Source organism: Tachypleus tridentatus, chromosome 10 (assembly GCF_004210375.1).
Source record: "Tachypleus tridentatus isolate NWPU-2018 chromosome 10, ASM421037v1, whole genome shotgun sequence".
NCBI lineage: Eukaryota > Metazoa > Arthropoda > Merostomata > Xiphosura > Limulidae > Tachypleus > Tachypleus tridentatus.
The window spans coordinates 13,522,095-13,666,273 of NC_134834.1; the positions used below are offsets into that span (position 1 = coordinate 13,522,095).

Consider the following 144,179-nt stretch of genomic DNA (forward strand, 5'->3'; position numbering starts at 1 on the left):
ATAATCTCTATAAATCGAGTGTCAAATATCCAAATTGTTGGCAATTACCTTTTAGTAAATACGTTAATAAGTTTACTTACTTTAGATCAACTTTCTTAACTTCAGGGCCCGGCATGGCCAAGTGTGTTAAGGCGTGCGACTCGTAATTCGAGGGTCGCGGGTTCGAATCCCGGTCGCACCAAAACATGCTCGCCCTTTCAGCCGTGGGGGCGTTATATAGTGACGTTCAATCCCACTATTCGTTGGTAAAAGAATAGCCCAAGTGTTAGCGGTGGGTGGTGACGACTAACTGCCTTCCCTCTGGTTTCCCTCTAGTCCTAAATGAGGAACGGCTAGCGCAGATAGCCCTCGAGTAGCCTTGCGCGAAATTCAAGACAAACAAATCAATCTTAACCTCAAATATTTCCCTTTTAGTAGTCTTGCGAAATTAATAAGATATTATCTTACGAATATCAATCTATTAAAAATTTAAAACCACATTAAGTGTTACGTAGTTTAACACCTAGAGAGAGTTAACAATAACTAAAGCTTTATGATGGAAAACGTGGGAAGTTGTACATTGCTAAGTATTGCTGGAAAAAGTGTTATTGTAGAAACTTAAAAATATTCTATACGATACGCGACTTCTATTTATGAATTAATATATATGTGATTTTTATTTCTTTTAAATTAACAACAATATGGAGTTTCGTCTCTTAATATTTTAAAATATTTCTTATCGTTTTGTTTTTACTAATCACTTCCCTAAACAAAATGTATTCGATTCCTTGTATATGTGTATAAAATACCTGTGTACTAAATGTTAGAGAAGGTGTAATTATGTATAAATATAAACGTTTACGAATCAAACTTCACCGTTAATTTACATAAGTGCCCTCTCTCTGCTATCAACTTTTCTTTAAACAATTTCGCCCTAAATTCAGTGTATTTAGCAATGTTTTGAAAAATAATTCGGTGCATTAGAAAACTTACTAATATCTTTTGTAAAATTAAAGTGTATTTAATATTATTCTAGCTTTGTAAACTACGCTTTAACATACGGTTTTCTTAACATTGAAAAATAATGGCGAAATGTACGAAGGTTTGTTTTTCAATTTCGCTCAAAGCTACACGAGGGCTATCTGCGCTAGCCGTCCCTAATTTAGCAGTGTAAGACTAGAGGGAAGGCAGCTAGCCATCACCACCCACCGCCAACTGCTGGGCTACTCTTTTGCCAACGAATAGTGAGACTGACCGTCACATTATAACACCCCCACGGCTGAAAGGGCGAGCATGTTTGGTGCGGCAGGGATTCGAACCGACGGATTACGAGTCGAGCGCCTTAACCCACGTGGCCATGCGCACTTACTTGTACGATTGTTTGTTTCTTTTTTCACATTATTGCTTTCGTGTTTATTTAACTCACTTAACGTCAGCTGTTAAAAAAATATATTTTCCAGGTTAACTGACATTATGTAAACAAATACATAAATAGTTAGAGGCTAAAGACATTGAGTGAGACGTAAGAAAACTACACCATTACCGAAATTGATCCCGAAATCTTCCAAACAAAATACTGAGACGTGGATACATTATTTATATAATAGAGACTCACGTAAGGAAAACAGATTTTTTATTAAAAGCTGATATTTGGTCCTTTAAGCTAATTATACATTATTCATGGCTATAACCTCTGAAAATACACGTCAAAACTGTACAGGCAAGTCCTGAAACGAATAAAAATAATTTTACACTTCCTATCTAGTTGTTGTTCATTGTCAAGAAATAAGTCACAAAAAATATTAAATAATGACAAACAAATAGAAAGGAAATACCTTTGGTCGCCCAATGGTTAAATAAAAATTACTCAGTTGTTTATTCCACAGTAACACTGAAGCATTTCTGCGGACTTACAACGCTAGAAACCGGGTTTTGATACCCGTGGAGAGAAGAGAACAATTTGTTTGTTTGTAATTAAGTACAAAGTTACCCACTAGCTATCTATGATCTGCCCACTACGGGTATCAAAACCCGGATTCTGACGTTGTAAGTCCCTCAGGCTTACCGCTGTGCCACGAAAGAGGCTAGGAAGAGCACAAATAGCCATGGTGTAGCTCTGTGCCTGAACCCGGCATGGCCAAGTGTGTCAAGGCGTTCGACTCGTAATCCGAGGGTCACGGGTTCGAATTCCCGTCGCGCCAAGCATGCTCTTCCTTTCAGCCGTGGGGGCGTTATAAGGTGACACTCAATCCCACTATTCGTTGGTGAAAGAGTAGCCCAAGAGTTGGCGGTGGGTGGTGATGACTGTGCTAGTTGTCCCTAATTTAGTAGTGTAATACTAGAGGGAAGGCAGCTAGTCATCACCACACACCGCCATTACTTGGGCCACTCTTTTATCAACGAATAGTGGGATTGACCGTGATATTAGAAAGCCCCCACGGCTGAAAGGGCGAGCGTGTTTGGCGCGACGGGGATGCGAACCCGTGACCCTCAGACTACGAGTCGCACGCCTTAACACGCTTGGCCATGCCGGGTCCCCAAATAGAAAGGAACATTGTGTTCCACAGTTTGATATAACAGCATTTCGTTTCTTGTGTGTGGGTTTTATTATAGTAAATCCACATCGGGCTATCTGCTGAGTTCACCGACGAAAATCGAACCCCTGATTTTAGTGTTATAAATCCGTAGACTTACTGCTGTACCAACGGAGGACATTTTGTGTCTTACTATAGATATATATATATATCTGTCTGTTATATAGGTGTTTCTTATGGAAAGATGTAGGGTGGCAAGAAGATAAGAGTGTCTATTGTAACAGTAGTAGTGAATATGAAGCAGTTATAACGGAGATACGATGGGTGGAAGCCCCATCCGGAGAATGATGAATGTTGTGTCAGAAACAAGCAAACTCTGAGAAACGTTTCAATAAGAAACCGTTCAGAGGATAGAAGCTTACAGTCGGAGGACTTGAACGTCATTGTGTTGTGATCGAAGTGTCTATACACTCGTTTGTCCGTCTGTTTATTCGTCCAATCGTCTGTCTGCTTCTCAGCTCTGCTGTCGCGTTTCCCAATTATATCTACTTTCACTTTGTTTTAGTTTGCACTTGGCTACACAATGTGCTATCTGTGCTGCGCCCAACACAGGCATCTAAATCGAGTTTTTAGCACTGTAAGCTCGTGAACTCGCCACTATGACACTATAGAGGGCGCTGCTCTTACCTCCATTATCGGAGGAAATCATCACTGTGTTATCGACATACCTTCGTTTGTAACACAAATATTTTAAAAATATTCACGTTATGCTACAAACACCAAGTTTCCACAGCATCATTGGTAAATCTTATTGGTGAGATAACTGGATGAAGGAAGCTAAACTTAGACTATTATAAACATTATAAGCAGTTAAACGTCAACGGTTGCTTTATGTTTTAAAACTGCTGTACCTTTGGTTCATAGACTTATCTACGTCCTGCACTTGTAGTCTTACACTTTAGATGCATCCAATCAACATATTCTCTGAACTCAATAAAAGTCAGTGCAATAATCATATCATTCATTCATTCATTCATTTACCGCTCGATTCCGTCAAGGAACATAGGGCCGCAATCACTTGCGGTTTCATGAACAGGTATTTAAGTGAGTAGGTTGTTAGCCCACTGCACCGAGCCGTCCCTAATTTAGCAGTGTAAGACTAGAGGGAAGGCAGCTAGTCATCGCCAACTCTTGGGCTACTCTTTTACCAATGTATAGGGGGATTGATCGTCACATTATAACGCCCCCACGGCTGGCGGGCAAGCATGTTTGGCGCAACTCGGGCGCGAACCCGCGACCCTCAGATTACGAAGCGCACGCCTTAACGCGCTAGGCCATGCCGGGCAATGATATCATTAGAACTAGACAAAGGTCAGCGAAATCAACATATTTTCTGTATTGGATGGTAAATACAACATAGCCTCTGGACTGGATACAGGTCAGCGAAGCACCTCTGAAAATATAAGCCAGTCTAAATGAAGCGATGATCAATTTGTTTGTTCGTTTTTTAAAATTCCCGAAAAGCTACACGCGAACTATCTGCCAGCCGTCCCTACTTTAGTTGTTTAAAGCTGGAGGGAAGACATCTAGTTAACGCCATCTACTGGGCTACTCCTTTATCAGCGAATAGTGCGAATGATCGTAACGTTATAATGTTTGGTGTGACGGGAATTCGAACCTGCGACCCTCAGATTACCAGTTGAGCACTCTAACCACTTGGCCATGCGGAGCCTCAACAATTACTTACATTATCAGTAGAAAATAACAAATAAAACGTTATTTCTTTCAAAAATATCACGAGACTGGTGCGTCTAGAGACTTAGAAAAGAAACTAAACATGGCTCTTTGTTTGTGCCAATGAGAGAGCTAACAAAGCGGTGATTTAGTTTTAAAGAAGAGACAGCAAGCTGTGTTCTTCTGCTCTTCTCAAGTGAGGTGGTGAGAAACTAACTATTCAACCTCGCGCGTGAGATTAAAATAGTTTAGTAGTTGTAGTTGTGCTCATTACGTTAGTGACTTTTGAAGAGAAGCAAACCAAACAAAAACAAGTTGTTTTTAATTCTATAAATTCGTCTTGAAATTTCAGATGTAAAGTTAAAAGTCGTTGTTCTTGCTTACGTCGTCTTATCGAGTGCAGAAGTAAAATATTTAATCTGTATGGTAATAGGATGATGCTTTTATCTTTGTTTGTTTGTTTTGAATTTCGCGTAAAGCTACTCGAGGGCTATCTGCGCTAGCCGTCCCTAATTTAGCAGTGTAAGAATAGAGGGAAGGCATCTAGTCACCACCACCCACCGCCAACTCTTAGGCTACTCTTTTACGAAAGAATAGTGGGATTGACTGTAACATTATAACGCTCCCACGGTTTAAAGGACGAGCATGTGTAGGGCAACGGGAATTCGAACCTGCGACCTTCAGATTACGACTCGAACGCCTTAATCCACCTGGCCATGTCGGGTCTTTTATGTTAGAAACGTGTAGTTTTGAGATATTTGTTATGGTGGTTATTGTTCTAAGTTAAAATTTGTCATTACACGTGTTTCAAGCGCACTCTACTGGATAAAACCGGAATAATTTCAACAGGAACCGCTTCACAATCAGTTAGTGACATTCAACATGTAACCACGTACTAGACTTAGCTACTGTGGTGAATAAACATTGAAGACATTCTATAAGTGTGTATATGTGCAGAACTTGCACGTGCACGTTTCAAACATTCATATGTCATCACTTAAGGAAGATATAAATAATTCACACTTCGGTACGTTTTCATAAGGACTTACTATCACCACCACACCTCACGCAAGTGGCTCAGTGGTAAGTCTGCGGGCTTAAGATGCTAAAATTCGGGTTTCGACAACCGGGGTGGGCAGATTAACAACACGATCGTACAGAAGTATCTCTTCGAACTCAATGAAGTCATCTTATCCAAAACGTCGATGAAGTACTCTTATCCAAAGAAGTCAATGAAATTACCTTATCCAAAGAAGATGATGAAGTCGTCTTACCCAATGAAGTCATCTTATCCAGAGGAGTCAGTGAAGTAATTTTGTCCAAAGAAGTCAATGAAGTGATCTTATCAAAAGAAGCCGATGAAATTATCTTATCCAATAAAAAGCAATGAAGTCATCTTACCCAATGAAGTCATCTTATCCAGAGGAGTCAGTGAAGTAATCTTATCCAAAGAAGTCAATGAAATCATCTTATCCAAAGAAGTCAATGAAATTACCTTATCCAAAGAAGATGATGAAGTCGTCTTACCCAATGAAGTCATCTTATCCAGAGGAGTCAGTGAAGTAATTTTGTCCAAAGAAGTCAATGAAGTGATCTTATCAAAAGAAGCCGATGAAATTATCTTATCCAATAAAAAGCAATGAAGTCATCTTACCCAATGAAGTCATCTTATCCAATAAAAAGCAATGAAGTCATCTTATTCAGAGGAGTCAGTGAAGTAATCTTATCCAAAGAAGTCAATGAAATCATCTTATCCAAAGAAGCCGATGAAATTACCTTATCCAAAGATGACGATGAAGTCATCTATCCAAAAAAAGAAATGATGTCATCTTACCCAATGAGGTCATCTTATCCAGAGGAGTCACCGAAATCATCTTATCCAGAGAAATCGATGAAATCGTCTTATACAGAAAAGTCAATGAAGTCATTTTACCTAAATAAGTCAATGAAGTTATTTTATCAAAAGAAGTCGATGAAGTCATCTTATCCAAATAAATAATTGGAGTTATCTTATACAGAGAAGTCGGTGAAGTTTTCTTATCCATACAGCCATCTAGAGTCGACAGATTAAGAGGCTTCCAAAAAATAAAGAGAATCAGAATAACAGCGCCACTCATCAAACATGGTTATTTATAAACAATATACAGGGAATCCATGCCATATTTCAGTTACTGGAATAGAAATTTTCAACCTGCAGCACGTGCACTTTATGAGTGGAATGATATAAACTGTCGGGTTAGAGAACCCTACAAGTCAAGGATAGCTGTCCCTCATTTTCAACTACTGACCAGAAGGAAGGTAGTCAACAAAGAGTACTTACCGCTGTAAGGAATTTGTCTTCCTTCTTACGGAATAACATGATTGACTGATCGTGTTAACCAACATCGTAGCGCGAACTTAGGACCTACCAATACAAAGCCCGGAACTATAATCATTTGGCCACTTAATTGAAATTTAACTTATTAATGGTGTTCGTGTGAGGAGACTTCAGTAGGTGTCATGTTATTAAAATGGTACTAGTCTTAGCCTGTTTTCTCTCGTTAAAGATGTCGCTTTGATGAAAAAGTACCTGTACTAAACTGATAAAGTTGAAAGTAAAAGAATGAATACAAATGAGCCAGCATTCTAACAGAGTTTTAAACTAACGCTATTGAGAGGTCTCACACAGTATGTCTTCAAGTGACTCACCAATATGTCGAAGGACTTAAAACGCTAAAAATCAGGTTTACATATCCGTAGTGAACAGAGTACACATGGCCTTTTGGGTAACTTTGTATTTTGCAACAGAGAATGGCCCGGCATGGCCAGGTGGGTTAAGGCGTTCAACTCGTAATCTGAAAGTCGCGGGTTCGAATCCCAGTCGCACCAAACATGCTCGCTCTGTCAGTCGTGGGGGCGTTATAATGTTACGGTTAATCCCACTAATCGTTGGTAAAAGAGTAGCCCAAGAGTTAGTGGTGGGTGGTGATGACTAGCTGCCTTCCCTCTAGTCTTACACTACAAAATTAGGGACGGGTAGCGGAGATAGCCCTTGAGTAGCTTTGCGGGAAATAAAAACAAACAAACAAACAAGCAATAGAGAAACAAATATATATATGTTGTTGTTTTGAATTAGGCACAAAGCTGCACAATGAGCTATCTGCGCTCTGCCCACCACGGGTATTGAAACCCGGTTTTTAGCGTTGTAAGTCCGCAGACATGCCGCTGAGCCATTGGGGGATGGGACAAATATATATATATACAAATACATTTACACATGCCCCATTTTTTTTATTGTTTATCAGACTGACCTGTCATCTGGTGAGAGGAACTTGTGTAAAATGTGTGTGCTCTTTCACTGTTAGTTTACGTTTCATGGATCCTAACTTTACATGGATAATTCTGTGATAAACTAAAACTAAATTAAGTAAAGTATTAAGCTACATTATCCAAAATTACACATCCATTATCAGTGTATTCTTTGGTCACCCAGTGCCACCGTTGTATGTCTGTAGACTTAATAACGCTAGAAAATGGGTTAATACGGGGCACAACACAGGTAGCTAGTTCATCGTGTCGCTTTGTAGGTTAATACGGGGCACAACACAGATAGCTAGTTCATCGTGTCGCTTTGTAGATTAATACGGGGCACAACACAGGTAGCTAGTTCATCGTGTAGCTTTGTAGGTTAATACGGGGCACAACACAGGTAGCTAGTTCATCGTGTCGCTTTGTAGGTTAATACGGGGCATAACACAGGTAGCTAGTTCATCGTGTAGCTGTGTAGGTTAATACGGGGCACAACACAGGTAGCTAGTTCATCGTGTCGCTTTGTAGGTTAATACGGGGCACAACACAGGTAGCTAGTTCATCGTGTAGCTGTGTAGGTTAATACGGGGCACAACACAGGTAGCTAGTTCATCGTGTAGCTTTGTAGGTTAATACGGGGCACAACACAGGTAGCTAGTTCATCGTGTAGCTTTGTAGGTTAATACGGGGCACAACACAGGTAGCTAGTTCATCGTGTAGCTTTGTAGGTTAATACGGGGCACAACACAGGTAGCTAGTTCATCGTGTAGCTTTGTAGGTTAATACGGGGCACAACACAGGTAGCTAGTTCATCGTGTCGCTTTGTAGGTTAATACGGGGCACAACACAGGTAGCTAGTTCATCGTGTCGCTTTGTAGGTTAATACGGGGCACAACACAGGTAGCTAGTTCATCGTGTCGCTTTGTAGGTTAATACGGGGCACAACACAGGTAGCTAGTTCATCGTGTCGCTTTGTAGGTTAATACGGGGCACAACACAGGTAGCTAGTTCATCGTGTAGCTTTGTAGGTTAATACGGGGCACAACATAGGTAGCTAGCTCTTCGTGTAGCTTTGTACTTAACTACAAACGAAAACTGCAATTTTCTTTATAATTGTCAATTGTTTTTTCTATTTTGAACATCACAATATATATATTTTAACCTAATTACCAAAATATTTTATTTTCAAAATTACGTAGCAAACATGTCAGCAAATAATTACTGTTTTCCTCGTCTAGTATTTTAATTACCTGAATAATTTAATTAATAGTTGTAATAATTCTGTTTTTTTTGTAGAATTACCACGATTTGCGTAAATGTTACGTTTTTGTTGTTGTTTTATTTTACGTTTAGAAGACCGCTTAGAATTTTTCAAGCGTTGATAAAATATTAAGTCTTCTCCACTGATGGCACGAAATTACAATTTCGTGATACCTCTTACAATTTTAGGTCAGTTTCTCTGAACATTTCCGTATGGCCCATTATACTTCGAGCGGCACGCAACTCTATAACATACGTGCACAAAAAAAAAGATAGATTAATATACGAGGACTGTTTACGTAAATTAGAACAGCGTAAAAACTTGTACAGTGCGCTGGTTGGTAATAAAATACCACCCGCCTAATGAACACGAACATTTGTCATTGCGTCCTGTGAGTTCCAAGTTGTACGTGTACTTTATTCTATTCGCTGTTCCGTTTGGTGTATGAAAGATAGATATATATGGGGTCTAGCTGGAATGATTGCTTTATTTCTATGTCTCGTATAACGTTATTAAATTATTAATCAAGTTGTTGTAATGTTTAGATGTCCGTCTGCAGTTTTGTAACACTATCATCAACTGTGTTGGCCATTTAAGGTAATCTGTTTCCACTGGGAGTACATGGGACAACATCTGTTTATTTATATACACGCAGCTGTATACACTTATGTATCTGTTTATGTACATCAATATAGCGATATAATATATACGCCTAGCCATTAATCTATCTGTTTATCTTTATCCATATGGCAATATATATATATATATATATATATATATCCACACCTCTCTCTGTCTACATCCATCTAACAGCATACATATATATTTATCTATACCTATTCATCAATTTATCTATTTAACTACGTCCTTCTAGCAACATACACACACACACACACACACACATATATATATATATATACTTTATTAGTCTATCTATTTATGTATACCAATCTAGCAATATACATATGTATATTAATCCATCTATTATCCATATCCATCTTACAATATATATATAACACCTATCCATTTTTATCAGTCTGTATACTAAAAGGAGAACAATTCTAATCCAAAAACCAATGTTGAAGAATCACTATTGTTTATCTAATTATGAGTTTATTTACAATAAACAAGAACCATATCATTGTGATAAAAGTTTAAGTATATTTAGACATTAGTTACCACAAGGTGGCTTTTGTGTATAAGCAATAGAGTTTTAATAGTATAAATATTATCTTATTTAATTCTGTTATTTACAAGCAGTTTTCAGTTCTCTTTACAGTTTTTGTGTCTCTCGTAACATCGTTGGAGATTGGCACACTACTTCCTTACGCATCTATCCATCCACCTCTCTATTCGAACCAAAAGCCCTGATTTTACTGTTCTACGTGCTAAATGAACTTTCGAGAAAATTCCAAGAAGATATACACGTTGTAGATATAGTTTGTAGGTTTCGGTTTCTCTCTGCTTCTGCAGACTTATGATGTTATATGATACACTGCGGCTGCGTAATTAATCTATTCACTGCGACTGCGTCATTAATCAATTCACTGCGGCTGCGTCACAACTGACTTCCTCGTTTTGTCAGACTTAACTCCAACTAGTTAATTAGTGCTACTAGAAATAATGAGAAGTTAGCTTCCTTGTCTAACTAATACTGACAGTTGTTGCAGTTGTTGCAGTTGTTGCCTGCGGTTAATGATAACAACTTCTCTGTTGTTAGTCGTAAAATTCGTCGTTTCTCTTTACTTCTGATAGTAACCAGCTCCATCAGACCGTCTGATTCACTCCTTCCCTTTAGATAAAAACTACCTTATAAAAATGTTATTTTTCTCAGAAAAAAAAAAAATGTGTGTGCTTTCTTATAGCGAAGCTACAGTGGGCTATCTGCTGAGTCCACCGAGGAGAGTCAAACCCCTGATTTCAGCGTTGTAAGTCTAAAGATTTACCGCGGTACCCGTAGGGGACCGTAAAAAAATAGAACACTTAGAAAATAAATTGGCTTATAAAAACAACTTCGATTGTAAGTAACAGAAAAATGGCTTTTGTGTAGTGATATTACAATAAAATGTGTTTAGTTTGAAATTAAACGTAACTTTGAAACTATATTACTGGAAAGTTTCGTTGTTTGTATTTTGTGATTAAGCAGAAAGTTTTTGAATTTCGCGCAAAGCTACTCGAGGGCTATCTGGGCTAGTCGTCCCTAATTTAGCAGTGTAAGACTAGAGGGAAGGCAGCTAGTCATCACCACCCACCGGCAACTCTTGGGCTACTCTTTTACCAGCGAATAGTGGGATTGACCGTCACATTATAACGCCCCCACGGCTGGGAGAGCGAGCATGTTTGGTGCGGCCGAGATTCGAACTCGCGACCCTCGGAGTACGAGCAGAAAGTTACACAAAGGGCTATCAGTACTCAGCCCACCATAGGTATCGAATCTATGTTTATAGCGGTATGAGTCCGCAAACATGTCACTGTGCCCCTTGGAGGAGAGACGGTATAGAAGTAGAATGGTTTGTTAGACACTTATTTTTTTATATATTTATTTTTACTATAATGTTTTCTTCCGCATTTACGGAACACAATAGCAATGTCTTGTTCTTAGTGTATGGGCACGAATATCTTTAAAGTATATTTTTACGACTTTCTAAGACTGTGAAATAATATCCATCGTGTAATTTTATTATATAAATAAGTATTATTTAAATGAAAGAAAGCGACAGAAAATATACATTTTTACAACTACACAACTTCTCGTGTTTATCAGTTATGTCATAGTGACGATAATATATTCAAACACGCAGAGCAATCTAAATGATGGAATATTTCGTTTAATTTATTTCGTCCATTGTAGAAATATCTCAAAATAGACACTATTTTCTTTTATATTGCGGACTTGGAGGCGAGAGGGCGCCACTGGTAAACGGAATGTAATGATCGATTTGCAACTGCAGGTGTTCCGCCGAATAAAGAACAACCTTCCGTCGGACGTCCACAGTTGGTGAGGTTTGTCAGCAGACGTAGAGTCAACTCGTGTTCAACGCCTTCCGAGCGATATAATCCGTTACTTTCGGAGGTCGAACGAAAGCAAACGTTACCCAACAACCTCTTTGAAAATTTCTTAACAGAAGTCACGCCAAGTGTGCTTTTGTTGTTGTTAAACGCAAGGCCGCACAACTTGCTATCTGTGTTCTGCTCATCACGGGTATCAAAACCCAAATTTTAGCGCCGTAAGCCAGCAAAAATTGCCGCTAAGTCATTGAAGGACGCCTAGGTACGAGTTAGAACACTCTGACGTGGTTAAGGTCAGGAGAAATTCCTATAACTCGATTTATATGTTATTATGACTCTAATAGCACAAGAGAATTTGTCACGAGACACGATTTTAAAATCATTTGTAGTTCTGTGACTCAACTGTATGGTCTGTGAACAACAGTGTTCCCCAGTGGTAATTCTGAGAGAGTTATAGCGATAAAAGACACTTTCTCCTGAACCATACAGATTCAATTAAGATAATTTCTTTTGTATCTGTACTGAACAGCCATGCTCCTTCCAGTTTATTCTGTCGTTCAAGGAATTCTTTTCATTTCACGGCTTCAAGGTAAGAGATTTCTTCAATCTTTCTAATCTAGATCACTGAATTGTTTTTTAATGGAAACGTTTTATTTCCCGCGTGTTTGTTAAAGATGAGCCGCCAGGGGGAGGAGTTATTTTCGTTTATGGTAGTTTGGTTTGTTTTTGAATTTCGTACAAAGCTACACGAGGGCTATCTGTGCTAGCCGTCCCTAATTTAGCAGTGCAAGACTAGAGGGAAGGCAGCTAGTCATCACCACCCACCGCCAACTCTTGGGCTACTATTTTACCAACGAATAGTGGGATTGACCGAAAATTTATAACGCCCCCACGGCTGATAGAGCGCGTATGTTTGGTATGACTGGGATTGGAACTCGCGACCCTCAGATTACGTGTCGCACGCCTTAACACGCTTGGCCATGCCGGGCCTTCACGTTAGCATTGAGCTATTGTGGCGAGAAAATATATTTCGTGAATGATTGTAACAGCTTGAACGTTTGCCATAAGGAACAAATGCCAATTGGATTATGGACTGTACAAAGCAAGTCTTCTTACATTACCAGACAAACCAAGGATGGCTTTAAAGTTGCGTCCAGCTTTACGTATTCATCGCTCATTCATTCGCGTATTCAATATTTTTGACGACGGTCATATCAAAATGTCTAGAGTGACAGAACTGAATTTGTAGATTCATGGTTCGCGTTCTCTTAACTTATAATCGCTCTAAGCAGCGTTTTTTTTTATTAGGGTGCGTTATAAGAATAACTGTTAATCCCATTATTCAATTGGAGTAATCTAAGAGTTGACGGGGGTACTGTTGACTAGCTGAATTCTCTCTAGTCAAAGAATGGCTCGCGCAGACAGTCCTTGTGTAATTTTGGAGGGATATCCGAAACCAACAAATGTCATATTCTGCTGCAACACATGGCAAATGATTAGGCCTAAGATTCGGAATAATAAGTTTTCTTGTTTGAAGTTAAACACAGAGCAACACAATGACCTGTTTCTGCCGCGCCCACCATGGGTATCGAAACTCGGTTTCTGGCGTTATAAATCTTGAGACTTGTCACTGGGGATCCGGGAAGATAATAATGTTTGATGACGTGATTTATAAAATCGTTTAACTTGGATTATTATATAAGTCCGTACGATTATTTCACGGTCAATGTCAGGTACGATTATATAACTCCTCCTAATTGGAAGATGATTTCTATTCATTAGGTTTTAATTGGCATTGAAGTCGAAGTTAAAGCAGTCGTTACATAGTATCGACAGATATACACTCGACAGTAAAATGGTTATGAAATCACGCATATTAAAGCAGTTAGGGACGTTCGCCTATCACATTAATCTAAATGATGTACGCGTTGTGTAACTGGATGCAAATATTAAGCAGTCTTTAAAACGTCATAATGACTGGTTAGGTTTAAATGGGATCTCTGAAAAGTTTGGAAGCACATAAGTTTCAACAAACTTTAGAGAATGCGTTTTACCTGCTGATTTTGTAATTTGTTTTACCTGCCGATTTTGTAATTCGAGACAAATTTCTATTCGCAGTTGGTTTAACTCTGCCTTCTCTTGCTTCAACTGGCCCGGCATGGCCAAATGTGTTAAAGCGTTCGACTCGTAATCCGAGGGTCGCGGGTTCGAAGCTCGGTCGCACCAAACATGTTCGCCCTTTCAGCCGTGCAGGGGGGGTTACGATCAGTCCCACTATTCGTTCATAAAAGAGTAGCCCAAGAGTTGGCGGTGGGGTGGTGATGACTAGCTGCCCTCCCTCTGGTCTTAAACTGCTAAATTAGGGACGGCTAGCGTAACTACTAATCACGTAACTGAAATTTAAGAAAAAAAAAATCAAATTATATACGGTTTCAGAATTTTCGGACAGTAAAGAAAAGCTGAAATGCTATTGGCCAGCAACGAATAGTGTAGTTCAACTGATGAGGCTTAGAATATTACGAAATTACTGTTACAAACATTTAGGGGAAATGAAAACTGTTTGTTTATTTTTGTGGAGGAAATATTTTAATTAAGATTGTTTGTTTGTTTTGAATTTCGCACAAAGCTACTCGAGGGCTATCTGCGCTAGCCGTCCCTAATTTAGCAGTGTAAGACTGGAGGGAAGGCAGCTAGTCATCACCACCCACCGCCAACTCTTGGGCTACTCTTTTACCAACGAATAGTGGGATTGACCGCACATTACAACGCCCCCCACGGCTGAAATGGCAAGTTTAGTGCGACCGGAATTCGAACCCGCGACCCTCAGATTATGAGTCGAATGCCTTAACACGCTTGGCCATGCCAGGCCGCTTTAATTAAGACTGATTAAAGCAGTGCTATTTCAAAGCACACGGTAGTGTGTCGTGCGGCGTAAACAACCTCTAGGACACAATCTCTATTATCAACAGTAGCAACAGTTCAGCGAAGTTTTACTTCCCGTGTTTCGGACTGTGGCAACCCAAACGATCGCATATTTTCGTTGGAAGTGCTCATGTGTATCCTAACTTCACATGCCAAATTGTCCCCTGCTGGGACAGCAGTAAATCTTTGATTTTGCAATGCTAAAATCAGGGGCTCGATTTCTTTCGGTGGACAGAGCAGATAGCCGTACGTGGCTTTCGTGTTAGAAACACAAATACCAAATTTCAAGGTATTTTTAAGAAACGCACGAGATATAAAACCTCAAATTTTGAATCAGTTTCTTCGGATTTTTTTCTTCTTCGCACCGAAACTTAATTTTAAAGGTGTTTTTTTTTTTTTTTCAAGTTTAGTGCACGGATAATTCTTTAAGACCCACATAGTTAGGTGTTTCGAACGAAACCTTTTCGCACGCCTGCGCAAAAGGTCACGTGACCTTTTCACGTTTTCATCCTCAAAGTTTCACTACAGCTTTCTCTAAAAGGACCACAGCTGGCATAGCAGTAAGCCTTCGGATTTACAGCGCTAAAATAATGGGTTCGATTCCCTTCCGTGAACTGAGCAGATAACAAAACACGCACAAACACTCGCCTAAAAAGTAAGAGTAAACGTCATGACACGATAGTGGGTAAAACAATGAACGCGGCCCAGGTAACTAATGAATCAATACTTGTTATAAAGTTCTTATCAATGTTATAAGTGTAGCTGTCAGTTCAGCCACCAGTTTAAATTTCATTACGTTAAGTCGCACACTCAATAATTTTACCCCGAAATTTTTATTTCACGCCTAAAATGTTTTTGGTTAGATTATTATGAACACTAGCCACACGATAAATTCACCAGGATATATCATCGCATCACACAACATCTCAAGAATCAACTCTGTGACGGACGATAAAATATCCTGGTGATGAAATACCGAAACACTGACTAAATGGATATATTGTTAGTTGGAATTAAAGTTTAGTCTAAAAAAAACACACTTTTTATATCGTTGTCATCACCTAAAACTAAAACTAATAAGAAACTGGTAAAAACCATTATTTATTAATCTAAATAGGCCCGGAATGGCCAGGTGGGTTAAGGCGTTCGACTCGTAATCTGAGAGTCGCGGGTTCGAATCCCGGTCGCACCAAACACATTCACCCTTTCAGCCGTGTGAGCGTTATAATGTTGCGGTCAATCCCGCTATTCGTTGGTAAAAGAATAGCCCAAGAGTTAGCTGTGGGTGGTGATGACTAGCTGCCTTCCCTCTAGTCTTACACTGCTAAATCAGGGACAACGAGCAGAGATAGCCCTAGAGTAGCTTTGTATGAAATTCAAAAACAAACAAACAATTAATCTAAACATATAAAATTTTGTTAATAAAAATAAATTTTGAGATATATTAAACAAAAACAACAAAAACAGGCGAATATTAGTTTCCAAATCGTTTATATAAAACACGTAGCCGATCTTAACATATGATGTGCAAATAATATATCATATTCATGTTGTAACCACTGTGATTACATTGTCTCTGTTCTCATACATCCATGTTGTAACCACTGTGATTACATTGTCTCTGTTCTCACACATCCATGTTGTAACCGCTGTGATTACTTATATCTCTGTTCTCACACATCCATGTTGTAACCGCTGTGATTACTTACATCTATGTTCTCATACATCCATATACTTAAGATTTATAATCCCAGTTCTCTTTTATATTAACCACCGAGTTAAGTTTTCTTTGCTATTTTTTGTTACAGACTATTAAACGTTAGCTTGGTTCGAAACATTAATATCTCGTGAATTAACAAACAGCTGGCGGAAAACAAATATTATAAACATATTTCTTAATGGTGTTAATTATGACTTCGCGCAAAGCGTACTACTTTCTAACCCTCCTGAGGATTTTACCCCTCCAGACGATGGAGTAATCAGGGTTAGTACATTCTCACTTCTTAAACCGTTTTGTCCACCATTCGAATGTCTTTTGTTCTAGTGTTTTCATCATTAAATAGCGTGGAATCTATACAATTGAAACGTTAAATACAGAATGTTTATGGAATCTATACAATTGAAACGTTGCATTCATAATGTCCTAGATTTAAGGTAAAACTACTGGTGGCTGAAAACTATTATAAAACTAGTGATGTTTAGAAACTGTAAAATAACTAGTGATGGTTACAAACTGTTATATAACTAGTGATGGTTACAAACTATTATATAACTAGTGATGGTTACAAACTGTTATATAACTAGTGATGGTTAGAAACTGTTATATAACTAGTGATGGTTAGAAACTGTTATATAACTAGTGATGGTTAGAAACTGTTATATAACTAGTGATGGTTAGAAACTCTTGTATAATTAGTGATGGTTAGAAAATGTTATATAACTAGTGATGGTTAGAAACTTATATAACTAGTGATGGTTAGAAACTGTTGTATAATTAGTGATGGTTAGAAACTGTTATATAACTAGTGATGGTTAGAAACTGTTATATAACTAGTGATGGTTAGAAACTGTTATATAACTAGTGATGGTTAGAAACTGTCATATAACTAGTGATGGCTGGAAACTGTTGTATAACTAGTGATGTTTAGAAACTGTTATGTAACTAGTGATGGCTGGAAACTGTTATATAACTAGTGATGTTTAGAAACTGCTATATAACTAGTGATGGCTGGAACCTGTTATATAACTAGTGATGTTTAGAAACTGTTATATAACTAGTGATGGTTAGAAACTGTTATATAACTAGTGATGGTTAGAAACTGTTATATAACTAGTGATGGTTAGAAACTGTTATATAACTAGTGATGTTTAGAAACTGTTATATAACTAGTGATGGTTAGAAACTGTTATATAACTAGTGATGTTTAGAAACTGTTATATAACTAGTGATGGTTAGAAACTGTTATATAACTAGTGATGGTTAGAAACTGTTATGTAACTAGCGATGGCTGGAAACTGTTATATAACTAGTGATGTTTAGAAACTGTTATATAACTAGTGATGGTTAGAAACTTTTATGTAACTATTGATGGTTAGAAACTGTTATATAACTAGTGATGGTTAGAAACTGTTATGTAACTATTGATGGTTAGAAACTGTTATATAACTAGTGATGGTTAGAAACTGTTATGTAACTATTGATGGTTAGAAACTGTTATATAACTAGTGATGGTTAGAAACTGTTATATAACTAGTGATGGTTAGAAACTGTTATATAACTAGTGATGGTTACAAACTGTTATATAACTAGTGATGGTTAGAAACTTATATAACTAGTGATGGTTAGAAACTGTTATATAACTAGTGATGTTTAGAAACTGTTATATAACTAGTGATGGTTAGAAACTGTTATATAACTAGTGATGGCTGGAAACTGTTATATAACTAGTGATGTTTAGAAACTGTTATATAACTAGTGATGGTTAGAAACTGTTATATAACTAGTGATGGTTAGAAACTGTTATGTAACTAGCGATGGCTGGAAACTGTTATATAACTAGTGATGTTTAGAAACTGTTATATAACTAGTGATGGTTAGAAACTTTTATGTAACTATTGATGGTTAGAAACTGTTATATAACTAGTGATGGTTAGAAACTGTTATGTAACTATTGATGGTTAGAAACTGTTATATAAATAGTGATGGTTAGAAACTGTTATGTAACTATTGATGGTTAGAAACTGTTATATAACTAGTGATGGTTAGAAACTGTTATATAACTAGTGATGGTTAGAAACTGTTGTATAACTAGTGATGGTTAGAAACTGTTATATAACTAGTGATGGTTAGAAACTGTTATATAACTAGTGATGGTTAGAAACTGTTATATAACTAGTGATGGTTAGAAACTGTTATATAACTAGTGATGGTTAGAAACTGTTATATAACTAGTGATGGTTAGAAACTGTTATATAACTAGTGATGGTTAGAAACTGTTATGTAACTAGTGATGTTTAGAAACTGTTATATAACTAGTGATGGTTAGAAACTGTTATATAACTAGTGATGGTTAGAAACTGTTATATAACTAGTGATGGTTAGAAACTGTTATATAACTAGTGATGGTTTAGAAACTGTTATATAACTAGTGATGGTTAGAAACTGTTATATAACTAGTGATGTTTAAAACTGTTATATAACTAGTGATGGTTAGAAACTGTTATATAACTAGTGATGGCTGGAAACTGTTGTATAACTAGTGATGTTTAGAAACTGTTATATAACTAGTGATGGTTAGAAACTGTTATATAACTAGTGATGTTAGAAACTGTTATATAACTAGTGATGTTTAAAAACTGTTATATAACTAGTGATGGTTAGAAACTGTTATATAACTAGTGATGGTTAGAAACTGTTATATAACTAGTGATGGTTAGAAACTGTTGTATAACTAGTGATGTTTAGAAACTGTTATATAACTAGTGATGGTTAGAAACTGTTATGTAACTAGTGATGGTTAGAAACTGTTATATAACTAGTGATGGTTAGAAACTGTTATATAACTAGTGATGGTTAGAAACTGTTATATAACTAGTGATGGTTAGAAACTGTTATATAACTAGTGATGGTTAGAAACTGTTATATAACTAGTGATGGTTAGAAACTTATATAACTAGTGATGGTTAGAAACTGTTATATAACTAGTGATGTTTAGAAACTGTTATATAACTAGTGATGGTTAGAAACTGTTATATAACTAGTGATGGCTGGAAACTAGTGATGTTTAGAAACTGTTATATAACTAGTGATGGTTGTTATATAACTAGTGATGGTTGAAACTGTTATATAACTAGTGATGGTTAGAAACTGTTATATAACTAGTGATGTTAGAAACTGTTATATAACTAGTGATGGTTAGAAACTGTTATGTAACTAGTGATGGTTGGAAACTGTTATATAACTAGTGATGTTTAGAAACTGTTATATAACTAGTGATGGTTAGAAACTGTTATATAACTATTGATGGTTAGAAACTGTTATGTAACTAGTGATGGTTAGAAACTGTTATATAACTAGTGATGGTTAGAAACTGTTATATAACTATTGATGGTTAGAAACTGTTATATAACTAGTGATGGTTAGAAACTGTTATATAACTAGTGATGGTTAGAAACTGTTGTATAATTAGTGATGGTTAGAAACTGTTATATAACTAGTGATGGTTACAAACTGTTATATAACTAGTGATGGTTAGAAACTTATATAACTAGTGATGGTTAGAAACTGTTGTATAATTAGTGATGGTTAGAAACTGTTATATAACTAGTGATGGTTAGAAACTGTTATGTAACTAGTGATGGCTAGAAACTGTTATATAACTAGTGATGTTTAGAAACTGTTATATAACTAGTGATGGTTAGAAACTGTTATATAACTAGTGATGGTTAGAAACTGTTATATAACTAGTGATGTTTAGAAACTGTTATATAACTAGTGATGGTTAGAAACTGTTATATAACTAGTGATGGTTAGAAACTGTTATATAACTAGTGATGGTTAGAAACTGTTATATAACTAGTGATGGCTGGAAACTGTGTATAACTAGTGATGTTTAGAAACTGTTATATAACTAGTGATGGTTAGAAACTGTTATATAACTAGTGATGTTTAGAAACTGTTATATAACTAGTGATGGTTAGAAACTGTTATATAACTAGTGATGGTTAGAAACTGTTATATAACTAGTGATGGTTAGAAACTGTTGTATAACTAGTGATGGTTAGAAACTGTTATATAACTAGTGATGTTTAGAAACTGTTATATAACTAGTGATGGTTAGAAACTGTTATATAACTAGTGATGGTTAGAAACTGTTATATAACTAGTGATGGTTAGAAACTGTTATGTAACTAGTGATGGCTAGAAACTGTTATATAACTAGTGATGTTTAGAAACTGTTATATAACTAGTGATGGTTAGAAACTGTTATATAACTAGTGATGTTTAAAAACTGTTATATAACTAGTGATGTTTAAAACTGTTATATAACTAGTGATGGTTAGAAACTGTTATATAACTAGTGATGTTTAGAAACTGTTATATAACTAGTGATGGCTGGAAACTGTTGTATAACTAGTGATGTTTAGAAACTGTTATATAACTAGTGATGGTTAGAAACTGTTGTGTAACTAGTGATGGTTAGAAACTGTTGTGTAACTAGTGATGGCTGGAAACTGTTATATAACTAGTGATGTTTAGAAACTGTTATATAACTAGTGATGTTTAGAAACTGTTATATAACTAGTGATGTTTAGAAACTGTTATATAACTAGTGATGGTTAGAAACTGTTATATAACTAGTGATGTTTAAAAACTGTTATATAACTAGTGATGTTTAAAAACTGTTATATAACTAGTGATGGTTAGAAACTGTTATATAACTAGTGATGGTTAGAAACTGTTATATAACTAGTGATGGCTGGAAACTGTTGTATAACTAGTGATGTTTAGAAACTGTTATATAACTAGTGATGGTTAGAAACTGTTGTGTAACTAGTGATGGCTGGAAACTGTTATATAACTAGTGATGGTTAGAAACTGTTATATAACTAGTGATGGTTAGAAACTGTTATATAACTAGTGATGTTTAGAAACTGTTATATAACTAGTGATGGTTAGAAACTGTTATATAACTAGTGATGGCTGGAAACTGTTATATAACTAGTGATGTTTAGAAACTGTTATATAACTAGTGATGGCTGGAAACTGTTATATAACTAGTGATGTTTAGAAACTGTTATATAACTAGTGATGGTTAGAAACTGTTATATAACTAGTGATGGCTGGAAACTGTTATATAACTAGTGATGTTTAGAAACTGTTATATAACTAGTGATGGTTAGAAACTGTTATATAACTAGTGATATTTAGAAACTGTTATATAACTAGTGATGGTTAGAAACTGTTATATAACTAGTGATGGCCGGAAACTATTATATAATTAGTGATGGCTGGAAACTGTTATATAACTAGTGATGTTTAGAAACTGTTATATAACTAGTGATGGCTGGAAACTGTTATATAACTAGTGATGGTTAGAAACTGTTATATAACTAGTGATGGTTAGAAACTGTTATATAACTAGTGATGTTTAGAAACTGTTATATAACTAGTGATGGTTAGAAACTGTTAAATAACTAGTGATGGTTAGAAACTGTTATATAACTAGTGATGGTTAGAAACTGTTACATAACTAGTGATGGCTGGAAACTGTTATATAACTAGTGATGTTTAGAAACTGTTATATAACTAGTGATGGCTGGAAACTGTTATATAACTAGTGATGGTTAGAAACTGTTATATAACTAGTGATGGTTAGAAACTGTTATATAACTAGTGATGGTTAGAAACTGTTATATAACTAGTGATGTTTAGAAACTGTTATATAACTAGTGATGGTTAGAAACTGTTATATAACTAGTGATGGTTAGAAACTGTTATATAACTAGTGATGGTTAGAAACCGTTACATAACTAGTGATGGCTGGAAACTGTTATATAACTAGTGATGTTTAGAAACTGTTATATAACTAGTGATGGCTGGAAACTATTATATAACTAGTGATGGTTAGGAACTGTTATAAACTAGTGATGGTTAGAAACTGTTATATTACTAGTGATGGTTAGAAACTGTTATATAACTAGTGATGGTTAGAAACTGTTATATAACTAGTGATGGTTAGAAACTGTTATATAACTAGTGATGGCTGGAAACTGTTATATAACTAGTGATGGTTAGAAACTGTTATATAACTAGTGATGGTTAAAACTGTTATATAACTAGTGATGGTTAGAAACTGTTATATAACTAGTGATGGTTAGAAACTGTTATATAACTAGTGATGGCTGGAAACTGTTATATAACTAGTGATGTTTAGAAACTGTTATATAACTAGTGATGGCTGGAAACTATTATATAACTAGTGATGGTTAGAAACTGTTGTATAACTAGTGATGGCTGGAAACTGTTATATAACTAGTGATGGTTAGAAACTGTTGTATAACTAGTGATGGCTGGAAACTATTATATAACTAGTGATGGTTAGAAACTGTTATATAACTAGTGATGGTTAGAAACTGTTATATAACTAGTGATGGCTGGAAACTGTTATATAACTAGTGATGGTTAGAAACTGTTATATAACTAGTGATGGCTAGAAACTGTTATATAACTAGTGATGGTTAGAAACTGTTATATAACTAGTGATGCTTAAAAACTGTTATATAACTAGTGATGGTTAGAAACTGTTATGTAACTAGTGATGGCTGGAAACTGTTATATAACTAGTGATGGTTAGAAACTGTTATATAACTAGTGATGATTAGAAACTGTTATATAACTAGTGATGGCTGGAAACTGTTATATTACTAGTGATGGTTAGAAACTGTTATGAAACTAGTGATGGTTAGAAACTGTTATATAACTAGTGATGGCTGGAAACTATTATATAACTAGTGATGGCTAGAAACTGTTATATAACTAGTGATGGCTGGAAACTGTTATATAACTAGTGATGGTTAGAAACTGTTATATAACTAGTGATGGTTAGAAACTGTTATATAACTAGTAATGGTTGAAACTGTTATGTAACTAGTGATGGCTGGAAACTATTATATAACTAATGATGGCTGGAAACAGTTATATAACTAGTGATGGTTAGAAACTGTTATATAACTAGTGATGGTTAGAAACTGTTATATTACTAGTGATGGTTCGAAACTGTTATATAAATAGTGATGGTTAGAAACTGTTATATAACTAGTGATGGTTAGAAACTGTTATGTAACTAGTGATGGTTAGAAACTGTTATATAACTAGTGATGGTTAGAAACTGTTATATAACTAGTGATGGTTAGAAACTGTAATATAACTAGTGATGGCTGAAAACTGTTATATAACTAGTGATGGTTAGAAACTGTTATATAACTATTGATGGTTAGAAACTGTTATATAAGTATTGATGGTTAGAAACTGTTATATAACTAGTGATGGTTAGAAACTGTTATATAACTAGTGATGGCTGAAAACTGTTATATAACTTGTTATGGTTAGAAACTGTTATATAACTAGTGATGGTTAGAAACTGTTATATAACTATTGATGGTTAGAAACTGTTATATAACTAGTGATGGTTAGAAACTGTTATATAACTAGTGATGGTTAGAAACTGTTATATAACTAGTGATGGTTAGAAACTGTTATATAATTAGTGATGGTTCGAAACTGTTATATAACTAGTGATGGTTAGAAACTGTTATGTAACTAGTGATGGTTAGAAACTGTTATATAACTAGTGGTGGTTAGAAACTGTTATATAACTAGTGATGGTTAGAAACTGTTATATTACTAGTGATGGTTAAAACTGTTATATAACTTGTGATGGTTAGAAACTGTTATATAACTAGTTATGCTTAGAAACTGTTATGTAACTAGTGATGGTTAGAAACTGTTATATAACTAGTGGTGGTTAGAAACTGTTATATAACTAGTGATGGTTCGAAACTGTTATATAAATAGTGATGATTAGAAATTGTTATATAACTAGTGATGGTTAGAAACTGTTATGTAACTAGTGATGGTTAGAAACTGTTATATAACTATTGATGGTTAGAAACTGTTATATAACTAGTGATGGTTAGAAACTGTTATATAACTAGTGATGGTTAGAAACTGTTATATAACTAGTGATGGTTAGAAACTGTTATATTACTAGTGATGGTTAGAAACTGTTATATAACTAGTGATGGTTAGAAACTGTTATGTAACTAGTGATGGTTAGAAACTGTTATATTACTAGTGATGGTTAGAAACTGTTATATTACTAGTGATGGTTAGAAACTGTTATATAAGTTGTGATGGTTAGAAACTGTTATATTACTAGTGATGGTTAGAAACTGTTATATTACTAGTGATAGTTAGAAACTGTTATATAACTAGTGATGGTTAGAAACTGTTATATAACTAGTGATGGTTAGAAACTGTTATATAACTAGTGATGGTTAGAAACTGTTATGTAACTAGTGATGGTTAGAAACTGTTATATAACTAGTGATGGTTAGAAACTGTTATATTACTAGTGATGGTTAGAAACTGTTATATAACTAGTGATGGTTAGAAACTGTTATATAACTAGTGATGGTTAGAAACTGTTATATAACTAGTGATGGTTAGAAACTGTTATATAACTAGTGATGGTTAGAAACTGTTATGTAACTAGTGATGGTTAGAAACTGTTATATAACTAGTGATGGTTAGAAACTGTTATATTACTAGTGATGGTTAGAAACTGTTATATAACTAGTGATGGTTAGAAACTGTTATATTACTAGTGATGGTTAGAAACTGTTATATTACTAGTGATGGTTAGAAACTGTTATATAACTTGTGATGGTTAGAAACTGTTATATAACTAGTGATGGTTAGAAACTGTTATATAACTAGTGATGGCTGCGAACTTCTCTATTATAATTGATGACTGAAAACTTCTCTATAACTATCGATGGCTGAAAATATATACCACTGCAAGAAATGGTACAGTATGTTATTGTATTTCAGTTAATCAACTTTATAATTTACCCGTTCGAAGTAATTTTTTCTCAACGTCATAATACATAAAACAAACCAGAAATACGTAACAGTTATTCCTCAGTTCAACATTCCTATAATTTGTTGTTAAATGTATTTTGAACTACAATGATGTTGAGAAACGAACAGAAAGCATGCCTTCAAATAATAATATGGTTATAAAAGAACTTTGCAGTACCTCAGCGAGATATTATGTATATCATTACAGTACCTCAGCGAGATATTATGTATATCATTACAGTTCCTCAGCGAGATATTATGTATATCATTACAGTACCTCAGCGAGATATTATATATATCATTACAGTACCTCAGCGAGATATTATGTATATCATTACAGTACCTCAGCGAGATATTATGTATATCATTACAGTACCTCAGCGAGATATTATATATATCATTACAGTACCTCAACGAGATATTATATATATCATTACAATACCTCAGCGAGATATTATGTATATCATTACAGTACCTCAGCGACATATTATGTATATCATTACAGTACCTCAGCGAGATATTATATATATCATTACAGTACCTCAGCGAGATATTATGTATATCATTATAGTACCTCAACGAGATATTATATATATCATTACAGTACCTCAGCAAGATATTATGTATATCATTACAGTACCTCAGCGAGATATTATGTATATCCCCCCTTCGCTAAAGACCCTGCAACAGTTTGTAGCACTACCTGTGTGTTTTATGTTTCTCTGTGTGTAAGAATGAGGTGTGTGTTTTATGTTTCTCTGTGTGTAAGGATGAGGTGTGTGTTTTATGTTTCCCTGTGTGTAAGGATGAGGTGTGTGTTTTATGTTTCCCTGTGTGTAAGGATGAGGTGTGTGTTTTATGTTTCCCTGTGTGTAAGGATGAGGTGTGTGTTTTATGTTTCTCTGTGTGTAAGGATGGTGTGTGTGTTTTATGTTTCCCTTTGTGTAAGGATGATGTGTGTGTTTTATGTTTCTCTGTGTGTAAGGATGAGGTGTGTGTTTTATGTTTCCCTGTGTGTAAGAATGAGGTGTGTGTTTTATGTTTCCCTGTGTGTAAGAATGAGGTGTGTGTTTTATGTTTCCCTGTGTGCATGAGGATGAGGTTTGTGTTTTTATGTTTCCCTGTGTGTGAGGATGAGGTGTGTGTTTTATGTTTCCCTGTGTGTAAGAATGAGGTGTGTGTTTTATGTTTCTCTGTGTGTAAGGATGAGGTGTGTGTTTTATGTTTCCCTGTGTGTAAGGATGATGTTTGTGTTTTATGTTTCTCTGTGTGTAAGGATGAGGTGTGTGTTTTATGTTTCCCTGTGTGTAGGATGAGGTGTGTGTTTTATGTTTCCCTGTGTGTAGGATGATGTTTGTGTTTTATGTTTCTCTGTGTGTAGAGGATGAGGTGTGTGTTTTATGTTCCCCTGTGTGTAGGATGAGGTTTGTGTTTTATGTTTTCCCTGTGTGTAAGGATGAGGTGTGTGTTTTATGTTTCCCTGTGTGTAAGAATGAGGTGTGTGTTTTATGTTTCCCTATGTGTAAGAATAGGGTGTGTGTTTTATGTTTCTCTGTGTGTAAGGATGAGGTGTGTGTTTTATGTTTCCCTGTGTGTGTAGGATGATGTTTGTGTTTTATGTTTCTCTGTGTGTAAGGATGAGGTGTGTGTTTTATGTTTCCCTGTGTGTAAGAATGAGGTGTGTGTTTTATGTTTCTCTGTGTGTAAGGATGAGGTGTGTGTTTTATGTTTCTCTGTGTGTAAGGATGAGGTGTGTGTTTTATGTTTCCCTGTGTGTAAGGATGAGGTTTGTGTTTTATGTTTCCCTGTGTGTGTAGGATGAGGTGTGTGTTTTATGTTTCCCTGTGTGTGTAAGAATGAGGTGTGTGTTTTATGTTTCCCTGTGTGTAAGAATGAGGTGTGTGTTTATGTTTCTCTGTGTGTAAGGATGAGGTGTGTGTTTTATGTTTCCCTGTGTGTAAGGATGAGGTGTGTGTTTTATGTTTCCCTGTGTGTAAGGATGAGGTGTGTGTTTTATGTTTCCCTGTGTGTAAGGATGGTGTGTGTGTTTTATGTTTCCCTTTGTGTAAGGATGGTGTGTGTGTTTTATGTTTCCCTGTGTGTAAGAATGAGGTGTGTGTTTTATGTTTCCCTGTGTGTAAGAATGAGGTGTGTGTTTTATGTTTCCCTGTGTGTAAGAATGAGGGTGTGTGTTTTATGTTTCTCTGTGTGTAAGAATAGAGGTGTGTGTTTATGTTTCCCTGTGTGTAAGGATGGTGTGTGTGTTTTATGTTTCCCTGTGTGTAGGATGAGGTGTGTGTTTTATGTTTCCCTGTGTGTAAGGATGGTGTGTGTGTTTTATGTTTCCCTTTGTGTAAGGATGGTGTGTGTGTTTTATGTTTCCCTGTGTGTAAGAATGAGGTGTGTGTTTTATGTTTCCCTGTGTGTAAGAATGAGGTGTGTGTTTTATGTTTCCCTGTGTGTAAGAATGAGGTGTGTGTTTTATGTTTCCCTGTGTGTAAGAATGAGGTGTGTGTTTTATGTTTCTCTGTGTGTAAGGATGAGGTGTGTGTTTTATGTTTCTCTGTGTGTAAGGATGAGGTGTGTGTTTTATGTTTCCCTGTGTATTATGTGGATGGGGTTTGTGTTTTATGTTTCCCTGTGTGTAAGGATGAGGTGTGTGTGTTTTTTATGTTTCCCTGTGTGTAAGAATGAGGTGTGTGTTTTATGTTTCCCTGTGTGTAAGAATGAGGTGTGTGTTTTATGTTTCTCTGTGTGTAAGGATGAGGTGTGTGTTTTATGTTTCCCTGTGTGTAAGGATGAGGTGTGTGTTTTATGTTTCCCTGTGTGTAAGGATGAGGTGTGTGTTTTATGTTTCCCTGTGTGTAAGGATGGTGTGTGTGTTTTATGTTTCCCTTTGTGTAAGGATGGTGTGTGTGTTTTATGTTTCCCTGTGTGTAAGGATGGTGTGTGTGTTTTATGTTTCCCTGTGTGTAAGAATAGGTGTGTGTTTTATGTTTCCCTGTGTGTAAGAATGAGGTGTGTGTTTTATGTTTCCCTTTGTGTAAGGATGATGTGTGTGTTTTATGTTTCTCTGTGTGTAAGGATGAGGTGTGTGTTTTATGTTTCCCTGTGTGTAAGAATGAGGTGTGTGTTTTATGTTTCCCTGTGTGTAAGAATGAGGTGTGTGTTTTATGTTTCCCTGTGTGTAAGGATGAGGTTTGTGTTTTATGTTTCCCTGTGTGTAAGGATGAGGTGTGTGTTTTATGTTTCCCTGTGTGTAAGGATGAGGTGTGTGTTTTATGTTTCCCTGTGTGTAAGAATGAGGTGTGTGTTTTATGTTTCTCTGTGTGTAAGGATGAGGTGTGTGTTTTATGTTTCCCTGTGTGTAAGGATGATGTTTGTGTTTTTATGTTTCTCTGTGTGTAAGGATGAGGTGTGTGTTTTTATGTTTCCCTGTGTGTAGGATGATGTGTGTGTTTTATGTTTCTCTGTGTGTAGGGATGAGGTGTGTGTTTTTATGTTTCCCTGTGTGTAAGGATGAGGTGTGTGTTTTATGTTTCCCTGTGTGTAAGGATGATGTGTGTGTTTTTTATGTTTCTCTGTGTGTAGGATGAGGTGTGTGTTTTATGTTTCCCTGTGTGTAAGGATGAGGTGTGTGTTTTATGTTTCCCTGTGTGTAAGGATGAGGTTTGTGTTTTATGTTTCCCTGTGTGTAAGGATGAGGTGTGTGTTTATGTTTCCCTGTGTGTAAGGATGAGGGTGTGTGTTTTATGTTTCCCTGTGTGTAAGGATGATGTTTGTGTTTTATGTTTCTCTGTGTGTAAGAATGAGGTGTGTGTTTTATGTTTCCCTGTGTGTAAGGATGAGGTGTGTGTTTTATGTTTCCCTGTGTGTAAGGATGAGGTTTGTGTTTTATGTTTCCCTGTGTGTAAGGATGAGGTGTGTGTTTTATGTTTCCCTGTGTGTAGGATGAGGTGTGTGTTTTATGTTTCCCTGTGTGTAAGGATGAGGTGTGTGTTTTATGTTTCCCTGTGTGTAAGGATGGTGTGTGTGTTTTATGTTTCCCTGTGTGTAAGGATGGTGTGTGTGTTTTATGTTTCCCTGTGTGTAAGGATGAGGTGTGTGTTTTATGTTTCTCTGTGTGTAAGAATGAGGTTTGTGTTTTATGTTTCCCTGTGTGTAAGGATGAGGTTTGTGTTTTATGTTTCCCTGTGTGTAAGGATGAGGTGTGTGTTTTATGTTTCCCTGTGTGTAAGGATGAGGTTTGTGTTTTATGTTTCCCTGTGTGTAAGGATGAGGTGTGTGTTTTATGTTTCCCTGTGTGTAAGGATGAGGTGTGTGTTTTATGTTTCCCTGTGTGTAAGGATGAGGTGTGTGTTTTATGTTTCCCTGTGTGTAAGGATGGTGTGTGTGTTTTATGTTTCCCTGTGTGTAGGATGAGGTGTGTGTTTTATGTTTCCCTGTGTGTAAGGATGAGGTGTGTGTTTTATGTTTCTCTGTGTGTAAGAATGAGGTGTGTGTTTTATGTTTCCCTGTGTGTAAGGATGAGGTGTGTGTTTTATGTTTCCCTGTGTGTAAGGATGAGGTGTGTGTTTTATGTTTCCCTGTGTGTAAGGATGAGGTGTGTGTTTTATGTTTCCCTGTGTGTAAGGATGAGGTGTGTGTTTTATGTTTCCCTGTGTGTAAGGATGAGGTGTGTGTTTTATGTTTCCCTGTGTGTAAGGATGAGGTGTGTGTTTTATGTTTCCCTGTGTGTAAGGATGAGGTGTGTGTTTTATGTTTCCCTGTGTGTAAGGATGGTGTGTGTGTTTTATGTTTCCCTGTGTGTAAGGATGAGGTGTGTGTTTTATGTTTCCCTGTGTGTAAGGATGAGGTGTGTGTTTTATGTTTCTCTGTGTGTAAGAATGAGGTGTGTGTTTTATGTTTCCCTGTGTGTAAGAATGAGGTGTGTGTTTTATGTTTCTCTGTGTGTAAGGATGAGGTTTGTGTTTTATGTTTCTCTGTGTTTAAGGATGAGGTGTGTGTTTTATGTTTCCCTGTGTGTAAGGATGAGGTGTGTGTTTTATGTTTCCCTGTGTGTAAGGATGAGGTGTGTGTTTTATGTTTCCCTGTGTGTAAGGATGAGGTGTGTGTTTTATGTTTCCCTGTGTGTAAGGATGAGGTTTGTGTTTTATGTTTCCCTGTGTGTAAGGATGAGGTGTGTGTTTTATGTTTCCCTGTGTGTAAGGATGAGGTGTGTGTTTTATGTTTCCCTGTGTGTAAGGATGAGGTGTGTGTTTTATGTTTCCCTGTGTGTAAGAATGAGGTGTGTGTTTTATGTTTCTCTGTGTGTAAGGATGAGGTGTGTGTTTTATATTTCTCTGTGTGTAAGGATGAGGTGTGTGTTTTATGTTTCTCTGTGTGTAAGGATGAGGTGTGTGTTTTATGTTTCTCTGTGTGTAAGGATGAGGTGTGTGTTTTATGTTTCCCTGTGTGTAAGGATGATGTTTGTGTTTTATGTTTCAGTGAAACATATTTTTTTACTCACAAAACGTTAATTTTGTGAATTCTGCTAACTGGAATATTCTATCGGCGAATCCACCCGTATATTTCTGTTGCATAAAATCAACTACTAGTACTTTATTTTGGAAAATTCCTATTACAAATTTATTCCAATGACAAAACAAAACCCTCTGCCAGTCGACGATTTGCTGACATATGTCCCCTAGAAAAGATATTGGGCAGAAAAGTCACATAATCACCTGCACGTGAGTCGCATTATACCAACTATCCTCTTTGTAATGAAAACCAAGAATATTTAAACAATGGAATGGGTTAGGAAACTAAACCTAACACTAATTTCGTTGTTTTAACCCTAACTTACCGAGTTAGAAAGGTTCGTGCGACGAGGGTCTTTGTAACGTTTATAATACCACATCTACCCAATTAAAAAGGGAAAGCGTGAAAATAACATGATTATTAGGCCTATACTAATACACTGTAAACAGTCATTATCGTAATGCTGGTAGCTTTAACGTTTCGGGTTTCATAACTATGGGTTCTGGGTTTGATACCCGATGTCGTTAATTTCGAGTTACAAAATAAAAGTTGGACAAATATCTTTAAGGACTGAGCTGCTGGTTGATTCTGTAATTTCTGTTCTTTAGCTCAAAGTTGGAGACCACTATATCTGAATCCGCTGTTGTTTAGGTTAAACGTTCCGGTGTTACTGTAGTGTTATAATGTATTACTGGTCTGATGGCATCACTACAGAGTGCTAGTGTATGCATAGTTCAGTGTCATACCTTATGTTTCTCTTATTTAGTTTCTAATGAATATTTTTTTTTACTGCCAAAAATGTTATTCCCCAGCCACTCTTTCATTTTCTGCCCACCGTTGAATCAGCGGTAAAAATTGGGTTTCGTTCCTCACGACGGACACAAGACAGCTGGCCCACTGTGTAGCCCTGCGCTTAATAACAAACAAACAAGTTTTTACTTCATTTTTAAGAAGCTTGTCCTTTCTTAAGGGTTAGTTTTAATAGCACACAATCCAGTTACATTTATGAAGCCCCCTGGTGGTTCAACGAAAAAGTTTGTAAAGATTTACGACGCTAAAATTAGGGATGTCTAGCGTAAACAGATCTCGTGTAGCTTGGCGCGAAATTCAAAACAAACAAATAGCTTAATTAAGGGAAACCGTGTAGGCGGCGGGTGCTGCTAACGTATTGTCCTTCTCCTCAAAAAACACAGGTCAATTTGAAAACTGAAGAAAATGAATAAAGCGTGAGTAACACACGAAGATACATACAGCCTATCCGATTGTTTAGGAAACAAAAATTAATCCATTGGAGTTTGCAAAAAGCGAGGAATATATCTAATAATACTTCCTGTTTCCACTGACATTATGTAACTCAATTCATTCATTATATTCGTTTAATTCATCTGCCAAAATTTCACGATTAATAAAATAAATAGAAAGACGGCGGATAATACTTATGTGTTATATACTTTTCGTAAATTTAAGCTTATATTGAAACCGTTCCAAATGAATGCTCGATATACGTAAGCAAATTTTTCTTAATTAAACTTTTGTTTTTCATTTTTGGATTCAATTATCGATATTTGTTCTCCTGAAACTAAGAAACTTTGGTGTCTGTTTTTCTTGTTTCAGAAAATCTGAAATTGTTTTCAATGTTTATGGAACAAGTTAATTAACAAAGCTAAAAGGATTTACAAAATTATGGTCGACGTTTTGAACGTTTCCAAAGTCGTAACGCACTACAAACAAATTGCCTAAATACACATGAAATGCATACAACGTTAATGAGGCAATGTATTCAGTATTATAACCATTAATGAATTCTGGTGCCTCAGATTAAGCTAAGGTTTGACTACCTGAAGTTTACTAGCTCGGTACGACTTACTTGTCTTAAACGAAGGAGAAATTCACTAATGAGTCGAAGTACTTATTGCTGAATTACTGGAATTATAAAATAAGAAAATTATTTTTTTTTCTTGTCTTTTGTAAAATTGATTCTTCATTGTCCTTGAACCTCGTAAAAGAAACAAGAGCTCTTTTTGAGATTTACCACAGAAGTGTATTGTATATATACATATATGTGTGTATTCAAGTTAAAATAAATCGTTATAATGTTTGGATTCCATGATATCTTAAAGCAAACTATCCTTGAAAAAGTAATCATATATCACCTTCTGTTATTTTGTATTTGTTTTCAAGAAACCAAATATGAAGCTCAGCTAGAACCTTCTGGTATCATGCTTGTGAATTTATAAACTCTGAAAACACCAGTTGTTGTATTACTAACAATCTTCATAAAACAATAAAAATGGATGTTTGATTCAGCTCAACACTAGTTGTTGTGACAATATTAATGAAACAATAAAAATGGATGTTTGATTCAGCTGAATAATGGTTGTTGTATTACCGACAGTCCTAGAGAATCAAGAAAACTGAAAATGTAGTCCACTTCGATAGCAATTACTGCACAAATTAACTTTGATGAACTGAACTATTAGGGTTAGCTAACTGTGATGAATGTACTTCATATTCCGTGGCCAGGTTGGTTAAGGCGTTCGACTTGTAATTTGAGAGTTGTGGGTGCGGATACCCGTCGCACCAAAAATGCTTGTCCTTTCAGCCGTAGGAGCGTTACAATGTGACGGTCAATCCCACTATTCGTTGGTAAAAGAGTAGCCCAAAAGTTGGCGGTGGGTGGTGATGACCAGCTGCCTTTCCTCTAGTCTTACACTGCTAAATTAGAGACGGCTAGCGCAGATAACCCTCGTGATAACCCTCAATAACCAATATATTGATGTCAGCAACCAATTTGTTCTGCATTTACTGATTTCACCATGTTAAGACTCTTAACCTGTTCAGTGCCGTAGACGAGATAACTCGTCCAAGCCGATCGGTAACACAGTGCTACGGACGAGTTAATTTGTTTTCAATAATACCTAACTTCAACGCTAGATGTCAGAACCATACATGCATTTGACCTACTTACAAATTGTTTCACTTTCGATCCAAAATGGTGTCATAAAAAAGTTACAAAATAAAGAAGCATTAGAGTTGTATTGTAGCAACTGAAATACTTGGCAGTCAACAGGTTAAACTCGGAGCAATGAAATAAACGTAAATATAAAGCAATTTGTTGTTACAATTTTTCTTGTAGTGTTCACCAACGAACCTCCTGATGAAATAAACAACGTTGATCTTTCATAAACCGTCTTCATTTCTTCTAACTCGAACAAAAAGCTCACTTTGTTTGTCAAAACGTATTAGCAAAATATATAAAAATTTCGTTTTTGTAAGTCTTTTCGTAACATATATTTGTTTGCCCAATGAGTTATAAATATTAATGTGGAATGATTATCTAAACCTGTGTTCAACAGAAGTTTCTGGGTGTGTTTACTTGAAACTGGCGAACGGCTGAACCGATTGTCACCAGTCCTCGCGTATACCCTGAAATTCCACTGAGGGCTAACATGAGGGCGTCAGATTCGAAAGTCAACGCCTACGTCACCTACGGGAGCCCCCGCGTCTTCCCTGTGCTTTGTATCTGCTTATAATTGGTAAACCGTTGAACCGATTGCCATTGCATCTTGCATATATACTTGAGTGGTACAGGTGAATCAGAACTCTGATCCACTTATGTCATCTCTTCTCAGGGATCTCTGTCTTTCCCATACGTAGTTAAAAATAGCTGATCAGATATACATTTATATTTAATATCCTAATTCACTGCACATTAAACCTAGATTAATTTTAACACAAATTTATTGGTAAAAGCTTTTTGTGTTACACTTTAATTTGTAAATAAATATACATAGGCGGGGATTGGACCCATGATGGAACTCTAGTTTTCGAAAACATTGGTCAAGGTTTGAATCTGTGCGATGCCACAAAACATGAGCCACACAGTAAGGGTTACAGTCAATTACTTATCATGGATTTGGAGAGATAGACTCTTCTATAGTGGTTCAAGATCGGTGACTGCGCAGATGGTCATAAGTATTTAATAAAATATAGAAAAATAAATATATATAAAAATAGTTTAAATTATGTGCTATAAAAACAAAAGAGTTATGGCTAACGCACAAAATATATATGTGAAACAGTTTTAGGCCTTTTTATTGAGGATATGAGAAAGTACAAAAAAAAGGATAATACAAATAAGTGGAATATGATGAGGGTGTATGTCTTCCTGGGAGTTTGCCCATCACTACCACGCCTTTACTGGCTAATGTAGTAAATGTCTAATAACCTATCAGTTATATCGAAGTCGACGCATGCGTAAACACCGAACATACAGAAACAGAGTACCATTATTACCGACCCCTCGTGTCGTGTGTTTTAAGCTTACAGTTGTTTTGTGAATATTTCAAGATCAGTGCTCGTGTAAACGAGGCTTAGCAAGTCGTGCCTTCCACTGGAGAACTGACCATTGTTATTTAACCGTAAATATTTGGATCAAATGTTTCAGTAATATCCTACGTGCATCAACCACTCGCTCGTAGTGAAGCTGGAGACGTGCATATTAAAACTGCAAGGTGAAAAAATAAAATAAGGTGTCTCGAGTCTAGCGCTCTAGAAACTGTAGTGTCAACAAACTTCTCAGCTATATCACGAACCGTGTTTGTATAAATTTAATATCGTTGCTTGATCAAGCTAGTTTAGCCTTAACGCCACCACGAACTGTGAAAGAAAACTATGGTTGTGATACTCTAAAATTGGCCCTGAAGATATGTGAACATATATCCATACATATGGCTATCGTAAGGTTTGGAAATTATAAGGAAGTTAGATACAGTGGTACTCTTTCTCACGTTCTAGTGTATTTACCCCCTCACTCACTCACACACACACTTTATTTATCACTTTTTAGCGTTTTCTTTCCTAGCATTCATGGATAGTGTTAAAATTCATGGTTCGATCCCTCCAGTGGACGCAGCACAAAGAGCTCACTGAGCAGCTTTGTGGTTAAAAATAACGATGTAAAAAGTAACAATTGTACAAATAATTCCAATATAATGTGAGAGATGCTTGTTTGTTTGTTTGTACCCTAACTCCTCCTATGACTTTACATTTGGACCAATCATATTTGGTTCACTCAAGTAAGAATGATTCGGGACGTATTAAGACAGTATTTTGATCTTAAAGTGCACAAATTACGTAGCTTTAGTTGTGACTAAGTATTGATCAGTGTGTGGGAGTGGCCACTCAGTACTGATGGGATAGTTACGTGGATTATACATCACTTACCTTCAACCATTACTGACATAGCTGGGACAAAAACAGAAACACTGTTTATATTAATGGGGTTTTCGAACCCCATCAAACATTTGAGGGACTACTTTTTTTCGCACTTTGTGTTAACGATATATTTTCTAGAGTGTTTGTGTTTTTTTTAAAGCAAACCCAAATCGGACTCTCTGTTGTGTCCACAGAGGAGAATCAAACCTCTGATTTTAGCGTTGTAAATCCGTAGACTTATCGCTGTCTCAGCGAGGAAGTTTCTCTAAAGAGACACACTTATAGTAAGTAATATTTTTAAGTCACGTCTCACTTATTGCTTGTCGATTAAAATAAACTAAAACAGGAAATAAAATTATTCAAATAACCAAACCCAATGAGCGTGAACAATTCTATCCTTACGTACGTTCAATCTCTATAGTGCCACGGGCAGATTCCTGGGGAAAGGCTTTCACGAACCTCTAACGGGAGCATCTGCTGGTAGATACAAATTTATAGGTCTGTACTAGTAGGATATCGAAGATGTTCCATTACTGTTTACAAATGTTTGCGATGACTTCCACATTCCAATCATATATCTTTTCGTGATTTATCTCGTAATCGCGTTTGACAGACAAATCACGATATGGTTATGATGACGTAACTTTTATAAGATTCTGGATATGTTTGTTTGTTTGTTTTTATTTCGCGCAAAACTACTCCAGGGCTATCTGCGCTAGCCGTCCCTAATTTAGCAGTGTAAGGCTAGAGGGAAGACAGCTAGTCATCACCACCCACCGCCAACTCTTGAGCTACTCTTTTACCAACGAATAGTGGGATTGACGGTCAAATTATTACGCCTCCACGGCTGAAAGGGCGAGCATGTTTGGTGCGACCGGGATTCGAACTCGCGACCCTCGGATTACGAGTCGAATGCCTTAACACTTGGCCATGCCGGGCCTAAGATTCTGGAACCTACACTGTTTGTTTCTTCAAGATTTACACGCCGAGCTACACAAAGGTTTTCTGCGCATATACGTTCCTAATTTTCAGATAATAGACAAGAGGAAAGGATGCCACTCAACAACACACACCGCCAACACTTGGACTACTGTTTTCTAATGGAAGAGTGGGATGTGCTTGCGCTATCGTAATGTCTGTACAACCCTCTAAGTACAAACAGAAGCTGACAACATATAAATACTATGTTCAATCTTTAATTCAATATCGATCTATTTATGAGGAAATTGTGAACTTCCAATAACCTCACTGATCCATGACGCTGCTATTTTATAAAAATGGATGATCAGAAGTAACGTAATCATATCATCCAAATTATGAATATGATATGTATTATTGTCAGAATCTAACCTACGTATATATTATATATATGAATTATCAATACCTGCTATATATATATATAAATATGTGGTCGTGTGTGTCACGTCACGCTATGATTAATATCTCGAAATAGGAGAATCGTGTTTGTGTTTTTTTTTTATAGCAAAGCCACATCGGGCTATCTGCTGAGCCCACTGAGGGGAATCGAACCCCTGATTTTAGCGTTGTAAATCCGGAGACACACCGCTGTACTAGCAGGGGGCGATAGAAGTGTCAAAACAGCCAAAGTGTATTTATCCAGATATAATAGCTCGATTACTGTCTGCTCATTACGATTTTAGTGAGGGAGTGCACGGAAGCCTTATAAGTGTAGTAAGTGTTGAGATCATTTAGCCTACAGTCAAATGAATGAAGTTTATCATAAAAATAAAGAAATTATCGATGCTATTATAAATTTAAAACTTAAATCGTTTCTGAATTGAACTATTTTCTGTTATATCACCAACATTTTAAATAAAAAAAACAAAGATATTAAATTAACCCAGACTCTAGGTTAAAGAAATCAACAAATATTTTTCTAGTTTTGTTGTCTCCGCATTTCATCTTATACTTTCAGTACACAGACTAACAACAATATTATAGTTTACACTTTTGTTACAAAGTAAGATGATATAAGAGCCATTGTTTGAGTGTAGTGTTACCCACAATGCACTGGGTTTTTATGTATTATAATTTGTTAATTTAACAGACTTTCACCATTAATTATTACATGAATACGTGACAAATACAATTTATGAAGGATCATAATTTTGATTGGCTCACAAAGGAGTTTACCGACCTTTGACCTTTTACCAATCTTTGACTGTCTAGTTGTTGACCAAGTTTGATTTCATAATATTTATTTGTTTCAGTTAAATATGAAATGTAAAGTTAGGGTATACCATATTGTGGGGGTGATAGTACTCGACCGGTAACTTTTGAAGGGCTCGTCAAATATAAGGTTTAACGATGTGTGAGTACTTACATTCAGTTTTTCTGTTTCTTCTGTTTTACAATGAAATACATGACTTCCCTGATTTACAATGGATAACACTGCTTCCCTGTTTTACAATGAAATACATGACTTCCCTGATTTACAATGGATAACACTGCTTCCCTGTTTTACAATGAAATACATGACTTCCCTGATTTACAATAGATAACACTGCTTCCCTGTTTTACAATGAAATACATGACTTCCCTGATTTACAATGGATAACACTGCTTCCCTGTTTTACAATGAAATACATGACTTCCCTGATTTACAATAGATAACACTGCTTCCCTGTTTTACAATGAAATACATGACTTCCCTGATTTACAATGGATAACACTGCTTCCCTGTTTTACAATGAAATACATGACTTCCCTGATTTACAATAGATAACACTGCTTCCCTGTTTTACAATGAATTACATGACTTCCCTGATTTACAATGGATAACACTGCTTCCCTGTTTTACAATGGATAACACTGCTTCCCTGTTTTACAATGGATAACACTGCTTTCCTGTTTTACAATGAATTACACTGCTTCCCTGTTTTACAATGGATAACACTGCTTTCCTGTTTTACAATGAATTACACTGCTTCCCTGTTTTACAATGAATTACACTGCTTCCCTGTTTTACAATGAATTACACTGCTTCTCTGTTTTACAATGAATTACACTGCTTCCCTGTTTTACAATGAATTACACTGCTTCTCTGTTTTACAATGGATAACACTGCTTTCCTGTTTTACAATGAATTACACTGCTTCTCTGTTTTACAATGAATTACACTGCTTCCCTGTTTTACAATGAATTACACTGCTTCCCTGTTTTACAATGGATAACACTGCTTTCCTGTTTTACAATGAATTACACTGCTTCCCTGTTTTACAATGGATAACACTGCTTTCCTGTTTTACAATGAATTACATGACTTCCCTGTTTTACAATGAATTACATGACTTCCCTGTTTTACAATGAATTACACTGCTTCCCTGTTTTACAATGAATTACACTGCTTCCCTGTTTTACAATGAATTACACTGCTTCCCTGTTTTACAATGGATTACACTGCTTCCCTGTTTTACAATGAATTACACTGCTTCCCTGTTTTACAATGAATTACACTGCTTCCCTGTTTTACAATGAATTACACTGCTTCCCTGTTTTACAATGAATTACACTGCTTCCCTGTTTTACAATGAATTACACTGCTTCCCTGTTTTACAATGAATTACACTGCTTCCCTGTTTTACAATGAATTACACTGCTTCTCTGTTTTACAATGAATTACACTGCTTCCCTGTTTTACAATGAATTACACTGCTTCCCTGTTTTACAATGAATTACACTGCTTCCCTGTTTTACAATGAATTACACTGCTTCCCTGTTTTACAATGCGTTCTGTAGTTTGTTCTGGTAATGTATACACCAGCTTAATCCGAAGTTTGTATCTAACTCATCTCTTTGTTTGGTATATTCTCCCTGTTCAGAATTACGTGCCACAAACATAGATAGATTCTACCTTTCAATACCAATACTTGCTGTAAACATTAATAGATTCTATCAGTTAGTCATCAAAATGAGCACATTTTAGTCGAGCATATTAAATTCACGGGCCCGGCATGGCCAAGTGTGTTAAGGCGTGCGACTCGTAATCTGAGGGTCGCGGGTTCGCATCCCCTTCGCGCCAAACATTCTCTCCCTCCCAGCCGAGGGGGCGTTATAATGTGACAGTGAATCCCACTATTCGTTGGTAAAAGAGTAGCCCAAGAGTTGGCGGTGGGTGGTGATGACTAGCTGCCTTCCCTCTAGTCTTACACTGCTAAATTAGGGACGGCTAGCACAGATAGCCCTCGAGTAGCTTTGTGCGAAATTCAAAAACAAACAAACAAACAAATTAAATCCAAATGTCAGTTGTTTTGTTAATTATGAACACTACATTCATTGGTTGGTTGTTTGGCGTTTTGTTCTCGCACAACAACTGGGCTGTGCTAAACAAGTGCAGATATGTAAAAATAAAGTTATTATAGTGCAAAGAAACCTGCAAACTGTGAATGTTAATAAGAGGTTCGTGAGACTCAGTGTACAACCTGTGGACTGGAGACAAAGAAACCTGCAAACTGTGAATGTTAATAAGAGGTTCGTGAGACTCAGTGTACAGCCTGTGGACTGGAGACAAAGAAACCTGCAAACTGTGAATGTCAATAAGAGGTTCGTGAGACTCAGTGTACAACCTATGGACTGGAGAAGTGTGGAAAGCACCCGTGTAGAGTAGGATGGCGAATATGGTCCAACATCTTTAAGGCCTAGGGCCTGACAGAACCAGAGATAAGAGACCAATAGTTTAGATTGAACCAAATGAGGGCACGATAGATCTTGGACATGGAACTTCAAACTACAACCCAAAAGGTCGAATCAGGTGATCCACGGTGAAACGCTGTCGACAGAAGTCATACTGGGTGGGCGAGAGGAGGTTCTTTGATTCAGGAAATAAAAGAAGACAAGTATTAACCTTCCTCTCTAAGACCTTACAGAGACTTCTAGTCAAAGCAGCTGAACGATAATTAGAAAGAATCTTGGGACCCCTTCCAGGCTTAGAAAAAGGTAAGACAAAAGCCTTGTACTAAGCATCAGGAAGAACGTTCTCCTGCCAGATGCGGTTAAAAACAACCAGAAAGAGAGCGAGAGAGGTGGAACAAAATCAGCCAAGTCTGATTGATCAACTGCCAACCAATATGATCGAGCTTTGATTATGTCAGTGGAAAGAGACGAATATAGTCATAGATATGATCAGCCCAAGAGGAAAGAGGTAATCGCTCTGCCAGAGAGTTTATGGCCAAGAAGGCGTTCATCAGCACGTTCCTGGTCATTGGGGAGCAGAATGAAAAGGGAATGGGAAACATAACTCTGAATGACTATAATGACCATTCTAATCTGGTTCCATCTAATTTAGTAACTAGTGATAGAAGACATGCTAGTTGTGAATTTAATCCGTTTGGCTTTGACATCTGATCTGCCGGGCCCATTGGAAGGCAATATGGTTTCAATCAGTGGGATACTTAAGAAGTGTATCTGAGAATTCCGAGGCTATTGGCAGGCTGAAGGCTACCCTGGACGAGGACACCGCGGGAAACATGTCGAGGTTTTAGGAATAGAATGAACAGCTGTTTGAATAATGCAGTCAGTTACTGCCTCCATGCAGTCAGTTACTGCCTCCATGCAGTCATTGAAAAATGATAAAATAACTATAGCAGGATCTATTTCCAAGAAAGTGGTGAAAGAAATCCAGTCGGTCTGGTTCAACTTCCGGGTCGGGTAGCATCGGTTAAGACCAGTCTTATTCAAAACTGTAACTAATTATCACTCTCCAGCAAATTACTGTCAACCCTCAAAGGAAAACGAGAGAAAAGTGAAGTGTAAGAGACAGATAGATCAACAATAGTAAAAGATTGGCTAGGTGTGTGAAAATACGTAAAGTAACCAGTATATAACCGAAATGAAACAGGGGACAATATCTCACGAGTCTCATTGGCTAAGTAGAGTATACATGTCCATTTCGACCCTAGAATTACCAAAGAGACTCCCATTGGGTTTGACAGAATGAACACGTGTATTAACCCTGGAAGTACTAGATTAGGTACAGTATAGATGTGTGTCTTAACCCTAGAATTACTAAAGAAATTCCCATTAGTTAATGTAGAGTATATACGTATGTTTTAACCTTATACTTACCAATGGAACTCTCCTTAGATCTTTAAGCACATCTTACGAAAGTATGTGTAGACCAAATTACGTGTGTATCATTGGCTTTTGTTGGTTATAAGATCCATAACAACATAAAAGTCATACAATATATATATATATATATATATATATCATCGATATTGCATTCAGTTGATCCACTAATTACTGGTGTCGTCACCTATTTGACGTATTTGACATAAAAACAAGTGAATTTAAACAATTTTGTTAAAGGTTTAAACCAGTTCTTCATAACAGACAGGAACATAAAATTTATCAAAATGGTGTAAAAAATGTTGTCTCATTCTATAATGATTGGTACAAAAACAATTGAATATCTCAAGGATCAAGGGAGAATGTCTTTCTAAAACTCTCTACAACGTGCGTCAAGTCATTCACAAAAAGAAATGCCTAATTAATATCCACTTTTGGTCAGAATGACTCATTGACTTAGAGTAAAAACTAAACGTTAATCTAGTAATCGCTATATCTAATGAAATATCCTTTTCTCACATTCTTACTTACAGTTTGTTACATTTCTTGTCAACGACATTTTCGGTCATAAACCCAATAATGTTTCACTAGGTTTGGCCAACTTATGAGATGTTCGTTATAGCTTAATTTACATCTGAATATTCCACCCAATAATGCTAATTAAATTAACACACAAACAGTAGTTGTGATATAGTAATGCGCAGTAATTTTTGTAGTTATGAATCGATAAAATAATTATTTTTTAAAATCAGTTATGACGCGTTTCTTTCTCACTGAGATATCGCAATAACTGCGCGTGTACCTAGAAAATGCAAGAGAGATTGCAAGTTTTTTAATCTACTGTGGAACGTGCTCTGTGCTAATTGTATGTCTAACAGAATCTGGCACAGAGCATCAATTATATTACGTCTCAAGCGTTTTTACTAAATAAGACATGTATACAGACTTCAAATTCCCAGCATGTTTCGTATGGCTTTCAGGAACTAATAAAATCAGTAAATTAAACACCGGGAAGACTTAGGTCGATATATTGAACCTTAGTTCGCGTGACTTCTCTATCCTCTTCCTATTTTTATCGTTTAATGTACATTTCTTTTGTAGCAATAATTATTCCTCCAATAAACACTCAGATTTTCAAGTATTGAGGGATTGTCGCGAAAGAGATATATTTTCCCTGCTTTTTAACTAAACAAATAACTCGCAAAAAGATTTAAAATTGATTCCCCTAAGTGAACCATCCGAGATTCTATTTTTCTCTCGACCTTTATATGCTCATATGTAAATATATATACAATAACAAATAATACAAATACATCTAGTTTTGTACAAGCAAACCTCAAAACGTACATTTGTTTAGTAAGACTGAAAAAAGTATTGAAAGTCAATCGTTGTATTATGTTTGTTTAGTATCTCAGCGACAGAGAGAGTTCAGCACCTCTCTGTATTTATCTACAGTCTCCTTTAGAAGTTTTTGGTTTGTTTTGAATTTCTCGCCGAGCTACTCGAGGGCTATCTGCGTAAGTCTTCCCTAATTTAGTAGTGTAAGACTAGAGGGAAGACAGCTAGTCATCACCACCCACCGCCAACTCTTGAGTTACTCTTTTACCAACGAATTGACTGTAACATCATAACAACCCCGCGGCTGAAATGGCGAACATGTGTGGTGAGACTGGGGTTTGAACCCGACCCTCGGATTACGAGTCGAGTGCTTTAACCACCTGGCCATGCCAGGGCCTTAGAAGTTTTTATTACCTTTACTTTTTCCCAACCTGCACTTCTTTATAAGAGTAAATTGTTTAAAAAAAGGAAACTTATTTTATATTAATTACAATCAGTCGAAATAACAATAAAACTTTCATAAGAATTTTACAATACCTACTCGAAATTGGCCCGAGTTAGTAAAACAAAAAGAAACGCTGTAATACACAGACATACACATGTACTTTGTTATTATTTGTGCTAATAAGTTCCCACTACCATTCTATGTCTATAGAACACTCAGGTTTGGTGAGGTTGTTGCTAAACACGAAGCTTTACATCGGACTCTCTGCGCTCTACCCACCGTAAGTTAATCTGAGGGTCGCGGGTTCGCATCCCCGTCGCGCCAAACATGCTCACCCTTTCAGCCGTGGGGGCGTTATAATGTTACGGCCAATCCCACTATTCGTTGGTAAAAGAGTAGCCCAAGAGTTGGCGGTGGGTAGTAATGACTAGCTACCTTCCCTCTAGTCTTACACTAATAAATTAGGGACGTCTAGCACAGATAGCCATCGAGTAGCTTTGTGCGAAATTTAAAAACAACCAAACCCACCGTAAGTATAGAAACCCTATTTTTAACATTGCCTAACAAGTCTTCAGACTTACCGTTTATCTACTGGAGGAGGGGTAGTGTGTTTTGTGTGTTTCTCTTATAGCAAAGCCACATCCGGCTATCTACTGAGTCCACCGAGGGGAATCGAACCCCTGATTTAAGCATTGTGAATCCGTAGACTTACCACTGTACTAGCGGGGGACGGAGGGTGGGGGCAGAAGTTTAAGACCTGTATGTGATTTGTTTGAATGGGAAATAGTATGTGAACATAAAAATAACATACTGTAACACATTTAAGGTTTTTTATTATTATTAGATGCCCCGTAATCACTTCTGATGAGCTGAATGAACATAAACTGTCAAGAGACATTTCAGATATTACCGTTGTTTTAAGAATTCAGAGGAAAATGGATTTTCCTTTTAATGGTAATCATTACTTTTACTCCTGTTTTGTTAATGGACTTTATTAGGTTCTTATTTTTATCAGCTTAATGCTCTATTAAGTTAGCGTTTTAGGAGAATTGGAAAATTCTCAACAAAAACTCTTAACTATGCCTTCTAATCTGCTTATTTTTACACACAAATTTATGTTCAAACAACAAACAATTTGAACGTTTTCTGAGTCATTAAAATCACGGTTTTCATCAAACAGAACAAAATGCACAATTGTACTTTAATTTATTTATTATTTTATTTCAAGTACCTCTCCAGGGCCACATATTTAACTTCTTCAACGTTTTTTAAACGTTTTTTTTTCCTAGTTTTAACGTTGGAGACGCAAAATGGGTAAGAAACGTCACGAACGAGAATGGATAACATGTTAAACCAGAAACGCAAACATCTAAATGTATGTGCGTTTATCGCAGTCAGTCAGTAGATGGGTTTGGTCTGGTGTGTTTCGTTTTGAATTTCGCGCAAAGCTACTCGAGGGCTATCTGCGTTAGCCGTCCCTAATTTAGCAGTGTAAGACTAAAAGGAAGGCAGCTAGTCATCACCACCCACCGCCAACTCTTGGGTTTCTCTTTTACCAACAAATAGTGGCACTAACCGTAACATTATAACGCCCTCACGGCTGAAAGGGCGAGCATGTTTGGTGTGACAGGGATTCGAACCCGCGACCCTCAGATTACGAGTCGCACTACTGCTGAGTCCAGTAGATGAGTCTAAATAACAAAGGATTTGGGATATAGCATATTACTTACGTCTCGTTTCTTTCCATTTTCATATCTCGGTAGCTTATTACATTCTTAAACTAAAACATGTAATATCTAACTCAATGATGTAAGACGACTCTCTATTAAAACGATCTCCTCTGTATATCGTCACTTGTCACTTACTGCCATCTAGAGTGAATTATTTTTCATGATTGTTCACATGACACCCGTAAATAAACACTGTAGGGGGGCGGGCGTGAACGAAAACGATCAATATACAATTCTTTCTCCTATTTTTCTTGAATATCATTCATCAACTGCGGGTTCTTCGAAGTCTTTATTATCATAAATTATATTTTTAGGCAATTTAATTTCCTTTTTATACATAAAACGATGATGAATCATTTATAGCCAATATACCGTACAAGAAATACAATTCAAATTCACCGATTTCTGGTAACACGAGATTACTTTATGATGAGTGGCTGAAGATAAGACGTTCTTCTGTTGTGAACAGGAGTCTTTACAATTTATTCCAAGTGCGTTTAATTAATGTTTGAAATGCAGTTGCTGAATGCATTATTTATTCTAGATTTTAAAATACTTGAATTAGATTGGGTCGTTTAATCCATCTTAGAACCAGGTGGGTTAAGGTGTTCGATTCGTAATCCGAGGGTCGCGAGTTCGCGCCCAAGTCGCGCCAAACATGCTCGCCGTTTTTCAGCCGTGGGGGCGTTATAATTGGACGGTCAATTCCACTATTCGTTGGTAAAAGAGTAGCCTAAGAGTTGGCGGTGGGTGGTGATGATTAGCTGCCTTCTCTCTAGTCTTACACTGCTAAATTAGGGACGGCTAGCACAGATAGCCCTCGTGTAGCTTTGCGCGAAATTCAAAAGCAAACAAACCATCTTAGAAGTTAGTTTTATCTAACTTTAAAGGAAAAACGGACCCCAACCGCAAGAGGTGCATTTTTTAATAATATTTCAAATAATACTGATTCTCAGATTTTGTTTCATCTGAAAATGACATTTATAGTAAACAATGGTAATTTTAAAACCTTTCTATTATATTCATAAAATTCAATTCTAAGGTAATGTAGTCCTGCTACCCACAATTCCCTAATGACCGTCAGTAAAAATGTAACATAGGGTAGTTCAAACATTAGTTGTCCCAAATTTAAATTCTTACTGTGTTTGTAACTTGTATAAAACTTGATTTGCGCTGCTAATACTCGCTATCTCTCCCAGAATGAGAATGTACTTTATTATCGTTTGTTTTATTTTGTTTTTTTTAATTTTGTGCAAAGCTACACGAGAACTATCTGAGCTCGCCCTCCCAAAGTGTAAGACTAGAGCAAAAGCAACTAATCATCAACACTCACCGCCAACTCTTGGGCTACTCTTCTTACCAACGAATACTAGGTTTAACAGTCACATTCTATGCCCCCCCCCCCACGGCTGAAAGGGAGGGCATGTTTGGTGTGACGAGAATTCGAGCCCGTTACCCTCAGACTGTGTGTGGAGCGTCCTAATCACCTGGCCATGCCGGAGCCTACTTTGTCATAACTATATAAAATATATATATATATATATAATAACGTTTTATCTGTATGAATAATGAACTAAGAATAGTGTGTAAAGAGTCTTCATCTTTAACAGTCGTACAGCACTAAATTTGGGGTTCGATTCCCGGAGCATATACAGTACAAAAATTCCATTGTAGCTCTGTAGTAAAACGAAAACAAAACATTTCTAGCTGAAAAACCTCAAACCATCTATTAATAAAACCCCATTGAACATCCAGTTTAAAAGAACTGATCACCTACAAAGAGACCTTTTGCTTGTTTTATTATTAAGCACAAAGCTAAACAATGGGCTATTTGTGTTGTGCCCACCAGGGGTGTTTTGAAACTCGCTTTTATGCGTCATAAATCCAAATACTTACTGGCGAGGCGAAGAAGCTTAATTATGAAATAATTAGCATACTGCTCAGAGATAACTAATTTTTGGACCGTCCTTTAGAATTGTCAAAAGCCCTTATATATTATACGTAACCAAAAGGGAATTTTAAATACATAACAGTGTCATAGTTTATTCCTTGAAGGCAACTTTTAACAAAATGTTCAAAAACTTCAGATCGGACATAGCCAAGTGATTAAGGCATTTGACTCGCAATCTGAGGGTTGCGGGTTCGAATCCCCGTCACATCAAAGCTGCTTGCGGTTTTATCCCTATGGAGCATAGAATATGACGGTCAATCCCACTAATCGTTGGGATAAAAGAGTAGCCTAAGAGTTGGCGGTGGGTGGTGATGAATAGCCGACTTTTTTTCTCGTCTGACCCCATAAATTAGGGACGGCTAACGCAGATAGCACTCATGCGGCTTCACACGAAATTCAAAGACTTAAAATCTCGATGTTCTACTGGTAGATATATATATATATATTTACTTAAGTATTCACTAAAGATAAAGAGATAAGAAAATTTAATTGTTATGTTAATCAATAATGGTTTTAATCATTAGTAAAATAATAGGAGGGAATCCTCAATAGCCGCGACTCTTAAAGTTCTTTCAGACAGGCTTAGAGTAAATTAATATATCAAACGTTTGTTTCCCCTTTTCTCTTCACTATAATTTTGTGCATCAGCTTGAGGTTCTCGTATAACTGATTAAACTTCATTACACATCAGAATCTCCATCTACCTTTGAATGTCAACCCTTTAAGCCAGATTAGAAGATATTTATATATGAGTCGAAAATATTTGACCTCCTCAGTGCAAATGTGTAATTAGATCTTAAAATGGTCAAGAGATGACGCTGATATGAGCTAAAAGTTTGTACTTGAGGTAAAAAACAGTGATAAAGAAACTGAGATTCGCTCTATGAGCCATTATGCCGCAGCTAAAAATAAACTTACTTGTACAACTTGGCGGTTTATCGATTAAGCAACTCACAAAAAAATACTGACAAAACTCTCTAACCGATTAAATCTATCTTTACTTCACTGTGAACTGTCTAACTCAACCGTATTTATAATCTAATTCTTCTAGATATTTCGTAAAATCTCTCATTTATTAAAAATTAACGTGATGAAACTTCCGTGTAACAACTAAACCACCAAATAAAAATGTAATATATATTTTTGTTTTATTATAGAACAAAGCTAGCATTCGGTTATCTGTTGTGTCCATGTTGGAAAATCGAATCTCGGGTTTTAGAGTTGTAAGTCCCTAGACTCATCGGGGAGCATAGCTTATAACAAATGTGAGTCATTAACAAGCTCACGTATGACAATTGTTAAAGTTTGAGAAACGAGTCTTCGCAGTAGAACAAGTGCAGAGAGCTTCTAGCAATATTGAAACACGTGAAACTATATATATATATATATATATGCATAAAAGATGGAATCTTCAATAGCCGCGACTCGTGAAATACTTTCAAGCAGGATTAGAATAAATTAATATATGAAACCTTGTTTTGTTTTGGTTTTGAATTTCGCGTAAAGCTACTCGAGGGCTATCTGCGTTAGCCGTCCCTAATTTAGCAGTGTAAGACTAGAGGGAAGGCAGCTAGTCATCACCACTCACTGTCAACTCTTGGGCTACTGTTTCACCAACGAATAGTGGGACTGACCGAAACATTATAACGCCCTCACGGCTGAAAGGGCGAGCATGTTTGGTGCGACCGAGATTCAAACCCACGACCCGCGGATTACGAGTCGAACGCCTTAACCCACCTGGCCATGCCGGGCCTGAAACCTTGTTCTCTGTTTTATTATAAACTGGTACTCCAGTATCTGTTAAATTAGAACCATTAGTCCTTCTGGGTAAACCAGTACTTCACTATTTATTAAATTAAAACCATTAGACCCTTGAGTATCTGCTAAACAAAGACCATTAGCCCATCTGGATAAACCAGTATTAAGACACTAAAAAAAGAAAATACCTTCCATTATACAATATCTTATTATCATGTTTTGACAACAATTTAATATAACCGCTCGCTAGTACAGCGATATGTCTCCGGATTTACAACGCTAAAATCAGCGGGTCAATTCCCCTCGGTGGGCTGACCAGATATCCCGATGTGGCTTTTCTATAAGAAAAACAGACAGTTTAATATAAATTTTAAGGGGATTGGCTGAAATAACAAAGGTAGGTTATTAATATGGACGCAACATGTTGAAGTGGTTGTAACTTATAATTTGTGTATCTTTTATTTCACCATACAGTCTTATAACCTTATTTATATAACTTTTAAAAAAATATAAATTTCATTATTTCATTTTCCAGTATCTAGTGGAAGCTGGGAAGAATGGTGGACGTACGAAGGAATATCTGGTAAGGTGTTTTTTATTCCGAGTTTTTTTTCCTCAGATTCAGTAAACAACATTTTAATACTTAAAGCACGTGATGTTATTATTTATGTTCTAATTTTAATTTAGTTATTACGAAGTTTCTGAGACATGCTATTTTTGAAGTGTACGTATGGTGTACTCTTACACGTTTATTTAAAGGGGCGCTCTTTAGCATGGATGTCTGGAACATAAAAAAAAATAGAGTCGTATGTATTCCAGAGGTCTCTAGTGAATTTCGTCTTTTCTAAATGAACTCTGCCCAGCGCATCCACTCATTCATTTGCTGCTAATTTCCTTTCATAACATGAACAATTCAAACATAGTTTGAGTCTCTCGTTTGTATTACATCAAATTAGTGTTAACTTTAGAATGTTCGTGGTGCTATCTCATGCTAAGAGTGATACAAAATGCCCTCATTTCACTTTAATAATTCAAAGGCATCTAGCAATAAAATGGCATATGTATTTAAATTGGAGATAATCACATTACAAAAAGCTAACTGAATCCGGCACGCAACTTGTCTGGTGTCCAAGGGGACACGACAACTAGCGTTAGTAGTAGTAATACGGAAACCCTCATCTTTTCTTACAGTACTGCGAAGTATTGCAGGGTAAACACTTTTACAGGGTACTTTCTCTGTGTCGGGGAAACGCCGATCGACAAAAGTACACATTCATCACGCAGGCTAAAATCAGCGCGCGTAAAAGTAATCATCATCAACTTTGGTGATTTTTCATCCAATCAGGATTCTTCAAGACTGCATAGGGCCGAAACGTATAAAAATAATTGATTAAGTGACAGCCACAGGCCATTTACTATTGAGTTATATTCAGGTCAAAATGGTTAAATACATTGTTGTTTTTAGCGCAAAGTTGCATGATTGACCATTTGCACTCTGTTCACCACAGGAATCAAAACCCAGACTTTAGCTTTCTAAGTCATTCTACTTACCTCTGATACATCGGTGAGTATTAATTAGAAGTGACCAGTGGGGAGAAAGTAATATTTTCTGTTAACAAAGTATGTTCAGATTTAATTTAACAAAACTCTGCTGGCCCGGCATGGCCAGGTGGGTTAAGGCACTCGACTCGTAATCTGAGGATCGCGAGTTCGGATCCCCGTCGCACCAAACATGTTCGCCATTTCAGCGGTGGGGGCGTTATAATGTGACGGTCAATTCCACTATTCGTCGGTAAAAAAGTAGCCCAAGAGTTGGCAGTGGGTGGTGATGACTAGCTGCCTTACCTCTAGTCTTACACTGCTAAATTAGGGACAGCTAGCGCAGATAGCCCTGGTGTAGCTTTGCGCGAAATTCAAAACAAACAACAGAACATTTGTCTGTTTGTCTTCATTTGTATCTGGAAAGTTGTCAAGAGAACTTACACGTAAACAACATTTTCAGTGTGTACACATTATGGGCGTTATAATGTGACGGTCATTCCCGCTATTCGTCGGTAAAAGCCCAAGAGTTGGCAGTGGGTGGTGATGACTAGCTACCTTCCCTGTAGTCTTACACTGCAAACTAAAGGACGGCTAGCGCAGATAACATATCCACGTAGTATAATATCTTCCATTTACTTATATTTAACCTTGATAACTCACTCTGACAGATTCTCATTTTAGATCACATTTTGTGACGCCCACTTGTCACACTGTGGGAGTAAGGAAAATAGTCAGCACATCAAACATTAATGAACTGTTTATAAGTTTCAAAAGATTGTCTCTTGCGTCCATCTCTCTGCAACAAAAATAAGCTTTTAATTAATATAACGTGAACGTAATTAACAAATTGTTTTAAAAGTTTCACCTACCGACTAAAATTTGTCAAAGAGCAAAGTTTTAGTTCAATGAAAACTTAAATTAGTAACATGTGGCCATTACTCTAATGATTGTTTAAAATGTTCATTTTCTTTAACGCAGGGCACAGTTAATTTGACAAATTAAATTGCTTCTCATGAACCGGAGGGGAGTATTTTTGTTGAGAAAACCCTTTACTGGATCCGGTTTTGATTTGGTTTTTTTTTTACTTTGAAACGAAATTTGTGGGCATGTTTATTGGTTACGTTTCCCACACTCTTTCATCGTTGGTGCTGCTAAATGTAGTTTTAGGTGATTAACTAAACCCGTCAGCACATCATGCGCTTAACGGCCAAGCTCATGAAACATGGGAGTCTTTTCAGCCGTGGGAACGTTGTAATGTGACGGTCAATCCCGCTATTCGTTTGTGAAAGAGTAGCCCAAGAGTTGGTGATGACTAGCTGCCTTACCTTTAGTTTTACACTGGTAAGTTAGGGACTTGTAATCTGAAGGTCGCAGGTTCGAATCCCCGTCACACCAAACTTCCTCGCCCATTCAGCCGCGGGGGCCTTACAATGTGACAGTCAATTCCACTACTCATTGCTACAAGGGTAGCCCAAGAATTGGCGGTGGGTGATGATGACTAGCTGCCTTCCATCTAGTCTTACACTGCTAAATTAGGGACGGCTAGCGCAGATAGCTGTCGCGTAGCTTTTCACGAAATTCAAAACAAAACAGACCAATCCTTACCGATTCGCAGGTGATATCTTTCGTATCTCAGTTGAAATTTAAACATACAAATGTTGATAATAGAAACATTAAAAGGTTGTTAATTAATAATACTGAAAATGAGGCTTTACTGATATATACCGAACTTACTCCCTTAGGACCAACTAGTATGGAGACTTTAACAAACAAAACCTTATATCGAAATTGTCTCTGAAAGATACGTCCAAAACCGTTCTCTTTGCGATTGTTTAGACTGAACTTACGTTTAATATTTAATAAATTGTACGGTAGGGCTCCTGACAAACGTGTTGAAAACACACAGTTGGCAATCCGCGTATTGCACACAGAAAACATATGATATATTATGTATGTTAATACCGTTATGTAGAGATTGGGCTATATTATATGATCCCTATAACACATTTACTGTTTATTCAACTGAATGTTGGACATTAAAGTTTGAAACGTTTTCCTGGACTGGTAAAGATGCGTTTTTTTATTTCAATTATTTTAGGGTTAGGCGTACGAATCAGAATTACGAATTTAACGTAATAAAACATTAAACAAAGTCCAATAAAATGTTCTTGTCTATTAATTCACAGTTATAATTAATTAACGATCAGTTATAATAGTGTTCGGCCAGACAAACCCCAAAATAATTCATATTTTTATACGAATAATACTGAAAAAAATTATGAAAATAATATTTGAATTCAACAACAAAAAAATTACATCAGAACCGCTAGAAACCAGGTTTCGATACCCGTGGTGAGCAGAGAACAGATAGCCCACTGTGTAGCTTTGTGCCTAATTCCAAACAATCAAACAATCAAACAACAGAACCATGACTGTTTCTGCTGGTATTTCAAGATCGGAGCCTGATTAATTTTTTTTTTAAATTTAAGTACAGAATTAACTAATTTTCCTCCAAACATGCTCGCCCTTTTAGCCGTGGGGGCGTTATAATGTGACGGTCAATCCCACTTTTCGCTAATAAAAGAGTAACCCAAGAGTTGGCGGTGGGTGGTGATGACTAGCTGCCTTCCCTCTAGTCTTACACTGCTAAATTAGGGACGGCTAGCACAGATAGCCCTCGAGTAGCTTTGTGCGAAATTCTAAAACAAACAAACAAACAAATCAAAACGACGTCACAAAATCACGTTACTTACAGGAGCTGCTAATTTCCAAAGATTTCCAAAATAGTAGCGATCAGACTGACAATATAAACTTGTAAGAGTTCTGCTGGAATGATGTTTTATAAAAAAAACTCTACGTAAAAACAATAAAATATAAAGAATTTTACAATCGGCTAGGCCTGAAATACCACCAGTAGAACAAATATTACTAGAGTACTTGTATTAATTACAGGCCACCAGATATTTCTCTTGCAACGGCCTGACTCTTTAAAATACCGAGAAGCCCCCCCCGCTAGTACAGCGGTATGTCTCCGGATTTACAACACTAAAATCAGGGGTTCGATTCCCTTCGGTGGGCTGAGCAGATAGCTCTTTGTGGCTTTGCTATACGAAACACACACAATACCGAGAAGCATGACTATCAATCGGAACTCTGTGAGGTCAAGCAACAATAACAAATTATATGAAAGAGGTATCGGGTGATAATTTGCTACGAGATTGATAATTTGAAATACTGTTTAGAGATTTCTAAAGAAGATTAGGGTTCAAAGTTCGTGTCACTTGCCGAGTTCGAAGCAATTTCTGTATTAAGGTGCCATCAGCCAATAATTTTTTTACAACTAATAAAAGAGCTTTCTGACTTGTTGTTGTTGGTTTAAGTTAAGCACAAAGCTACTCAATGGGCTATCTGTGCTCTGCCCACCACGGGTAACGAATCCCGGTTTTTAGCGTCGGTAGTCCGCAGACATACCGATGAGCCATTGGAACTTTCTGACTTATACTTGATACATATATAAGTAGTTTGGTTTTATATTTAAATTACTTCATCACATGATAAGATTCAGGCCCCCTAGTGACTCAGCGATATGTCTGCGGACTTACAACGCTAAAAACCGGGTTTCGATACCCGTGGTTGGCAGAGCACAGATAGCCCATTGTGTAGTTTTGTGCTTAATTCAAAACAACAACAACAAGATTCATCATTCACAAGGAGAATTGCCAAGTAGCTCTGGTCAACATTGAGTCATTCATGTGAACTCCCTATTGGTTCATATTGTTTCATTTCTTTGCTACTGACAAAGACTGGCCTACCTGTACAATTCTTGTTTCGATATCTGCGGTGGGCAGATCGTAGATAGCGCATTGTGTTGCTTAAAAACAAACAGACAGGAAACTTAGTTCCAATTTTGTGTTTTCCAGTTCGCAATTTTAATTTTAAAGGGTAGTTTTGGGGGTTATGTTGCTTACTAATATAGGTTTGCACAAAGAGCTCCCACCCAAGGGGCACGGTGGTATGTCTGTCACACTGCTTGAAACCGGTTCTCGATACCCGTAGTGGGCAAAGCACAGATAGCCCATTAATTTAGCTTTGTGATTAATTTTAAACAAACAAACATAAGGAGAGCAGAATAATATTTATATCACAACAATATTTAACAGTTTGAGGGTGGTTGTCACTTTTTATTATTACAAGGTTGTTAAAATGTATAATATAATCATCGGCTGTTTTTAACTATTTAAATGGCGTTGCGGGGGTGTTACCAACCGTCTTGATCAACAGTGGAACGTTGTGAGTTTAAGTACTGGAGTCTGTGATTTTAGTTTCATTGTTGTTCAAGCTCTAGAAACTACGTACAGGAAGAGAATATTCCCTGGATCCCCTTGTACGTTATTAACAAAACCTGTACATAGTTACACCTTTTACTGCTATTATGCAAATTATCTGATTACCAACCTGTTTTGTGATGTTGTGTTTGACCGATCACAACTTGAAATTATTTGTTATAACTTATATAAATGTGTATGTATGTTACACGTTGGATAACATATGACTATTGGTGTATACTATATACACGTGTGCGTACTGTTTGAGATTACTTTCAAAAACTGGCAGACAATGACCACTACTCTGTATATATGACACTCAGTCACAAATAGATACTGTCTCCACTTCTTCCTGTCTCTGTATGTATCACACTCAGTCACGAATAGTTACTGTCTCCACTTCTTCCTGTCTCTGTATGTATCACACTCAGTCACGAATAGCTACTGTCTCCACTTCTTCCTGTCTTTGTATGTATCACACTCAGTCACAAATAGATACTGTCTCCACTTCTTCCTGTCTCTGTATGTATCACACTCAGTCACGAATAGTTACTGTATCCACTTCTTCCTGTCTCTGTATGTATCACACTCAGTCACAAATAGATACTGTCTCCACTTCTTCCTGTCTCTGTATATATCACACTCAGTCACGAATAGATACTGTATCCACTTCGTCCTGTCTCTGTATATATCACACTCAGTCACGAATAGATACTGTCTCCACTTCTTCCTGTCTCTGTATGTATCACACTCAGTCACGAATAGATACTGTATCCACTTCTTCCTGTCTCTGTATATATCACACTCAGTCACGAATAGATACTGTCTTCACTTCTTCCTGTCTCTGTATATATCACACTCAGTCACAAATAGATACTGTCTTCACTTCTTCCTGTCTCTGTATATATCACACTCAGTCACGAATAGATACTGTCTTCACTTCTTCCTGTCTCTGTATGTATCACACTCAGTCACGAATAGCTACTGTCTTCACTTCTTCCTGTCTCTGTATGTATCACACTCAGTCACGAATAGATAATGTATCCACTTCTTCCTGTCTCTGTATATATCACACTCATTCACGAATAGATACTGTCTCCACTTCTTCCTGTCTTTGTATGTATCACACTCAGTCACGAATAGCTACTGTATCCACTTCTTCCTGTCTCTGTATATATCACACTCAGTCACGAATAGCTACTGTCTCCACTTCTTCCTGTCTCTGTATATATCACACTCATTCACGAATAGCTACTGTCTTCACTTCTTCCTGTCTCTGTATATATCACACTCATTCACGAATAGATACTGTCTCCACTTCTTCCTGTCTCTGTATATATCACACTCATTCACGAATAGATAATGTATCCACTTCTTCCTGTCTTTGTATGTATCACACTCAGTCACAAATAGATACTGTATCCACTTCTTCCTGTCTCTGTATATATCACACTCATTCACGAATAGATACTGTCTCCACTTCGTCCTGTCTCTGTATATATCACACTCAGTCACGAATAGCTACTGTCTTCACTTCTTCCTGTCTCTGTATATATCACACTCAGTCACGAATAGATACTGTCTCCACTTCTTCCTGTCTCTATATATATGACACTCAGTCACAAATAGATACTGTCTCTACTTCTTCCTGTCTTTGTATGTATCACACTCAGTCACAAATAGATACTGTATCCACTTCTTCCTGTCTTTGTATGTATCACACTCAGTCACAAATAGATACTGTATCCACTTCTTCCTGTCTCTGTATATATCACACTCATTCACGAATAGATACTGTCTCCACTTCGTCCTGTCTCTGTATATATCACACTCAGTCACGAATAGCTACTGTCTTCACTTCTTCCTGTCTCTGTATGTATCACACTCAGTCACGAATAGTTACTGTCTCCACTTCTTCCTGTCTCTGTATGTATCACACTCAGTCACGAATAGCTACTGTCTCCACTTCTTCCTGTCTTTGTATGTATCACACTCAGTCACAAATAGATACTGTCTCCACTTCTTCCTGTCTCTGTATGTATCACACTCAGTCACGAATAGTTACTGTATCCACTTCTTCCTGTCTCTGTATGTATCACACTCAGTCACAAATAGATACTGTCTCCACTTCTTCCTGTCTCTGTATATATCACACTCAGTCACGAATAGATACTGTATCCACTTCGTCCTGTCTCTGTATATATCACACTCAGTCACGAATAGATACTGTCTCCACTTCTTCCTGTCTCTGTATGTAACACACTCAGTCACGAATAGATACTGTATCCACTTCTTCCTGTCTCTGTATATATCACACTCAGTCACGAATAGATACTGTCTTCACTTCTTCCTGTCTCTGTATATATCACACTCAGTCACAAATAGATACTGTCTTCACTTCTTCCTGTCTCTGTATATATCACACTCAGTCACGAATAGATACTGTCTCCACTTCTTCCTGTCTCTGTATGTATCACACTCAGTCACGAATAGCTACTGTCTTCACTTCTTCCTGTCTCTGTATGTATCACACTCAGTCACGAATAGATAATGTATCCACTTCTTCCTGTCTCTGTATATATCACACTCATTCACGAATAGATACTGTCTCCACTTCTTCCTGTCTTTGTATGTATCACACTCAGTCACGAATAGCTACTGTATCCACTTCTTCCTGTCTCTGTATATATCACACTCATTCACGAATAGCTACTGTCTTCACTTCTTCCTGTCTCTGTATATATCACACTCATTCACGAATAGATACTGTCTCCACTTCTTCCTGTCTCTGTATATATCACACTCATTCACGAATAGATAATGTATCCACTTCTTCCTGTCTTTGTATGTATCACACTCAGTCACAAATAGATACTGTATCCACTTCTTCCTGTCTCTGTATATATCACACTCATTCACGAATAGATACTGTCTCCACTTCGTCCTGTCTCTGTATATATCACACTCAGTCACGAATAGCTACTGTCTTCACTTCTTCCTGTCTCTGTATATATCACACTCAGTCACGAATAGATACTGTCTCCACTTCTTCCTGTCTCTATATATATGACACTCAGTCACAAATAGATACTGTCTCCACTTCTTCCTGTCTCTGTATGTATCACACTCATTCACGAATAGCTACTGTCTTCACTTCTTCCTGTCTCTGTATATATCACACTCAGTCACGAATAGATACTGTCTCCACTTCTTCCTGTCTCTGTATATATGACACTCAGTCACAAATAGATACTGTCTCCACTTCTTCCTGTCTTTGTATGTATCACACTCAGTCACAAATAGATACTGTATCCACTTCTTCCTGTCTTTGTATGTATCACACTCAGTCACAAATAGATACTGTCTCCACTTCTTCCTGTCTTTGTATGTATCACACTCAGTCACAAATAGATACTGTATCCACTTCTTCCTGTCTCTGTATATATCACACTCATTCACGAATAGATACTGTCTCCACTTCTTCCTGTCTCTGTATGTATCACACTTAGTCACGAATAGCTACTGTATCCACTTCTTCCTGTCTCTGTATATATCACACTCAGTCACGAATAGATACTGTCTCCACTTCTTCCTGTCTCTGTATATATCACACTCAGTCACGAATAGATACTGTCTCCACTTCTTCCTGTCTCTGTATATATCACACTGTATATATCTTCATGCTGCTCTCAGTACTAAAGATGATACGAAAGCAACGACCTCAGGACTAAAAATGGTGTGGAAGACACAAGCTTGATGTTTCTTGTATTAAAAACATAAATATTTTGTACATTAATGTGGAAGTGCACACAAAATATTTTAGAAAATATCCTACATTACCTTTAGAATAATCAGTATTTATCACACTTTATGGGTCGTTTAAAACACATAAAAAACAACAGCATGGGACTTTGAAAGTTCGATGACACAGTAAATCATCTTGGTTTGTTTTGAATTTCGTGCAAAATTACACGAGGGCTATCTTCGCTAGCCGTACATTATTTAATTGTGTAACACTAGAGAGAAGGCAGTTCACCACCACTATTCACCGCTAGCTCTTGGACTAATCTTTTACCAAAGAATAGTGTGATCGACCGCGACATTATAACGCCCCCACGGCTAAAATGGGCGAGCTTATTCGATGTGACGGGGATTCGAACCCGCGACCTTCAGATTGCGAGTCGAATGCCTTAACCACCTGGTCATGCCGGACCTAAATCGCTAATGTTAATAGTTTTTCTTACGTATTCACCGTTACCTTCAGGTTTAATATGATGGCTACCAAGTTAACATTTAAGGTAATAGTTAGTTTCAAACGGCACAAAGTTATTGATACGTTTTTCTTCTAGATAAATGAAAACCTGAAGACCTCACACCAACATTATAAATAAATTAATACAAAGCTATAGGATATCCCGATAAACTTTCTCACTGGTGATTGAAGACTCGTAAATATGCGATTACAAATCAACATCCAGATATGAATGTTTCATTTTTTCGAAAAGTCATAAACTGATAAGTGAATATGCATGTAAATAAACTATACGGACAGACAGACAGCGCCATACTTATCTTATCTGCAGACTTGACACGCATTTAAATATCTAGAAAGTTGGAAAGACGGACAGTCGTATGGACGGGTAAACGGACAAAGAATAAACCAATAGAGATTTGGTTGCGAGAAAACTTTCGTCACAATGTATTTTATTTACTTCCCCTTAACGACAAAAGGAAATCATGTCCCAAAACACACCAGAAGTGCATGTCTGATTTTATTAAATACTGAACGTGAATGTTCTGTGAATATGTAGTGTGTTTTTTAATAAATAATTTGAATTAACTTGGAGTACAATAGAAAACGATAAGAAATAAACAAACAGTGAAACTGACTATGTAATGCGGTTCTAACAAAGGCAGTAGAGAGTCAAGGGTAGGAACTCACAGTGTTTCCGTTCCATGATTGACACGGTACAGTACCAGCTCCGCGTGGCAGAACAACTGTAGGCCAAAGAGTAATTAGTATCGGAACCTCAGAGTGCAGTCGCTTATGGCAAACTGAGACAATTTAACTTGAGGATTCACGGTACAGTTCACTTCGCCCTCAGTGCCAGGAGTGGTACCAAGGATTCTCGTCTGTGGCAAGCGTCCCCTCCTTACGGTGCATATCGTCTTCAGGTATGCTTTCTTCAGTTCTGCCTCTTTCCTTAGGGTAAAATCTCGATATATTCGTCGATATTCTCTCACTAATAGTCACAAAAGGAACCTGTCTTATTTTTTCTCTCACTAATAGTCACAAAAGGAACCCGTCTTATTTTTTCTCTCACTAATAGTCACAAAAGGAACCTGTCTTATTTTTCTCTCACTAATAGTCACAAAAGGAACCCGTCTTATTTTTTCTCTCACTAATAGTCACAAAAGGAACCCGTCTTATTTTTTCTCTCACTAATAGTCACAAAAGGAACCTGTGTCCACTTCTTTCTTTCTCCCTTTTTTGTACAGTCACTCATGAATATATATTTCTGTTTTTTCTCTTCTCCGTATCTTTGTCAGTCATAAACAAGTCATATTTTATTTTCCATCAAACTCACGACTAGTGTTTCTTACTTTTTCTTGCCTTTTCTGTATCACTCTTTTTTTCTTCCTATCATTCCTAGTCACAAATGAACCTCACTTTCTGTTTTCTTTCTATCACACTCATTTATGACTGGAACTTGTCTTTTCACATTTTCTCTCTCTCTTTTTGCTACTGTATTGAAAACCAAAACTGGTCAGTTGTTAATGTTTTCAACCTTCCGTTTTTCTTAACTAATACATCTTTTCTTTTATCTGCACCATTTTTTAAAATAAACGTCTTGGTCAGTTTGTTGTTTATACAATTTTCGGCTTGTCCACTCTGTATTTTGTTTCTACAATGCTTCTGCTGGAACAGAATGTGTTAAACTTGAACAACTTAATATGAATTGTTCACGAAAAATATCGAACCCGAATGGTAGATCGCCATCTGTCGGACGTAAACTACACCAGATATTTCTGTCTAAGCTTTGATATCTGTACAATCCAACGATCTCATCTTTACGCGTCATTGAAACAGTAATTACTACTACATTTATCTGCCGTCTTTAACCGTTAACAGTTTACTATTAAACCAGGACGAATAAACTACTAGTTCGCTTTTTCTCACATATGACGTATACGTTGAGAACTGAAGAAAGAAGTTTATTCAACAGCACTTGAATGTGTTTGTTTGTTTTTGAATTTCGCGCAAAGCTACTCGAGGACTATCTGCGCTAGCCGTTCCTAATTTAGCACTGTAAGACTAGAGGGAAGGCAGCTAGTCATCACCACCCACCGCCAACTCTTGGGCTACTCTTTTACCAACGAATAGTGGGATTGACAGTAACATTATAACGCCCCCACGGCTGAAAAGGCGAGTATGTTTGGTGCGAACGGGATTGGAATCTGTGTGAGTGATTAAATAACACGTTATCCTCTGCAGTCAAAGTAATCTTTCTTTGAAAAATCTGAGAAATGTAATTGCTTAACGTTTCATAGTCGGTTCTTGTTTGAACCAAAATAACTAACCAGTCAGCCACACAACTAGACATCTTTGAGACTAAAGTGGTGTTGTTTTGTTTCAGTTTTTTACAAAATAAACTTTGAAAACAAAAGACACAAACAGAAAGTAAAGCGTGAAAGAAACCGTTCTTTAGAACTGATAATTTCCATTAGAAGCATTCACCATATCAGCTCTTGTTTTTTTTATTCTGGTTTGTAAACCCTAAAGTTATGGAGCCAGCGTAAACCTGGAGGCTCATAACGCTACAAATCGGTTTCGATGGCGTGATGGAGTGACAGTTGATTTGCACGATGTAGTTTTGTGATTAACAACAAGCTGTTGTGGTTGTTTAAAAAAAAACAACCGATAATAGGAGTTGAAAAGAAATCATTCCCTTAAAGGAAGTTAGAGGGTGCTACCACAACCTCAGCGCCTCCCGAGTTCACATGCCCTTGTCTCTTCTAAGTTATGAGAGTTATAGTGATCATTTAAAGTGTGGGTAGTGTTTCATAATTGTGGATGATAAAGTATCTTCGATATGTACACATCAGGACTTGAACTATTTAAGGGGTTACGGACCTAAGGGGACATAATATTGTTCTGTAAGCGTTTCGTTTATAAGTATTTATATATTTTCTATTTAACGACTTTAAGTAAAAAAAATGTAATGCATTTTTTTCTGGCCTTGATAAGATGACTTTCAGGGCATCTGTTGAAGTTTCGGAATCAATAGAGAGAGGTGTTGTTTTATAAGAGAAGTTTTAATTTTTTTGTAATTTTGGAGTAAAGGAGTGTAGTGGGCGATGCAAAAATTTTGACCTTGTGAGTTTTTCGTTAAATGAAGTTTCAAATATTCGTGTTGTTCTTGTTTGGTCTTAAGTACAAAACTTCGCAGGGTATTGAAACCAGGTTTCTAGCGCTGTAAGTCCTCAGACATGCCGCTGTGCCACTAAGGGCGGGGGAGAGCTTTTATCTCTTATAGTAATTAGTTGAAACCTCTTTAATTACGTAATCAATACCGTTGTGGTATTGTGTGTCGTAATGATGGCGGGGCACGTTTCGAGCAGCTGGTGGTTCGTGACCTTTGTACCTCAATGCACTTTGGGCAATAGAAAAGTTAATATAGCATTGAAGCCGATTTTTTTTTTAAAGAAAACAAAAACAGCCGTTCTTCAGTACAGATAAATAATAAAGTTTTATTTACTGTTAAGTTCAAACGCTGAACAATGGACCCACCTGTGTTTCTGTTCACTAAACGGATTGAATCCCGAATTTTAGCATTAGAAGCCTCCCAGATAACCGTTGTTTGTCTTGTTGAATACGCCTCTTCGCTTTATGAAGTACAAGGTATTCGGAAAGTCACTGTGCACTTATATATTTATTAACAGACAAAACTGCACAGTGACTTTCCGAACATGGCCTGGCATGGCCAAGCGCGTAAAGCGTGTGACTTATAATCCGAGAGTCGCGAGTTCGCGCCCGCGTCGCGCTAAACATGCTCGCCCTCCCAGCCGTGTGGGCGTATAATGTGACGGTCAATCCCACTATTCGTTGGTGAAAGAGTAGCCCAAGAGTTGGCGGTGGGTGGTGATTACTAGCTGCCTTCCCTCTAGTCTTACACTGCTAAATTAGGGACGGCTAGCACAGATAGCCCTCGAGTAGCTTTGTGCGAAATTCCAAAACAAACAGACAAAACTGCACAGTGACTTTCCGAACACCCTGTAGTAAGTCCTGTACGTTAAAAATCACATCCAATCAAAGAAAAGAGCCATGAAGCTGTGTGACGTTTGTGTACGTGCGATTACATGTGTGCACGAGAGTGGAAATGTGAAACCTAGAAACTTTTAGTGACTGTCGTCATAATTACTCTGCAGTGACAAATGTGACTTTCTCACAACCGAACCTTTGTCAGTCATCTTATCAGACTGGATGGAACTTTCCCGAAGATTAGAAACCGTGAATTCGCGTAGTTTATTAAACTTTTAAGTCGTTTCGTATCAAGTGTATCTTTTTTGTTGTTGTTAGATTTTTTTTAATCAGCGATATTTTAAATTTCATTATTTGTTTTATATTTTGGCCAGCTGAAAACTCCTGAAAAAAATGTTTATTTGTTGTTTTTAGGCACAAAAAATGAAGAACTATTCATCTGTGATATGCCTACTGTGAATAACGAAACCAGGTTTTTCGAGTTATGAATCCCAAGTTTACCCCAGAACCAATGAGGGATGCCAAAGATTGTTTTGGTTTGTTTTGAATTTCGCGAAAACTACACGAGGGCTATCTGCACTAGCCGTCCCTAATTTAGCAGTGTAAGACTAGAGGGAAGGAAGCCATCACCCACCGCCAACTCTTGGGCTATTCTTTTACTAAAGATTAGTGGGATTGTCCGTAACATTATAACGCTCCCATAGCCGAAAGAGCGAGCATGTTTGGTGTGATTGGGATTCGAACTCGCGACCCTTAAATTACGAGTTGAGTGCCAAAACCACCTGGCCATGCTGGGCCTGATACCAAAGCACATGTGTGAATGTGTAAAACATCATATTAAAGATGTTTCATTGTTTCTATTTCCTTGTTTGATACGTTTCCCCATGAAAAACACGCGTATTTTTAATTACACAATGTAGAAAATATTTATGAAATAGATGTAGTAACTCAGTGGATTTTTTTTTTTTAAATTCTTGCGGATAATTAGAAGTCTTGTATTTAAATCGTACGAAATATTTTAAATCGTTTTATTTTAAGGGAGCTCCCCCCGCAAGTACAGCGGTATGTCTACGAATTTACAACCCTAAAATCAGGGGTTCGATTCCCACAGGTGGACTCAGTAGATAACCCAATGTGGCTTTGCTGTAAGAAAACACATACGTACATGAATTTTAAGGAGAAAGCTAAATGATAAACTATATCTGATGTGTCCACAACGGAAATCGAAATGTCGAAGGGGTTGCGAACCTAAGAGGGCATAATATTATCCTATGGGTGTTTCCTTCGTACATGTTTTTCATTTAACGACTTTTCACATTTTTGTTTAAGTCAGAAAAAAACATATGGGGTGTATTTTAAGCTACATAACGTCAATAGGTCATTAATTTCCATTATCAGGTTTAACTCATCACTCGAAAAATATTTCAAACTTATTTTTAGGCCTAGATCACCGTAAATAATCAATGTCACTTCGTTATCGCGGTTTTTATCACGTATCAATTGATTTGAGATCAGAATGGCAAACTCACTTTACACTGTAGAACAGCGCTCCTAGCGTTCGAAATATAAAATTCTGAAATAAGTCAATCACAGCCATTAAAGAATTGTACAAGAACATTGGTTGGTTGGTTGAAGTTCAGCACACAATTGGCTGTCTGTGCTTTGCTCATCACGGGTATCGAAACCCGGTTTCTAGCATGGTAAGTAGGCATGCTTTTCACTGTGCCGCTAGGGGGCGTGAGTCATTTTTCACACTTCACCTCTATAATACTCTTGTTTTGTTACTGTGTGCCTGAACAAGAGTATTGAAGAGGTGAATAGTTAAAAATGACTCACGCCCCTAGTGGCACAGTGAAAGTATGCGTAATAAGCCAAACGTCAGTATTTTTAAACACATTCTTGAAACATATCACATTGTTATTTCTCGGTTTGGTACGGTCATACGGTGAGGGCGCTCGACTCGTAATCTGAGGATCTCGGATTCGAATCCGCGACACACCAAACACGTTCATCCTTTCAGTCGTGGGGACATTACAGTGTAACGGTCAATCCCCCTATTCGTTGATAAAAGAGTAACCCAAGAGTTGGCGGTGGGTGGTGATCACTAGCTGCCTTCTCTCTAGTCTTACACTGCCAAATTAGGAACGGCTAGTGCAGATGGCCCTCGTGTAGCTTGGAGCGAAATTCTAAAACCAAACCATAATATCTCTGATGTTAAAAACATTTATAACACAAGTAACAATTTTTTGTTATACGTAATAATACGTGAAAAAAAAACACACGCATATTTTAAGATTTGCCTTTCATAATTTTCATTTACAAATGTCATGTTGGCAAAAAACAAATTTACACGTGAATTTCTCGTGACGTTCGAAATGAAGAACCTTTTAGAAAACAATACTTTTTATTTTCAGGGAAAACACGGATACAAATTCTACATTAATTTTCTCTTTGCGTTTCCAGGTTTCTCGTCTGGAGAACGACTTTTATATCACGTCGTGTCACCTCGTTTTTTGCAAGTTTCTTATCGCGTTACTCGTGGTACGTGCATGTAGTCCGTGGTTATTGACAAATAATTTAATCAGAGAACTCTCCACTCATTTTCTATATTTATGTACTATTACATCTACTGTTCTTGTGAAACTACAGTTAATAATAAATCGATGCCAGTTTCATAACGCTCCAAAGAATAAACGGTTTTTATATTAACCTTTTATCTCCGTTATCTTCGTATCAGACGCGTCTAAAGATTTACATACAGGAGTGAACTAAATCATAATCTTCGAAATCAATACCTCTTCCATTTGTTCCCCAATAGAGATTTTATTATAGGGAAGTTTGTTTGTCTTTAAATCGTTAAACAAACATTACAATAACTACACATACTATCTGTTTGGAGTTACAAGAACATTTCGACCAGTCAACTGAAATAATAAATTGTTTGTACTTAACAAACTTGTGTGGACAAACGAGTATCTGTGCCCTGCCTAGTCAGGGTATCGGAGATATTGAAATAGATGCAATATTTCGTTAGAGAACTTTTGTAAATGTTTGTCTGGGATTTCACCGTTTGCTAAAGGTAATCAATTTCATATGCACATCTTATAATTTAATTGTTATTTAATTCTCTGCTACATAGTAACCGTTACTCGTGATAGCAGTGGAAATTAGTCAATGACCCCTCACAATTTGTATTTGCCGCAAGAGCGCAGTAGCCTTTAAAGCGATTTGTTTGTTTGTTTATTTTGAATTTCGCGCAAAGCTACTCGAGGGCTATCTGCGCTAGCCGTCCCTAATTTAGCAGTGTAAGACTAGAGGGAAGGCAGCTAGTCATCACCACCCACCGCCAACTCTTATACCAACAAATAGTGGGATTGATCGTCATATTATAACGCCCCCACAGCTGAAAGGGCGAGCATGTTTGGTGTGATGGGGATTCGAACTCGCGACCCTCAGATTACGAGATTACGAAATCAAATTTTGGTTTGAACTTCGCACCAAGTTACACGAGTGCTAGCTACATTAGCTGTATCTAATTTTGCATTGAAAGACAATAGGGAAGGCAAACTAGTCTTCACCGCCCACAGTCAATCCTTGGGCAACTCTTTTACCAACAAACAGTGGGATTAACCGTCATATTATAATGACCCTACGTCTGAAAGAATGAGCTTGTTTGACTCTACACGGATTCGTCCCCACAACCTTTAGATTGCGAGTCTAACGTCCTGACCACCTGGCTTTGCCGGTGCCCAACCAGTTAAGATCCACTACTGTGTTTTTTATTATTATTAATTGCCAAAGAGAGCAGCTCCCCAGTGGCACAGTGGTATATCTGCGGGCTTACACACTAAAAACCAGGTTTCGATACCCGTTGTGGGAAGAGCACGTTGTGTAGCTTTGTGCTAAATTCTAAACAAACAAACAAGCGAAAGAGAATAATATACTTTCAACACCCCCCATTCGGAAGGGTCTGCTTACATTTATCATTTTCGAAATCTACTGACTCTTTCTGCAAACTAAACTTCTGTTTAAAAAAAACAACAACATTTATCATTAAAAATAAAGCTACAATATGAACTATCTGGACTTTGCCCGTCATAGGTATCGAACACCGATTTTAGCGACAGAAGTCCTTAAACTTGTCGCTAAGCCACAAGAGATGGGCATCACTGGAAGACCTTTGTTTCGAAACTAGCACTTGCTTTCTCCATATTGTGTACTTCTCTACTTTCACAATACACGTAATGCTTACGTCATCCAAGCATCTCGTGAAGATCTAATAATAATAGTAGATATATTAATATTTTTGAACTAAGCACAATAAAATACTCAACCAAATATTCTTAATATTTCTTCTCTCTATGGCATTAAAACTTTTATTAAAATAAAGGAGAGAACAATGTTACGTCATCCTCAGGATAACAAAGAGAGTTTGTTAACTCTGTTGAGATACATTTTTACTTCGAGTGGGTTTCTCGTCATCACGAACTTTGTCTGTCTGTTCCATCACCAAACGTGCTTAACCTCTCAGCCGTGGGAGCATTATAACGTGACGATCAATTCCACTATTCGTTAGTAAAAACGTAGCCCTAAAGGTTGGCAAGAAATGGTATTGGCTAACTGCTTTTCCTAATCTGTCACTTCAAAATTTGAAGCGGCTAGCGCAGATAGCCCTCGTGTATCTTTGTCAGAAAACGTAGAAGAAAGCGTGAGTAAAACATCGAACACTCGAATTTATCCTACAGCTTACTAAGCCTAAGTTAAGCGTGGGTAAAACATCAAACACTCTAATGTATCCTACAGCTTACTAAGCCTAAGTTAAGCGTGGGTAAAACATCAAACACTCTAATGTATCCTACAGCTTACTAAGCCTAAGTTAAGCGTGGGTAAAACATCAAACACTCTAATGTATCCTACAGCTTACTAAGCCTAAGTTAAGCGTGGGTAAAACATCAAACACTCTAATGTATCCTACAGCTTACTAAGCCTAAGTTAAGCGTGGGTAAAACATCAAACACTCTAATGTATCCTACAGCTTACTAAGCCTAAGTTAAGCGTGGGTAAAACATCAAACACTCTAATGTATCCTACAGCTTACTAAGCCTAAGTTAAGCGTGGGTAAAACATCAAACACTCGAATGTATCCTACAGCTTACTAAGCCTATGTTAAGACGGCCTTTTGTTCTGTCATGCTTTTCATTATTTAGGTTAAACGTTTGTTTGTATGTTTGTTTTGAATTTCGCCCAAAGCTACTCAAGGGCTATCTGCTAATTTAGCACTGTAAGACTAGAGGAAAGGCAACTAGTCATCACCACCCACCGCCAAATGTTAGGCTACTAATGAATAGTGGGGCTGCCCGTTACATTATAACGCTCTTGGTTAAAAAGGTGAGTATGTTTGATGGGAGGGGGATTCGAACCCACAACCCTTGGTTTACGAGAGGAGCGTTCTAAACACCTGCCCATGCCGGGTCCTTATTACTGTCTCATCCAGTTACAAATGCGTATTTGCTAAGCTTTTCTTAGAAGCATCTAATAATTCTACCTTAAACTGAATAAGTTAGAAACTCGGTTAATAGCAGTCACTCACACGCATAGAATTTGTGTGGATATTCCATTACAGATGAAAAGGTTTTTTTTTTAAGCCTCAGAAATTAATTTATCAAAATAATTGTCGTTTATATCATAAAAGCTTTTTATCAGTTGAATACTAGAACGTAATTATGTCTATAGAAAGAACTGAATAAAGCCACTTACACGTTGCTAGGTAACCGCTTGTTTGTTTGTTTTTGAGTTTCGCACAAAGCTACACGAGGACTATCTACGCTAGCCGTCCCTAATTTTGCAGTGTGAGAGTAGAAGGAAGGCAACTAGTCATCACCACCCACTCTTGGGTAACTCTTTTACCAACAAATAGTGCGATTGAACATAACATTATAACGCCCCCACGGCTGAAAGGGCGAGCATGATTAGTGCGAGGGGTATTCGAACCCGCGACCCGCAGATTACTAGCTCAGCGCCTTAACCTCCAGGCCATGCCGGGCCAGTAACTGTTTGTATTCCAAAGTCAGATGTATATGCATTAAAACTATTATCAACAGTGAGACTGCGCAGTCCACTTCTTTTAAACTTTAAAACAAGTTTTGTTAAGCACTCACACTGTATGTGTACAGTTTTGATGTAATTATTTACACGCGTAGTTTTGTTTCTTGGGTTTTCACATGAATTCTGAAATAAGGATTTTTTAAGGTTTTCTGGAATTACAAATTGCATTCCTTGAGTTTTGTATACCTCAGATATACATTTTAATACAATTAAGGTCAAAACTCTGGTAACCTTATTAAGGGGCCAGTCTGTCTCTCTGTTGTGGTTCCTTGCTGGGATAGAAATAAGTCTTTGGATTTACAAAGCTAAGATCAGGGGTTCGATTCCATTTAGTGAGTGAAGCAGATAACCCTTTGTGGCTTTGGTATGAGAAAAACACTCTGTTGAGAAGTGCAAACCTACACACTGTGCTACGATTCTGTGCCCATCACAGGAATCGAAATTCAATTTTAGCGGTATGTGCCTTCAGACTTAACTTTGAGTCTACAGGTAGCGAGACTGAAGCCAGTAAACAAGGATAGCTATATTTATACCACTTATATAAAATAAGCTGTTTGATAAATAATACATTTAAAATAAGTAAAGGAAGGTTAAAAATAATCTCAAATAAGTTAAGTATAATTGAACTAGAACAATTTATTTAAAATACGTTTGATACGAGTTCGTGAAACTTTTCAAAATGAACTCAGTTTGATAGAAATCCATTCAACTATTTAAATACGATAAAAGATTTGTTTCGAATTTCGTCCCTAATTTAGCAGTGTAAGACTAGAGGGAAGACAGCTAGTTATCATCACCCACCGTCAACTCTTGGGCTACTCTTTTACCAACGAATAGTGAGATTGACCTACACATTATAATGCTCCCACGGCTGAAAGGGCGAGCATGTTTGGTGCGTTTTGAAGTTTTGAACCCGCAACCCTCAGATTACGAGTCAAGTGCCTAAACCACTTAGCCATGCCGGGTCGCGATAAGATGCAATCAAATTATTTAATATAAGATATGACTGATACAATTCTCCCAACTTTATGTTTCATAAAATATTTCAAAGAATAAATCAACGTGTTCATATAAGTTAAGTGTTACAGAAATCTATCAAATCGTTTAATAAAAATCAAACTTGAAAGATGGTTATCAAATTATTTGATGTAAGTTAAATCTCATATAAAGCGATCAAGGTGCTTAAAGGAAGTAAAATGAATTGGATAGAAATCTATCATACCATACGTCACAAGTTTAATAGACATCTATCGAAGTATTCCAAATAAATTAACAAAAGTACGCAATCTTTATGGATTTACTTAGGTTATACACTTCGTTTCGTAAATGCAATGTTTGTGTGTTTTCTTGCAGCAAAGCCACAGCGTGCTATCTGCTGAGTCCAACAAGGGGAATGGAACCCCTGATTTTAACTTTGCAAATCCGTAGGCTTATCGCTGTACCAGCGGTGGACCCTAAATTAAATTACAAATAAAAACACTAAGATGAAAATCCATAATCCACCATTGATGGACTTTGTGCTTTTATAATAAATCCATAGATAATAATATAAGCAAGAAAGGTCTACAGTCCTCTCTGGACGAACTGAAGTAACTTATAGACGTCACGTTTCTAGGCGCTGTAATTCTATTGTGAAAACATTTAAAAGATATATTTTGTACGTGTAAAGGATATTGGCAGTAACACCGCCCATGTTTAAAAGTAGCCTTTAATTTTACTTTTATATCGCCTGTCGTGTCTTTCGCTAAATCAGTTACTGTTTGTCTAAAAGCGTTAGGGAAAGTTCTGTATCTCTCGGTTTCATTAATCTCATAGAACGTAATTCCTGCTTGAGTCTTTGCGACTTTAAATTCATTGTTGCATTAGTCCTAGAGCGTGTTCTGTGATTCCGCAAATGGTCGCCTAATAACGTTCAACTCTCAACTTTGCTCTCAAGTTCGAAAACGATATTTCAAAGAGAATCTTCCACTTTATTTCTTTTATTATGAAATACCATTTTTATATCTCTATCAAGATTAGCCGACGTATTGCGAGAATAATAGAGAAGTTTCAATAATAGCGTTTTATACCATGTTTGCTACATTTTCCATTCATAGCTACGACATCTGCTTGAAGAACATAACTCATGAATGAAAAGTGATCATACGTTGTCGGAAACGAAACTACATCACGTCATTAAGACTTTCACATTTCTCCTTCGCTCATTAAATATAGATAAGGGTACAAAAGAAACGAGCTCAAGCTGTCCTGGATAAATCAGAGACAAATGCCATAAGTTTCAGAAGTTTACATCGACAGAAATATTAGAAGGTTTACGGAATTATAGGAAAGCTAAAACTTCTTTAAGAAAGGAATTTGGAAATGCAAAAGAACTTATCAAAAACAGCTGGTTGCTTTTTTTTTAAAGTCCTTTAAATGTAAGCAAAATCTTAAAATAGGGAAGGAATCCTCAAAGTATGCTTATGATAACGTTTTTGTCGAAGAATGTTAGATGGTTTACGTTTTAAATATTTTGTTATATTCTGTTTTAACGAGATAATGTAATAACAATATTCCTGGAAACTTTTATAAGAGAGTTATCTATTTTTCTGAATCATTGGGATGCTTATCTTTATGTGCTAAGCAGAAAAATGTAAAATAAAGTGTTAATGCTCGGCAAAGGTGTACCTTACTGATCTAAAATAAAGTGTTAATGCTAGGCAAAGGTGTACCTTACTGATCTAAAATAAAGTGTTAATGCTAGGCAAAGGTGTACCTTACTGATCTAAAATAAAGTGTTAATGCTAGGCAAAGGTGTACCTTACTGATCTAAAATAAAGTGTTAATGCTAGGCAAAGGTCTACCTTACTGATCTAAAATAAAGTGTTAATGCTAGGCAAGGTCTACCTTACTGATCTAAAATAAAGTGTTAATGCTAGGCAAGGTGTACCTTACTGATCTAAAATAAAGTGTTAATGCTAGGCAAAGGTGTACCTTACTGATCTAAAATAAAGTGTTAATGCTAGGCAAAGGTCTACCTTACTGATCTAAAATAAAGTGTTAATGCTAGGCAAAGGTCTACCTTACTGATCTAAAATAAAGTGTTAATGCTAGGCAAAGGTCTACCTTACTGATCTAAAATAAAGTGTTAATGCCAGGCAAAGGTCTACCTTACTGATCTAAAATAAAGTGTTAATGCCAGGCAAAGGTCTACCTTACTGATCTAAAATAAAGTGTTAATGCTAGGCAAAGGTCTACCTTACTGATCTAAAATAAAGTGTTAATGCCAGGCAAAGGTCTACCTTACTGATCTAAAAAAGTGTTAATGCTCGGCAAAGGTGTACTTTACTGATCTAAAATAAAGTGTTAATGCTAGGAAAGGTCTACCTTACTGATCTAAAATAAAGTGTTGATGCTAGGAAAGGTCTACCTTACTGATCTAAAATAAAGTGTTAATGCCAGGCAAAGGTCTACCTTACTGATCTAAAATAAAGTGTTAATGCTAGGAAAGGTGTACCTTACTGATCTAAAATAAAGTGTTAATGCTAGGAAAGGTGTACCTTACTGATCTAAAATAAAGTGTTAATGCTAGGCAAAGGTGTACCTTACTGATCTAAAATAAAGTATTAATGCTAGGCAAAGGTGTACCTTACTGATCTAAAATAAAGTGTTAATGCTAGGAAAGGTCTACCTAAGGTCTACCTTACTGATCTAAAATAAAGTGTTAATGCTAGGAAAGGTCTACCTAAGGTCTACCTTACTGATCTAAAATAAAGTATTAATGCCAGGCAAAGGTCTACCTTACTGGTCTAAAATAAAGTGTTAATGTTAGGCAAAGGTGTACCTTACTGGTCTAAAATAAAGTGTTAATGCTAGGCAAAGGTGTACCTTACTGGTCTAAAATAAAGTGTTAATGCTAGGCAAAGGTGTACCTTACTGATCTAAAATAAAGTGTTAATGCTAGGCAAAGGTGTACCTTACTGATCTAAAATAAAGTGTTAATGCTAGGCAAAGGTGTACCTTACTGATCTAAAATAAAGTGTTAATGCTAGGCAAAGGTGTACCTTACTGATCTAAAATAAAGTGTTAATGCTAGGCAAAGGTGTACCTTACTGATCTAAAATAAAGTATTAATGATCGGCAAAGGTGTACCTTACTGATCTAAAATAAAGTGTTAATGCTAGGCAAAGGTGTACCTTACTGATCTAAAATAAAGTGTTAATGATCGGCAAAGGTCTACCTTACTTATATAAAACAGTGTCAATGTTAGGCAAATGTCTTCCTTAGAGACTGAAATGACGTCACTGTTCTGTTAAAGAGTATAACTAACCCTGGATTGTATGATGGTTGTTATTGGTGTCAAAGTAGCCCTTATAAATAGTACAGTATCTCAGTTGTCAGTACTTGGGTTCTTGTTCTTCATATTCATCGATTATATTGACTGGGTCATAATTAGCATAAGTTATTAATGATATTTAAACTCTCGGGTATTTCTAGATGTTGATTATGTTACTACAAAATGATTTGGATAAATTAGTAAGCTGGACCGTACACATGACAAATGACTTTAATTGTACAGAGGGCTCAATAAGTTATGCGAATACGATGTTGAATCATCATATCGCGTGACAAATACAACCCGTATAAAAATGCAGTTGTTTGTTTGTTGTTCAGCACAACGATACACAACAGACCATCTTTGTTCAGTACAACGCGGATGGCCCGGCATGGCCAAGCGTGTTAAGGCGTGCGACTCGTAATCTGAGGGTCGCGGGTTCGCATCCTCGTTGCCCCAAACATGCTCGCCCTTTCAACCGTGGGGGCGTTATAATGTGACGGTCAATCCCACTATTCGTTGGTAAAAGAGTAGCTCAAGAGTTGGCGGTGGGTAGTGATGACTAGCTGCCTTCCCTCTAGTCTTACACTGCTAAATTAGGGATGGCTAGCACAGATAGCCCTCAAGTAGCTTTGTGCGAAATTCAAAAACAAACCAACAAACCAACGCGGATATCGAAAATCAATTTTTAGGGTTAGAATATTTCAAATTTAACGCTGAGCCATTGTGTGGAAGGACATGTCGCGGACAAACGACGAATACTACAACTACATTTGGCATTTTTTGTTTATGTACAACTATGTTATGTAATTATCTCGTAGTATGGTTCAGTACATGTTCCCGCTATATGTTTGTGACAAAATGGCTCTTTTTGTCTAATTTTCATCTTGATAAGGCCCGGCACGTCCAGGTGGTTAGGGCGCTGAAGGTCGAGGGTCCGAATCCTCGTCGCACCAAAATGCTCGCCCTTTCAGTCGCAGGGCGTTAAAATGTGCAGTCAATCCCACTATTCGTTGGTAAAAGTGTATCCCAAAGTTGGCGGTGGGAGGTGATGACTAGCTGCCTTCCTTTAAGTCTTTCACTGCTAAATTATGGAAGGCTAACCCAGATAACCTTCGTGAAGCTATGCAAAAAATCCAAAACAAACTTTAAATGCGTTTTAGATTATATGCATTATTTTTTATCATTTAAAGGCTACTGCCCTCTTGCGGTAAAAATTGTAGGAGTCGTTGACTATCACTATTATCAAAAGTAATGATTACTGTGAAACAAGCAATTGAATCACCTGTACAGAATGTAAGCTGTCGTAGATATAAAACTAATTAACGTTAACAAACTGTATTTTCCGCTCACGTCGATATAAAAATCGTGCAAATTATCTTAGAATATTAATGTAAATCATGTAAATAATATAGAAAGGGCTCATAAAAACCGCATAGCTTTAAGTGAAATTCAAACCAAACAAAAATAACTGTACTATTCGAAAAAACGAGCCTCATTTTGAAAATGAGGCTTTGTGCAGGTAGAAACCTGCACAATTTAAAATCTTCGTCTAAGAGCAGTTACATAGGATACTATTAATTTAGTTTATGTTTCTCATTATAAGGATATAGATCCTTCTGTAGGTTAATATGTTTGAGATAAACGATACTATTAATGTAATCGTTTTAGATTTTGGGATAGTGGTATTGCTCAAATAATATTCAGGAAAAACTGTACCTAATTTATTTGCGTTAGTTTAGGTAGGGAGAGCAAATAAAATTAATAAATGAATTTTGACAAGAAAAGTTATCACGAGCAACAAGTCTTAAATAGCTAACCATACAATATTCATATGCAAATCACTAGTTAGGCCTCACGTACAAATCACTCGTTAGGCCTCACATACAAATCATTAGTTAAGCTTCGCTTACAAATCACCAGTTAGGCCTCACATACATATCCCTAGTTAGGTCTCATATACAAATCACTAATCAGTTCTCACATAGAAATAATTAGTTAGGCCTAACATACAAATTACTTGTTAGGTCTCTTATACAAATCACTGGTTAGGCCTCACATACAAATAACAAATTAGGCCTCACTTGTAATACAATCTTCAGCCTACCATTTCCAACATTATGTGTAGTGCTCTATAGACTCAAGATGAGTGTTTGAAACTGTCTTATCCGTAATATGTGTCTTCACATATGAAGTAATATTACTTCATCCGTAATATGTGTCTGTCTCAGTTGCTTTTCTAACAGTTTTGTTTCTTCAATGTAGTTGACTTTCTCTAACTTGTCAGACATTTTGATATTTTCCACGACATGAGTTTAATAACAAACGCAGCCAATCATTTTCCTCCATTTTTCAATGAAATCTGATGTTTCGTCGATGATTCGTCTATGAAAATTTCTCTGTAGTTTTCTACAGTATTTTATTTTGTCGCTACTTTATAAAAGAATGGTAATTTGAAGAAATATAATAATATACATTTGAATAACGGCGTCGTAAAGTATTCATGATAGAATATATCACTGATCAAAGATGATTCGCAAACATACAGTGTTTGCTCTCGGCGTACGAAATATATTTCGTAATTGATTTTCAATGTAAATATTGTCATTATAATCACGTAGTATAATTCAACAAGTTAACAGTTATAAATGTGGTTATATATAATTCTCGAAATTTATAATTGTATTTATTTACAATTCCCAGTGTTCGCGAAATGAGGTTTGCGTTTCATATCGCTTCACTGGTTGTCAATAACACCAAAACTTTGCTTGAACACATAGGATAGATTTACGTTTCAATGGCTCTTATGCACATACGAACATCACCAGAACACCGAATCACGACTCTCGCAATCCGGACAGAAAACCAGTTGCTTTGTGTCTATCTTCTGGTTATTCTATTGTTTGTTTGTTTGGAAATTTCGCACAAAGCTACTCGAGGGCTATCTGTGCTAGCCGTCCCTAATTTAGCAGTGTAAGACTAGAGGGAAGGCAGCTAGTCATCACCACCCACCGCCAACTCTTGGGCTACTCTTTACCAACGAATAGTGGGATTGACCGTCACATTATACACCCCCACGGCTGGGAGGGCGAGCATGTTTAGCGCGACGCGGGCGCGAACCCGCGACCCTCGGATTACGAGTCGCACGCCTTACGCGCTAGGCCATGCCGGGCCTGTTATTCTATATAACTTCTCAATACCAGTAAACCCGTTACTGATTTAACTTTGAAATTAACGTAAACAGATCGTTACAAAGAATAAGGTGACAAACATAACGTTGTTGGATTTTTTTGGAATATCTCGTACGTTTATGAAGACGTACAGATAAAGATTGACACCCAAGTAGAATAGGGTGTCTGACCATTTTGTTGAACAATGGAATAAAAAATACGTGACGAATTTCAAGTTCATTTCTTTCTTTTTTTTGTATTGTTTGTTTGTTTTTGAATTTCGCGCAAAGCTACACGAGGGCTATCGGAGCTAGCCGTCCATAATTTAGCAGTGTAAGACTAGAGGAAAGTCAGCTAGTCGTCACCACCCACCGCCAACTCTTGGGCTTTGGACAAACTTCAAGAAAACAGCCAAACAAATTCAAATTAAGAAACAGCATGGCCAAGCGTGTTAAGGCATGCGACTCGTAATCTGAGGGTCGCGGGTTCGCATCCCCGTCGTGCCAAACATGCTCGCCCTTTCAGCCGTGGGGGCGTTATAATGTGACGGTCAATCCAACTATTCTTTGGTAAAAGAGTAGCCCAAGAGTTGGCGGTGGGTGGTGATGACTAGCTAGCCTTCCCTCTAGTCTTACACTGCTAAATTAGGGACGGCTAGCACAGATAGCCCTCGAGTAGCTTTGTACGAAATTCAAAAACAAACAAAGAAACCCTTTGTTTGTTGTTGGGATTTTTCTCAGATTTTATCCGTCAACTTAATTTTGTTTTCTGAGTTCAAACACGTTTCTCTTACCGATAATTTTAATTTGTTTGTTATATTCATTAAATCTAAGGTCTTGCGTTTTCCATTCCGCAAACACAATTAGAGAAACCGAACTTGGTTAGCAGTGCCTTTAACTAAGTCTTCATAATTATAAAACTTTCGGTGGACATAATGCAGCCTCAATCTGATTTACGTTTTAAGAAATAACTTTAGTGTTCGAACTTTCGGTCCTCTTAAGACGAGGATCCGATAAATCCAGTTATATCCGTAGAGTCTTCAATCTTATATCGCGGGTATAGAAACCAGATTTTTAACGTTGAAAGCATTCAGACTTAATGTTGTGCTACTTTTTAATATTCAAGAAATATTATTTTTTAAAAACACGAGACTATTCACAGGAATTGTTTTTAATGTTAAAATAACGTCGAAACTGCACTGTAATATTTGTTTTTTTGGTTTTGAATTTCGCACAAAGCTACACGAGGGCTACCTGCGTTAGCCGTCCCTAATCCCACCAACCGCCAACTCTTGGGCTACTCATTTACCAACGAATAGTGTGATTGACCGTGACTATATAACGCCCCCGCGGCTGAAAGGGCGACCATGTTTGGTGTGAGGAGGATTCGAACCCGTGATCCTCAGATTACGAATGGTAGGGGACTATATAGAGAGTGAATATATCTACCAACATTAAACATTGTCGCAATGTTGCATAAAAGAATGTTACATAATAATACACACAATAATAAAACATTGTTACATAATAATACAAACAATAATAAAACATTGTTACATAATAATACAAACAATAATAAAACATTGTTACATAATAATACAAACAATAATAAAACATTGTTACATAATAATACAAACAATAATAAAACTTTGTTACATAATAATACAAACAATAATAAAACATTGTTACATAATAATACAAACAATAATAAATCTTTGTATCATAATAATACAAACAATAATAAAACATTGTTACATAATAATACAAACAATAATAAATCTTTGTATCATAATAATACAAACAATAATAAAACTTTGTTACATAATAATACAAACAATAATAAATCTTTGTATCATAATAATACAAACAATAATAAAACTTTGTTACATAATAATACAAACAATAATAAAACTTTGTTACATAATAATACAAACAATAATAAAACTTTGTTACATAATAATACAAACAATAATAAATCTTTGTATCATAATAATACAAACAATAATAAAACTTTGTTACATAATAATACAAACAATAATAAATCTTTGTATCATAATAATACAAACAATAATAAATCTTTGTATCATAATAATACAAACAATAATAAATCTTTGTATCATAATAATACAAACAATAATAAAACTTTGTATCATAATAATACAAACAATAATAAAACTTTGTTATGCAATACGTACAACAATGAACAGGTTTTTTTCAGCAGTAAGATTAGTCACATTTTTATGATAATTTCTCATAAATATTAACAGTGTTACAGTACGTTATTATTATTATTAACAGTATTACAATACGTTATTATTCTTAGTATTAACTGTATTACAGTACGTTATTATTATTAATATTAACAGTATTACAGTACGTTATTATTATTACTACTAACTGTATTACAGTACGTTATTATTATTATTAACAGTATTACAATACGTTATTATTCTTAGTATTAACTGTATTACAGTACGTTATTATTATTAATATTAACAGTATTACAGTACGTTATTATTATTAATATTAACTGTATTACAGTACGTTATTGTTATTATTATTAACAGTATTACAGTACGTTATTATTATTAATATTAACAGTATTACACTACGTTATTATTATTAATATTAACAGTATTACACTACGTTATTATTCTTAATATTAACTGTATTACAGTACGTTATTATTATTAATATTAACAGTATTACAGTACGTTATTATTATTAATACTAACTGTATTACAGTACGTTATTATTCTTAGTATTAACTGTATTACAGTACGTTATTATTATTAATATTAACAGTATTACACTACGTTATTATTATTAATATTAACAGTATTACAGTACGTTATTATTATTACTACTAACTGTATTACAGTACGTTATTATTCTTAGTATTAACTGTATTACAGTACGTTATTATTATTAATATTAACAGTATTACACTACGTTATTATTATTAATATTAACAGTATTACAGTACGTTATTATTATTACTACTAACTGTATTACAGTGCGTTACTATTATTAATATTAACTGTATTACAGTACGTTATTGTTATTATTATTAACAGTATTACAGTACGTTATTATTCTTAGTATTAACAGTATTACAGTACGTTATTATTATTAATATTAACAGTATTACACTACGTTATTATTATTAATATTAACAGTATTACACTACGTTATTATTATTAATACTAACTGTATTACACTACGTTATTATTATTAATATTAACAGTATTACAGTACGTTATTATTATTACTACTAACTGTATTACAGTACGTTATTATTATTAATATTAACTGTATTACAGTACGTTATTGTTATTATTATTAACAGTATTACAGTACGTTATTATTCTTAGTATTAACAGTATTACAGTACGTTATTATTATTAATATTAACAGTATTACACTACGTTATTATTATTAATATTAACAGTATTACACTACGTTATTATTCTTAATATTAACAGTATTACAGTACGTTATTATTATTAATACTAACTGTATTACACTACGTTATTATTATTACTACTAACTGTATTACAGTACGTTATTATTATTACTACTAACTGTATTACAGTGCGTTATTATTATTACTACTAACTGTATTACAGTGCGTTATTATTATTACTACTAACTGTATTACAGTACGTTATTATTATTAATATTAACAGTATTACAGTACGTTATTATTATTACTACTAACTGTATTACAGTGCGTTATTATTATTACTACTAACTGTATTACAGTGCGTTATTATTATTAACATTAACAGTATTACAGTACGTTATTATTATTAATATTAACAGTATTACAGTACGTTATTATTATTACTACTAACTGTATTACACTACGTTATTATTATTAATATTAACTGTATTACAGTACGTTATTATTATTAATATTAACAGTATTACAGTACGTTATTATTATTACTACTAACTGTATTACACTGCGTTATTATTATTACTACTAACTGTATTACAGTGCGTTATTATTATTAATATTAACAGTATTACAGTACGTTATTATTATTACTACTAACAGTATTACAGTACGTTATTATTATTACTACTAACTGTATTACAGTACGTTATTATTATTAATATTAACAGTATTACAGTACGTTATTATTATTAATATTAACAGTATTACAGTACGTTATTATTATTAATATTAACAGTATTACAGTACGTTATTATTATTACTACTAACTGTATTACAGTACGTTATTATTATTAATACTAACTGTATTACAGTACGTTATTGTTATTATTATTAACAGTATTACAGTACGTTATTATTATTACTACTAACTGTATTACAGTGCGTTATTATTATTAATACTAACTGTATTACAGTACGTTATTGTTATTATTATTAACAGTATTACAGTACGTTATTATTATTACTACTAACTGTATTACAGTGCGTTATTATTATTACTACTAACTGTATTACAGTGCGTTATTATTATTACTACTAACTGTATTACAGTGCGTTATTATTATTACTACTAACTGTATTACAGTACGTTATTATTATTAATATTAACAGTATTACAGTACGTTATTATTATTAATATTAACAGTATTACAGTACGTTATTATTATTAATATTAACAGTATTACAGTACGTTATTATTATTAATATTAACAGTATTACAGTACGTTATTATTATTAATATTAACAGTATTACAGTACGTTATTATTATTACTACTAACTGTATTACAGTACGTTATTATTATTAATATTAACAGTATTACAGTACGTTATTATTATTAATATTAACAGTATTACACTACGTTATTATTATTACTACTAACTGTATTACAGTGCGTTATTATTATTAATATTAACAGTATTACAGTACGTTATTATTATTAATATTAACAGTATTACAGTACGTTATTATTATTACTACTAACTGTATTACAGTGCGTTATTATTATTAATATTAACAGTATTACAGTACGTTATTATTATTACTACTAACTGTATTACACTACGTTATTATTCTTAGTATTAACTGTATTACAGTGCGTTATTATTATTACTACTAACTGTATTACAGTACGTTATTATTATTAATATTAACTGTATTACAGTACGTTATTATTATTAATATTAACTGTATTACAGTACGTTATTATTATTACTACTAACTGTATTACAGTACGTTATTATTATTACTACTAACTGTATTACAGTACGTTATTATTATTAATATTAACAGTATTACAGTACGTTATTATTATTACTACTAACTGTATTACACTACGTTATTATTCTTAGTATTAACTGTATTACAGTGCGTTATTATTATTACTACTAACTGTATTACACTACGTTATTATTCTTAGTATTAACTGTATTACAGTGCGTTATTATTATTACTACTAACTGTATTACAGTACGTTATTATTATTACTACTAACTGTATTACAGTACGTTATTATTATTAATATTAACAGTATTACGGTGCGTTATTATTATTACTACTAACTGTATTACACTGCGTTATTATTATTACTACTAACTGTATTACGGTGCGTTATTATTATTACTACTAACTGTATTACAGTGCGTTATTATTATTAATATTAACGGTATTACGGTGCGTTATTATTATTACTACTAACTGTATTACACTGCGTTATTATTATTACTACTAACTGTATTACGGTGCGTTATTATTATTACTACTAACTGTATTACGGTGCGTTATTATTATTAATATTAACTGTATTACGGTACGTTATTATTATTACTACTAACTGTATTACGGTGCGTTATTATTATTAATATTAACGGTATTACAGTGCGTTATTATTATTACTACTAACTGTATTACAGTACGTTATTATTATTAATATTAACAGTATTACAGTACGTTATTATTATTAATACTAACTGTATTACACTACGTTATTATTATTAATATTAACAGTATTACAGTACGTTATTATTATTACTACTAACTGTATTACAGTACGTTATTATTATTAATATTAACAGTATTACAGTACGTTATTATTATTACTACTAACTGTATTACAGTACGTTATTATTATTAATATTAACAGTATTACAGTACGTTATTATTATTACTACTAACTGTATTACAGTACGTTATTATTATTAATATTAACAGTATTACAGTACGTTATTATTATTACTACTAACTGTATTACAGTACGTTATTATTATTATTATTAACAGTATTACAGTACGTTATTATTATTAATACTAACTGTATTACACTACGTTATTATTATTAATATTAACAGTATTACAGTACGTTATTATTATTACTACTAACTGTATTACAGTACGTTATTATTATTAATATTAACAGTATTACAGTACGTTATTATTATTACTACTAACTGTATTACAGTACGTTATTATTATTAATATTAACAGTATTACAGTACGTTATTATTATTACTACTAACTGTATTACGGTACGTTATTATTATTAATATTAACAGTATTACGGTGCGTTATTATTATTACTACTAACTGTATTACGGTACGTTATTATTATTAATATTAACAGTATTACAGTACGTTATTATTATTACTACTAACTGTATTACAGTACGTTATTATTATTACTACTAACTGTATTACAGTGCGTTATTATTATTACTACTAACTGTATTACAGTACGTTATTATTATTAATATTAACAGTATTACAGTACGTTATTATTATTACTACTAACTGTATTACAGTACGTTATTATTATTACTACTAACTGTATTACAGTGCGTTATTATTATTACTACTAACTGTATTACAGTACGTTATTATTATTAATATTAACAGTATTACAGTACGTTATTATTATTACTACTAACTGTATTACAGTACGTTTTATAATTCATTAGCTTATTATTCACTTAGACAAAAGTAACCCAAGAGATAAATACTGTTAACAAACTAGCTCTTCTCTATCAATTTAAAATTAGTACTAACTTAATACAGATAACTCTTTGTGTGGCGTTTCGTGAAACTTCTAGGAAACAAATGAACCAGAAAATCATTCGGCTTAAGAATTATGGAATAATATTTCTTACAACCAGTTCATACCTCGTGTTATTTTGATCGATGGTTTGATATTTTGTTTCGTTACTGTAATAACGCGTTGTGTTTCCAGATTGTCACAAAAGTCCTAGAAAAATTATGTAAGAATGCAAGCTTAATGTTTCAGCTCACGCGCATCAAGAAATCTCCAAGACGGTCCCATCAGCTGCGTCACTGTTACAGGAATATTTGCTCGTGACTGTTAATTATTGTATTCCGTTATGCAGAGTAGGCCTAATTAAAAAGATTCGTTGAAACACTGGGACCAAAAACCCATCTTGTATTTTCACTTTGCCTGTTCAAATCAAGTCGGTATTGTGTACCATTTTATAAAATATACTGTAAGTCTCTAATCTTTCTGTAATAACTTTCAATTAGTCGTAATTATTAAACTTACCATCCTACATAGAAAAAAACTAAGAGTACATAAACTAAGATGTAAGAAATTGAAAGAGTACCTAAGTGAGAATCTAGTCTGTTAAAGTGACACTCCCTGCATCTATTTGATTTCGCTATATTTGTAAATACACGAGATTAAAAACGTTTAGAGTTATGAGCTGACAGGCTAGAGGAATAGCAGTTAGTTAAGGGTCAGCTCTAGGGCTATCGTGTCTAAGTTAGGAATAGCTAGAGCATATTTTCATTGAGTAGCTTTGCGCAAACTTCAACAAAAACGAAGTAAGGAACAATGGAAAAGATGCCTGACGTACTGCTTCTTAGAGCGAATTCTTACAAAGCGTTAACACCATCTGCCTGACGTACTACTTCTTAGAGCGAATTCTTACAAAGCGTTAACACCATCCGCCTGACGTACTGCTTCTTAGAGCAAATTCTTACAAAGCGTTAACACCATCCGCCTGACGTACTGCTTCTTAGAGCAAATTCTTACAAAGCGTTAACACCATCCGCCTGACGTACTGCTTCTTAGAGCAAATTCTTACAAAGCGTTAACACCATCCGCCTGACGTACTACTTCTTAGAGCGAATACTTACAAAGCGTTAACACCATCTGCCTGACGTACTACTTCTTAGAGCGAATTCTTACAAAGCGTTAACACCATCCGACTGATGTACTACTTCTTAGAGCGAATACTTACAAAGCGTTAACACCATCTGCCTGACGTACTACTTCTTAGAGCGAATTCTTACAAAGCGTTAACACCATCCGCCTGACGTACTTCTTCTTAGAGCGAATTCTTACAAAGCGTTAACACCATCCGACTGATGTACTACTTCTTAGAGCGAATACTTACAAAGCGTTAACACCATCCGACTGATGTACTACTTCTTAGAGCGAATACTTACAAAGCGTTAACACCATCTGCCTGACGTACTACTTCTTAGAGCGATTCTTACAAAGCGTTAACACCATCCGCCTGACGTACTTCTTCTTAGAGCAGATTCTTACAAAGCGTTAACACCATCCGACTGATGTACTACTTCTTAGAGCGAATACTTACAAAGCGTTAACACCATCCGTCTGATGTACTACTTCTTAGAGCGAATACTTACAAAGCGTTAACACCATCCGACTGACGTACTACTTCTTAGAGCGAATTCTTACAAAGCGTTAACACCATCCGACTGACGTACTACTTCTTAGAGCGAATACTTACAAAGCGTTAACACCATCCGCCTGACGTACTTCTTCTTAGAGCGAATTCTTACAAAGCGTTAACACCATCTGCCTGACGTACTACTTCTTAGAGCGAATTCTTACAAAGCGTTAACACCATCTGCCTGACGTACTACTTCTTAGAGCGAATTCTTACAAAGCGTTAACACCATCCGACTGACGTACTACTTCTTAGAGCGAATACTTACAAAGCGTCAACACCATCCGCCTGACGTACTTCTTCTTAGAGCAGATTCTTACAAAGCGTTAACACCATCTGCCTGACGTACTACTTCTTAGAGCGAATTCTTACAAAGTGTTAACACCATCCGACTGATGTACTACTTCTTAGAGCGAATACATACAAAGCGTTAACACCATCTGCCTGACGTACTACTTCTTAGAGCGAATTCTTACAAAGCGTTAACACCATCTGCCTGACGTACTACTTCTTAGAGCAGATTCTTACAAAGCGTTAACACCATCCGACTGATGTACTACTTCTTAGAGCGAATACTTACAAAGCGTTAACACCATCTGCCTGACGTACTACTTCTTAGAGCAGATTCTTACAAAGCGTTAACACCATCCGACTGACGTACTACTTCTTAGAGCGAATACTTACAAAGCGTTAACACCATCCGCCTGACGTACTTCTTCTTAGAGCTAATTCTTACAAAGCGTTAACACCATCCGCCTGACGTACTTCTTCTTAGAGCGAATTCTTACAAAGCGTTAACACCATCTGCCTGACGTACTACTTCTTAGAGCGAATTCTTATAAAGCGTTAACACCATCCGACTGATGTACTACTTCTTAGAGCGAATACTTACAAAGCGTTAACACCATCTGCCTGACGTACTACTTCTTAGAGCGAATTCTTACAAAGCGTTAACACCATCCGACTGACGTACTACTTCTTAGAGCGAATACTTACAAAGCGTTAACACCATCCGCCTGACGTACTTCTTCTTAGAGCGAATTCTTACAAAGCGTTAACACCATCCGACTGACGTACTACTTCTTAGAGCGAATACTTACAAAGCGTTAACACCATCCGCCTGACGTACTTCTTCTTAGAGCGAATTCTTACAAAGCGTTAACACCATCTGCCTGACGTACTACTTCTTAGAGCGAATTCTTACAAAGCGTTAACACCATCTGCCTGACGTACTACTTCTTAGAGCGAATTCTTACAAAGCGTTAACACCATCCGACTGACGTACTACTTCTTAGAGCGAATACTTACAAAGCGTTAACACCATCCGCCTGACGTACTTCTTCTTAGAGCGAATTCTTACAAAGCGTTAACACCATCTGCCTGACGTACTACTTCTTAGAGCGAATTCTTACAAAGTGTTAACACCATCCGACTGATGTACTACTTCTTAGAGCGAATACTTACAAAGCGTTAACACCATCTGCCTGACGTACTGCTTCTTAGAGCGAATTCTTACAAAGCGTTAACACCATCTGCCTGACGTACTACTTCTTAGAGCGAATTCTTACAAAGCGTTAACACCATCCGTCTGATGTACTACTTCTTAGAGCGAATACTTACAAAGCGTTAACACCATCTGCCTGACGTACTACTTCTTAGAGCGAATTCTTACAAAGCGTTAACACCATCCGACTGACGTACTACTTCTTAGAGCGAATACTTACAAAGCGTTAACACCATCCGCCTGACGTACTTCTTCTTAGAGCTAATTCTTACAAAGCGTTAACACCATCCGCCTGACGTACTTCTTCTTAGAGCGAATTCTTACAAAGCGTTAACACCATCTGCCTGACGTACTACTTCTTAGAGCGAATTCTTACAAAGCGTTAACACCATCCGACTGACGTACTACTTCTTAGAGCGAATACTTACAAAGCGTTAACACCATCCGCCTGACGTACTTCTTCTTAGAGCTAATTCTTACAAAGCGTTAACACCATCCGCCTGACGTACTTCTTCTTAGAGCGAATTCTTACAAAGCGTTAACACCATCTGCCTGACGTACTACTTCTTAGAGCGAATTCTTATAAAGCGTTAACACCATCCGACTGATGTACTACTTCTTAGAGCGAATACTTACAAAGCGTTAACACCATCTGCCTGACGTACTACTTCTTAGAGCGAATTCTTACAAAGCGTTAACACCATCCGACTGACGTACTACTTCTTAGAGCGAATACTTACAAAGCGTTAACACCATCCGCCTGACGTACTTCTTCTTAGAGCGAATTCTTACAAAGCGTTAACACCGTATGCCTGACGTACTACTTCTTAGAGCGAATTCTTACAAAGCGTTAACACCATCCGACTGACGTACTACTTCTTAGAGCGAATACTTACAAAGCGTTAACACCATCCGCCTGACGTACTTCTTCTTAGAGCAGATTCTTACAAAGCGTTAACACCATCTGCCTGACGTACTACTTCTTAGAGCGAATTCTTACAAAGTGTTAACACCATCCGACTGATGTACTACTTCTTAGAGCGAATACTTACAAAGCGTTAACACCATCTGCCTGACGTACTGCTTCTTAGAGCGAATTCTTACAAAGCGTTAACACCATCTGCCTGACGTACTACTTCTTAGAGCGAATTCTTACAAAGCGTTAACACCATCCGTCTGATGTACTACTTCTTAGAGCGAATACTTACAAAGCGTTAACACCATCTGCCTGACGTACTACTTCTTAGAGCGAATTCTTACAAAGCGTTAACACCATCCGACTGACGTACTACTTCTTAGAGCGAATACTTACAAAGCGTTAACACCATCCGCCTGACGTACTTCTTCTTAGAGCTAATTCTTACAAAGCGTTAACACCATCCGCCTGACGTACTTCTTCTTAGAGCGAATTCTTACAAAGCGTTAACACCATCTGCCTGACGTACTACTTCTTAGAGCGAATTCTTATAAAGCGTTAACACCATCCGACTGATGTACTACTTCTTAGAGCGAATACTTACAAAGCGTTAACACCGTAGGCCTGACGTACTACTTCTTAGAGCGAATTCTTACAAAGCGTTAACACCATCCGACTGACGTACTACTTCTTAGAGCGAATACTTACAAAGCGTTAACACCATCCGCCTGACGTACTTCTTCTTAGAGCGAATTCTTACAAAGCGTTAACACCATCTGCCTGACGTACTACTTCTTAGAGCGAATACTTACAAAGCGTTAACACCATCTGTCTGACGTACTGCTTAGAGCGAATTCTTACAAAGCGTTAACACCATTTGTTCCGGTCAAATAATGACATGTATAACGAATCTTTCATCATAACTGACTTTTTTTGACTAAATATATATCAAAGATAATTTTACTGGTGTAACGTATAATTAATTACCTATGGTAATTTTCTCTCTCAACGTACAAACGTCATAAATATGTTAGTGGTTTAAACCAAATTATCAATGTTTTCCTTCTAAAGCTTCTTCGTTTGTTTGTCTGTTGCGACACGCAAAGCTTCATAATTTGCTATTCGTGCCATGTCCACTACGGGTTTAAAACCCATTTTATTTTAGAATAATAAGTCCGAAAGTTTACCATTGAGCCACTTGGGGGAGCTTTTCGTCGTTTTTATAAAGATAAATGACGTTTTCTTTCAATCCGGGGGTGACAGTGGTTACAGATACGTCATTAGAGAGAGGCAGTAAATATTATCTCTCTTTTAAATATTCATTAATATATCTACACGTTGAAAGCATTCTTATCTTATTAATCCTGTAGAATATTTCGCTTTAAATAAATCCCAGAGAACTCCGCTTAATCCAGGACTTCCTAACTAAATTAAGCGTCTTTGTTATCGTTCTGGTTTTATCCTACAAAAGCGAACAAACGAACCCGAAGCTTAGAAGAAGAAGGAAAAAATGTGCCTTTAGGAACTAATCCACTTCGAGAGAAATATATAACCCTCTCAGTCAACTGTCAACTACTGTTTCTCTTTCACAGTTGGAAAAGTGGTTCTTTTTTTTTTTCTGCTAAGTTTAAGTCGTGCTATGACTGATTATAGATTTGTTGCTTATGACGTGAGAAATGCTCCATTAACCAAGAAGTACGTAATATCTCCTCAAAATAACTACTAGAGCTCTGGATTTCGGAGCTGGCGAGCCAGGACTCACACCAATGAAATACCACAAACTATTACCCGCACTTTAAGCTGGATGCGTTATAAGCGTGACAGAAATCCTTGTCGTAGATGCTGAATCAGGATAGTGCTGATTAGCTGCCTTCCCTCTGGGCAGTGGTTCAATATTAGGACCAGTAGGAGGTAACCTTAGTAGCTAGGCAATAAATACAAAATATTAAGGAAAGGTGTTAACTAGATCAGGATTTGAATTTTATTCAAAATAAGTATTCGAAACCTGCCATAGAATTTATATAGTTTACACATTTAAAGTGTGTTTGTTTGTTTTTTAGTCAATTACTCACATAAATACAAAATAACATATCACAAAAACTTGCTAACAACAAAAGCATTTCAATTTAAGCCTAAATTTATCCGCATGCTTTTGGAGAATAAATAACAAATCAGGCCTAACTCAATCCTTTAGGCCTAATACACTAAGGCGCTCATAATATCGAATGTCGCCAAAGCTTTCTATGTTTTCGCCATCTCTAATTTTGAGCTACTAATTACAGAAAATGCAGCAGTCAGGAGCAACCTAACTAAGCAAGAAAAGGGATTGACTGGCGCTCTTATAACGCAAAATACTGGCAATTTTAAACGGATGATTCACTTTAAAGTTAGAAGGTATGGACTGGCTCTGTAGCAGAGCTCTGGATTTAAAACAAATTATCCGTCTAATTACGCCAGTAGACTAATTTCTTGTTTAATACAACATGACTAATGTAACACCCTGTTTAACTTTGATGTTGTATTATAGATTTGAAGTTGAAATTTAGCCTACAAAAATTTTCTGAGTTCTGAACTTACTCATCACGTTATAACGTATGGTGTTTATTATCATTAGTTTAAATCACACCTGTAACTTTTGTGCATCAGGACTGTAGCAACTGATACAATTAAGTTACTGAAGCTAACTTCTAACAACTGTTTGTCTCCTCATGTTATGGTGACGCTTTGAACAGATCTACCAGTTGCACATTGAAGCACTAATAATTCGAAGCACAAGCTGATCTTAAAAGAGAAAAGTTGGATTTCCGGACTCATTAACATCATTAGTTTAGGCTTAACAATCTCATTCTTATTTATATATATTGTGATTAGTCTGTGTTCGTTTAACTTATGACTTATTTACTACATCATCAGAAATGGTTTGAAGGATTGTTTTAACATATCTATTTAAATATTGAGTTTCGCTTAGAAGTGATTGGTTTATGATACAGTGTTGTGCTTTAAGTTCATGTTATCGTGATAGCTAACGATGTCCACTAAACTCTACCTGACCACGTGTTATAGTTTACTTTACCTGACCACCTGTCATAATTCTCTTTACTTGATCACGTGTCACAGTTCACTTTACCTGACCACGTGTCACAGTTCTCTTTACCTGACCAAATGTCACAGTTCTCTTTACCTAACCACGTGTCACAGTTCTCTTTACCTAACCACGTGTGACAGTTCTCTTCACCTGACCACATGTCACAGTTCTCTTTACCTGACCACATGTCATAGTTCCCTTTACTTGAACACATGTCACAGTTCTCTTCACCTGACCACATGTCATAGTTCCCTTTACATGAACACATGTCACAGTTCTCTTCACCTGACCACATGTCACAGTTCTCTTTACCTAACCACGTGTCACAGCTCTCTTTACCTAACCACGTGTCACAGTTCACTTTACCTAACCACGTGTCACAGTTTTATTTACCTGACCACGTGTCACAGTTCACTTTACCTAACCACGTGTCACAGTTTTCTTTACCTAACCACGTGTCACAGTTCACTTTACCTAACCACGTGTCACAGTTTTATTTACCTGACCACGTGTCACAGTTCACTTTACCTAACCACGTGTCACAGTTTTCTTTACCTGACCACGTGTCACAGTTCACTTTACCTGACCACGTGTCACATTGTTCTTTACCTGGCATATTTTCACGTTATAATTTATATATTCACCTATCACATGGTCCTTCATTTTACCATATACTGCAGTGTCCTTTACGTCACCATTACTGAAGCGTCCTTCATCTGACCATATATCACAGTGTTATTCGCTGACCACACATCACACTGAACTTACCTGACCATATATCACAATGTTATTCGCTGACCACACATCACACTGAACTTACCTGACCATATATCACAGTGTTATTCGCTTACCACACATCACACTGAACTTACCTGAGCACATATCACACTGAATTTACATGACCATATATCAAAAAACCTCCTAAAGAACTGCTTACTACAGAATCATCTACCTAGCGACGTATCAACACATCTGTTACGTGACTATGCACCATAATATCTCATATGTCACACTACCGGATCATTCATCACAGTGCCCTCTACCGGAATATAAGTCACTGTGTCCTTTATCTGACAATACGTTTGGTTTGTTTGTTTGTTTTTGAATTTCGCACAAAGCTACTCGAGGGCTATCTGTGCTAGCCCTAATTTAGCAGTGTAAGACTAGAGATAAGTCATCACCACCCACCGCCAACTCTTGGGCTACTCTTTTACCAACGAATAGTGGGATTGACCGTAACATTATAACGCCCCCACGGCTGAAAGGGGCGAGCATGTTTGGAGTGACCGGGATGCGAACCCGCGACCCTCGAATTACGAATCGCACGCCTTAACACGCTTGGCCGTGCCGGGCCCCTGACAATACGCTACGTTGTCCTGAGATATCTCTGTTTCCTTCTTTACATGTTTTATCATTTTTATCACGTTGACTTTGATGCCACTGGTTTCCTTGGAAACACAAATTCATATTGACGACACAGTCCACATCTCTAACACTTCTCTATCAGTTGTTACCCTTATTCCAAAGAAAAATGACCCTATTATTCCAAAAGAAAATTAATCCCACGAATTAGCTCTTATTTTGAAGAGATAGAGTTTCTAAAACCAAGGACTAATTTTAGATAACAACAAATGTAAAACACCAAACGTTAGACAATGTAAGTTTTAATAATTAAATGAATCAACAGCTGCGAGTCGAATTTGCTTCTGTCAGAACCAGACATTAGAGGTTATTTAGGTCGAATAATAATTTTGTTTGATAGATACTGTAAGTTCAATATTTTCATTATCACGTGCAAGTTAGCCCTCGCAAGCTCTTAACATATTTCTTTAATTAACTGGTTACGTCTTACAGAAAAATGGGAAAAATCCTCGCAGTTTATTTACCAAAATTTAACAAGAGCGCCTGTCTCGAACGTGAAGAATGTCACGTGAAACTGTCGTTATCCTATGATCAAAGATCTTTCTTTTCCCCCGAGTAATACAGTTTTTAAAATGTTTACTAACTCGTCAAACGGGATCGTTTGCGTTCTAGCCATGCGCAGTTCCGTTTTTACTATTACACATTCGTATATGTCTGTAAATTAATCTGTCTCTGCGGAATAATAAAACACTCACATGAGTTTCAAAAGCGGAGAAACAAATGAAACATCAGATATGCGCAGACGTTTGAAGAACATGAATATGGAAGTTCATCAGATGTGCGCAGACGTTTGAAGAACATGAATATGGAAGTTCATCAGATGTGCGCAGACGTTTGAAGAACATGAATATGGAAGTTCATTTCCGTTGCTTATTTAATACCATAGACGTCGAGTGCTATCATACACGTTTGAGAAGAAAATTTGCTTGGTTTTGGACAGAACGTATTACAAATCGATAGTTTCTTAGATTTACACGCATTAAAGAAAGAAACTTTCGCCAAAAGAAAAAATACAATTTTTATAAAGGCTCATTTTTGTCTTGGATATTCTATACCAAGGAAGTTTTGTTTTCCAGACACGTTTGTTCCGTTTTATAGGACAAAACGTTCTTTCTTGAAACTTGGTTTAAAGGCAGACGTGGAGTCGTGACTATCGCCTAGGGCTGCGTTTTCTGAGGTCCAACATTCACGTCACGATTGCTTCAACTCGCCTCTGCACTTACTTAAAACTGTGAATGAAAGTTATTAAAATGACAGTCAATCCCGATATTCGGTTCAAAGGCTGACAAAGCACTAGTGGCGGCAGGTGCTGCTCGCTTATTTTCTTTCCTCTGTGGCCCGGCATGGCCAGGTGGATTGAGGCGTGCGACTCATAATCTGGGGAGGTCTCGGGTTCGAATCCCCGTCACACCAAACATACTCGCCCTTTCAGCCGTGGGGGCGTTATAATGTGACGGTCAATCCCACTATTCGTTGGTAAAAGAGTAGCCCAAGAGTTGGCGGTGGGTGGTGATGACTAGCTGCCTTCCCTCTAGTCTTACGCTGCTAAATTAGGGACGGCTAGCACAGATAGCCCTCGAGTAGCTTTGTGCGAAATTCGAAAACAAACAAACAAACGAAAGCTATTGCCTTGAGATATATGTGTGTATTACCAAACAAACCGATAAGTTGAGGGTTTATCGGAACAAATATCTTCGTAAGTCGTAAGTGTACGGGTTATAAAAAAATTCTCATTTTGTGATTATTCTGTTTTCTCTCTTGTTTGTTTTTAACGTCACGATATTTTACGTTTGTTTGTGAAATGTTCCTGAAGAAATACAACAATATAACGTTTTTTAAGAGATCACGAGGAAAAATAAAATATTCTCGAAAACGGTCACGTGGAGTTTTTCTTTAACACAATTACATCGAACACGTGATCATATATTGAAGTTTGATAGAATAAGAAATTACATGAGAAACATTTCCTCGCTTAATGATCGGCTCGACATGGCCAGGTGGTTAAGGCACTCGCCTTGTAATCCAAGGGTCGGGGGTTCGAATTCTCGTCACACCAAACTAAACATGCTTGCCCTTTCAGCCGTTGGGGCGTATATAGTGATTGTCAATCCAACTATTAGTTGGTGGAAGAGTAGTCCAAGAGTTGGCGGTGGGTGGTGGTGACTAGCTGCTTTCTTATACTGCTAAATTATGGATGACTAGCTCAGATAGCCTTCGTGTAGATTTGCGCAAAATTCAAAATAAACTCACCGATCAAAATGTTCTTTGAATAAAGTTATAATTCGTTTATTTTATCTTGGAGCAACTTTCTGGGATCTTTTGAATTCAAAGTGAAGCTTGGGTGACGTGGGTCGTCACTTACACACGAACTTTATTTCTATATAGGGCCTATCTACCAAGATTTTCTTAATCCAGAGCGGATTTTTCTAAATCCATAATAGAGTTTATGTAATGTGATTTGTAGATAATATGTAACTCTTTCTATCTATGGCCTACCTAGTGGTATTTTTTTTAATCCATATTGAATTATTAGCTATATGGATCTCTGTTATGTATAATTCTTTCTATCTAGGGCCTACCTATTGGGGACTTCTGAATCCAGAGTGGAGTTTGTGTAACATGGGTCGTCGACAGTCACCTGTAGATATTGATCCATCGATATTGTTGTTTGACCCTCATTTAAGACCCATCCACGTGGAGAACAGCAGAGTGAGTGTAACATTCGTTTAAACACCGTATTATAACAATAATAAACATTTCAGAATTGAAATCTAATCCCAGTGGACGTACCTGACAACCTCGTGCTGTTGTTGAGTATCCCAGTTATGACTTTAAAACTTATGCTGGTAAAACCTATTTACTTTTTTATGATATTTTTGTTTTGTCAAAATAAACTGAGTTGCTAGCGATCCAATCGTTTCTAATGTTCAAACTCGCCCATAGAAAGACCTTCAAAACTGACCACACATTAGGATTTAAATTGACTGGTTACCTAGGAAACATTTTAAAAAGTGACCACTTCTCCAGAAAAAGTAATTTCAAAACTTGCCAATCACCTAGTGAGTTCCCGTCGCACCAAACATGCTCGCCCACTCAGTCGTGGGGGGCGTTATAATCTGACGGTCAATTCCACTATTCGTTGATAAATAGAGTACTCCAAGAGTTGGCGGTCGGTGGTGATGAGTAGCTGCCTTCCCTCTAGTCTTACACTGCTCAGTTGGGGACGGCTAGCGCAGATAGTCCTCGTGTATCTTTGCGCAAAATTCAAAAACCAACCAACCACCTAGTGTTTGTTTATTTGTTTTGAATTTCGCGCAAAGCTACGCGAGGGCTATCTGCGCTAGCCGTCCTTAATTTAGCAGGTAGTCATCACCACCTACCGCCAACTCTTGGGCTACTCTTTTACCAATTAATAGTGGGATTCATCGTTACATTATAACGACTCCAAATGTTTGGTGCGACAGGGATTCGAACCCGCGACCCTCAGATTACGAGTCGAACGCCTTAATCCACCTGGCCATGCTGGGCCACCACCTAGTGAAAAACTTTAATTAAAACTAGTCATTCCCTCTTATATTTATCCAAATCATATATCTGTAAAAGCTACAAAGATTTGGCTTTTCGTCTCCTTCATATCTCACAAACTGGTATGTCACGATGAATGGCCTCATTATCTGATTATTTATCAGTACATTAATCTAACCCTCAATCTGCTAATTTTGCTTCAAAACATTAGCATCTTTGACATGAGCATTGTCCAGTTCAAATAAACAGTAAATATAATATAATATACAATATAATAATAATACAATATTATTATCAGTAGATTGTATTTAAATTTCCATTTTCTAAACATTTTTCAATAATCTGCTTGTTAACCATAGTTCCTGGTGTATATGTTCAACATTGAGAATATTCAGGTCCACTACTTTCATTAGCGAGACTTTCCTTAATTTGAAATCTTTCTTTGCTTCGAAAATTAATTGAACACAAGTTATATATCGTATTTTAAGACCTTGTTTGTTCGCAATGTTCAATTCGGCGTCATAGAACTAATTACAGCTGCCACTTAGCTTATATCATAAGACGTCTTGCATAATTCTCAAGGAGTATATCTTATTCATATGGCTGGGTATTGACAAACTAAAAAGCATCACTCCCTCGGTCATATTTACATAAGTCCTTATGAATAGCAATAATAAAATGTTCTCCTTTCAATAAATTCAAACATATGCAAACCATTACTGTCCATAAGTTATCTATAAAGTAACACGATAATAAATCTTACGGGTGGTTAGGTATCTAGTGACGTAACAGTTACCAGGACTTATGTGATGACTTGTACAACAATGACACATTGATTTAATGACTAGATGATAGTTATGTCACCATGTAGTGTACAAGGTAACCCGAAAAATACACAACAATAAAACTGATATTATTAATACACGTGACAAATCACAACAATAACAATATATACTAAAAACAACTACAGTAACTATCCATTGTTGTAATAATACACTATTTACCAAAAACAAGTACAGTCACTACCCATTGTTGTAATAATACACTATTTACCAAAAACAACTCGAGTCACTACCCATTGTTGTAATAATACACTATTTACCAATAACAACTACAGTCACTATGCATTGTTGTAATAATACACTATTTACCAAAAACAACTACAGTCACTACCCATTGTTGTAATAATACACTATTTACCAATAACAACTACAGTCACTATCCATTGTTGTAATAATACACTATTTACCAAAAACAACTAGAGTCACTACCCAATGTTGTAATAAAACACTATTTACCAATAACAACTACAGTCACTCTCCATTGTTGTAATAATACACTATTTACCAAAAACAACTAGAGTCACTACCCAATGTTGTAATAAAACACTATTTACCAATAACAACTACAGTCACTCTCCATTGTTGTAATAATACACTATTTACCAAAAACAACTACAGTCACTACCCATTGTTGTAATAATACACTATTTACCAATAACAACTACAGTCACTATCCATTGTTGTAATAATACACTATTTACCAAAAACAACTAGAGTCACTACCCAATGTTGTAATAAAACACTATTTACCAATAACAACTACAGTCACTATCCATTGTTGTAATAATACACTATTTACCAAAAACAACTACAGTCACTACCCATTGTTGTAATAATACACCATTTACCAAAAACAATTACAGTCACTATCCATTGTTGTAATAATACACTATTTACCAAAAACAACTACAGTAACTATCCATTGTTGTAATAATACACTATTTACCAAAAACAACTGGAGTCAGTACCCAATGTTGTAATAATACACTATTTACCAATAACAACTACAGTCACTATCCATTGTTGTAATAATACACTATTTACCAAAAACAACTGGAGTCAGTACCCAATGTTGTAATAATACACTATTTACCAATAACAACTACAGTAACTATCCATTGTTGTAATAATACACTATTTACCACAAACAACTACAGTTACTATCCATTGTTGTAATAATACACTATTTACCAATAACAACTACAGTCACTACCCAATGTTGTAATAATACACTATTTACCAAAAACAACTACAGTAACTATCCATTGTTGTAATAATACACTATTTACCAACAACAACTAGACTCACTACCCAATGTTGTAATAATACACTATTTACCAATAACAACTACAGTCACTATCCATTGTTGTAATAATACACCATTTACCAAAATCAACTACAGTCACTACCCATTGTGGTAATAATACACTCTTTACCAATAACAACTACAGTCACTATCCATTGTTGTAATAATACACCATTTACCAAAAACAATTACAGTCACTATCCATTGTTGTAATAATACACCATTTACCAAAAACAACTACAGTCACTACCCATTGTTGTAATAATACACTCTTTACCAATAACAACTACAGTCACTATCCATTGTTGTAATAATACACCATTTACCAAAAACAACTACAGTCACTACCCAATGTTGTAATAATACACTATTTACCAATAACAACTACAGTCACTACCCATTGTTGTAATAATACACTATTTACCAATAACAACTACAGTCACTACCCATTGTTGTAATAATACACTCTTTACCAATAACAACTACAGTCACTATCCATTGTCGTAATAATACACCATTTACCAATAACAACTACAGTCACTTCCCATTGATGTAATAATACATTATTTACCAAAAACAACTGGAGTCACTATCCATTGATGTAATAATACACTATTTACCAAAAACAACTATAGTCACTATCCATTGATGTAATAATACACTATTTACCAAAAACAACTGGAGTCACTATCCATTGATGTAATAATACACCATTTACCAAAAACAACTACAGTCACTACCCATTGTTGTAATAATACACTCTTTACCAATAACAACTACAGTCACTATCCATTGTTGTAATAATACACCATTTACCAAAAACAACTGGAGTCACTATCCATTGATGTAATAATACACCATTTACCAAAAACAACTACAGTCACTACCCATTGTTGTAATAATACACTCTTTACCAATAACAACTACAGTCACTATCCATTGTTGTAATAATACACCATTTACCAAAAACAACTACAGTCACTATCCATTGTTGTAATAATACACCATTTACCAAAAACAACTACAGTCACTACCCATTGTTGTAATAATACACCATTTACCAAAAACAATTACAGTCACTATCCATTGTTGTAATAATACACCATTTACCAAAACAACTACGGTCACTACCCATTGTTGTAATAATACACTCTTTACCAATAACAACTACAGTCACTATCCATTGTTGTAATAATACACCATTTACCAAAAACAACTACAGTCACTATCCATTGTTGTAATAATACACCATTTACCAAAAACAACTACAGTCACTACCCATTGTTGTAATAATACACCATTTACCTAAAACAATTACAGTCACTATCCATTGTTGTAATAATACACCATTTACCAAAAACAACTACAGTCACTACCCATTGTTGTAATAATACACTCTTTACCAATAACAACTACAGTCACTATCCATTGTTGTAATAATACACCATTTACCAAAAACAACTACAGTCACTACCCATTGTTGTAATAATACACTATTTACCAATAACAACTACAGTCACTACCCATTGTTGTAATAACACACTCTTTACCAATAACAACTACAGTCACTATCCATTGTCGTAATAATACACCATTTACCAATAACAACTACAGTCACTACCCATTGATGTGTAATAATACACTATTTACCAAAACAACTGGAGTCACTATCCATTGATGTAATAATACACTATTTACCAAAAACAACTATAGTCACTATCCATTGATGTAATAATACACTATTTACCAAAAACAACTGGAGTCACTATCCATTGATGTAATAATACACTATTTACCAATAACAACTACAGTCACTACCCATTGTTGTAATAACACACTCTTTACCAATAACAACTACAGTCACTATCCATTGTCGTAATAATACACCATTTACCAATAACAACTACAGTCACTACCCATTGATGTAATAATACACTATTTACCAAAAACAACTACAGTCACTACCCATTGATGTAATAATACACTATTTACCAAAAACAACTATAGTCACTATCCATTGTTGTAATAATACACCATTTACCAAAAACAACTACAGTCACTACCCATTGTTGTAATAACACACTCTTTACCAATAACAACTACAGTCACTATCCATTGTCGTAATAATACACCATTTACCAAAAACAACTAGAGTCACTATCCATTATTGTAATAATACACCATTTACCAAAAACAACTACAGTCACTACCCATTGTTGTAATAATACACCATTTACCAAAAACAACTACAGTCACTATCCATTGTTGTAATAATACACCATTTACCAAAAACAACTACAGTCACTATCCATTGTTGTAATAATACACTATTTACCAATAACAACTACAGTCACTATCCATTGTTGTAATAATACACTATTTACCAAAACAACTAGAGTCATTCCACAATGTTGTAATAATACACTCTTTACCAATAACAACTACAGTCACTACCCATTGTTGTAATAATACACTATTTACCAATAACAACTACAGTAACTATCCATTGTTGTAATAATACACTATTTACCAAAAACAACTACAGTAACTATCCATTGTTGTAATAATACACTATTTACCACAAACAACTACAGTCACTATCCATTGTTGTAATAATACACCATTTACCAAAAACAACTACAGTCACTACCCATTGTTGTAATAATACATTATTTACTAATAACAACTACAGTCACTATCCATTGTTGTAATAATACACTATTTACCAAAAACAACTACAGTCACTACACATTGTTGTAATAATACACTATTTACCAATAACAACTACAGTCACTATCCATTGTTGTAATAATACACCATTTACCAAAACAACTACAGTAACTATCCATTGTTGTAATAATACACCATTTACCAAAAACAACTACAGTCACTACCCATTGTTGTAATAATACACTATTTACCAAAAACAACTAGAGTCATTCCACAATGTTGTAATAATACACTCTTTACCAATAACAACTACAGTCACTACCCATTGTTGTAATAATACACTATTTACCAATAACAACTACAGTAACTATCCATTGTTGTAATAATACACTATTTACCAAAAACAACTACAGTAACTATCCATTGTTGTAATAATACACTATTTACCACAAACAACTACAGTCACTATCCATTGTTGTAATAATACACCATTTACCAAAAACAACTACAGTCACTACCCATTGTTGTAATAATACATTATTTACTAATAACAACTACAGTCACTATCCATTGTTGTAATAATACACCATTTACCAAAAACAACTACAGTCACTACCCATTGTTGTAATAATACACTATTTACCAATAACAACTACAGTCACTACCCATTGTTGTAATAACACACTCTTTACCAATAACAACTACAGTCACTATCCATTGTCGTAATAATACACCATTTACCAATAACAACTACAGTCACTACCCATTGATGTAATAATACACTATTTACCAAAAACAACTGGAGTCACTATCCATTGATGTAATAATACACTATTTACCAAAAACAACTATAGTCACTATCCATTGATGTAATAATACACTATTTACCAAAAACAACTGGAGTCACTATCCATTGATGTAATAATACACTATTTACCAATAACAACTACAGTCACTACCCATTGTTGTAATAACACACTCTTTACCAATAACAACTACAGTCACTATCCATTGTCGTAATAATACACCATTTACCAATAACAACTACAGTCACTACCCATTGATGTAATAATACACTATTTACCAAAAACAACTACAGTCACTACCCATTGATGTAATAATACACTATTTACCAAAAACAACTATAGTCACTATCCATTGTTGTAATAATACACCATTTACCAAAAACAACTACAGTCACTACCCATTGTTGTAATAACACACTCTTTACCAATAACAACTACAGTCACTATCCATTGTCGTAATAATACACCATTTACCAAAAACAACTAGAGTCACTATCCATTATTGTAATAATACACCATTTACCAAAAACAACTACAGTCACTACCCATTGTTGTAATAATACACCATTTACCAAAAACAACTACAGTCACTATCCATTGTTGTAATAATACACCATTTACCAAAAACAACTACAGTCACTATCCATTGTTGTAATAATACACTATTTACCAATAACAACTACAGTCACTATCCATTGTTGTAATAATACACTATTTACCAAAAACAACTAGAGTCATTCCACAATGTTGTAATAATACACTCTTTACCAATAACAACTACAGTCACAACCCATTGTTGTAATAATACACTATTTACCAATAACAACTACAGTAACTATCCATTGTTGTAATAATACACTATTTACCAAAAACAACTACAGTAACTATCCATTGTTGTAATAATACACTATTTACCACAAACAACTACAGTCACTATCCATTGTTGTAATAATACACCATTTACCAAAAACAACTACAGTCACTACCCATTGTTGTAATAATACATTATTTACTAATAAGAACTACAGTCACTATCCATTGTTGTAATAATACACTATTTACCAAAAACAACTACAGTCACTACCCATTGTTGTAATAATACACTATTTACCAATAACAACTACAGTCACTATCCATTGTTGTAATAATACACCATTTACCAAAAACAACTACAGTAACTATCCATTGTTGTAATAATACACCATTTACCAAAAACAACTACAGTCACTACCCATTGTTGTAATAATACACTATTTACCAAAAACAACTAGAGTCATTCCACAATGTTGTAATAATACACTCTTTACCAATAACAACTACAGTCACTACCCATTGTTGTAATAATACACTATTTACCAATAACAACTACAGTAACTATCCATTGTTGTAATAATACACTATTTACCAAAAACAACTACAGTAACTATCCATTGTTGTAATAATACACTATTTACCACAAACAACTACAGTCACTATCCATTGTTGTAATAATACACCATTTACCAAAAACAACTACAGTCACTACCCATTGTTGTAATAATACATTATTTACTAATAACAACTACAGTCACTATCCATTGTTGTAATAATACACTATTTACCAAAAACAACTACAGTCACTACCCATTGTTGTAATAATACACTATTTACCAATAACAACTACAGTCACTATCCATTGTTGTAATAATACACCATTTACCAAAAACAACTATAATCACTATCCATTGTTGTAATAATACACCATTTACCAAAAACAACTACAGTCACTACCCATTGTTGTAATAACACACTCTTTACCAATAACAACTACAGTCACTACCCATTGTTGTAATAACACACTCTTTACCAATAACAACTACAGTCACTATCCATTGTCGTAATAATACACCATTTACCAAAAACAACTAGAGTCACTATCCATTGTTGTAATAATACACCATTTACCAAAAATAACTACAGTCACTACCCATTGTTGTAATAATACACTATTTACCAATAACAACTACAGTCACTATCCATTGTTGTAATAATACACCATTTACCAAAAACAGCTACAGTCACTATCCATTGTTGTAATAATACACTATTTACCAATAACAACTACAGTCACTATCCATTGTTGTAATAATACACTATTTACCAAAAACAACTAGAGTCATTCCACAATGTTGTAATAATACACTCTTTACCAATAACAACTACAGTCACTACCCATTGTTGTAATAATACACTATTTACCAATAACAACTACAGTAACTATCCATTGTTGTAATAATACACTATTTACCAAAAACAACTACAGTAACTATCCATTGTTGTAATAATACACTATTTACCACAAACAACTACAGTCACTATCCATTGTTGTAATAATACACCATTTACCAAAAACAACTACAGTCACTACCCATTGTTGTAATAATACATTATTTACTAATAACAACTACAGTCACTATCCATTGTTGTAATAATACACTATTTACCAAAAACAACTACAGTCACTACCCATTGTTGTAATAATACACTATTTACCAATAACAACTACAGTCACTATCCATTGTTGTAATAATACACCATTTACCAAAAACAACTACAGTAACTATCCATTGTTGTAATAATACACCATTTACCAAAAACAACTACAGTCACTACCCATTGTTGTACTAATACACTATTTACCAATAACAACTATAGTCACTATCCATTGTTGTAATAATACACCATTTACCAAAAACAACTACAGTCACTACCCATTGTTGTAATAACACACTCTTTACCAATAACAACTACAGTCACTATCCATTGTTGTAATAATACACCATTTACCAAAAACAACTACAGTCACTATCCATTGTTGTAATAATACACTATTTACCAATAACAACTACAGTCACTATCCATTGTTGTAATAACACACTATTTACCAAAAACAACTAGAGTCATTCCACAATGTTGTAATAATACACTCTTTACCAATAACAACTACAGTCACTACCCATTGTTGTAATAATACACTATTTACCAATAACAACTACAGTAACTATCCATTGTTGTAATAATACACTATTTACCAAAAACAACTACAGTAACTATCCATTGTTGTAATAATACACCATTTACCAAAAACAACTACAGTAACTATCCATTGTTGTAATAATACACCATTTACCAAAAACAACTACAGTCACTACCCATTGTTGTACTAATACACTATTTACCAATAACAACTATAGTCACTATCCATTATTGTAATAATACACCATTTACCAAAAACAACTACAGTCACTACCCATTGTTGTAATAATACACTCTTTACCAATAACAACTACAGTCACTACCCATTGTTGTAATAATACACCATTTACCAAAAACAACTACAGTCACTATCCATTGTTGTAATAATACACTATTTACCAATAACAACTACAGTCACTATCCATTGTTGTAATAACACACTATTTACCAAAAACAACTAGAGTCATTCCACAATGTTGTAATAATACACTCTTTACCAATAACAACTACAGTCACTACCCATTGTTGTAATAATACACTATTTACCAAAAACAACTACAGTAACTATCCATTGTTGTAATAATACACTATTTACCACAAACAACTACAGTCACTATCCATTGTTGTAATAATACACCATTTACCAAAAACAACTACAGTCACTACCCATTGTTGTAATAATACATTATTTACTAATAACAACTACAGTCACTATCCATTGTTGTAATAATACACTATTTACCAAAACAACTACAGTCACTACCCATTGTTGTAATAATACACTATTTACCAATAACAACTACAGTCACTATCCATTGTTGTAATAATACACCATTTACCAAAAACAACTACAGTAACTATCCATTGTTGTAATAATACATTATTTACTAATAACAACTACAGTCACTATCCATTGTTGTAATAATACACTATTTACCAAAAACAACTACAGTCACTACCCATTGTTGTAATAATACACTATTTACCAATAACAACTACAGTCACTATCCATTGTTGTAATAATACACCATTTACCAAAAAACAACTACAGTAACTATCCATTGTTGTAATAATACACCATTTACCAAAAACAACTACAGTCACTACCCATTGTTGTAATAATACACTATTTACCAATAACAACTATAGTCACTATCCATTGTTGTAATAATACACCATTTACCAAAAACAACTACAGTCACTACCCATTGTTGTAATAACACACTCTTTACCAATAACAACTACAGTCACTATCCATTGTCGTAATAATACACCATTTACCAAAAACAACTAGAGTCACTATCCATTATTGTAATAATACACCATTTACCAAAAACAACTACAGTCACTACCCATTGTTGTAATAATACACTATTTACCAATAACAACTACAGTCACTATCCATTGTTGTAATAATACACCATTTACCAAAAACAACTACAGTCACTATCCATTGTTGTAATAATACACTATTTACCAATAACAACTACAGTCACTATCCATTGTTGTAATAATACACTATTTACCAAAAACAACTAGAGTCATTCCACAATGTTGTAATAATACACTCTTTACCAATAACAACTACAGTCACTACCCATTGTTGTAATAATACACTATTTACCAATAACAACTACAGTAACTATCCATTGTTGTAATAATACACTATTTACCAAAAACAACTACAGTAACTATCCATTGTTGTAATAATACACTATTTACCACAAACAACTACAGTCACTATCCATTGTTGTAATAATACACCATTTACCAAAAACAACTACAGTCACTATCCATTGTTGTAATAATACATTATTTACTAATAACAACTACAGTCACTATCCATTGTTGTAATAATACACTATTTACCAAAAACAACTACAGTCACTACCCATTGTTGTAATAATACACTATTTACCAATAACAACTACAGTCACTATCCATTGTTGTAATAATACACCATTTACCAAAAACAACTACAGTAACTATCCATTGTTGTAATAATACACCATTTACCAAAAACAACTACAGTCACTACCCATTGTTGTAATAATACACTATTTACCAATAACAACTATAGTCACTATCCATTGTTGTAATAATACACCATTTACCAAAAACAACTACAGTCACTACCCATTGTTGTAATAACACACTCTTTACCAATAACAACTACAGTCACTATCCATTGTCGTAATAATACACCATTTACCAAAAACAACTAGAGTCACTATCCATTATTGTAATAATACACCATTTACCAAAAACAACTACAGTCACTACCCATTGTTGTAATAATACACTCTTTACCAATAACAACTACAGTCACTATCCATTGTTGTAATAATACACCATTTACCAAAAACAACTACAGTCACTATCCATTGTTGTAATAATACACTATTTACCAATAACAACTACAGTCACTATCCATTGTTGTAATAATACACTATTTACCAAAAACAACTAGAGTCATTCCACAATGTTGTAATAATACACTCTTTACCAATAACAACTACAGTCACTACCCATTGTTGTAATAATACACTATTTACCAATAACAACTACAGTAACTATCCATTATTGTAATAATACACTATTTACCAAAAACAACTACAGTAACTATCCATTGTTGTAATAATACACTATTTACCACAAACAACTACAGTCACTATCCATTGTTGTAATAATACACCATTTACCAAAAACAACTACAGTCACTACCCATTGTTGTAATAATACATTATTTACTAATAACAACTACAGTCACTATCCATTGTTGTAATAATACACTATTTACCAAAAACAACTACAGTCACTACCCATTGTTGTAATAATACACTATTTACCAATAACAACTACAGTCACTATCCATTGTTGTAATAATACACCATTTACCAAAAACAACTACAGTCACTATCCATTGTTGTAATAATACACCATTTACCAAAAACAACTACAGTCACTACCCATTGTTGTAATAATACACTATTTACCAATAACAACTACAGTCACTACCCATTGTTGTAATAATACACTATTTACCAAAAACAACTACAGTCACTACCCAATGTTGTAATAATACACTATTTACCAATAACAACTACAGTCACTATCCATTGTTGTAATAATACACCATTTACCAAAAACAACTACAGTCACTATCCATTGTTGTAATAATACACTATTTACCGAAAACAACTAGAGTCACTACCCAATGTTGTAATAATACACTATTTACCAATAACAACTACAGTCACTATCCATTGTTGTAATAATACACCATTTACCAAAAACAACTACAGTCACTACCCATTGTTGTAATAATATACTATTTACCAAAAACAACTACAGTAACTATCCATTGTCGTAATAATACACCATTTACCAAAAACAACTACAGTCATTACCCATTGTTGTAATAATACACTATTTACCAAAAACAACTACAGTCACTACCCAATGTTGTAATAATACACTATTTACCAATAACAACTACAGTCACTATCCATTGTTGTAATAATACACTATTTACCAAAAACAACTACAGTCACTATCCATTGTTGTAATAATACACTATTTACCAAAAACAACTACAGTCACTACCCAATGTTGTAATAATACACAATTTACCAATAACAACTACAGTCACTATCCATTGTTGTAATAATACACCATTTACTAAAAACAACTACAGTCACTATCCATTGATGTAATAATACACCATTTACCAATAACAACTACAGTCACTACCCATTGTTGTAATAATACATTATTTACTAATAACAACTACAGTCACTATCCATTGTTGTAATAATACACTATTTACTAAAAACAACTACAGTCACTACCCATTGTTGTAATAATACACTATTTACCAATAACAACTACAGTCACTATCCATTGATGTAATAATACACTATTTCCCAAAAGCAACTGCAGTCTCTGTTCAGTATTCTAATAATACACTATTCATCAAGTATAGAGGTTCTGTAGAATGTTTATTTAATGACTCTAGCTAAACACCTTCTGGAGTACATAACTGTCATAACCTAATGTTATAGACATGCTAGTTGTTCCTGGGTTATCATCTGTAATATAGAACTTATATCTCATGGAATCCAACTCTCGTCACTATATGAAGTCCTTCGCTCTTGGAATCTAACTTTAATGACGTAAATAGTTGTTTATGATCACTGTTTAAGGCCCTTAACACTCGGAATCTAACCCTAGTGATGCTGTGAATAACTTTTTTTTCTCTCCGCCATTTTAAGTAAATATTTCCTGGAAACTATAGATGATTACGAGTGTTTTCCAGTTGGCCGGATAAGAAGAATTATTTGAATACTGTCTAACTGTTTGTGCACTAATTATATGTTTGTTTGTGATGTTGAATCTAAGTTTTGTGTTTTCTGTTATTAATAACCCAGGTTTAACTAGACCAATTAAACACGTACCGACTCTTACTTGGTACAAGATCTCGTTTCAAGACACAAAATGTCCGTTACTCCAGTAGTCTCACAGTGACGGATGAAATGTTCCCTTAATTATAATACTAAGCTCTTTGATATCCTGGTCGTTTCTCTGATGATTAATAAATGAAAGGTATTTTCACATTTTAAAATTTATGTAGTGGCTCGTTCGGCCCGGCATGGCCAAGCGTGTTAAGGCGTGCGACCTCGTAACCTGAGGGTCGCGGGTTCGCACCCCCGTCGCGCCAAACATGCTCGCCCTTTCAGCCGTGGGGGCGTTATACTGTTACAGTCAATCCCACTATTTGCTGGTAAAAGAGTAGCCCAAGAGTTGGCGGTGGGTGGTGATGACTAGCTGCCTTCCCTCTAGTGTTACGCTGCTAAATTAGGGACGGCTAGCACAGATGGCCCTCGAGTAGCTTTGTGCGAAATTCAAAAACAAACAAACAGTGGCTCGTTGTTCGTTGTTGTTTGTAGCAATCCGTAGGAACGATAAGTAGCTACTTTTATAAAATATGTAAACATGATTTTGTGACGAATAACAAGTTTCTCCTTTTCTACTGTTTTGTTACTGAGTGAAATAGTGAAAGAGACACGCTATGAAAAGACACCAAGACATGTAAACATATAGATTTGAAATACTGAAATACGCACAAAATGTATCGAAAGAGCCGACACGACGGTTCTCTATATGATCTGACCCAATGGTTTTTTAATCTGCCTGTATAGTTCTCGACGAGACTTGACCCGATGGTTCTCAACAAAACCTGCAAGTGTAGTTCTCGATAATATCTGACCCGATGGTTCTTAAGGAGACCTGAGAGTACGGTTCTCTATCTAGCGTAAAGTAAGTAAAATACATCCATGCTGGTTGTCACCAGACATTCCTTGGTTCTCATTTGAGTTGAGGGCTTTAATAGCGTGTTTATAACTTGAACTTACAGCCTGAAAAATCGAACTCCGTGATGTAGTCGGTAAATCATTGATTCCTCAAAAAGCTCCGAGAGGCGAACTGGAACTGTCCACACGTGACATTTAATATTGTTTTAGTTTGACTAAGGACACTTGAACCATGTAAATAAAGAACATTACGAAAAATATATTTCATTGTAAATTAACTACGATGGTATGATGTAGATGAGTTACACTAGGAAACTAGATGTAACCAGTGGTATGTTGTGGATGAGTTACACTAGGAAACTAGATGTAACCAGTGGTATGATGTGGATGAGTTACATTAGGAAACTAGATGTAACCAGTGGTATGTTGTGGATGAGTTACATTATGAAACTAGATGTAATCAGTGGCATGTTGTGGATGAGTTACATTAGGAAACTAGATGTAACCAGTGGTATGTTGTGGATGAGTTACATTAGGAAACTAGATGTAACTAGTGGTATGTTGTGGATGAGTTAAACTAGGAAACTAGATGTAACCAGTGGTATGTTGTGGATGAGTTACATTAGGAAACTAGATGTAACCAGTGGTATGTTGTGGATGAGTTACATTAGGAAACTAGATGTAACCAGTGGTATGTTGTGGATGAGTTACATTAGGAAACCAGATGTAACCAGTGGTATGTTGTGGATGAGTTACACTAGGAAACTAGATGTAACCAGTGGTATGTTGTGGATGAGTTACATTAAGAAACTAGATGTAACTAGTGGTATGTTGTGGATGAATTACACCAGGAAACCAGATGTAACCAATGGTATGATGTGGATGAGTTACATTAGGAAACTAGATGTAACCAGTGGTATGATGTGGATGAGTTACACTAGGAAACCAGATGTTACCAATGGTATGATGTGGATGAGTTACATTAGGAAACTAGATGTAACTAGTGGTATGTTGTGGATGAGTTACATTAGGAAACTAGATGTAACCAGTGGTATGATGTGGATGAGTTACACTAGGAAACCAGATGTTACCAATGGTATGATCTGGATGAGTTACATTAGGAAACTAGATGTAACTAGTGGTATGTTGTGGATGAGTTACATTAGGAAACCAGATGTAACCAGTGGTATGTTGTGGATGAGTTACACTAGGAAACTAGATGTTACCAGTGGTATGTTGTGGATGAATTACATTAGGAAACTAGATGTAACCAGTGGTATGTTGTGGATGAGTTACACTAGGAAACCAGATGTAACTAGTGGTATGATGTGGATGAGTTACATTAGGAAACTAGATGTAACCAGTGGTATGATGTGGATGAGTTACACTAGGAAACTAGATGTAACCAGTGGTATGTTGTGGATGAGTTACATTAGGAAACCAGATGTAACCAGTGGTATGTTGTGGATGAGTTACACTAGGAAACCAGATGTTACCAATGGTATGATGTGGATGAGTTACATTAGGAAACTAGATGTAACCAGTGGTATGTTGTGGATGAGTTACATTAGGAAACCAGATGTAACCAGTGGTATGTTGTGGATGAGTTACACTAGGAAACTAGATGTTACCAGTGGTATGATGTGGATGAGTTACATTAGGAAACTAGATGTAACCAGTGGTATGATGTGGATGAGTTACACTAGGAAACTAGATGTTACCAGTGGTATGATGTGGATGAGTTACATTAGGAAACCAGATGTAACCAGTGGTATGATGTGGATGAGTTACATTAGGAAACTAGATGTAACCAGTGGTATGATGTGGATGAATTACACCAGGAAACCAGATGTAACCAATGGTATGATGTGGATGAGTTACATTAGAAAACTAGATGTAACTAGTGGTATGTTGTGGATGAGTTACATTAGGAAACCAGATGTAACCAGTGGTATGTTGTGGATGAGTTACACTAGGAAACTAGATGTTACCAGTGGTATGTTGTGGATGAATTACATTAGGAAACTAGATGTAACCAGTGGTATGTTGTGGATGAGTTACACTAGGAAACCAGATGTAACTAGTGGTATGATGTGGATGAGTTACATTAGGAAACTAGATGTAACCAGTGGTATGATGTGGATGAGTTACACTAGGAAACTAGATGTAACCAGTGGTATGTTGTGGATGAGTTACATTAGGAAACCAGATGTAACCAGTGGTATGTTGTGGATGAGTTACACTAGGAAACCAGATGTTACCAATGGTATGATGTGGATGAGTTACATTAGGAAACTAGATGTAACCAGTGGTATGTTGTGGATGAGTTACATTAGGAAACCAGATGTAACCAGTGGTATGTTGTGGATGAGTTACACTAGGAAACTAGATGTTACCAGTGGTATGATGTGGATGAGTTACATTAGGAAACTAGATGTAACCAGTGGTATGATGTGGATGAGTTACACTAGGAAACTAGATGTAACCAGTGGTATGTTGTGGATGAGTTACACTAGGAAACTAGATGTAACCAGTGGTATGATGTGGATGAGTTACATTAGGAAACCAGATGTAACCAGTGGTATGATGTGGATGAGTTACATTAGGAAACTAGATGTAACCAGTGGTATGATGTGGATGAATTACACCAGGAAACCAGATGTAACCAATGGTATGATGTGGATGAGTTACATTAGGAAACCAGATGTAACCAGTGGTATGATGTGGATGAGTTACATTAGGAAACTAGATGTAACCAGTGGTATGTTGTGGATGAGTTACATTAGGAAACTAGATGTAACCAGTGGTATGTTGTGGATGAGTTACATTAGGAAACTAGATGTAACCAGTGGTATGTTGTGGATGAGTTACACCAGGAAACCAGATGTAACCAATGGTATGATGTGGATGAGTTACATTAGGAAACCTAGATGTAACCAGTGGTATGTTGTGGATGAGTTAAACTAGGAAACTAGATGTAAGCAGTGGGATGTTGTGGATGAGTTACATTAGGAAACCAGATGTAACCAGTGGTATGTTGTGGATGAGTTACATTAGGAAACTAGATGTTACCAGTGGTATGTTGTGGATGAGTTACATTAGGAAACTAGATGTAACCAGTGGTATGATGTGGATGAGTTACATTAGGAAACCAGATGTAACCAGTGGTATGTTGTGGATGAGTTACATTAGGAAACTAGATGTAACCAGTGGTATGATGTGGATGAGTTACACTAGGAAACCAGATGTAACCAGTGGTATGATGTGGATGAGTTACATTAGGAAACTAGATGTAACCAGTGGTATGTTGTGGATGAGTTACATTAGGAAACTAGATGTAACCAGTGGTATGATGTGGATGAGTTACATTAGGAAACTAGATGTAACCAGTGGTATGTTGTGGATGAGTTACATTAGGAAACTAGATGTAACCAATGGTATGATGTGGATGAGTTACATTAGGAAACTAGATGTAACCAGTGGTATGTTGTGGATGAGTTACATTAGGAAACTAGATGTAACCAGTGGTATGTTGTGGATGAGTTACATTAGGAAACCAGATGTAACCAGTGGTATGATGTGGATGAGTTACATTAGGAAACTAGATGTAACCAGTGGTATGTTGTGGATGAGTTACATTAGGAAACTAGATGTAACCAGTGGTATGATGTGGATGAGTTACATTAGGAAACTAGATGTAACCAGTGGTATGATGTGGATGAGTTACATTAGGAAACTAGATGTAACCAGTGGTATGTTGTGGATGAGTTACACTAGGAAACTAGATGTTACCAGTGGTATGATGTGGATGAGTTACATTAGGAAACTAGATGTAACCAGTGGTATGATGTGGATGAGTTACACTAGGAAACTAGATGTAACCAGTGGTATGTTGTGGATGAGTTACACTAGGAAACTAGATGTTACCAGTGGTATGATGTGGATGAGTTACATTAGGAAACCAGATGTAACCAGTGGTATGATGTGGATGAGTTACATTAGGAAACTAGATGTAACCAGTGGTATGATGTGGATGAATTACACCAGGAAACCAGATGTAACCAAGTGGTATGATGTGGATGAGTTACATTAGGAAACTAGATGTAACCAGTGGTATGTTGTGGATGAGTTACATTAGGAAACCAGATGTAACCAGTGGTATGTTGTGGATGAGTTACACTAGGAAACTAGATGTTACCAGTGGTATGTTGTGGATGAATTACATTAGGAAACTAGATGTAACCAGTGGTATGTTGTGGATGAGTTACACTAGGAAACCAGATGCAACTAGTGGTATGATGTGGATGAGTTACATTAGGAAACTAGATGTAACCAGTGGTATGATGTGGATGAGTTACACTAGGAAACTAGATGTAACCAGTGGTATGTTGTGGATGAGTTACATTAGGAAACCAGATGTAACCAGTGGTATGTTGTGGATGAGTTACACTAGGAAACCAGATGTTACCAATGGTATGATGTGGATGAGTTACATTAGGAAACTAGATGTAACCAGTGGTATGTTGTGGATGAGTTACATTAGGAAACCAGATGTAACCAGTGGTATGTTGTGGATGAGTTACACTAGGAAACTAGATGTTACCAGTGGTATGATGTGGATGAGTTACATTAGGAAACTAGATGTAACCAGTGGTATGATGTGGATGAGTTACACTAGGAAACTAGATGTAACCAGTGGTATGTTGTGGATGAGTTACACTAGGAAACTAGATGTTACCAGTGGTATGATGTGGATGAGTTACATTAGGAAACCAGATGTAACCAGTGGTATGATGTGGATGAGTTACATTAGGAAACTAGATGTAACCAGTGGTATGATGTGGATGAATTACACCAGGAAACCAGATGTAACCAATGGTATGATGTGGATGAGTTACATTAGAAAACTAGATGTAACTAGTGGTATGTTGTGGATGAGTTACATTAGGAAACTAGATGTAACCAGTGGTATGTTGTGGATGAGTTACATTAGGAAACTAGATGTAACCAGTGGTATGTTGTGGATGAATTACACCAGGAAACCAGATGTAACCAATGGTATGATGTGGATGAGTTACATTAGGAAACTAGATGTAACCAGTGGTATGATGTGGATGAGTTACATTAGGAAACTAGATGTAACCAGTGGTATGTTGTGGATGAGTTACATTAGGAAACTAGATGTAACCAATGGTATGATGTGGATGAGTTACATTAGGAAACTAGATGTAACCAGTGGTATGTTGTGGATGAGTTACATTAGGAAACTAGATGTAACCAGTGGTATGATGTGGATGAGTTACATTAGGAAACTAGATGTAACCAGTGGTATGTTGTGGATGAGTTACATTAGGAAACTAGATGTAACCAGTGGTATGATGTGGATGAGTTACATTAGGAAACTAGATGTAACCAGTGGTATGTTGTGGATGAGTTACATTAGGAAACTAGATGTAACCAGTGGTATGTTGTGGATGAGTTACATTAGGAAACTAGATGTAACTAGTGGTATGTTGTGGATGAGTTACACTAGGAAACCAGATGTTACCAATGGTATGATGTGGATGAGTTACATTAGGAAACTAGATGTAACTAGTGGTATGTTGTGGATGAGTTAAACTAGGAAACTAGATGTAACCAGTGGTATGTTGTGGATGAGTTACATTAGGAAACCAGATGTAACCAGTGGTATGTTGTGGATGAGTTACATTAGGAAACTAGATGTTACCAGTGGTATGTTGTGGATGAGTTACATTAGGAAACTAGATGTAACCAGTGGTATGATGTGGATGAGTTACATTAGGAAACTAGATGTTACCAGTGGTATGTTGTGGATGAGTTACATTAGGAAACTAGATGTAACCAGTGGTATGATGTGGATGAGTTACACTAAGAAACTAGATGTAACCAATGGTATGATGTGGATGAGTTACATTAGGAAACTAGATGTTAACCAGTGGTATGTTGTGGATGAGTTACATTAGGAAACTAGATGTAACCAATGGTATGATGTGGATGAGTTACATTAGGAAACCTAGATGTAACCAGTGGTATGTTGTGGATGAGTTACATTAGGAAACCAGATGTAACCAGTGGTATGTTGTGGATGAGTTACATTAGGAAACCAGATGTAACCAGTGGTATGTTGTGGATGAATTACACCAGGAAACCAGATGTAACCAGTGGTATGATGTGGATGAGTTACATTAGGAAACTAGATGTAACCAGTGGTATGATGTGGATGAGTTACATTAGGAAACTAGATGTAACCAGTGGTATGTTGTGGATGAGTTACATTAGGAAACTAGATGTAACCAGTGGTATGATGTGGATGAGTTACATTAGAAACTAGATGTTACCAGTGGTATGTTGTGGATGAGTTACATTAGGAAACTAGATGTAACCAATGGTATGATGTGGATGAGTTACATTAGGAAACTAGATGTTACCAGTGGTATGTTGTGGATGAGTTACATTAGGAAACTAGATGTAACCAGTGGTATGATGTGGATGAGTTACACTAAGAAACTAGATGTAACCAATGGTATGATGTGGATGAGTTACATTAGGAAACTAGATGTAACCAGTGGTATGTTGTGGATGAGTTACATTAGGAAACTAGATGTAACCAGTGGTATGATGTGGATGAGTTACATTAGGAAACTAGATGTAACCAGTGGTATGTTGTGGATGAGTTACATTAGGAAACCAGATGTAACCAGTGGTATGTTGTGGATGAGTTACATTAGCAAACTAGATGTAACCAGTGGTATGTTGTGGATGAATTACACCAGGAAACCAGATGTAACCAATGGTATGATGTGGATGAGTTACATTAGGAAACTAGATGTAACCAGTGGTATGATGTGGATGAGTTACATTAGGAAACTAGATGTAACCAGTGGTATGTTGTGGATGAGTTACATTAGGAAACTAGATGTAACCAGTGGTATGATGTGGATGAGTTACATTAGGAAACCAGATGTAACCAGTGGTATGTTGTGGATGAGTTACATTAGGAAACTAGATGTAACCAGTGGTATGATGTGGATGAGTTACATTAGGAAACTAGATGTAACCAGTGGTATGTTGTGGATGAGTTACATTAGGAAACTAGATGTAACCAGTGGTATGATGTGGATGAGTTACATTAGGAAACTAGATGTAACCAGTGGTATGTTGTGGATGAGTTACATTAGGAAACTAGATGTAACCAGTGGTATGTTGTGGATGAGTTACATTAGGAAACTAGATGTAACCAGTGGTATGTTGTGGATGAGTTACACTAGGAAACCAGATGTAACCAATGGTATGATGTGGATGAGTTACATTAGGAAACCAGATGTAACCAGTGGTATGTTGTGGATGAGTTAAACTAGGAAACTAGATGTAACCAGTGGTATGTTGTGGATGAGTTACATTAGGAAACCAGATGTAACCAGTGGTATGTTGTGGATGAGTTACATTAGGAAACTAGATGTTACCAGTGGTATGTTGTGGATGAGTTACATTAGGAAACTAGATGTAACCAATGGTATGATGTGGATGAGTTACATTAGGAAACTAGATGTAACCAGTGGTATGTTGTGGATGAGTTACATTAGGAAACTAGATGTAACCAGTGGTATGATGTGGATGAGTTACACTAGGAAACTAGATGTAACCAATGGTATGATGTGGATGAGTTACATTAGGAAACTAGATGTTACCAGTGGTATGTTGTGGATGAGTTACATTAGGAAACTAGATGTAACCAATGGTATGATGTGGATGAGTTACATTAGGAAACTAGATGTAACCAGTGGTATGTTGTGGATGAGTTACATTAGGAAACCAGATGTAACCAGTGGTATGTTGTGGATGAGTTACACTAGGAAACCAGATGTTACCAATGGTATGATGTGGATGAGTTACATTAGGAAACTAGATGTAACCAGTGGTATGTTGTGGATGAGTTACATTAGGAAACCAGATGTAACCAGTGGTATGTTGTGGATGAGTTACATTAGGAAACTAGATGTTACCAGTGGTATGATGTGGATGAGTTACATTAGGAAACTAGATGTAACCAGTGGTATGATGTGGATGAGTTACACTAGGAAACTAGATGTAACCAGTGGTATGTTGTGGATGAGTTACACTAGGAAACTAGATGTAACCAGTGGTATGATGTGGATGAGTTACATTAGGAAACCAGATGTAACCAGTGGAATGATGTGGATGAGTTACATTAGGAAACTAGATGTAACCAGTGGTATGATGTGGATGAATTACACCAGGAAACCAGATGTAACCAATGGTATGATGTGGATGAGTTACATTAGGAAACTAGATGTAACTAGTGGTATGTTGTGGATGAGTTACATTAGGAAACTAGATGTAACCAGTGGTATGTTGTGGATGAGTTACATTAGGAAACTAGATGTAACCAGTGGTATGTTGTGGATGAATTACACCAGGAAACCAGATGTAACCAATGGTATGATGTGGATGAGTTACATTAGGAAACTAGATGTAACCAGTGGTATGATGTGGATGAGTTACATTAGGAAACTAGATGTAACCAGTGGTATGTTGTGGATGAGTTACATTAGGAAACTAGATGTAACCAATGGTATGATGTGGATGAGTTACATTAGGAAACTAGATGTAACCAGTGGTATGTTGTGGATGAGTTACATTAGGAAACTAGATGTAACCAGTGGTATGTTGTGGATGAGTTACATTAGGAAACTAGATGTAACCAGTGGTATGTTGTGGATGAGTTACACTAGGAAACCAGATGTTACCAATGGTATGATGTGGATGAGTTACATTAGGAAACTAGATGTAACCAGTGGTATGTTGTGGATGAGTTAAACTAGGAAACTAGATGTAACCAGTGGTATGTTGTGGATGAGTTACATTAGGAAACCAGATGTAACCAGTGGTATGTTGTGGATGAGTTACATTAGGAAACTAGATGTAACCAATGGTATGATGTGGATGAGTTACATTAGGAAACTAGATGTTACAAGTGGTATGTTGTGGATGAGTTACATTAGGAAACTAGATGTAACCAATGGTATGATGTGGATGAGTTACATTAGGAAACTAGATGTTACCAGTGGTATGTTGTGGATGAGTTACATTAGGAAACTAGATGTAACCAGTGGTATGATGTGGATGAGTTACACTAGGAAACTAGATGTAACCAATGGTATGATGTGGATGAGTTACATTAGGAAACTAGATGTTACCAGTGGTATGTTGTGGATGAGTTACATTAGGAAACTAGATGTAACCAATGGTATGATGTGGATGAGTTACATTAGGAAACTAGATGTAACCAGTGGTATGTTGTGGATGAGTTACATTAGGAAACTAGATGTAACCAGTGGTATGATGTGGATGAGTTACATTAGGAAACTAGATGTAACCAGTGGTATGTTGTGGATGAGTTACATTAGGAAACTAGATGTAACCAGTGGTATGTTGTGGATGAGTTACATTAGGAAACTAGATGTAACCAGTGGTATGATGTGGATGAGTTACATTAGGAAACTAGATGTAACCAGTGGTATGTTGTGGATGAGTTACATTAGGAAACTAGATGTAACCAATGGTATGATGTGGATGAGTTACATTAGGAAACTAGATGTAACCAGTGGTATGATGTGGATGAGTTACATTAGGAAACTAGATGTAACCAGTGGTATGTTGTGGATGAGTTACATTAGGAAACTAGATGTAACCAGTGGTATGTTGTGGATGAGTTACATTAGGAAACCAGATGTAACCAGTGGTATGTTGTGGATGAGTTACATTAGGAAACTAGATGTAACCAGTGGTATTTTGTGGATGAGTTACATTAGGAAACTAGATGTAACCAGTGGTATGATGTGGATGAGTTACATTAGGAAACTAGATGTAACCAGTGGTATGTTGTGGATGAGTTACATTAGGAAACTAGATGTAACTAGTGGTATGATGTGGATGAGTTACATTAGGAAACTAGATGTAACCAGTGGTATGTCGTGGATGAGTTACATTAGGAAACTAGATGTAACCAGTGGCATGTTGTGGATGAGTTACATTAGGAAACTAGATGTAACCAGTGGTATGTTGTGGATGAGTTACATTAGGAAACTAGATGTAACCAGTGGTATGTTGTGGATGAGTTACACTAGGAAACCAGATGTTACCAATGGTATGATGTGGATGAGTTACATTAGGAAACTAGATGTAACTAGTGGTATGTTGTGGATGAGTTAAACTAGGAAACTAGATGTAACCAGTGGTATGTTGTGGATGAGTTACATTAGGAAACCAGATGTAACCAGTGGTATGTTGTGGATGAGTTACATTAGGAAACTAGATGTAACCAGTGGTATGTTGTGGATGAGTTACATTAGGAAACTAGATGTAACCAATGGTATGATGTGGATGAGTTACATTAGGAAACTAGATGTTACCAGTGGTATGTTGTGGATGAGTTACATTAGGAAACTAGATGTAACCAGTGGTATGATGTGGATGAGTTACACTAGGAAACTAGATGTAACCAATGGTATGATGTGGATGAGTTACATTAGGAAACTAGATGTTACCAGTGGTATGTTGTGGATGAGTTACATTAGGAAACTAGATGTAACCAATGGTAAGATGTGGATGAGTTACATTAGGAAACTAGATGTAACCAGTGGTATGTTGTGGATGAGTTACATTAGGAAACTAGATGTAACCAATGGTATGATGTGGATGAGTTACATTAGGAAACTAGATGTAACCAGTGGTATGTTGTGGATGAGTTACATTAGGAAACTAGATGTAACCAGTGGTATGTTGTGGATGAGTTACATTAGGAAACTAGATGTAACCAGTGGTATGATGTGGATGAGTTACATTAGGAAACTAGATGTAACCAGTGGTATGTTGTGGATGAGTTACATTAGGAAACTAGATGTAACCAATGGTATGATGTGGATGAATTACATTAGGACACTAGATGTAACCAGTGGTATGATGTGAATGAGTTACACTAGGAAACTAGATGTTACCAATGGTATGATGTGGATGAGTTACATTAGGAAACTAGATGTAACCAGTGGTATGTTGTGGATGAGTTACATTAGGAAACTAGATGTAACTAGTGGTATGATGTGGATGAGTTACATTAGGAAACTAGATGTAACCAGTGGTATGTTGTGGATGAGTTACATTAGGAAACTAGATGTAACCAGTGGCATGTTGTGGATGAGTTACATTAGGAAACTAGATGTAACCAGTGGTATGTTGTGGATGAGTTACATTAGGAAACTAGATGTAACCAGTGGTATGTTGTGGATGAGTTACACTAGGAAACCAGATGTTACCAATGGTATGATGTGGATGAGTTACATTAGGAAACTAGATGTAACTAGTGGTATGTTGTGGATGAGTTAAACTAGGAAACTAGATGTAACCAGTGGTATGATGTGGATGAGTTACATTAGGAAACCAGATGTAACCAGTGGTATGTTGTGGATGAGTTACATTAGGAAACTAGATGTTACCAGTGGTATGTTGTGGATGAGTTACATTAGGAAACTAGATGTAACCAATGGTATGATGTGGATGAGTTACATTAGGAAACTAGATGTTACCAGTGGTATGTTGTGGATGAGTTACATTAGGAAACTAGATGTAACCAGTGGTATGATGTGGATGAGTTACACTAGGAAACTAGATGTAACCAATGGTATGATGTGGATGAGTTACATTAGGAAACTAGATGTTACCAATGGTATGATGTGGATGAGTTACATTAGGAAACTAGATGTAACTAGTGGTATGTTGTGGATGAGTTAAACTAGGAAACTAGATGTAACCAGTGGTATGTTGTGGATGAGTTACATTAGGAAACCAGATGTAACCAGTGGTATGTTGTGGATGAGTTACATTAGGAAACTAGATGTAACCATTGGTATGATGTGGATGAGTTACATTAGGAATCTAGATGTAACTAGTGGCATGATATAAATGAGTTACATCATTAAATTAGAAGTACCAATAGTGTGAAATGGGTTCATACATAATGTGTGCAGATGAACGTCATTATGAAGGTAGAGACGTGTAGGAAATATCTTATGAAAAGTATTGAAATCAAAGTGTTAAAAACTGGTAAAAGTAAATTATCTCTCGTCCACCGTTCGTATTTAGGAATTTTTCCACAATTCATTTATTGGTGTGAACAACAAATCGTAATTAATTTTCCATTATGAAAAACATTATTCAATTGTTAATTTTTCTCGAGATAGTTATGTTATTTAAAGAGGGCGCTGTATTATAGAGATGAAAACACGGTATTCTGTTCATGAAGTCTTATTACTTAGTGGATATGTCTGTTTTATACACATAAACATGGATTTTCTACTAAATCAATGTGAGAAACGTGTGTGTGATTAGGTTTTTATCAGTATTTGACGTCAACATTTGTTTTAAATGCTAACAAATGAACAGATAATATATGTTTATGAAAGACTCAAATGATTCCATAATGATTAGGAAAAAGTGTTAGTTTTTGTTCTCACTTTGCTCTGATGAATACAAGACAGAGAGAAACAGAACGTTTCCTGTTTTGTTTTTTTAATGGTCGCCCTATTTTAAAGTCTGCCCACACGTTCAACACGCTACAAGAACACATCTGTCATTTGTTACTGAACTCAGAGACAGCGGAGTTCCATGGTGTCATTACGTCGTGCTTGAGCTCAGAGTGTCCGAGTTACTTCAGGATTGAAATATGTGATGCACGAATAAATCGTGGGAAACTCTTGAATTCGTGAAACATTTTTCAGATATAGAGTTCAAAAAAGTAGCAATAAAAGAAAGGTCGTTTCGAATCAGAAACAGACTGAACAACTATGCGACGACCAATTCGGTGACATTTTGCAAACGAGCTATATATGGAAATATTCAGAGAAAACGACCAAAATATGCTGATAGGATGTAAATACACGACTCGGGAATCCGTGAAAGTTAAGACATTATCAACAACAGAGTGCATTCGCAGAGTCGTAGAATAATAATAAAAAAAGGATGCTGTTGGATGTGGGTCTTTTTATTCTGTATCCAAAACTGCATCCTTCAAAACCACGAGAGACCTAAAGGAGTCTCAAATGAAGGAAAAGTTTCTATGCTAAGGGATGAATTGCTTCAAATGTACACGAAAAATGTTTACTCTCTGTCCGGTGACAATTTTGTGAGCTGTTAGAAAATGATAAGTTAGTGGAGGTCTTCTGTTAAGAAGGAAAAATTCAAAATGGATTTTGATACCTGACTGATTTTTGACCTGTGCTCTGCACGTCACGGGTATCAAAACCCTTATTCTAGTGTTGTAAGTCTGCAGACATACACTGCGCCACTTGAGAGGGGAGGACGATTAGTTTCGTTTGTTTTTTAATTTCGCGCAAAGTTACTCGAGGGCTATATGCGCTAGCCGTTCCTAATTTAGCAGTGTAAGACTAGAGGGAAGGCAGCTAGTCATCACCACCCACCGTTAAAATGGTGAAAATTATAACCATTCATGTCAATTAGTGCTTCACGCTTTCAGTAAACCAAGTACTTAAAACCCAATATATGACGTTTGTCAGTGAAACAACCGAAGAGACAAAACCTGATATTTGACGTTTGTCAGTGAAACAACCGAAGAGATAGTACCCGGTATTTGACGTTTGTCAGTGAAACAACCGAAGAGAGAAAACCCGATATCTGGTGTTTGTCAATGAATCGACCGAAGGTTGTGTTGGAACTCCGAACGCAGTATTTACTAGCACGAGCTAACGTCATGGTGTAGAAACGTGATAGCATCAGTTGTTAAACACTCATTAATTCGTCAACAGAGGTTCTGACGTCACGCGCCAATTGGCTCACTGGTACCGGTGTTATCTTACGTAATCGTTGATCAAGGCCATCATTATTAAACAACTTGCTAAGAACCAGTATGTAACAAAGGTAGAATTCTTCAAGAAATATTGTCTGAATCTTGCTTGTTCTTATCTTCATATTTAAATATTACAACTTCTGAACGTGGCACTTGAGAGCGTGAATGTTGGACTCCTGTCATATGGACCACAGAAAGACGACTTGTGTTTCCGTTAGAGTACCATGACTAACTTCCGGTACACCACTGATAATAACATGGTGATTACAGATAAGTGAACACTAGCCCTTCTAGTATTTGTATTTATTTGATAAAAGTCGCTCTGCTTTCATAATTAGATTTTTCACAAATAGGAGAAACAAGAAACAAAATGCATGCGATAGAACTGTTTATCATAAACATCTGCATTTACTTGATGTGTAAGAATGGATAAGAAACAGAATTTCATTAACGAAACACTACATAAACACTTGTAACACGGGATTTCACTTGAAAACACTATATAAACACTGTCAAGATGGGATTTCACTTGAAAACACTACATAAACACTGTCAAGATGGGATTTCATCTGAAAACACTATATAAACACTGTCAAGATGGGATTTCACTTGAAAACACTATATAAACACTGTCAAGATAGGATTTCACTTGAAAACACGACATAAACACTGTCAAGATGGGATTTCACTTGAAAACACTACATAAACACTGTCAAGATGGGATTTCACTTGAAAACACTATATAAACACTGTCAAGATGGGATTTCACTTGAAAACAGTATATAAACACTGTCAAGATGGGATTTCACTTGAAAACACTATATAAACACTGTCAAGATGGGATTTCACTTGAAAACACTATATAAACACTGTCAAGATGGGATTTCACTTGAAAACACTATATAAACACTGTCAAGATGGGATTTCACTTGAAACACTATATAAACACTGTCAAGATGGGATTTCACTTGAAAACACTATATAAACACTGTCAAGATGGGATTTCACTTGAAAACAGTATATAAACACTGTCAAGATGGGATTTCACTTGAAAACAGTATATAAACACTGTCAAGATGGGATTTCACTTGAAAACACTATATAAACACTGTCAAGATGGGATTTCACTTGAAAACACTACATAAACACTGTCAAGATGGGATTTCACTTGAAAACACTATATAAACACTGTCAAGATGGGATTTCACTTGAAAACACGACATAAACACTGTCAAGATGGGATTTCACTTGAAAACACTACATAAACACTGTCAAGATGGGATTTCACTTGAAAACAGTATATAAACACTGTCAAGATGGGATTTCACTTGAAAACACTATATAAACACTGTCAAGATGGGATTTCACTTGAAAACAGTATATAAACACTGTCAAGATGGGATTTCACTTGAAAACACTATATAAACACTGTCAAGATGGGTTCACTTGAAAACACTATATAAACACTGTCAAGATGGGATTTCACTTGAAAACACTATATAAACACTGTCAAGATGGGATTTCACTTGAAAACACTATATAAACACTGTCAAGATGGGATTTCACTTGAAAACACTATATAAACACTGTCAAGATGGGATTTCACTTGAAAACACTATATAAACACTGTCAAGATGGGATTTCACTTGAAAACACTATATAAACACTGTCAAGATAGGATTTCACTTGAAAACACGACATAAACACTGTCAAGATGGGATTTCACTTGAAAACACTACATAAACACTGTCAAGATGGGATTTCACTTGAAAACACTATATAAACACTGTCAAGATGGGATTTCACTTGAAAACAGTATATAAACACTGTCAAGATGGGATTTCACTTGAAAACAGTATATAAACACTGTCAAGATGGGATTTCACTTGAAAACACTATATAAACACTGTCAAGATGGGATTTTACTTGAAAACACTATATAAACACTGTCAAGATGGGATTTCACTTGAAAACACTATATAAACACTGTCAAGATGGGATTTCACTTGAAAACAGTATATAAACACTGTCAAGATGGGATTTCACTTGAAAACACTATATAAACACTGTCAAGATGGGTTCACTTGAAACACTATATAAACACTGTCAAGATGGGTTCACTTGAAAACACTATATAAACACTGTCAAGATGGGATTTCACTTGAAAACACGACATAAACACTGTCAAGATGGGATTTCACTTGAAAACACTACATAAACACTGTCAAGATGGGATTTCACTTGAAAACACTACATAAACACTGTCAAGATGGGTTCACTTGAAAACACTACATAAACACTGTCAAGATGGGTTCACTTGAAAACACTACATAAACACTGTCAAGATGGGATTTCACTTGAAAACACTATATAAACACTGTCAAGATGGGATTTTACTTGAAAACACTATATAAACACTGTCAAGATGGGATTTCACTTGAAAACACTATATAAACACTGTCAAGATGGATTTCACTTGAAAACAGTATATAAACACTGTCAAGATGGGATTTCACTTGAAAACACTATATAAACACTGTCAAGATGGGATTTCACTTGAAAACACTATATAAACACTGTCAAGATGGGATTTCACTTGAAAACACTATATAAACACTGTCAAGATGGGATTTCACTTGAAAACACGACATAAACACTGTCAAGATGGGATTTCACTTGAAAACACTACATAAACACTGTCAAGATGGGATTTCACTTGAAAACACTACATAAACACTGTCAAGATGGGATTTCACTTGAAAACACTACATAAACACTGTCAAGATGGGTTTCACTTGAAAACACTACATAAACACTGTCAAGATGGGTTCACTTGAAAACACTACATAAACACTGTCAAGATGGGTTCCTTGAAAACACTACATAAACACTGTCAAGATGGGATTTCACTTGAAAACACTATATAAACACTGTCAAGATGGGATTTCACTTGAAAACACTATATAAACACTGTCAAGATGGGATTTCACTTGAAAACACTATATAAACACTGTCAAGATGGGATTTCACTTGAAAACAGTATATAAACACTGTCAAGATGGGATTTCACTTGAAAACACTATATAAACACTGTCAAGATGGGATTTCACTTGAAAACACTATATAAACACTGTCAAGATGGGATTTCACTTGAAAACACTATATAAACACTGTCAAGATGGGATTTCACTTGAAAACACGACATAAACACTGTCAAGATGGGATTTCACTTGAAAACACTACATAAACACTGTCAAGATGGGATTTCACTTGAAAACACTACATAAACACTGTCAAGATGGGATTTCACTTGAAAACACTACATAAACACTGTCAAGATGGGATTTCACTTGAAAACACTACATAAACACTGTCAAGATGGGATTTCACTTGAAAACACTACATAAACACTGTCAAGATGGGATTTCACTTGAAAACACTACATAAACACTGTCAAGATGGGATTTCACTTGAAAACACTACATAAACACTGTCAAGATGGGATTTCACTTGAAAACACTATATAAACACTGTCAAGATGGGATTTCACTTGAAAACACTACATAAACACTGTCAAGATGGGATTTCACTTGAAAACACTATATAAACACTGTCAAGATGGGATTTCACTTGAAAACACTACATAGAAACTGTTAATACGGGATTTCAATAGAAAACACTATATAAACACTGTCAAGATGGGATTTCACTTGAAAACACGACATAAACACTGTCAAGATGGGATTTCACTTGAAAACACTACATAAACACTGTCAAGATGGGATTTCACTTGAAAACACTACATAAACACTGTCAAGATGGGATTTCACTTGAAAACACTACATAAACACTGTCAAGATGGGATTTCACTTGAAAACACTACATAAACACTGTCAAGATGGGATTTCACTTGAAAACACTACATAAACACTGTCAAGATGGGATTTCACTTGAAAACACTACATAAACACTGTCAAGATGGGATTTCACTTGAAAACACTACATAAACACTGTCAAGATGGGATTTCACTTGAAAACACTATATAAACACTGTCAAGATGGGATTTCACTTGAAAACACTACATAAACACTGTCAAGATGGGATTTCACTTGAAAACACTATATAAACACTGTCAAGATGGGATTTCACTTGAAAACACTACATAGAAACTGTTAATACGGGATTTCAATAGAAAAATTATAAAAACAGTTGAAACACAGTTTCATTAAAACCACACACAAAACTGTTAAGTTCGTTTGTTACAACAAAGCTACACAAATGGCTATCGGTGTTCTGCCCACCACGAATATCGAAACCCGATTTCTAATACTGTAAGTCCACAGACATACTTCATTGCCACTAGGTGACGGAACTGTTAAGATTTCATTAGAAATCGCCACGTAAAACTGCTAAAACAAGGCTTGATTAAAAGTATACTACGTGAAAAAAGTTGAATTAAAAATATTTTTATTAATTCTAATTTAAAAACACTCCATAAATTATTAAAACTATTAAGAAACGCGCAACGCATAAGACGGTTAAAATTGGAATTTAGTTTCAAAAACCAAAAAAACGTGCACTACACGAAGATGGTTGTAATGGTTAAAACTGACTTAATTTAAAACACTATGTAAAGACGACGAAAATAAACCTTTTTAAACGAGAAATAAGTAACTACATAACCCTTTTAATAGTTACATTTTAATTCTTAATCAGATATTCGTTTAGCCCTTTTCTGAACTTATGCACTTGTTTATTTAGTTTGGTTTCTTTTGAAGTTCGCGCAAAGCTACTCGAGGGTTATCTGCGCTAGCCGTCCCTAATTTAGCAGTGTAAGACTAGAGGGAAGGAAGCTAGTGATCATCACCCACCGCCAACTCTTGGCGATTGACCATCACATTATATCGCTCCCACGCCTGAAAGGGCGAGCATGTTTGGTGCGACAGGGATTCGAACCCGCGACCCTCAGATTACAAGTCGAGTGCCTTGACCACCTGTTCCTGCCGGGCCGCCCCTATATATAAAAACAATCTGATTTGTGCTGGTACTTCAAGTACCGAATACCCGGCATGACCAGATGGATAAGGCTCTCAACTCGTAAGCTGAGTGTCCCGGGTTCGAACCCCGTCATACCAAACATACTTGCCCTTTCAGCCGTGAGAGTGTTATAATGTCACAGTTAATCTCGCTATTCGTTGGTAAAAGAGTAGCCCAAGAGTTGCCGGTGGGTGGTAATGACCAGCTGCCTTCCCTCTAGGCTTACACTGGAAAATGAGGAACGGCTATCGCAGATAGCCCTCGTGTAACTTTGCGCAAAATTCAAAACAAGCAATCAAGCACCGTACATTTTATAGTCTTTACTACGACTCTACAAATACAAACTAACAATTACACCAGATGGGGACTGTGTTGTTAATTTGTTGGATGACAAAACGGGTAATTCTCACATGAATGTATTCCTAATTTAATACAATGTTTTATTTATTTCTCTGACAATTGGAGATTCGTCGACGCATCTTATGTCACTTTTCAGGCCTGAAAGAAATCTGTCTGAAATAGAATTATTTACTTTAACTTTCTAAAATATTGATTAACTTGTATAATTAATTGAACTCGTGAGATTCGTCCTGTCTTGGACGAGTCAGTCTGCTGAACTTTGAAGTTTTATATCATGAATGGTTCCGTCCCGTTACCGCAAAATTGCGCTCGGTGCTTCGAGTGCGTTACGAGAACGGTAGTGAAATTCCAGTATTCGATTGGAGTAGCCAAGAGTTGGCGGCTGTTGTTATTGACTAAGTGCCTCCCTTCTAGCTTAATTTATCCAATTAAGGACCCACTAGCGATGACGTCTGAAACAATCAACGCTGACCAATGATGTGCGAGATGAGATATAACAAAGCAACATTTCTTGACACTAGAGGGAGTTGATTGATTTGGTTTGTTTTGAATTTCGCGCAAAGCTACTCAAGAGCTATCTGCGCTAGCCGTCCCTAATTTAGCAGTGTAAGACTAGAGGGAAGGAAGCTAGTGATCATTACCCACCGCCAACTCTTGGGCTACTCTTTTACCAACGAATAGTGGGATTGGCCGTACATTATAACGCCCCCATGGCTCAAAAGGACAAGCACGTTTGGTGCGACGGGGATTCGAGCCCTCGTATTACGAGTCGAGTGTCTTGACCACCTGGCCATGGGGGGCCTATTTTATTGTAATTAACAAACAGACTTACATAACTTATGATGACGATGAATCCACTTGAAGCGACAACAGACAAGTAAAGAAATTTTTTTTTCACAAAAAGGAAGTAAAAGAAAAGATGGTTGATATCAGTTCTAAAAAAACAATGTAAACAAGATGGTAGAGATGGCACTTCCATCATCCTTACATAATAGCACAGGCACACAGTGTAGTAGAATGTTAAACTGAGTTGTGATTGAATAGTTACATAAATATGTTGCTGTATATTAATTATTGCCTGTATTATCAGTACAGATTGTTTAAGTTGATATTAGCCGTCTGTACATTTACTTTCTTTTATGAAAAGTTTTTATTCACTTGTTTGCTTGTAGTTGTTTTTTAATGCAACGTTTGGACAGACGTAGGAAGACTCTATGATAAATACAATGAAGTTCCAAGTGTAATATTTATTGTTCATTTATTATTGGTTGGTAATTCATGTTTCACTCTATACTTAAGCCTTTTCACAGGAACACCAAGTTCTTGTGAGAAAATTAATTTCGAAGGGTAATGACAAGACTGTTTATACCAGAATCATGATTTATAATAATTAATATTAGGTATTAATGATACTTATCAAAGGATGTACTACATTTGAAACTACGTCACTTCACTGGAACTGGTGGATATCATTGTCTTAGTTTTACAGTTATAGTGTAACAAAAAAATCACACTTTTTACTGTCAAATTTACAGACAATACCTGAACTTCTGGCTTAGTCATCACATAGATATTGTTATAAAAGGAAACACTGTATAGTGTTGTAAGGTTATAATAACCTATTGAGGAGATAATGAAAATACTAGTTAGATGAACAACACGAATCGTCTTTAGATAGACAGTGCTGCTACCTGCCTGATGTAGAAAAGACGACCGATACGGGTACTCAAAACTTTTATTTACAACACAGCAGAAGTAACAACATTTCTACCTATTGTTACTGACGTCTTCACGACACGTGATCTGTGATTTTTTATTTTTTTTTGCAAATTTAATTGTTAACCTGAAGATGATCGATCTGAGGAGGTTAAAACGTAGTTACTTGTTCATTGTTTTCAACAATGTTTTTAACATTCATGCCATGTATCTCTAATATATATATATATATATAATTTTAATTACAGAACAATTAACTTAAGGTTACTTAGCAGATTATAAATGTAGAAACAAGTATACGAAACCAATTACGTATTTTAATTGGACAAACAAGAAAAACACATAAAACGGAATTTCAGGTTTATATTCTAGACAAAAATAAATTTGTAAAAAATTACATAACTTTAGATGTCTAATTCTTTTTATGGTTGTTTGGGAGACTTGTTTCTTTCATTTATAAAATTCATTACAATTCCAATAAATCTATAATTTTGTAACTTTTTATAATTATTTCTGGTAAGGCTAACAGCTTTCAAATCTACAGAATCTCCTTAGAGGTTAAAATTATTGAGAAAGACTGTTTCAGTTTTAAGTAGTTACCCTGTAGCTCTTCATCTTTAATGGAACAGAAGAAAAACGAGAGACATAGAATAGCTTGGAGGCAAATCATGAGATGTATCTAACATAATATGTCTCTGCTTTATCGTAATGAGTGTATTGTTTTTATTATTATAATTATTTCATGTCAGATGTGTTCAGAAGGGTTGTCATTGTGATGACTATCGTTAATTTATTTTACTCTATTGATTCTTAAGCCTATTATTATTTTATTTCACAACGTTGTTTCTTATGCCTATTATTATTTTAGTCTGTACTGTTTTCTTAAGCTTATAATCATTTTAGTTTCACTGTTATTTTTAAGCCTATTATTATTTTAGTTTGCACTGTTGTTTTCTTATATCTATTATTATTTTAGTCTACATTGTTATTTTCTTAAGCCTATAATCATTCTAGTTTACAGTCTTGTTTCCTTAAGCCTATTATTATTTTAGTTTGCTCTGTTGTTTATTAAGCCTATTATTATTTTAGTCTTCACTGTTATTTTCTTAAGCCTATTATTATTTTAGTTTACACTGTTGTTTCTTAAGCCTATTATTATCTAATTTTATACTGTTGTTTTTTTAAGCCTATTATTATTTTAGTCTACACTGTTAATTTCTTAAGCCTATTATTATTTTAGCTTACACTGTTATTTCTTAAGCCCATTATTATTTTATTTTACACTGTTGTTTTCTTATATCTATCATCACTTTAGTCTACACTGTTGTTGCCTTTACGGAATGAATATATCCTGAATGAGAGCTCTTCAACAACAATGTTTTTGTCGACTGTATTCTAATTAACATAATGTACAGACCAGTTATTATAAAATGGAGTAAATACCCATACTTTATTACCGTCGTTTTTGTATAAACTTCGGTATGATACATTCTACAGATAGTTGAAAATGCTGCCACCTATACATAAAATTCAGCGTTAGAAATTCTAAGAAATAAAAAGAAAATAATTTCACGGAAAAAATTTTGAATACGTGTGACTAAAACTCTCGACCTCAGTTTTAATGGATAGATCACTAACCTTCTGCCAGAACATACGTTCGAGTCTGACTCCGGCTCGACTAACACTTCATAAAACGCTACTGACCTTCCGTTACTGTTCAATAACCGTAAGATGGTTTTCGTTATTATTAGAGCATTACCTCTACTTTATCCCTTTTCACTCAGATTACGTAATTAAGTTATTAAAGCATTTACAATTAGTTGATGTGCCCCTTAAAAAGTTTTTCTTTCAAAGTATTGACACCCAGTTAGGTAAGGTGCTCTAACTATCTAACAAACTAGAGAGAAGACAGTTTCTCAACATTACACCATGTAAATTGTTGTGTTACTATCTTCTGGAAGAAGATTGAAAATTGTCCTTACACTTATAACACATTAATGGCTCGGAGTACAGAGCGTTTTGTTTTGCGAGAATGGGACACAAACACTGGACCTACAGATCAACACGCTGATCAATGAACCAAGAACGGTATTTTATAACTCGAACCTGACAAAGAATGATGTATCCAAACTACATTCAGTTGAAAAAGATTTTAACCGGCAATATTTTACCTTTTCTCTCTCTTCTTGATGTTATAAACCTGTCAGTTGTATTAAAGTTTTAACTGTAGGATGGTTTGTTGATAACATGTTAATGTCATTCCTTCCGACACCGGAGGTTATGTTTCCACCACTACGTTTATCAGTACAACTTCTCAGAAACGGCTGAAAGGATTCAGTCGAGAGCTGGTATACATCTGAACTATGACTAAACGTAAAAGAAAGTCGTTTTTGTAGGTTCAAGATCAAAGGGTAAGGTCATGAAAATAGGCAAAAGCTCTATATATTCACGTGTGTGTGGATATTCAACAACCAATAACAGTACGCATTCAGTGTGGATATTCAAGAACCAATAACAATACACATTGTGTGTGGATATTCAACAACCAATAACAATACACATTGTGTGTGGATAATCAAGAACCAATAACAATACACATTGTGTGTGGATAATCAAGAACCAATAACAATACACATTCTGTGTGGATAATCAAGAACCAATAAAAATACACACTGTGTGTTGATATTCAACAACCAATAACAATACACATTTTGTGTGGATATTCAATAACAAATAACAATACACATTGTGTGTGGATATTCAAAACCAATAACAATACACATTGTGTGTGGATAATCAATATCAAATAACAATACACATTGTGTGTGTGTGGATATTCAACAACCAATAACAATACACATTGTGTGTGGATATTCAATAACAAATAAAAATACACATTTTCGGTGTGGATATTCAATAAGCAATAACAATACACATTGTGTTTGTATATTTAAGAACCAATAACAATACATATTGTGTGTGGATATTAAATAACCAACAACAATACACATTGTGTGTGGATAATCAACAACCAATAACAATACACACTGTTTGTGGATATTCATCAACCAATAACAATACACATTGTGTGTGTGTGGATAATCAATAACCAATAACAATACACATTATGTTTGGATAATCAAGAACCATTAACAATACCCATTGTGTGTTGAAATTCAACAACCAATAACAATACACATTGTGTTTGTGTGGATATTCAACAACCAATAACAATACACATTGTGTGTGGATATTCAATAACCAATAACAACACACATTGTGTGTGGATATCAACAACCACTAATAATACACATTATGTGAGGATAATCAACAGCCAATAACAATACACATTGTGTATGGATATTCAACAATTAATGACAATACACATTTTGTGTGTGTGGATATTCAATAACAAATAACAATACACATTTTGTGTGGATATTCAATAACAAATAACAATACACATTGTGTGTGGATAATCAACAGCCAATAACAATACACATTGTGTGTGGATATTCAATAATTAATGACAATACACATTGTATGTGTGTGGATATTCAATAACAAATAACAATACACATTGTGTGTGGATATTCAACAACCAAAAACAATACACATTGTGTGTGGATAATCAACAACCAATAACAATACACATTGTGTATGGATATTCAACAATTAATGACAATACACATTGTGTGTGTGGATATTCAATAACGAATAACAATACACATTGTGTGTGGATAATCAAGAACCAATAACAATACACATTGTGTGTGGATATTCAACAACCAATAACAATACACATTGTGTGTGTGTAGATAATCAAAAACCAATAAAAATACACACTGTGTTTGGATAATCAAAAACCAATAACAATACACATTGTGTGTGTGTGGATATTCAATAACCAATAACAATACACATTGTGTTTGGATAATCAAGAACCAATAACAATACACATTGTGTATGTGGATATTCAACAACCAATAACAATACACATTGTGTGTGGATATTCAATAACCAATAACAATACACATTGTGTGTGGATATTCAACAACCAATAACAATACACATTGTGTGTGGATATTCAACAACCAATAACAATACACATTGTGTGTGTGGATATTCAATAACCAATAACAATACACATTGTGTGTGGATAATCAAGAACCAATAACAATACACATTGTGTGTGGATATTCAATAACCAATAACAATACACATTGTGTGTGGATATTCAATAACCAATAACAATACACATTGTGTGTGGATATTCAACAACCAATAACAATACACATTGTGTGTGGATATTCAACAACCAATAACAATACACATTGTGTGTGGATATTCAATAACCAATAACAATACACATTGTGTGTGGATAATCAAGAACAAATAACAATACACATTGTGTGTGGATATTCAAGAACCAATAACAATACACATTGTGTGTGGATAATCAAGAACCAATAACAACACACACTGTGTGTGGACATTCAACAACCAATAACAATACACATTGTGTGTGGATATTCAAAACCAATAACAGTACACACTGTGTGTGGATATTCAACAACCAATAACAATACACATTGTGTGTGAAAATTCAATAACCAATAACAATACACACTGTGTGTGGAAATTCAACAACCAATAACAATACACATTGTGTGTGTGCGGATATTCAATAACCAATAACAATACACATTGTGTGTGGATATTCAATAACAAAAACCAATACACATTGTGTGTGGATATTCAACAACCAATAACAATACACATTGTGTGTGGATAATAAACAGCCAATAACAATACACATTGTGTATGGATATTCAACAATTAATGACAATACACATTGTGTGTGTGGATATTCAATAACAAATAACAATACACATTGTGTGTGGATAATCAAAAACCAATAACAATACACATTGTGGGTGGATATTCAAGAACCAATAACAATACACATTGTGTGTATGTGGAAATTCAACAACCAATAACAATACACATTGTGTATGAATATTCAATGACCAATAACAATACTCACTGTTTGTGGATATTCAACAACCAATAACAATACACATTGTGTGTGTGTGGATATTCAATAACCAATAACAATACACACTGTGTTTGGATAATCAAGAACCAAAAACAATACACATTGTTTGTGTGTCGATATTAAACAACCAATAACAATACACATTGTGTGTGGATATTCAATAACCAATAAATATATACATTGTGTGTGGATATTCAACAACCAATAACAATAAACATTGTGTGTGAATATTCAACAACCAATAACAATACACATTGTGTGTGGAAATTCAACAACCAATAACAATACACATTGTGTGTGTGTGGATATTAAAAAACCAGTAACAATACACATTGTGTGTGGATATTCTATAACCATTAACAATACACATTGTGTGTGGATATTCAACAACCAATAACAACACACAATAGGTGTGTGTGTGGATATTCAACAACCAATAAAGTACACATTGTGTGTGGATATTCAAGAACCAATAACAATACACATTCTGTGTGGATAATCAAGAACAAATAAAAAAACACATTGTGTGTGGATAATCAACAACCAATAACAATACACATTGTGTCTAAATATTCAATAATTAATGACAATACACACTTTGTGTGGACATTCAACAACCAATAACAATACACATTGTGTGTGGATATTCAATAACCAATAACAACACACATTGTGTGTGGATATCAACAACCAATAACAACACACATTGTGTGTGGATATCAACAACCACTAATAATACACATTGTGTGTGGATATTCAATAACCAATAACAATACACACTGTGTGTGGAAATTCAACAACCAATCACAATACACATTGTGTGTATGTGGATATTCAAAAAGAAATAACAATACACATTGTGTGTGTGGATATTCAATAACCAATAACAATACACATTGTGTTTGGATAATCAAGAACCAATAACAATACACATTGTGTGTGGATAATCAAGAACCAAAAACAATACATATTCTGTGTGGATAATCAAAAACCAATAAAAATACACATTGTGTCTGGATAATCAAGAACCAATAACAATAAACATTCTGTGTGGATAATCAAGAACCAATAACAACACACACTGTGTGTAGACATTTAACAACCAATAACAATACACATTGTGTGTTGATATTCAATAACCAATAACAACACACATTGTGTGTGGATATCAACAACCACTAATAATACACATTGTGTGTGGATATTCAATAACCAATAACAATACACACTGTGTGTGGAAATTCAACAATTAATAACAATACACATTGTGTGTGTGCGGATATTCAATAACAAATAACAATACACATTTTGTGTGGATATTCAACAACCAAAAACAATACACATTGTGTGTGGATAATCAACAGCCAATAACAATACACATTGTGTGTGGATATTCAACAATTAATGACAATACACATTGTGTGTGTGGATATTCAATAACGAATAACAATACACATTGTGTGTGGATAATCAAGAACCAATAACAATACACATTGTGTGTGGATATCCAACAATTAATGACAATACACATTGTGTGTGTGTGGATATTCAATAACCAATAACAATAAACATTGTGTGTGAATATTCAATGACCAATAACAATACACATTGTGTGTGTAGATAATCACAAACCAATAAAAATACACACTGTGATTGGATAATCAAAAACCAATAACAATACACATTGTGTGTGGATAATCAAGAACGAATAACAATCACATTGTGGGTATGTGGATATTCAACAACCAATAACAATACACATTGTATGTGTGTGGATATTCAATAACCAATAACAATACACATTGTGTTTGGATAATCAAGAACCAATAACAATACACATTGTGTATGTGGATATTCAATAACCAATAACAATACACATTGTGTGTGGATATTCAAGAACCAATAACAATACACATTGTGTGTGGATATTCAATAACCAATAACAATACACATTGTGTGTGGATATTCAAAAACCAATAACAATACACATTGTGTGTGGATATTCAATAACCAATAACAATACACATTGTGTGTGGATATTCAACAATAAATAACAATACACATTGTGTGTGGATAATCAATAACCAATAACAATACACATTGTGTGTGGATATTCAACAACCAATAACAATACACATTGTGTGTGTGGATATTCAATAACCAATAACAATACACATTGTGTGTGGATATTCAAGAACCAATAACAATACACATTGTGTGTGGATATTCAACAACCAATAACAATACACATTGTGTGTGGATATTCAATAACCAATAACAATACACATTGTGTGTGGATATTCAACAACCAATAACAATACACATTGTGTGTGTGTGGATATTCAATAACCAATAACAATACACATTGTGTGTGGATATTCAATAACCAATAACAATACACATTGTGTGTGGATATTCAACAACCAATAACAATACACATTGTGTGTGGATAATCAACAACCAATAACAATACACATTGTGTGTGGATATTCAACAACCAATAACAATACACATTGTGTGTGTGGATATTCAATAACCAATAACAATACACATTGTGTGTGGATATTCAAAAACCAATAACAATACACATTGTGTGTGGATATTCAACAACCAATAACAATACACATTGTGTGTATGTGGATATTCAACAACCAATAACAATACACATTGTGTGTGGATATTCAATAACCAATAACAATACACATTGTGTGTGGATATTCAACAACCAATAACAATACACATTGTGTGTGTGTGGATATTCAAAAACCAATAACAATACACATTGTGTGTGGATATTCAACAACCAAAAACAATACACATAATGTGTGTGTGTGGATATTCAACAACCAATAACAATACACATTGTGTGTGGATATTCAACAACCAATAACAATACACATTGTGTGTGGATATTCAACAACCAATAACAATACACATTGTGTGTGGATAATCAAGAACCAATAACAATACACATTGTGTGTGGATATTCAAGAACCAATAACAATACACATTGTGTGTGGATATTCAACAACCAATAACAATACACATTGTGTGTGGATATTCAATAACCAATAACAATACACATTGTGTGTGGATATCAACAACCAATAACAATACACATTGTGTGTGGATATTCAATAACCAATAACAATACACACTGTGTGTGGATATTCAACAACCAATAACAATACACATTGTGTATGTGGATATTCAATAACCAATGACAATACACATTGTGTGGATAGTCAATAACAAATAACAATACACATTGTGTGTGGATATTCAACAACCAATAACAATACACAATGTGTGTGTGTGGATATTCAATAACCAATAACAATACACATTGTGTGTGGATATTCAAGAACCAATAACAATACACATTGTGTGTGGATATTCAACAACCAATAACAATACACATTGTGTGTGGATATTCAATAACCAATAACAATACACATTGTGTGTGGATAATCAAGAACCAATAACAATACACATTGTGTGTGGATATTCAACAACCAATAACAATACACATTGTGTGTGGATATTCAACAACCAATAACAATACACATTGTGTGTGTGGATATTCAACAACCAATAACAATACACATTGTGTGTGGATATTCAATAACCAATAACAATACACATTGTGTGTGGATATTCAATAACCAATAACAATACACATTGTGTGTGGATATTCAACAACCAATAACAATACACATTGTGTGTGGATATTCAATAACCAATAACAATACACATTGTGTGTGGATATTCAATAACCAATAACAATACACATTGTGTGTGGATATTCAACAACCAATAACAATACACATTGTGTGTGGATATTCAACAACCAATAACAATACACATTGTGTGTGGATATTCAACAACCAATAACAATACACATTGTGTGTGTGGATATTCAATAACCAATAACAATACACATTGTGTGTGGATATTCAACAACCAATAACAATACACATTGTGTGTGGATATTCAACAACCAATAACAATACACATTGTGTGTGGATATTCAACAACCAATAACAATACACATTGTGTGTGGATATTCAATAACCAATAACAATACACATTGTGTGTGGATATTCAACAACCAATAACAATACACATTGTGTGTGGATATTCAACAACCAATAACAATACACATTGTGTGTGTGGATATTCAATAACCAATAACAATAAACATTGTGTGTGGATATTCAATAACCAATAACAATACACATTGTGTGTGGATATTCAACAACCAATAACAATACACATTGTTGTGTGTGGATATTCAATAACCAATAACAATACACATTGTGTGTGGATATTCAACAACCAATAACAATACACATTGTGTGTGTGGATATTCAACAACCAATAACAATACACATTGTGTGTGGATATTCAAGAACCAATAACAATACACATTGTGTGTGGATATTCAACAACCAATAACAATACACATTGTGTGTGGATATTCAACAACCAATAACAATACACATTGTGTGTGGATATTCAATAACCAATAACAATACACATTGTGTGTGGATATTCAACAACCAATAACAATACACATTGTGTGTGGATATTCAATAACCAATAACAATACACATTGTGTGTGGATATTCAACAACCAATAACAATACACATTGTGTGTGGATATTCAATAACCAATAACAATACACATTGTGTGTGGATATTCAACAACCAATAACAATACACATTGTGTGTGGATATTCAATAACCAATAACAATACACATTGTGTGTGGATATTCAATAACCAATAACAATACACATTGTGTGTGGATATTCAACAACCAATAACAATACACATTGTGTGTGTGGATATTCAATAACCAATAACAATACACATTGTGTGTGGATAATCAAGAACCAATAACAATACACATTGTGTGTGGATATTCAACAACCAATAACAATACACATTGTGTGTGTGGATATTCAATAACCAATAACAATACACATTGTGTGTGGATATTCAAGAACCAATAACAATACACATTGTGTGTGGATATTCAACAACCAATAACAATACACATTGTGTGTGGATATTCAACAACCAATAACAATACACATTGTGTGTGGATATTCAACAACCAATAACAATACACATTGTGTGTGGATATTCAATAACCAATAACAATACACATTTGTGTGTGGATATTCAATAACCAATAACAATACACATTGTGTGTGGATATTCAACAACCAATAACAATACACATTGTGTGTGGATATTCAATAACCAATAACAATACACATTGTGTGTGTGGATATTCAATAACCAATAACAATACACATTGTGTGTGGATATTCAACAACCAATAACAATACACATTGTGTGTGGATATTCAATAACCAATAACAATACACATTGTGTGTGGATATTCAACAACCAATAACAATACACATTGTGTGTGTGGATATTCAATAACCAATAACAATACACATTGTGTGTGGATATTCAACAACCAATAACAATACACATTGTGTGTGGATATTCAACAACCAATAACAATACACATTGTGTGTGGATATTCAACAACCAATAACAATACACATTGTGTGTGGATATTCAATAACCAATAACAATACACATTGTGTGTGGATATTCAACAACCAATAACAATACACATTTTGTGTGGATATTCAACAACCAATAACAATACACATTGTGTGTGTGTGGATATTCAATAACCAATAACAATACACATTGTGTGTGGATATTCAACAACCAATAACAATACACATTGTGTGTGGATATTCAACAACCAATAACAATACACATTGTGTGTGGATATTCAACAACCAATAACAATACACATGTGTGTGTGGATATTCAATAACCAATAACAATACACATTGTGTGTGTGGATATTCAATAACCAATAACAATACACATTGTGTGTGGATAATCAAGAACCAATAACAATACACATTGTGTGTGGATATTCAACAACCAATAACAATACACATTGTGTGTGGATATTCAATAACCAATAACAATACACATTGTGTGTGGATATTCAATAACCAATAACAATACACATTTGTGTGTGGATATTCAATAACCAATAACAATACACATTGTGTGTGGATATTCAACAACCAATAACAATACACATTGTGTGTGGATATTCAACAACCAATAACATACACATTGTGTGTGGATATTCAACAACCAATAACAATACACATTGTGTGTGTGGATATTCAAGAACCAATAACAATACACATTGTGTGTGGATAATCAAGAACCAATAACAATACACATTGTGTGTGGATATTCAACAACCAATAACAATACACATTGTGTGTGGATATTCAACAACCAATAACAATACACATTGTGTGTGGATAATCAAGAACCAATAACAATACACATTGTGTGTGGATATTCAACAACCAATAACAATACACATTGTGTGTGGATATTCAACAACCAATAACAATACACATTGTGTGTGGATATTCAATAACCAATAACAATACACATTGTGTGTGGATATTCAACAACCAATAACAATACACATTGTGTGTGGATAATCAAGAACCAATAACAATACACATTGTTTGTGTGTGGATATTCAACAACCAATAACAATACACATTGTGTGTGGATATTCAATAACCAATAACAATACACATTGTGTGTGGATATTCAACAACCAATAACAATACACATTGTGTGTGGATATTCAATAACCAATAACAATACACATTGTGTGTGGATATTCAACAACCAATAACAATACACATTGTGTGTGTGGATATTCAACAACCAATAACAATACACAATGTGTGTGTGTGGATATTCAATAACCAATAACAATACACATTGTGTGTGGATAATCAAGAACCAATAACAATACACATTGTGTGTGGATATTCAACAACCAATAACAATACACATTGTGTGTGGATATTCAATAACCAATAACAATACACAATGTGTGTGTGTGGATATTCAACAACCAATAACAATACACATTGTGTGTGGATATTCAACAACCAATAACAATACACATTGTGTGTGTGGATATTCAACAACCAATAACAATACACATTGTGTGTGGATATTCAAGAACCAATAACAATACACATTGTGTGTGGATATTCAACAACCAATAACAATACACATTGTGTGTGGATATTCAACAACCAATAACAATACACATTGTGTGTGTGGATATTCAACAACAAATAACAATACACATTGTGTGTGTGGATATTCAATAACCAATAACAATACACATTGTGTGTGGATATTCAAGAACCAATAACAATACACATTGTGTGTGGATATTCAATAACCAATAACAATACACATTGTGTGTGGATATTCAACAACCAATAACAATACACATTGTGTGTGGATATTCAACAACCAATAACAATACACATTGTGTGTGGATATTCAACAACCAATAACAATACACATTGTGTGTGGATATTCAATAACCAATAACAATACACATTGTGTGTGGATATTCAACAACCAATAACAATACACATTGTGTGTGGATATTCAACAACCAATAACAATACACATTGTGTGTGGATATTCAATAACCAATAACAATACACATTGTGTGTGTGTGGATATTCAATAACCAATAACAATACACATTGTGTGTGGATATTCAACAACCAATAACAATACACATTGTGTGTGTGTGGATATTCAATAACCAATAACAATACACATTGTGTGTGTGGATATTCAAGAACCAATAACAATACACATTGTGTGTGTGGATATTCAACAACCAATAACAATACACATTGTGTGTGGATATTCAACAACCAATAACAATACACATTGTGTGTGGATATTCAACAACCAATAACAATACACATTGTGTGTGGATATTCA

The 144,179-nt window shown here is 35.5% G+C and overlaps 1 protein-coding gene across 1 annotated transcript; it reads left to right on the forward strand.

Annotated features, from left to right (window-relative positions):
- The first annotated feature begins 11,796 nt into the window (after positions 1 to 11,796).
- LOC143228012 (putative carbonic anhydrase-like protein 2) lies at positions 11,797 to 95,615 on the forward strand. The gene is made up of 3 exons (XM_076459358.1): positions 11,797 to 12,394; positions 49,954 to 50,001; positions 95,302 to 95,615. Exons 1-3 carry the CDS (start codon positions 12,337 to 12,339, stop codon positions 95,457 to 95,459), a joined length of 264 nt encoding a protein of 87 aa, XP_076315473.1. The 5' UTR covers positions 11,797 to 12,336; the 3' UTR covers positions 95,460 to 95,615.
- Positions 95,616 to 144,179: the final 48,564 nt, after the last annotated feature.

What these genes read in the sequence shown, in the direction of transcription:
- LOC143228012 (XM_076459358.1), top strand. Translation starts at nt 12,337, where the DNA reads ATGCTCCTTCCAGTTTATTCTGTCGTTCAAGGAATTCTTTTCATTTCA. An exon ending in TTTCATTTCACGGCTTCAAG is followed by an intron (nt 12,395 to 49,953) that starts GTAAGAGATTTC and finishes TTCATTTTCCAG; the next exon opens with TATCTAGTGGAAGCTGGGAA. An exon ending in GACGTACGAAGGAATATCTG is followed by an intron (nt 50,002 to 95,301) that starts GTAAGGTGTTTT and finishes CTTTCTATCTAG; the next exon opens with GGCCTACCTATTGGGGACTT.